The 144,179-nt window shown below is 45.0% G+C and overlaps 1 protein-coding gene across 1 annotated transcript; it reads right to left on the reverse strand.

The window, feature by feature from the left end:
* Positions 1-57,805: 57,805 nt before the first annotated feature.
* Positions 57,806-115,624, reverse strand: LOC126092924 (uncharacterized). The gene is made up of 6 exons (XM_049908655.1): positions 115,613-115,624; positions 106,759-106,831; positions 99,604-99,844; positions 87,186-87,485; positions 75,062-75,493; positions 57,806-58,642 (listed from the first exon to the last, which is right to left on the reverse strand). Exons 1-6 carry the CDS (start codon positions 115,622-115,624, stop codon positions 57,865-57,867), a joined length of 1,836 nt encoding a protein of 611 aa, XP_049764612.1. The 3' UTR covers positions 57,806-57,864.
* Between the last annotated feature and the right edge of the window lie 28,555 nt (positions 115,625-144,179).

The following is a 144,179-nucleotide window of genomic DNA, read 5'->3' on the forward strand; positions in this document are numbered from 1 at the left end:
CTTAAAGAATTTCCTGAACTTTCAGAATGAATGGTAAAAGCTGATAACTTTGTAGCTCATGTTACATTGAGAGAGAACGCACAGCCAAATTTTTTCCGGGCCCGCCCCGTTCTAATTGATTTAAGAGACAAAGTTGCCACAGAATTGAAAGAATTGCAAGATAATGGTGTAATTGCTCCCATTCAAGCTAGTCAACGGGCAAATCCTCCCGCTTTGTTGCCTAAGCCTTATGGCCGCATCCGCATTTGTGTTGACTTCACGTATACAGTCAACCCACAGACAGTAGTTGACGCTTATCCGTTGCCTCACCCTGAGGAACTCACAGACATGTTTGGTGCAGGACATTACTTTTCTAAGATAGATTTGCGTGATACCTACTTGCAAATTCCATTGGATGTAGAATCGCAGAAGGTGTTTGTTGTCAATACATACATAGGACTGTTCAAGTATTCGCATTTGCCCTTCGGCAGTTCTTCCGCACCCGACGTTTTTCAACGTTACTTGGAGCAGCTGACTGCAAAAGTGCCCTTTTGTTCAAACGACATTGACGATACTGTCGCCTCAGGTCGTACACCAGAGGAACACACTGTCAATTTGCGTACTCCTTTTCGAGTGTTGTCAGGAGCAGATCTCCAAGTGTCTGCTCGAAAAGTGTGACTTTTTCCAAACTGAACTACAGTACTTAGGTAACGTGATAATGAGTCAGGGTGCGCACCCCCTCCAATCTCATTTGCTTGCAATTCGTGACTTGCCTGTTCCTCGCAATTTGTTTGCACTCCAGCCAATGCTAGGGAAGGTGACATACTACATTTGGTTCATACCGAATGCCGCTCAGACCGCCGCCCCATCGTATCGCTTGCGTCGCGAAAATGCACCTTTTGTGTGAACTAAAGACTGTCAAACGCATTTCAGAAGCTCAAAAATGCTTTGCTTGGTGACAGAAGTTTAGTGTATTATGACCCTGAGAAGCCAGCGGTTATGCAAGTCGACGCTCCTTCCTAAGGAATCGGCGCCGTGCTTTTCGCACAGAACTGGTGCACAAGACAGACCTACTGCTTTTGCCACAAAGTTGCTCACTCGGACTCAGCGCAATTATTCGCAAATTGAAATAGAGGTTATCGCTGTTGTGTATGTTGTGACCAAATTCCATCACTATTTGTATTGTCGCAAGTTCTATTTAGTGACAGATCGCAAGCCTTTGCAGTCCTTGTTTCATCCGTCAAAACCGGTTTCTACACGAACTGCTAAAAAATTCCAACGTCGGGATTTATTACCTTCGCAGTATCACTATGAAATGGTGTACAGACCTACGGCAAAGCAAAGCAATGCAGACGCCCTATCTCGCCTTCCGATTAGCCCAGACTCTGATTTTGATGCATCTGCCGCATCTTGTCGCCAGATCGATGCGCAGGACTCTGAATTTCTGGAATATTTCCCCTTGCATTACAGAAAAATTGCACAGGCCACGAAAGCAGACCTATACCTCAAGATTTTGTTGCATTATATTCGCACGTCTCGGCCTCGTTGATTGTACAGTGTAAAGAACTCAGCTGTGCGCTGATATTTTGCACGTCGGTAAAACCTTTCAGTTGAACAATGTGTGATTCTAGATCAAAATAACAGTGGACAATCGCGTGTGCTTATTCCCAAATTGCTGCAAAAGGGAGTGTTGCGACTGTTCCATCACGGACGTTGGGGAATTGTTCGCACTAAACAGTTAGGGGGCCGGCACTGTACTTGGAAGGGCAGGGACGCCCACATTGAACAGATGACGGCGCAATGTCGCGCATGCGCGGAGAACCAGTCTGCTCCGCCACAAATATTCTCAGTGTGGCCTAAGACTCAATCGCCATGTCAGCGAGCGCGCATCGACTTTGCAGGACCATTTTGAAATACTCTTTGGCTCATAGTGGTAGAATCTTTTAGCAAGTTTCCGTTTACGGTGCTCATGAACTCTACCACATCACACAGCACGATTCAGTCGTTGCCCTCCATACTTTGCATACAAGGTTTGCCAGAAGTGCTTGTGTCGGACAACGGACCGCAGTTCACTTCACGTGATTTTGAACACTTTTGTGAACGCAATGGCATTCGTCATCTAACAAGTGCTCCATTTCACCCACAGGCCAACAGAGAAGCAGAATGCTTCGTACGCACTTACAAGCAACAGACGCTCAATTTTTGCACCACCCACACACGGGAACAGGCGCTGGAATTCTCTCTCAGCTCTTACCGCTCCCACTCACAAGACGGACCATCACCGGCGGAATTTCTCCACGGCCGCCACCACTGGACCCTGCTACACTTGCTACACGCACTCCAGCATCCGTCGTCCCGAATGGTCCGCAAATATGGCTTTGCGCCACGCGCTCTTGTGCTTTTCAGGTTTTACGTAAACTGTGGGCGCTACGAAAGACGCGTAATCCAGGAACGCATTGGCCCTTCTATGTACACACATAAACAAAAGTTTTGCATCACCTCGGTTTCGAGAGTTCCGGAACCTGTACAGAAAATTGGAGTACAGAAGAACATAAACATCATTTCCGCCCTTTTTATTGCTCATGAAAATCACACACTGCATAATGTACCACCATACAGTGAGACCTTCAGAAGTGTGGCTCCAGATAGCTGTACACACCGCTACCTCTGACACCAAGTAGCACCTCCTTTTGCACTAATGCATGCCTATATTCGTCGTGGCATACTATCCTAACTCATCAAGTCGCTGTTGGTCTAGAATGTCACACTCCTCAACGGCGATTCTGCGTAGATTCCTTAGAGTGGAAGGTGGGTCACGTCGTCCATAAACCGCCATTTTCAATCTATCCCAGCTATGTTTGATAGGGCTCATGTCTCCAGAACATGGTGGACACCCTAGTCGAGCGATGTCGTTATCTTGAAGGGAGTCATTCACAACATGTGCATTATGGGGGGACAGTTTGTCATACATGAAGTCGAATGCATCTCCAATATGCTGCCGATATGGCTTCACTATCGGTCAGAGGATGGCATTCACGTATCGTACAGCATTCCATGATCACAAGCGGCGTACGTCGCCCACACATAATGCCACCCCAAAACAGCAGGAAACCTTCACCCTGCTACACTCGCTGGACAGTGTGTCTTAGGCGTTCAGCCTCACTGAGTTGCTTCCAAACATGTCTCCAACGTTTGTCTGGTTGAAGGCATATGCGACACTCGTCGGTGAAGAGAACATGACGCCAATCCTGAGCGGTCTATTCGCCATGTTGTTGGGCCCATCTGTACTGCGCTGAATCTACATCTACATCTACATCTACATGCATACTCCGCAAGCCACCTGACGGCGTGTGGCAGAGGGTACCTTGAATACCACTATCGGTTCTCCCTTCTATTCCAGTCTCGTATTGTTCGTGGAAAGAAGGATTGTCGGTATGCCTCTGTGTGGGCTCTAATCTCTCTGATTTTATCCTCATGGTATTTTCGCGAGATATACGTAGGAGGGAGCAATATACTGCTTGACTCCTCGGTGAAGGTATATTCTCGAAACTTCAACAAAAGCCCGTACCGAGCAACTGAGTGTCTCTCCTGCAGTCCTCCACTGGAGTTTATCTGTCATCTCCGTAACGCTTTCGCGATTACTAAATGATCCTGTAACGAAGCGCGCTGCTCTCCGTTGGATCTTCTCTATATCTTCTATCAACCCTATCTGGTACGGATCCCACACTGCTGAGCAGTATTCAAGCAGTGGGTGAACAAGCGTACTGTAACCTACTTCCTTTGTTTTCGGATTGCATTTCCTTAGGATTTTTCCAATGAATCTCAGTCTGGCATCTGCTTTACCGACGATCAACTTTATATGATCATTCCATTTTAAATCACTCCTAATGCGTACTCCCAGATAATTTATGGTATTAACTGCTTCCAGTTGCTGACCCTCTATTTTGTAGCTAAATGATAAAGGATCTATCTTTCTGTGTATTCGCAGCACATTACACTTGTCTACATTGAGATTCAATTGCCAATCCCTGCACCATGCGTCAATTCGCTGCAGGTCCTCCAGCATTTCAGTACAATTTTCCATTGTTACAACCTCTCGCTATACCACAGCATCATCCGCAAAAAGTCTCAGTGAACTTCCGATGTAATCCACAAGGTCATTTGTGTATATTTTGAATAGCAACGGCCCTACGACACTCCCCTGCGGCACACCTTAAATCACTCTTACTTCGGAAGACTTCTCTCCATTGAGAATGACATAGTGCGTTCTGTTATCTAGGAACTCTTCAATCAAGTCACACAATTGGTCTGATAGTCCATATGTTCTTACTTTATTCATTAAACGACTGTGGGGAACTGTATCGAACGCCTTGCGGAAGTCAACAAACAAGGCATCTACCTGGGAACCCGTGTCTATGGCCCTCTGAGTCTCGTGGACGAAAAACGCGAGCTGGGTTTCACACGATCGTCTGTTTCGAAACCCATGCTGATTCCTGCAGTTTCAAAATTTTTAAGGACCAAGGATAGTATTTTAACATGTGCACCAAATGTAGATGATGTTGTGATTAAACCATTTTGTGTCATCATATTGCACTGTAGCCTTGTACGATGGGAAGTAAGGAGAGGATGTTGCTTGGTGGTCAGTATCCTCTTTCTGTAACAGAACTGCTTGCATCTACTAACTGGGTTCTTTATTTATCAGAACAGAAAATTACTTAAGTCAAGAGTTTCCAGGTCTTGTAGTACAAGGTCTTCGTAATAGTCCAAAGTAGCGTCATTGCTGGTGGCTATGACTGACTCTGAGCAAGAGGCTGAGCTGCCTGTGACTCCCACTGGGCTGCGACTGATGACTTGTTGGCTCCCTGGATGACTGCCTGAAACTGACTGGACCCTCCGGTCCACGGCGGCTATCTAATACTGGCGGTCGAAAGGGCGTTGTTGGCACGTTTCTTGCGAGTCTGTCTTTGGCCTCTTCTCGCAACCTCACGTGGTGTGCTGGCGCCAGCTTACGCCAGCACATTCGTTCATCCCAAAATGCTGCACCATTGTCACGTAGTGAGGCTGCGAACGACAACGGCGTGGGAGGCGGGACACTGGACGTAGAGATGAGCTGGGAGCCGTAGCTGTGGAGGACGGCATACTCCTGACAGTACCTTGCCATCTGGCTTCGAGGCAACAGGAACATCCTCCAGAAAACTGCTGCCAGGGACTCTTTCAGACCTGAGGGCGTGTCCTGGAGCGATGAGGATGGCGGCGGCGGCGGTGGCGGTGGCAAGGGCGCATCTTCCACCCACCACTCCTGAGGAACCCTGTTGGCACCTGTGGGCGGCTGCGAAGGATGCAGGGTCCATGAGGCAAAAGCAGAAGAATCACAGTGCAAGCGACATGCGCGAAGCTGGTTCTGGTGGCGGCGCTGCAAGCCTTTAGGACTTGCAATTAAATACACACATCAAAAAAGCATCACCCCGGTTCCCAGAACTCCTGAAGACAGACGTTGACTGTGCACATTGTATCACGCACACAGTCGCTTTGACGGTTCAGAGATGTCACTAAACCAACCCAAAGATGTAAACAGCCATGCATGAGCAGCGCCTATTAGATGGAGGGGTTCCGACAGCCGATCAGTTCCAGTCACTCCACCAGGAAGGAGGTACATTTCTCGTGTTGTCTCTAGTTCAACCATGCCTAGACGGTCAATACCGTGGTTCGATCGCGTCCACATTGTTACTTTGTGCCAGGAAGGGCTCTCCACAACGGAAGTGTCCAGGTGTCTCGAAGTGAACAACAGCGATGTTGTTCGGACCTGGAGGAGATATAGAGAGACAGGAACTATCGATGACATGCCTCAATCAGGCCTCCCAAGGGCTGCTACTGCAGTGGATGACTGCTGCCTACGGATTAGGGCTCGAAGGAACCCTGAAAGCAACCCCCCCATGTTGAATAATGCTTTTAGTGCAGCCACAGGAAGTTGTGTTAGACTCAGACTGTGCACAATAGGCTGTATGATGCGAAACTTCACTCCTGACTTCCATGGTGAGGTCCATCTTTGCAACCACACCATCATAAAGCGGTTACTGCATCAATGATTTCAGCCGTAAATAGAAATATTAAAAAAGGTAGGTAGATTTTTCTGTTTAGCAAAAGTAACAAAAAGCAGATGTCAGAGTACCTAATGGCTCAACACAAAAGTTTTGTCTCAAGTACAGATAGTGTTGAGGATCAGAGGACACTGAGCCTTTTTGCGGATGATGCTGTGGTATATCGAGAGGTTGTAACAATGGAAAATTGTACTGAAATGCTGGAGGATCTGCAGCGAATTGACGCATGGTGCAGGGAATGGCAATTGAATCTCAATGTAGACAAGTGTAATGTGCTGCGAATACACAGAAAGAAAGATCCCTTATCATTTAGCTACAATATAGCAGGTCAGCAACTAGAAACAGTTAATTCCATAAATTATCAGGGAGTAGGCATTAGGAGTGATTTAAAATGGAATGATCATATAAATTTGATCGTCGGTAAAGCAGATGCCAGACTGTGTAGTGTTCCCTTCTCCTCGGGGTTCTGCCATGAAAAATATAAAATAGAAAATCTGATTGATGTCTTGAATTTTGGTGGTTTCAGTTACGGATAAGGCGGACTTCGTATTATTGATTGAGATCCTGCTGTAATTTGACCGTGCATGGCAGACCGGGTCGGCAACACTTCAAAAAAGCGACTGTACGGAAATAGCATCAGAAACTAATTGAAATTTATCTTATAATCTTGTTAGAGACGCGTTATTAATTACAATGTAGTCTTCATGACTGTCCTCGTAATTTCTCTTGTAGGACGACCCGTCTTCCACTTTTCTCCGTCTGTTGAGAACTTCTTCAAGTTGCCACTGTCATGATCAGTTTACAAATTTGATGATAACCACCTCGAATCACTATTGAAACAACCTCGCTTTGTAATGTAATTTTAATTTCCACCCAAAAGCACATTCAACACATCGCCGAAAAATACACGTCTTTCGTATGAAGACAAGAGAGAGAGTGTGAGACATCAATTAGTTGTTAAAAACAAAAAACCTACGCAAAAGTAAAAAGACGAACAAAATTATTTATAAAAATCGGTCGCCGGCGCAGCGTTCTTCTGCGTGCGCGATCGTAAATTATATCTTTGTATTGGCGGAGGCGCGGAAGTCAAAGTACCATTACAACTGAGATTCATTGGAAGAATCCTAAGGAAATGCAATCCGAAAACAAAGGAAGTAGGTTACAGTAGGCTTGTTCGCCCACTGCTTGAATACTGCTCATCAGGGTGAGATCCGTACCAGAGAGGGTTGATAGAGAAGATCCAACGGAGAGCAGCGCTCTTCGCTATAGGATCATTTAGTAATCGCGAAAACGTTACGAAGAAGATAGAAAAACTCCAGTGGAAGACTCTGCAGGAGAGACGCTCAGTAGCTCGGCACGGGCTTTTGTTGAAGTTTCGAGAATACACCTTCACCGAGGAGTCAAGCAGTATATTGCTCCCTCCTACGTATATCTCGCGAAGAGACCATGAGGATAAAATCAAAGGGATTAGAACCCCCACAGAGGCATACCGACAATCTTTCTTTCCACGATCAGTACAAGGCTGGAATAGAAGGGAGAACCGATAGTGGTACTCCAAGGCCCCCTTCGCCACACACCGTGAGGTGGCTTGCGGACTATGGATGTAGATGTAGATGTATCACAGTCAACATGGAAAATTTCTTGCATATCTAGTAGATGGAAAGGGATTTCTGTGGATTCAGCCAAGATCAGCGTGATTAAGAACTTTGCAGTCCCATGAACGAAAAACCAACTTAAGGGATTTCTTAGACTCTACTCATTATTTCGTCGTTTATTGAAGATCAGTCGAATGCCAAGTAATTGCTGACTATGCTGCATAAGAATGCGCTGTGGCAACGGACAAACGTCAGTCAGTGCGCTTCAAACGACATAAAACAAGCGTTCACAATTCAAGGATATGTGGAGGAGGAGGAGGAGGAGGAGATTAGTGTTCAACTTCCCGTCGACAACGAGGTCATTAGAGACGGAGCACGAGCTCGGATTACAGAGGGATGGGGAAGGAAATCGGTCGTGCCCTTTCAAAGGAACCGTCCAGGCATTTGCCTGAAACAATTTAGGGAAAGCATGGGAAACCTAAATCAGAATGGCCGGAGACGGTTTGAACCATCGTCCTCCCGTATGCATGTTCAGTGTGCTAACCACTGATCCACCTCGCTCGGTCAAGGATATATCATTTCAACATAGAGCAAGATTTTGGCCTATAGATTGACTCTTCAAATGTGGAATGAGGCACATGTTTATATCAGACAAAAGTTATAGATGGTAAATTCTAATTCTGTCCTATTCTTTTCTAACTGTGAAAAATCTTACACTACTACCGAGTTGTAAGCTCTTGCAGTATTTTGGGCATTTCACAAATTTCATTATTGCGTTTATGGAACGTAGACGATAGCATACTGCGACTATCAGGCCCTCGGTTTCCTTCAGATGTGTAAGCTGTAACAAGCTCGAGCAGCACGATAGACCCTAGCATTGCAGGAGCGCAAGTTTAGAATTGTTTATATTAAAGGAAAAGGCATTCAAATTACAGATGCTTTGTTACATCTGCCAGAAGGATTAGGACAAGAGGTGATTATGGATGAGCAGAAGGATGAATTCCTCGCAATACTAATAAGGGATCAAATGTGCTGAAAGTATTACCTAGAACTCTGATAGAATATATCGAGATTGCAACAACATGATTCAAGGTGGTTTGCTATCCATCAACAGCTAGCCCAAAAGAATCGAGAAAGTGTAAAATGGTACTTAAATATTGTTAAAGATGTTTTATTCTATTGATGGAATGACAATACTACTAACTGGTGTATGTCTATTTCTGAAGTATATGAGACAATTTATTTTGTATGCACATTACACTTGGAGTCACTCAGGAGTAATTAAATGTGCAAATAAATTAAGATTTTTTTGCTACTTTCCCAACCTATGTAGGAACGTGTGAAAACCCAACAAAGGGGTAGCTGAAGGTTTTTGCACTAATTTTTGCTTCATAAATATTTAATCCTCATATCTGATTACATTTGTGACCATTTACCTAAAGCAAAAGATCGATGTAAACATGTAGAAGTTTCTTTTTATATATATATATTCACGAAAGATGTTAATTTATATCCAGTCAAATATGCTAGAAGCAAATCTGTTATCAACAAAATGATAAATGATCACGTTCTACATGAGGGCAAGTCTCAAACTATATTATCTGATAATGCTCCCGACTTTACAAGGTAGTTGGAGGAATACTTTTAAGAAAGTCAATATTAGACAGATACTAACCTCACATTATCACCCAGAAGTGAATCCAATTGCACAATTTTTTTCTTGAGCTGGATCATTCCAGGGGAGGGGGGCGGGGGGGGGGGAGCGCAAACTCTTAATTAACTGTTTAGGCAAATTTGGACAAATAGTTGATAGCTTACTCCACACTTCAACTGACTTCACATCACTGAACTTATGTTAAAGAAAGAAGAAAGGAATGAATGTGTGGGTGGAAAAGCTACCAAAAATCCCCAATCAAGAGACAATGAGAGGATGACGTGTGAACAGCACAGTACAAGTGGAAAGACAAGAAGGAGAAGAGTAGTTGTGACAAGGATCGAAAGAGTGTACATAATTTCCAAACTCGACACAGGATGCTATTGAGTACATGCCCATCATCATTACATATACACAAGAAAAGGTGTCAGTAGTTGTACATCGGTCCCTCTGAAGTGCTACAAATACTGCATCTAGAGTCGTATCTTGTAGGTAGGGTACTCTGGGGCACATAGGGTGACCAAGATGTACCGTCACCGGGATATCAATAAGTATTTTTTTTTGTGGTTTTAGGGCGCACAACTTCAATGGTCATTAGCGCCCTGACGACGTTAAGAATGCACCGCGAGGCACAAGTTTAAAACAACAACTAAAAGGGAAAACACGATAAAAGACAGACTGACAGGCATAGGATTAAAAAACAGCATCATCAAATGTCCTTAGAGAGGGTTGTCAAATTGATAAAACGAAGAACACGAGCAGCTGCTCGTGCGTCATCCGCTAAAACGGCATCTAAAGTGCATGGCAGGTTAAGATCGAGACGCAGTGCGTTAAAATCCGGACAGGACGTTAAAATGTGGCGGACCGTCAGCAATTGCCCACATGGGCAGAACGGCGCCGACGCAGCCGCCAGCAGATGGCGATGGCTGAATCGGCAGTGTCCAATTCTTAACCGGGCCAAAACTACCTCCTCCCGCCGAGAAGGGCGTGAGGAGGACGTCCAAACCACGGGAAGAGGTTCCAAGGCCCGAAGCTTGTTGGCTGTAAGGGCAGCCCAATCGGCATGCCACAGCGATAAAATACGCCGACAAATAACCCTGCTAAAATCTGACGAAGGGACACAACAAGAAGCTGTCCGAGGCTGGAGGACCGCAGCCTTGGCCGCGGCATCTGGAGCTTCGTTCCCAGGGATCCCGACATGGCCAGGGACCCACATAAAGCTAACCGGAGAACCGACGTCCACCAGCTGCCGAAGAGAGCGTTGGATCCGGTGCACGAAAGGGTGAACCGGATACGGATCACTGAGGCTCTGGATGGCGCTCAGGGAATCGGAGCAGATGACATAAGCAGAATGTCGGTGGCGGCAGATGTAAAGAACAGCCTGGTAGAGGGCAAAGAGCTCAGCTGTGAAGACCGAACAATGGCCATGGAGCCGGTATTTGAAACTTTGTGCCCCGACAATAAAAGAACACCCGACCCCGTCATTGGTCTTAGAGCCATCTCTTTAAATGAAAGTCATATTGATGAACTTCGAACGAAGTTCCACAAAACGGGAGTAGTAGACCGAACCGGGGGTAACCTCTTTTGGGAGCGAGCTGAGGTCAAGGTGAACGCGGACCTGAGCCTGGAGCCAAGGTGGCGTGTGGCTCTCGCCCACTCGAAAGGTTGCAGGGAGTGAAAAATTAAGATGTTTAAGGAGGCGACGAAAGCGAACTCCAGGGGGTAGCAGGGCAGAGACATACAACCCGTATTGACGGTCGAGAGAGTCGTCAAAAAAGGAACGATAAGATGGATGGTCGGGCATTGACAGTAGCCGACAGGCATACCGACAAAGCAGTATATCGCGCCGGTAGGTGAGTGGCAAGTCGCCAGCGTCAGCATGAAGACTCTCTACGGAACTAGTATAAAATGCTCCGATTGCAAGTCGTAAACCCCGATGTTGTATGGAGTTGAGGCGGCGTAAGATGGATGGCCGTGCAGAGGAGTATACGAAGCTCCCATAATCCAGCTTGGAGCGGACGATCGACCGATATAGACGAAGTAGGACGGTTCGATCCGCTCCCCACGACATACCACTGAGAACACGGAGGACATTTAAAGAACGGGTACAACGGGCGGCCAAATATGACACATGTGGAGACCAGCTAAGTTTCCTGTCAAATGTAAGGCCTAAAAATTTGGTTGTCTCCACGATTGGGAGAGCAACAGGACCGAGTCGTAAGGACGGTGGGAGAAACTCTTTGTAGCGCCAGAAGTTAATACAGACCGTCTTCTCGGCAGAAAAACGGAAGCCATTGGCGACACTCCAGGAGTAAAGACGGTCAAGAGAACGCTGAAGACAGTGCTCCAGGACACGTGTACACTGCGCGCTGCAATAGATGGTAAAATCGTCCACGAAAAGGGAGCCTGATACATCAGCTGGGAGGCAATCCATTATTGGATTGATCGCGATGGCAAAGAGAGTGACGCTCAAAACTGAGCCCTGTGGCACCCCATTCTCCTGGCGAAAGGTGTCTGACAGGACAGAACCCACACGTACCCTGAACTGTCGATCCATTAAAAAGGAACGAATAAAAAGAGGGAGGCGACCGCGAAGGCCCCATGTATACATGGTGCAGAGAATGCCCGCCCTCCAACAGGTGTCGTAAGCCTTTTCCAAATCAAAGAACACAGCCGCGGTCGGGCGCTTCCGCAAGAAGTTATTCATAATGAAGGTCGACAAGGTAACCAGATGGTCAACAGCAGAGCGGCGCCTACGAAATCCACATTGTACATTGGTAAGTAGGCGTCGAGACTCGAGCAGCCAAACCAATCGAGAGTTAACCATTCCCTCCATCACTTTACAGACACAGCTGGTAAGCGAGATAGGTCGATAACTGGAAGGCAAGTGCTTGTCCTTCCCCGGCTTAGGAATCGGGACAACAATAGACTCGCGCCAGCATGCGGGAACAAGTCCCTCAATCCAGATGCGATTGTATGTACGAAGAAGAAAACCTTTACCCGCAGGAGAAAGGTTCTTCAGCATCTGAATATGAATAGAATCAGGCCCTGGAGCGGAGGACCGTGATCGGCCAAGTGCGTTTTCGAGTTCCCGCATGGTGAATGGGGCATTATAACTTTCACGATTCGAGGAGCGGAAGTTAGGTGGCCTAGCCTCCTCTGCCTGTTTGCGGGGGAGGAAGGCAGGGTGGTAATGAGCGGAGCTCGAAACCTCTGCGGAAAAGCGGCCGAAGGCATTGGAGACATCCTCAGGGGCCACAAGGACGTCATTCGCGACCGTCAAGCCAGAAACTGGTGAGTGGACCTTAGTGCCAGATAGCCGGCGCAGGCTACCCCAGACAACAGAAGAAGGAGTAAAACTGTTGAAGGTGCTTGTGAAAGCAGCCCAGCTGGCTTTCTTGTTTTCTTTAATAATACGACGACACTGAGCACGTAATCGTTTATAATTGATACAATTCGCCACTTTAGGGTGGCGTTTAAATGTGCGTAAAGCACGTCGACGAGCACGTAAAGCGTCTCTACATGCTGCGGTCCACTAGGGGACCGGTACGCGACGTGGAGAAGAAGTAGGGTGAGGGATGGAATATTCAGCAGCAGCGAGAATGACTTCCGTGAGGTGTGCGACCTGACGATCGCAGCTTGTGAAGGTTTGATCCTGAAAGGTCGCCCTGGAAGAGAAGAGCCCCCAGTCTGCCTTGGAGATGGTCCAACTAGAGGAGCACGGAGAGGGGGTATGCTGCAGGAGATGGATAACACACGGGAAGTGGTCGCTCGAATATGTATGAGAAAGGGCATACCACTCAAACCGGCTTGCAAGTTGGGGAGTACATATAGAGAGGTCTAAATGGGAATAGGTGTGAGATGTGTCCGAAAGAAAAGTAGGGGCGCCAGTATTGAGGCAGACAAGATTGAGCTGGTTGAAAAGGTCTGCTAACAGGGAGCCCCTCGGGCAGGATGCTGGAGAGCCCCAAAGGGGATGGTGGGCATTGAAGTCTCCAGTTAACAAAAATGGTGCAGGTAGGTGAGCAATAAGTTGCATCATGTCTGCCCTGGTAACGGCAGATGACGATGGAGTGTAATCGGTACAAATGGAAAATGTAAAAGTGGGGAGAGTAATGCGGAAGGCAACTGCCTGCAGGCCAGTGTGCAACGTGATGGGATCGTAGTAAATATCATCCCGGACCAGCAACATAACCCCTCCATGAGCTGGGATACCTACCACAGGGGGTAGGTCAAAACGCACAGAGGTGTAGTGTGCCAAGGCAATTTGATCGCATGGGCGTAGCTTCGTTTCCTGGAGGGCTACGACGAGCGGACGGTGCAAGCGGAGCAGCAACTTCAAGTCCTCTCGGTTGGAGCGAATGCTGCGAATATTCCAGTGAATAAGTGCCATCGTAAGAAAAGGAAGATGAAAGAAGGGGTCACCTCGAAGGCCGCTGAGGGCCTGGCTTCGAGCGAGCACTGCCCCGCCGCTATCAGTAGGCGGACAGTCATCGTCCATTGGGTCTATAGGTTCATTGGCCATCTTGGGAGGATGGCCGGGAGGGGGAGCTTCCTCCGCCGGTGAACGGCCAGATGTTCGGCTACCAGCGGTGCGGCCAGGCGAAACGGATGACGGCCTGGGGCGGCAACCGCTGGGTGGCGCAGGAGAAGCAATGCGCCGTGGCGGAGAAGGAGAACTGTGCTTCCTATGAGCCTTCTTGGAAGGACGTTTGGTGGAAGTACCGGTCGAAGGCTGGGAGGTCGATGTATGTAGGAAGTCTGCACGGGATGGTTCCTTCTTGAAGGCCCGTGCATCGGACTTCTGGGTCTTCGTCTTAGCAGAAGCTGATGAAGGGGCTGGTGTCTGTGGGGTGATGGGAGGAAGAGGAGACGTCGACCGCGCGATCTTAGCACTGGCCGAACGGACGACCGTGGTGCTGAATGTCAGATCGCATGTCTGGGTTGCCACGTCCCGGGTAGTCCGAGGAGAGGCGAGGACAGTACTGTATTTCCCCGCTGGGAGCAGCGTGGGCTTCCTACTAGCCAATAGCTTGCGAGCAGCCGAGGTGGACACTTTCTCTTTGACCCGAATTTCTTGGATACAGCGTTCTTCCTTATAGACAGGACAGTCGCGGGAGGATGCGGCATGGTCACCCTGACAGTCCACACAACGAGGAGACGGAGGTGGACAGTCACCCTCATGGGCATCCCTGCCACAAGTGACACATTTAGCCGCATTGGAACAAGACTGTCGAGTGTGATTGAAACGCTGATACTGGTAGCAGCGCGTAGGTGTCGGGACATAGGGGCGAACAGAAATAACCTCGAAGCCCGCCTTGATGCGCGATGGCAGCTTAACACTATCGAAGGTCAAGAAAAGTGTCCGGGTCGGTATAAGGTCATTGTTGACCTTTTTCATGACCCTATGGACAGCCGTCACGCCCTGCTCAGCGAGGAAAGATTGAATCTCCTCGTCAGTCAATCAGTCGAGGGAGCTAGTATAGACTACACCACGAGACGAATTCAAAGTTCGGTGGGCCTCCACCCGGACAGGGAACGTGTACAGGAGTGTGGCCCAAAGCAGTTTTTGTGCCTGAAAGGCGCTCTCAGTTTCTAGTAATAAGGTACCGTTACGCAACCTGGTACAAGATTTGACAGATCCGGCTATGGCATCTACGCCCTTCTGGATAACGAAAGGGTTGACAGAGGAAAAATCCTTTCCGTCCTCAGATCGAGAAACTACGAGGAACTGTGGGGCAGGCGGTAGTACTTTTGTCACTGGTGGCTGGTCACGTTTCCGTTTTTGGGCAGAAGTCGAGGGAGATGGAGTGAAATCCATTGCGGAGGAATCCCCCATGATTGCCAGCGTCTCCGACGGCGCGCTGCTTCCTTGTGGGGACCCTCTCAGAGGGCACTCCCGCCTTAGGTGAATGTTTGCACCTCAGGTCACACCTCCCGAGAAACAGACGGAGGGACCAATCGGCATGGTCAGAAGGTATCAGCTCAGGCAATCACCCCTCCCCGGGCCTGGCCTTTACCAGGGGGTACGCGCGTGCCTTACATGTCTACCCAGGGCGGGGAATTACGCGTTACCCCGTCACCGGCTACGCGTGCGAACGCGTGGGTCGGCCTTCAGGCACGCACAGGGAGGAAGGAAGAAGAGGAAAAAGAAGAGAGAGAGGGAGAAAGAGGACAGACTGTCTCAAACGCCGAGGCGGAGACCAGAGAAGGCAAGGAGAAGAAGGCAATGAGAAGGCAAGGAGAAGAAGGCAATGAGAAGGCAAGGAGAAGAAGTCAAGGGAAAGAGTAAGGAAGACAGTGAGGTGGAGAAGAACAAAGAAAGGAACCAACCAAAGGAAGGAAGAAACGAGAAGTGAAAAACCAAAAAGACCACAATTATAGGTCGTGGAACCGTCCGTCTCCGGACGCAGGTGCTAACTACCTCCGTGAGGGGGATGGACTCCTTTTAGTCGCCTCTTACGACAGGCAGGAATACCTCGGGCCTATTCTAATCCCCGGACCCGCAGGGGGGTTATCAGTAAGTATAACTTTTAATGACCAGTTAATCGTATGTTAGCCTGCGCTGAATGCCTATGTTTGGAACAGTTCTGTCCTCCAAGGAGATTAGCAGGAGTAATGGAAGAAGATGACTCCAAGAAATAAAATTTTTTTTATCCTACAAAAAATATGCAAATGTGTGTTTTTATCTCAAATTTCGACTTATGGATCTCAGAGATAAAAGAATAATGTGAATGTTACACATAAGAATACTTTTCTGGTGTTTTCACAGCATTGAGTATCTGCAGACTTAATAAATGTGTTAAAAGAAAAGAAAAAATTCCTTGACGTCTACATTTATATGCTGCTCCATGACTCTGCTGTCAATATCTTTATTCTTGGCTTGTGTGTAACTTCTGTGTTTTTTATTACAGTAAATGTTTTGTTTTTTTCCGTATCCAGAGTGTAATTACAAAGCTAATAAAATGTTTTCTTGCCTTTAAATAATATTTTTCATCAGGTTATGGGCCCAGTACACGTGTAAAGGCAAACAACACAGTTTAACTAAAACAATATTTGAAATGAGCGTATGTCTGTAAAGAAAGATGACTGCTAGCGGCGATTATAAGGTCAGCATTGATAAGCTTGAAGGACCTGACAACTGGGCCAAATGGAAATGGCATATTTCTATGGTGCTACGTTCATATGGACTAGAAGATGTTATTAACGGTACACGTGAACGTGTAGAGTTTCCGCAAGATGCGACAAGTGAACAAAATGAAGCGTATGTGGAATGGCTTATAGCAAGTGCGCTAAGTAAACCTGTTGCAGAACTCGTCTTAACGTGCAAGAATGCTAAAGAAATCTAGGACAAATTACGCGCCCGATTTGAACGTAGCAGTACTCAGCGATTAAATATGTTGATTGAAACATTTTTCCGTGTTAAACGTGATGAATCGGAAGATATTAGTGCACATGTGGCCAAACTGCAAAAGTTATTTGTGGACCTGAACGATGAATTAGCAAAACATGAAAATACGCTATCTGAAAGAATCTTAAATGGTCGAATTTTGTCTACACTGGGAAAAGACTACGACAATTTTAAGGATCTCTGGGATACGATACCGACAGAAAAGCAAAGCTTGAATTTATTGATTTAAAAACTCTGTACTATTGAACTGTGTGAACAAGACGTTAATGGAAGTGCAGCTTTTGTCGTTTCTAAAACAAGAAAACGGCAAACAAGTAATCAGCAAGTAAAGATGACGAAGTCACAATTAAAACAGAAGTTTCCGTGTAATAAATGCAAACAATTAGGTCACTGGGCAGCAGAGTGTCCACAGAACACTCGTGACAGCAATAAAAGAAAAGAGAAGAAGCGAGACAGTGAACACGCTGCATTTACTTCATACGCTATGGGTGTGTGTACCAGTAATCACAGTGACCCAAATAAATGGTATTGCGACAGTGGCGCTACAAATCATATCACTCCCAACAAACAGTATTTTGTTTCGTATAGTGAATTTGATGTTCCTCAAGTAATTTCATTGGGAAAACAAGATGTCAAAATGTGTGCGTACGGTCAAGGAACAGTTTACATCCGAATCCGACGAAACAATAAATGCTACAATGCTAGAATGGACAATGTTTTGTACGTCCCTGATGCAAGTGCTAATCTGTTCTCTGTGAGAGCCATTGCCTGCAGAGGCTACAGTACTAATTTTAGTTATAATAATGTCTGTGTTCGAAAACAAGTCAGTGGCAATATTGTTATGACAGGTTATGTGAAAAATGGACTTTATGTGTTGAACATGCGTGTTGTTAGAAATGCAAAAATGAATCGTATGAGCTTGATGACTTCATCCGATACATTGCAAGTGTACCTTGAAAGGTTTGGTCATCAGAATAAACAACATGTGAAGAATATTTTAAAAGGAATGAACATTAATGTGGAAGATGCCAAGAGTGAATTTTGTGATGGCTGTGCGGTTGGAAAGATGCATAGGCTGCCATTCAAAACACGAACAATACGCGCTACCAGTACTGGTGAATTAATCCACGCGGATGTAAATGAACCAATGAGCACAAAATCTTTTGGAGGCAAGCATTATTATGTATGTTTCAAAGACGATTTTAGTAAATTTCGTCGAATTTTCTTTTTAAGACACAAAAGTGAAGTGTGTACTGTGCTTAAGCAGTTTTTAAATGAAGCACGAACTAATGGACATGTTGTCAAACAATTTAGATGTGATGATGGGAAAGAATTTAACAATAAGAATGTCAGTGAACTGCTTGCAGACAGGGGAACAGAGCTACTGATTCCTCCTCCTTACACTCCTGAACAAAATGGTGTGGCTGAACGGGAAAATAAGACCATTGTTGAAGCTGCCCGGTCAATGCTAAATCCGAGTAAATTACCTAAAGGCTTGTGGGCAGAGGCATGTAACACAGCAGTCTACCTAATAAATCGTACTGGAAAATCAGCAGTTGAAAATAAAACCCCTTATGAACTATGGTTTAATCGACCAGTAGGACGACTTGATCATCTCAGAATTTTTGGCACAGGCTGCTATGTTCACATTAACAAACAATTCCGTTCCAAGTTTGATGATAAGGCAGTTTTTGGACGACTTGTTGGATATGTTAATGACAAAGATGGGTTCAGAGTTTGGATTCCATCTAAAAGAAAAGTGGTGTTGAATCACGATGTAAAATTTAAGCCAGATATTGTTTGTGATTTACATAGTGATCATGTTGGATTTGAAGTCCCTCGGGAAGAATTTAATGATCCGAATTCATCTAAAGATGACCAATGTAAATCTCCTAGGCTGTACACTTCTGGAGGAAGCCAAACTCAAGAAAAAATTGGCACTCTCGATTCTAGAGAAAGTCAAGAGTCGAGTGAATCTGAATAAAATAAAGAATTAACAGAATTTCTAAAAGCAGAAGCTGTTGAATCTTCTAATGAAGAGAAACAGAAGAATAAAAGACAACGAAGAAAACCAACCTGGATGGAAAGTGGTGAATTTTGTATGGAAACAAAAGTTGATGCACTTGGATACAAAGATCCAAACTGTTTTTCAGAAATATTGCAGTCAAACGAGAAGGAAGAATGGATGCAAGCTATTAGTGAAGAACTTCAATCACTTAAGGAAAACAGTACCTGGGTGCTGGTTGACCGTCCGAAGAATGCCAAAGTATTGCAAAACCGCTGGGTTCTACGGCGAAAGGTCGCAGTCAATGGAGGTACTCGCTTTAAAGCCAGATTGGTTGCAAAAGGCTGTATTCAGAAAGCAGGAATTGATTATGACGACGTCTTTAGCCCTGTGGCACGTTATGACACCATACGAACTCCGTTGGCTGTAGCTGCTTCAAAGAAAATGCTGCTAGAACAATTCGATGTAAAGACAGCTTTTTTGAATGGAATACTTGAAGATGAAGTATATATGGAACAACCAGAAGGTTTCGAAGATGGTACAGGCCGAGTATGTTTCTTAAAAAAAGGTCTTTATGGATTGAAGCAAGCGCCACGTTGCTGGAACAAACGTTTTGTTGAGTTCATGAAGAAAGCTGGTTTTTCAAACAGTGATGCAGACTCATGCCTATTTTATCGTAGACAAAATGGAAATAGCCTTTATGTGGCAATCTACGTTGATGATGGCCTGATTGTCGGCAGTAACAAGAAAGAAATTGCTGGTTTTATGGATGTTTTACAACATGAATTCGAAATAACAACTGGCAGTCTTGACAATTTTCTTGGCAAAAAAAATAAAGCAATATGAAGATGGAGCAATAATGATAAGTCAAGAGAAATACACAGAAGAAATTCTGCAAAGATTTTGAATGGCAGAATGCAATGCAATCTCAACTCCTATTGGACGTGAGGACAATAATCGAAACGAAGAAGTTTCGTCATCTGTACCCTACCGTGAAGCAATTGGTTGTCTCATGTACCTTTCAACAGTAACTCGTCCAGACATCACTTTTGCAGTCAATAAAGCTGCTCGAGCTATGGAAAAAGCAACCACTGAAGACTGGAATAGAGTAAAGCGCGTTTTCCGGTATTTGAAAGGGACCTTAAATTTTGGAATTGTATATAATAAAAAAGAAGAGTTAAAGATTTACGCTGATGCAGATTTCGCAGGTGATAACTGGACAAGGCGCTCAACAACTGGAATTCTTGCAAAGTACTCGGGTGGTGCAGTGTCATGGACAAGCCAGTTGCAGAAAGTAGTGGCCACATCCACAACCGAGGCGGAAATAATTGCAGCTAGTGAAGGAGCAAAAGAGTCAGTTTGGTTACGTCGTCTGCTATCAGAATTAGTGGAAATGTCGGGGCAGCCTCCAGTTCTTTACATTGACAATGCTAGTGCATTGAAGTTGGCAAAAATCCAGAATATCATCGACGTTCTAAACATATAGAGGTCCGACATTTCTATGTTCGTGAAAGATATCTGAACGGTGAGATTTTCTTGGAACACATTGATGGACACAACCAGTTGGCAGATATTTTGACGAAACCTCTTGAACGAGTTCGATTTAATTTTCTATGTTCAGTAATTGGCATGCAAGAGACAAAGCAATAATTTCATGATTTTTTTCTTTTGGAGGAAGTGTTAAAAGAAAAGAAAAAATTCCTTGACGTCTATATTTATGTGCTGCTCCCTGACTCTGCTGTCAATATCTTTATTCTTGGCTTGTGTGTAACTTCTGTGTTTTTTCTTACAGTAAATGTTTTGTTTTTTCCGTATCCAGGGTGTAATTACAAAGCTAATAAAATGTTTTCTTGCCTTTAAATAATATTTTTCATCAAAATGTTATGTCCATTCTAAAGGTATTTTTGGAATCTTGTCTTACAGACAATTTGTAACCAGTCTATTTGCGTCTGTGTGCTAATTTGTTGAAATAGTAATGACTTTCCAATACCTAGTAAGTCATATAAAAATGTTTCATACCAATAACGAATATACAATGTTATCATTACTGTCTAATGTAAAATGTTAAGGAGTTTGATAATGGTTTTCTTACATACAACAATCGTCTTTGACTTGAAATGAATTATTGATTCTCAGTTGAGTCCAATCTATGCAAATCATCATACATTATCTGACAATTTAACCATACAATTGATGACAGCATTTACCACATCCCATCTCGAGTGTTATGTTGTTTTTAGGTGAAAGACTTTAATGCATATGTCTATTGGAAGCTGTAATCTGTGGCTACTGGTATAGGACGCTGGTAAAGGGTTTTGGTATCATCATTCTGTGTTCTGCACTCAAAGTGTCTGTTCTTTCTAGGAGTTATATACCATGCTTCTGAGTATTAATCATCGTGTGATTGTTATTGGTGAATTAACTGGTCCCTGAAGTGAGGTAGCTGTGCTGTCCTATGAATTACACTCTGTGATCAAAAGTATCGAGACAGCTTCAAAAACATACGTTTTTCATATTAGGCACATTTTGCTGCCACCTACTGCCAGGAACTCCATATCAGTGGCATCAGTTATTATTAACATCGTGAGAGAGCAGGATGGGGCGCTCCGCTGAACTCGCGGACCTCGAACGTGGTCAGGTGATTAGGTGTCACTTGTGTCATATATCTGTACGCGAAATTTCCACACTCCTAAACATCCCTAGGTCCACTGTTTCCTGTGTGATAGTGAAGTGGAAACGTGAACGGACACGTACAGCACAAAAGCGTACAGGCCGACCTCGTCTGTTGATTGATAGAGACCGCGGACAGTTGAAGAGGGTCGTAATATGCAAACATCTAGACAGACCATCACATAATACTTGCAGTGGATTCTGATGCAGTTTGGAATTCCTAGGGCAGTTAGGTGGGATGTGAGAAAACTTGGATTTCATGGTCGAGCGGCTGCTCATAAGCCACACATCACGCTGGTAAATGCTAAGCGACGCTTCGCTTGGTGTAAGGAGCGTAAGCATTGGACGATTGAACAGTGGAAAAACGTTGTGCGTAGTGACGAATCACGGTACAGAATGTGGCGATCCGATGGCAGGGTGTGGGTGTGGGTGTGGCGAATGCACGGTGAACGTCATCTGCCAGCGTGTGTAGTGCCGACAGTAAAATTCGGAGGCGGTGGTGCTACGGTGTGGTCGCGTTTTTTCATGGAGGAGGCTTGCACCCCTTGTTGTTTTGCGTGGCCCTATCACACCACAGGCCGACATTGATGTTGATGTTTTAAGCACCTACTTGCTTCCCACTGCTGAAGAATTCGGGTATGGCGATTGCATCTTTCAAGACGATCGAGCACCTGTTCATAATGCGCGGCCTGTGGCGGACTGGCCTGCACAGAGTCCTGAGCTGAATCCTGTAGAACACCTTTGGGATGTTTTGGAATGCCAACTTCGTGCCAGGCCTCACCGCTCCTCAGTGCAGTACATCGTGAGGAAAGGGCGGCCACTCCCCAAGAAACCTTCCAGCACCTGACTGAACGTATGCCTGCGAGAGTGGAACCTGTCATCAGGGCTGAGGGTGGGCCAACACCATACTGAATTGCAGGATTACCGTTGGAGGGCGCCAGGAACTTGTCCTTTTCCGCCAGATGTCCGGATACTTTTGATCACAGAGTATGGAACAGTGACAAAATATACCGACAGCAAACTTCAAGTGAAGTGTTTAGTGACTATGATGTCAAGTTATGAAATGTACGAGAGCAGTTCAATAAGTAATGCAACACATTTTTTTTCTGAAACAGGGGTTGTTTTATTCAGCATTGAAATACACCAGGTTATTCCCCAATCTTTTATCTACACAACACTATTTTTCAACGTAATCTCCATTCAATGCTACGCCCTTACGCCACCTTGAAATGAGGGCCTGTATGCCTGCACGGTACCATTCCACTGGTCGATGTCGGAGCCAACGTCGTACAGCATCAATAACTTCTTCATCATCCGCGTAGTGCCTCCCACAGATTGTGTCCTTCATTGGGCCAAACATATGGAAATCCGACGGTGCGAGATCGGGGCTGTAGGGTGCATGATGAAGAACAGTCCACTGAAGTTTTGTGAGCTCCTCTCGGGTGCGAAAACTTGTGTGAGGTCTTGCGTTGTCATGAAGAAGGAGAAGTTCATTCAGATTTTTGTGCCTACGAACATGCTGAAGTCATTTCTTCAATTTCTGAAGAGTAGCACAATACACTTCAGAGTTGATCGTTTGACCATGGGGAAGGACATCGAACAGAATAACCCCTTCCGCGTCCCATTGCAGGAGTCACAGCTGTGCACGGCCGGCCCGCACGCGGGAGATCAGACAGTCTTGCTTGACCTTGCGGCGATGATGACACACGCTTTTCCCAACGACTCACCGTGCTTTTGTCCACTGCCAGATCACCGCAGACATTCTGCAAGCGCCTATGAATATCTGAGATGCCCTGGTTTTCCGCCAAAAGAAACTCGATCACTGCCCGTTGTTTGCAACGCACATCCGTTACAGACGCCATTTTAACAGCTCCGTATAGCGCTGCCACCTGTCGGAAGTCAATGAAACTATACGAGACGAAGCGGGAATGTTTGAAAATATTCCACAAGAAATTTCCGGTTTTTCAACCAAAATTGGCCGAGAAAAAAAATGTGTTGCATTACTTATTGAACTGCCCTCGTATGTTATTCCTCCTTAAATGTAGACTACATACGTATCGGCTTGTTTAACACTTCCGCTGCGGCATCGGTGTGCAGGCGCGCAGCTCTCCAGTGCGGCCCAGCAACGTGGGCGCGCGGGCCGGTAACTCTCTGGAAGGGCGGGCACCGCTCGGAGCCGACGCTCCTAAGCTCACCTGAGATACAGGCTGACGTCGAGACCTTGTAAGAGCTGTAGGGTCCTGTTCTATACTGACTTAACGATGACACTTTAGATGCATTACTTCAAATAACCTTCGACTGCGTTGTGGTCATGTTTTAAAGTCTGCTTGCTGTCTGACACCTATAGGAGCCACAGGCTTCATTCAAATGTTCGTGGTTTGTTGATAATGTAACAAAAAAAATACAGTTCAAACAAGCAACAAATCCACTGCATTCAGGAAAAAATTTGGATTCCAAAACGCAAATTCTTAAGAAGGAAAAAAAGGAAACTGGATTCATTTGAAATTATATTTACTTCAAATGCGCTTTTTTAAGATTGACGCTTATAGAGTTCGTCAATTCAGTAGCATGTTTGTTCCTGGTGTGAGAGAATTAGCCGTCTACATTTATCATAGACGCCCAGGGGAAGCCCGGATGAGTAGAAACTAGTAAGCGAAACACACCGTACGTAGAGGTTTCTCTCGTGTCCCTCATCACTTGCGGTGACTATTAATACAAATTTAGCACAACAAATTCTTTCGCAAAAACTGAAGTGAATGCTCTACAACGCAATAAGAAATAAGTTGACCTAACACAAAAGAAAACCTCATTTTCTGAGTACTCGTGAAAAAAAAGTTCACGTCATAAAAAGAAACCATCCAATATCAAAACAAATAAAAGAAGTTGTCTTTGATAATCGGAATTTCCCCGATATTATCGCGTTTTTGCTGCTTATGGAAAATTGTAAAGCAGTTCAAGCATTATCCAAGTTTGTCTGGGCAGGTTGTACACCCGCATTGTGTATCAGCGCGCTTGCCTTGTTCCGCGCACTTCTTACACCGCTTCCTCAGAACTTGCTTTTTCCCTGCAGTAGCTTCCCGCTTTTGCACAACGTGTGTTTGTTTCTGATGTTTCTTGCCCACATTTCGTGGAACGTCCATTGGTGGAAGGAAGCCCTTTATAATGTTCATTCTGTAATCGTACGTCATTTTATTTCCTGAGTATTTGTTGTACAGGTATAGAGAACTGAAAACTAGCATTCAGTGATATTAAAGAATAGTTTTTCGGCCAGTGGATAGTCTTTCGTTCACATAGATAATACGATAACATCTGTCTTGTTTATCAGTCCCAGACATACGAGCATTGTACCTAATAATAGGCAAAGGCTTCGTGAGTACTTGCTGGCGCGCATTCGTCACTTGCTCCGTAACATTTAGATGTTCTGTGGAAAAGTAGGAAACCCCTCGTCGATCCTTCCATTTTCCAATCATAACTCCATTAGAATACCGCGCAATTCTCTCTTCTCTGCCACGTTTTGCCGATACAGCGTTTGCGGGGGTATATTTCCTAATTAATTTCAGAGTACTTGTGCAAAGTGTTTTTAGGTTCAACAGAGTTGTAGCTAAATGAAAACTGTTATAATAATTGTCCAAGTAAATGTGATGACCAACATGCAGCTTTTCTGCCATCACATGGAAAATACCTTTTCAGCGTGACCTTTCCCCCCATATCTCCACTACTTCCCGCGTACACAGCGCACTTATTTATGAAACCGTCTGTATTGTTGAGCATGTACATCTTAATGCTATATTTATTACCTTTGCATTTTGTGTATTGTCTAAATGACAATCTCCTCCAAAGAATCATTGATTCATCTATTGATAAATCTCTTCCCGCGTAATACACTTGAGACATTCTCGTGTTAAAATAATCCAATATAGGTCGTATGTTATATAAACGATCGTCTGGTTTCAGGCTTCCTGGAAGCAGATTTTTTACAAAATGCAGAGAGCGTAATATGATCAAATACCGGTCTCTGCTTATACTCATCGCTATTCCTCTATTCTCAAACAGCGGTTCTTTTTCCCAGTAGTCTTGTAATCTCGGATATTTAACGTTACCCATATGTAACGAAACGTCCAGGAAAACTAGTAATTCGCCTATTCTAAGAGGTTTCCATTTACGGATCCTAGATCCCTCTTTTGTATTTTCGCTCAGCAATATGTTGACTGCGTTATGGTTCGTTTCGTCAACTACAAGTTGCAACAATTTGTCTGTTACCAATAATTTGAAGAAATCCATAGAATTGCCAGCAGGATGAATTTGCAAAACTTCTTCATTCGTAAATGGGTGATATTGCATATTATGTGATAATTTATTCCAGGCCTCACCTGGATTATCTCCGTGTGACAGGCCGGGCTGTTTTTCGTCGTCGATTTCCACACAGTCGTCGTGTTCCGTATCGTCAGATTCGGAATTGTCACGAAACAGATTCGGAAGCTGTGATTCCACGCTATCGTCACTCTGCAGTTCTTCTGCAGCCTCTAAATGACAATCTCCGTGGTATGCCTCGTCCTCACTACACAGAAAATCACTGTCGTCTAGTACACTAAGGAACTGGTCCTCTGTTAATTTAACACTTTTCCTTCTCCTTTTTCACATTGGAAGGTCCAGAAGTCCGGTTCATTAGCCACCATTACGAACAATATACGTTCGATAACTGCCCACACAAAACAAAAGTTTACATGCTTTGATACTGGCTTAGACGCTGCAACTAGACTGAGTAATCCGATAGTGAGCGCGGACGCTTATAAGCGTCAGCATGTGATATTATTGGATTTCTGACATTTTGCATATGCGAAAAGGATAGCCACCGAGCTGTAGTTTGTAAAGATACTAAACATGACAACGCGAGAGTAAAGAAATGAAATCTGTTTATAACGTGCGCCTATACCAAGACGCGCGGCCAGCGTTTAAAAGGTACTTTTAAACACTATGACTCGCTGGGCTCAGATATTTAAAATCATTGCCGCAGCGCTTGATAGCAAGAAGCTGCGAAACAGAAGAAAGAACAATTTATCATTTGTTAGGAAAATTCTGGAGTCTTTATAGTTAGTTGTACTTCTGGTCGCCAGTATGTTAACATGTACTTCATTACCTTTGATGTTTAGTCGCCGACTTGTTAAGACGTGTTGTGTAGCACCGCTACAAGTTATATTTCATTTAGTGTGAAAAACCACGTTATTACCAAGAAAAAGAAAACGCTTTTGTAAACCTTGAGACGATAAAAAATACTTACGCGCACGCCAGGACATTTAATTTTTACAAAATATCACACATACAAAAGCAGCGATTATTGGACTGCTCCATGTATGAGAAAAACATAAAAATGTAAGTTTTGTATTCATTGTAAATTTGTTGATGTTTATAGTTTAACGCCTTTGTTCTTTGAGAATATATTGATGCTTCACTGTACAGAAAATCTATACTTATTCTTTTCTTTAAATTAACCACAAATAATGTTTATGTTTAAATGTACTTTGTTACAGGTTCGCTCATTATCGCGGTGTCTCGATTGTATTTGGGAGACCATTAATGTGTTCAATTTCCGATCTGACAACTTTTTTTACAACATTTCACTGTTTTGCATTCATTTCCAATTTTTTTATTATTATTCAAATAGATCCCTTAGGTAATTTCATTGAAGAGTCTGATTGCGTGAAAGCAATCCGGGTTAAGAGGTCATTTGAGAAACTATTTACGCGCAATTAATCTGTACGTCTCCTGAACACAATCGAGCACCGACGCATCGTCGATCATTCATTAATGTTTCTCTCTTTCCAAGTCGTACCAGAAAACGGCCAAAGAGAACTGCCGTGAGTACGCAATCTAGTGTTGAAGGTTGCATTCTTTATCTTGTCGGCAAACATTGCCATAAATTATCATCATCAATGTTATATTTGGTTAAATATGAAAAGCAAAAAAAAAAGAACCTTTTAACGCTAGAAGCCGCACTGGCTCGTGGCCTGTTGTGACGCTTACAAGCGTCAGTTCTTGTGTTTTAGTGGTATGTCTGTCAGGTCACCAAGTCGTGACCTCCCATTTTTCTCTTTTTTTATTTGATATCATGTGCCTGAGTGGGAGCTGGCCGAGAAAAGTCATTGCTGTAAATGAAACTGGTATTGAGGGCTTTGACTTTTATTCGTGACATTTCAATTGGCGATGGGACATTGCTTGCTCTTCTGCTCTCTCTGTGTGGGTGAGCTGCGGCTGGACGAGGGCCACCTGCGTTGAGTGTGGCTGAATAATGTGAGTCGAACCACACCTGTTTTTTCTATGAATACCTGAGGGGAGTGGACAATAGCCTGTGGCAGGTCCTCAGGGCTGCCAACCTGCTACCGCTCTTTGCCATTGTACTAGGCATGAAGTGTCAGCGAGAGAAACTTTCTGGAGCCGACATTAAACTCTTAATTGATGTTTGTCGTCTGGGTTTCGCTTGGCCGACATCATAAGGTAGTTTTGTTTCCAGTTGTTGTCGGAATCTGACGTCTGAAGCTCAAAATGGCTCTGAGCACTATGGGACTTAACATCTATGGTCATCAGTGCCCTAGAACTTAGAACTACTTAAACCTAACTAACCTAAGGACAGCACACAACACCCAGCCATCACGAGGGAGAGAAAATCCCTGACCCCGCCGGGAATCGAACCCGGGAACCCGGGCGTGGGAAGTGAGAATGCTACCGTACGACCACGAGATGCGGGCGACGTCTGAAGCCACGGGACACCTAACACAGCAGCGCCTAGCGTCCGTGAGACATTTTGTTCGATTTTGCGGTTTTCGTGGCTCCTTTTGTCTGTCCTGTGCAACGCATGGAGTTGATTGGGCAACTCGAGAAGACGCAATAGGAAGTCAGAGAGCCCGACTGAAAATTGGAGGCGCACAAGAAAATGTTGGTATGCAGCTTGGTGGGATTTTGTGGATTGCACTGAACATAATGACTGGCGCATTTTCCGTCGGCCTGCTGCGACTGGAAACATTCGAGCGTGGTGGGGTCGCGAACCACTAGTGTTTGGGTCAGTGCACTGTGGGAGAGATAGGGACCACCTCTGACCGCCAGGGAGAAACAGTGTATTGATAGCGCCGCCTCCTGAAGATGCTCTTGAGCAGACTGTTTCGGTGATCAACACAGAAGTTTAGATTCTTTCTGGAATTTATCTCATCTAGTTTTGTCCGCAGTCGTCAATCAGAGGGACCAGGAGTACAGAGGAGAACGGCTGCACCATCTGTCAACTGTCTGGCGTCCACGCGCTGCCCGAGATCTTGGTGGTAAAGTATTTGCAGCACCGGCATAATAGGGACCTGTAATTCTTCTCCGATGCCCTCCCTCGGAAGAATATGCTCTCGTTTCGACGCTACAGTACCCACGATTTTGCTTATGGATTTTTTACAGAGTTCTCCTTTCCAATACGCATTCTGTTGCACCGTCAATGGTTATCACTTCCTCTGTTGATTGAACCATTCATAATAGATTACCGTATTCATTATCTCACAGGATATTTCCTCCTCCTCCTCCTCCACCACCACAACCAAAAAATGCCTTTTAACTACTTATTGTCAAAACCATTACCCTGTCCCCTTGTTCTTTTAAAGCATTGTTCAGTGTGTGTGTGTGTGTGTGTGTGTGTTTGTGTGTTTATCAGACAAAATGAATCTCTTTGTGAGACTTAATTTGTTTGTCATTTAGTTGTCAGACGATAAATTTCAGTTCCTGCCTTTTTTTTTTACAAATATTCAACAGAGATTGATTAACAACTCTATTAATTAGGGTGTGTGTTCAGTGTTCAAAGGTTTTTGCTACTCATCTAGGTGATCATTTTACTAATTCTCTTAGAGTTCCTATCCCCATTGTGCACATGTTAAGTTAAAAGTAGGAGGGGGGGGGAGGGAGGATTGATTAAGTATGAGCAGCTTTCGTGCAATTTCAGTTGAATCTAAGTTTTACACACAGTTCTCCACTTCAGCACCTCGTCCAGTTGGTGTTGTTTTCAGTAGTTACCGAAGTTGAATTCAGAATTATCTATATTTATAACCACTCCTTTCGAATCCTATCGTTCAGGCCAAAAACGATTTGGACAGTTTTGCTACCCCATTCTTTTGCAGGTAAATTGCCAGTGAATAGTATTCATAAATCAAGAATGAAATTTTCATTCTACAGCGGAGTGTGCGCCGATATGAAACTTCCTGGCAGATTAAAACTGTGTGCCGGACCGAGACTCGAACTCGGGACCTTTGCCTTTCGCGGGCAAGTGCTCTACCGACTGAGCTACCCAAGCAGGACTCACGCCCCGTCCTCACAAGTTTCATATCGGCGCACACTCCGCTGTAGAATGAAAATTTCATTCTTGAAACATCCCCCAGGCTGTGGCTAAGCCATGTCTCCGCAATATCCTTTCTTTCAGGAGTGTTAGTTCTGCAAGGTTCGCAGGAGAGCTTCTGTAAAGTTTGGAAGGTAGGAGACGAGGTACTGGCAGAAGTAAAGCTGTGAGGACGGGGCGTGAGTCGTGCTTGGGTAGCTCAGTCGGTAGAGCACTTGCCCGCGAAAGGCAAAGGTCCCGAGTTCGAGTCTTGGTCCGGCACACAGTTTTAATCTGCCAGGAAGTTTCAGTATTCATAAATGTTTACTCTCATGTTCACGAATCATTGCTGCGATTCCATATGAGTATAAGTTCCGTTCCTGTTCATCCCATCATCCACACCTGATCCCACTCAAGAACACCCCCCTCACCATCCTACCTAGAACTTCACCTTCCAGATCATGAGATGTCCCATGAACAACGCCTCATTTTTCCTGAAGACGATTCGTTTGCACGATTCAGTGTTACCTCTCCAGTTCCACCAAACATTTGTGTAAACCATTTACAAATTCAGTCCAATATTTGTGTAATCAAGCGACAAAATGATTTCCATATCTACGTCTACATGGGTACTCTGCAAATCACACTTAAGTGCCCGACACGGGATTCATCGAACCACCTTCACAGTACTTAACTATTATTCCAAACTCTAACAGCGTGCAGCAGAAACGAATACCTATATCTTTCCGTGTAAGTTATGATTTCCCTTATTTCATTACGATGATCATTCTTCCCTACGTAGGTCGGTGTCAACAAAATATTTTCCCATTAGGAGAAGGAAGTTGGTGACTGAAATTTTGTGAGAAGATTCCGCAGCAACGAAAAACGCCTTTGTTTTATTGATTTCCACCCCAAATCCTGTATCATGTCACTGACTCTCTCTCTCTCTCTCTCTCTCTCTCTCTCTCTCTCTCTCTCTCTCTCTCTCTCTTATTTCTTGCTACTATAAAACGTGTTGCTGCTCTTTGAACTTTCTCGAAGTACTCCGATAATCCTACCTGGTAAGGATGCTACACCGTGCAGCAGTGCTCCACAGGGGGACAAAGCTTAGCATAGACAGTCTCTCTGTAAGATGTTACGTTATTCAAGAGGTCTGTCAATAAAACGAAGTATTTGGTTCCCTCCCCCCAACCCCCACCCCTCAACATTTTCTGTGTGGTTTTCCAGTTTAAGTTGTTCGTAATAGTAATTCCTATGTACTTAAATGAATTTACCGTCTGCAGATTTGACTGATTTATCGTGTAACCGGATTCCTTTTTAGCACTCACGTGGATGGCCTCACACATGTCTTTACTTAGGGTCACTTGCTAATTTACGCACCACTCCGATATCTAAATCGCTTTGCAACTTCTTTTGTTATACCGATGACTTTACCGGACTATAAACGACAGCGTCATCTGCAAAGAATCTAAAACGGCTCCTCAGGTTGTCTCCTAAATCGTTTCTATAGATAAGGAACAACACAGGGCCTGTAACACTTCCTTGTGGAGTGGCAGAAATCCCTTCTGTTTTACTACGAGCTGTGATCTCTCCTACAGGAAATCAGGAATCCAGTTCGATAAAAGACGATATTCCACAAGCACGCAATTTGATTACAAGCCGCTTGTGAGGTACGGCGTCAAAAGCTTTCTGGAAATTTAGAAATACTGAAGCAATTTCAAATCCCTTTTCAATGGCAGTCAACAGTAGAACGATGCTCTCTAAATCCGTGTTGACTGTTTGTCAATAGACCGTTCTCTTCGAAGTAATTCATATTGTTCGAGCGCAATATATGTCCCAAAATCCTGTTGCATATCGACGTTAATGATATGGGTCTGCAGTTTAGTAGATTACTCCTACTGGCTTTTCTGAATATTGGTTTGACCTGTAAAACCTTCCAATCTTTGGGTACGGATCATTCGTCGAGGGGGCAGTTGTATACGGTTAAGTATGGAGCTATTACTTCAGCATGTTCTGAAAGGAACCTAACTGGTATGTTTTGGACCGGAATACTTGCTTTCATTAAGTGATTTAAGTTGCTTCATCCCTACGAGGATATCCACTAAGCTTATGTTGGCAGCTGTTCTCTATTCGAATTCTGGAATATTTACTTTATTTACGTTATGATACACATATTGTAATGGATTACAGTGCATTGGTACGATTATAGGAACAGTCCTGAGCGCTATACAAATTTAAACGTTCAGAACAATTCCTTTACAAAATCTCTCAATGGAAGACATGGAAGACTTCCTCTGGACTTTCTATGGTTTTCCTTAGAGCACTCGCCTGAAATGGGAAGCCATTATTGTGCCACGACCATACTAATTGCTGAACATGCAAAACAATTTGTAGTTTCCCACGTTATTCAAAAACGTTAGCTGCTATTACTAACTACCCATTATCTTAAGGAGCCCACTAAAATTCCCTTCAGTAATAGAAACAAACACAAAACACATTAGTACAGCAACCTCTCATGGTCGCAAAAAAATTGCTTAACCAAATTTTCACTCACTCGAGGAGCTACATCGTAATAACTTTGTATTTGTCTAAATACTTTACGACAAGTTATTCAAAATTGCCACATGTTTAAATGCGAAGTCTATGACGTTTTACACTATTTCAAGGACTTCCTCAAATTTATGGTCACCGAAAGACCGACCTACACGCTGCGACCGCTGTGCTTCTCCTTGGAGAGCGAATCTAGTAACAGGATGAGGCAAAGACTGTAACTTAGCTTTGGTTTGGACATAACTACTACAGACTCACGTAATTATTAAATGCAAATTTGTTTCATACATGTACTATTTTTGACCGCCATTTGGCTTGCATTAACTTTAAGATATTTATACGACAAAATTGGTGTCTGATAAATATTCAAGTTACCTCGAGTGTACTGCTTTCAAGAGAAAGTCTCAATTTCAAGGTATATAACACTTTTATTTATGCAAAAAATGATCTGAATTTGTGAATGTTGAACACTGTCCGAAGATTTTCGGCGCATTGATTATTGGAAGTTGTCACGGCCAGTTCATCGGGACAATCATTAACCCGTTGTTATCTTTGTGTAATCCATATGTCCGCCAGGAACTTCCACGAGTCAATTGAGTACAGTAATTGCACTCTTACGTCCTCTGAACATTCTGTGTGTCAAAGTAAATCCAAGATCAATTTTTCAGGGAACCTAATACTAGCTGAGACGCAGCTGACCGACAAGAACTTCGGGAGCCAGTGCACTAACTATCAGTCCTCTGGAATTTTGTGAGCTCGCGACATCATCGAATAATTGAAATTACATGAAATTTAAGGTTTATCTACTAGTACAACCATCCAACTAAAGCAGTTTAATAACGCTTCCATCATTTTGAATAAAATCGTATGCCACTTAACCCATTTCCGCCTAGCGTAACATATATGTCACGGAACAGCCTGTCGTTTTCTCTCGTTGGCAACAATGCCTGCGCTTGGAGTGGCTATTATTGTACGGCTTTCAGATTAGGAAGCTTTGTTGTTCATGTTTAGGTAGGTTTCAGTCAGTTGAAAACATTAAGTGGTCAGTGACTGGTACTTCAAGTATGGAAGACTTTTCTGAGTGAGATTATGTCTTGGAATAAGAAGTATCATTTTTTATCGCAAATTATAATACAATTTGTTTAAATTATGGTTGATTATAATGTTAAAAGTACTGAAATTTATGTTAATGGTTATCTACAGAATGAAATTATTATTTTTTGGCTCCAAATACAATTTTAATTTTGTGTTGCATGTATGTTACATTAGGCAAAACAGTGAAAATAACGATTCGTTCTCTTCAAAGGTCTATCTCGCGATGAGATCGTGGCTATTCTCGAAGGGGAGGAAGGAGATGCAACATATGTATGTATTGAACCTCCTGAAGCTAATGTGGAGTCGGATGAAGATTCTGGAAAAGAAGATGGGGATGGAAACGTCGATAATCTTGGACCAAGGTAACTCCAGGCTGGTGCAGAAGTGGTTTTGGCAAGTAAAAACAGGTTAGGTAGTGAACCTGAGATTAATTTCTCTCCTGATGATAAACCAGATGAACAGGAAAAGTCACAGATCTTAAAAACTCTAATCAGAAATTGGAAAAAACGATCTGCTTAGTGTTAGTTCTGTATTTCCTGAGAGTGACTATAGTAAATACAGAAACTTGTATCCAGTTCAGTGCTTCGAATTATTTTGGAACGACGAAGTAATTGAATTTCTTCTCACTGAATCGACGAAGTATGCTTTGTTCAAGAACTGTTCAGATCCAAAAATAACATATGAAAGGATAGAAGGTTTTCTAGGAATTCTAATTCTTTCTGGCTATAATCCTTTACACAGCAGAAGATATTACTGGGATTCTGGTTTGGACATGAGAAATGAAATGGTCCACAGCACAATGAGAAGGGACAGGTTTGAAACAATTATGAGATTAATTCACTCGTGTGACAACACAAGAACAGATGCTAATGATAGAATGTGGGAACTTCGTCATTTAATAAATATGCTAAGAAAAAAGTTTGTTCTCCACTTTCAGCCTGAGCAAGATTTGTCTTACGATGAGAGCATGATAAAGTATTTTGGCTGGCATGGATGTAAACAGTTTCTGAAAGGTAAGCCCATTAGATTTGGGTACAAAGCATGGTGTCTAAACACAACCATGATTTATCTAGTGGACTTTCAAACATACCAAGGAGCTGATCCTCAGATGAATGAAAAATATGAGAAAGCATTTGGAAAATATGCTGCTCTGATTCAATTGATCGATTCTCTTCCTGAAAATAGGAAACATCTTCCCTACAGGCTATATTTTGACAACCTGTTTACATCACAGTCATTGTTGATTTACCTAAAGCAACGAGGTTTCGGTGCAACTGGGACTATTCGTGAAAATCGTCTGCCTAAAGAGTGTCATCTCATACCTTCTAACAGTATGTCCAAAAATAATAAGAGAGGAGATTTTGATTACACGAGCAGCAAGGAAAGTGGAGTAATCTACAGTAACAATTGCTTCCACAAGCCATGGTATCAGTCCAGTCAGCCCTGTTGCCCGACACTCTAGACAAAAGAAGACAAGAATACTTGTACCTCGACCTAATGTAATTGGAGAATACAACAAAAATATGGGAGGAACTGACCGAATGGATGAAAATGTAGCGTTATATAGAGTGAGTGTCAGAGGAAAGAAATGGTGGTGGCCAATTTTTACATGGCTTCTAGACATCTCTATACATACTGGGTGGCTTCTTCATAGATAGACTGGTATAAATATGCCTCAGCTGCACTTCCAGCGCTACATTGTTATATGTTACCTGACTTCCAATGCTGCAGTACCAATAGGTCCTGGACGCCCTGCAGGTATTTCAAACCAAGGTGGAGTGCTGCATGATATTAGATATGATGAAACAAATCATCTCGTAGCCATGGTGCCGCAGAAAAAAAGAAGACACTGTGCGGCGGAAAACTGAAAAGGAACCCCAAGAACAATGTGCTGCAAATGTGACGATGGTTTGTGCATAGAATGTTTTGTGCCATATCACAGAAAGTGAGTACTGTCACCTGAACTTTATGTAAATCACATACAGTGTATTATTTTACTTGCTGTCATATATTCTGCCTAAAATGTATGTTCTGCCTAGCGTGACATATATGTTACGCCCTTTTTTGTTTCAGTTATTTTTTTGTTTTGATTGTTGTATTGCTTTTCTTTGATGACAATATACACACAAATATCTAATTTGTAGAAATCAGAAGAAAAAATAATTAAGGCAGAAATGGGTTAATATACTTTATGCTATTTCTTCATACTATCATGGCACAGGGTTCTTGCACAGGTGACCTGAAAACTGTGGTGTGATTGTTTCTGCAGATTGTATAAAACACCGTTAGTAGTATATCTTGTCCAATGCCTTCGAGGTCTTCCTCTTGACTGGCTTTAGGAGAAGCTTTGGAGGTGAAAGTTTCTGTTGGCTTTCCAAAGCCACCATGTGGTGCATATTCCTTTTGGTGGTGGTTTAAGAATTTGCTATGTCAAAAGTGAGCGCCCTGGACATACCACTGCATCAAGATCGAGATGCTCTGGCTAAAAGCTGGCCGAGTAGCTTTCATGGACGTAGTGTTAAGTAGGCAGACTTCCAGCTCTGAAATTAATTTCAGTGTTACTTGGTCCCTGTCAGATGTGGTTTGAATACCTCACAAGGATTGTGGGCATTTAAATCACCCAGTAGAAGGCAGGAGGAGGGAGCTTTTCCACTATATCCACAAGATCGTGATATGGTACAGACACGTCTGCACATCGATAGGTATTACACACTGTTACCATAACTAGCAAGTGGATACTAGCAGCCACAGCAAAGAGCGTATGAGCGTACAGGCTCCTTCAGACTCCATCTGTGTGGTAATGCGAGGTTTTGAGTGAAGGGTTTGGTCTTTGAAAACTATCTTCCCAAGTAGCCGCTGGCAGAATTTGGCTAAGTGGTTGTGACGGTTATTACAGTTCAATCGTCCTTGCAGGTGGCGCTGCCAGACGAACTGGAGTGGCAGACGACCGCTTCCTTCTACGAACTGTAGTCAGTGGCTGGTTGGTGGTAGACCGCTGGTCCGTTTCGTCCTCAGAGGAAGGGACATTGGCAGGTGTCGTCTTCCCTGGCGATGTCAGAGGACGAAGCAGTGCAGCTACACCAATAGGGCGGTTCAACCAAATCTGGGGGATTTGGGGAGGGGGCGGAAATCGAAAAGCTAGTGTCCATTCCTGGACTGAAAAATGGGGACTGAAATGCGGCTAGGGCGTGGATACCTTGGCCTAGCGTTAGATGTGGGGTTCATTGCAATTTTTGCTGAGTTCGACGTCCTCTTGATAGGACAAAGTCGTTGAAATATTTTAACATCTCGATATGACATGCACTCAAGTTTTCAATAATCCTAGGCTCATTTCCCTTTTACAAACTGAAAAAAAAGTTTGCAAATTAAGAACTTAGAGTTCTGGGCATTTTATAAATGTAGAGTGCTCTTCGCGCAAGGCTTGCACTCGTATGTTATACCTCCTGCACAAGCAGCCTCATTAGTTCAACACAACATGTTCTAACTCGCTGGAAGGTGAGACCTCGAATCCTGTTGAAAGAAAATATGGTAATTGACTAAGTGCTTGTAAGTTAACTTTCACAACAGTTCCACCTCTCTTTACTGCAACAACTTCTGCGAACATGCCCAATACTTTCAAAAACGCTGCCATTGTTGCAAAAGATTCATTCAGTTCTTCAACATGCCAAGAGGTGGGCAAGCTGTGTCCTTGCTCAACTCATCCCATGGCGTGGCCAAAAGCGGGTATGCTATGAGATTTTAGTTCTCTGCATAGAGATGTTTCAAAACTGCTGAGATGGCCGTATTGGCAGGGCCACCAGATTGAGTGAGTTTTGTCCGACTCGTTGTGGATCATGCTCCCTGTCTGTCGACTTTTTCTCCACCAGCTTTACTCCACTATGGTGAAGGCTACCTGGCATAGCACCCAGTGTACGGAGTCCGCGAGAGCCCGGCTGGCCAGGCAGCTAACCCTCAAGCACACATGAAGTTACAGCACAGCCACCACAGGGGAAGTGCGATCTTCGCGTTGTCGGGGTTAGTGGGGGAGAGGGCACTGGCGGGGAGGGGGGGCGTATAATCCTGAGAATACATGAAAATCTAGCCCACTGCTACCGTACTGGGTTTCAAGTGTGACCATAAATTCACTATAATAGCAGGTGCAGGGGGATCATAGCGCATGGTGGATAGACAATGTACGACGTAAGATGTTCTCCCCTAAATAGCCCACACTTCACTGAAATTCAGGAAACTTGACATCAACTCCTACATGGGGACCCTAAGTCAGACAAGAAGGTCTTTTATTATGGTTTTAGAACGCAAAACTGCTACGGTCGTAAGCGCCCACTCTGTGGCTTGGTAAAGGATAATAAACCGAAAGTGAAACCAGCAGCATAGGTAGCGAAACTCAAGAAGCAGGGAAACTAAAAACGGAAGGAAATCTTAGAAAAATGCTATAGAAGAGGGGGTTGTTTTCCCTGAAAAGAGCTTCAAATGACCCATGTCATCTCACTGACACTAATAGACTCAATGACGCGTGTCATCTTCTAAAAGGGAAAATAAATCAGGCGACAGCTGTAAACCGGCGCGTAGCGAATTAAAATAGAGCCACTGAAGTAGAAGGTGTCTCACCGCCCACGGTTGAGAGCAGTGAGGACACAGCATGGGAGGATCGCCACTTAAAAGATGACTATGGCTAAAAAGACAGTGCCCAATCGGGAGTCTAGTTAAAATTACCTCCTCCCGACGACGAGGCCGGGAGGAAGAGGTCCAAGCACAAGGAAGAGGTTTTGTGTCCCGTAATTTACTATTGGGAAGTCCAGACCAATGAATGTGCCATAAAAGGGCAACAAGACGACATGAAACACTCGGTAGATAGGCTAAGGGAACGATGCGAACGGCGGGCCGGGAAAGCGAGACTGCAGCGTTGGCAGTTACATCGGCCTCAGTGGAGCATGTGGAGGCAGTCCTGAATCTGGTGGACCAGAGGGTGGACGGGATAAAGTGCTTGGAGGTTGAGAAGAGAGCTGAGCGAATCCGAGCATATACTGTATCCGCTTATGGCGAATGTATTGGACAGCCTGGAGAACAGCGTAAAGCTCCTCGGTAAAAAATCTAACAGTGGTCAGGAACCCTAAATCTAATAGGGGTGTCAGCACTCCCGACACCAGAGGTGGTCTTGGAGCCACCAGTGTAAATAAATGTGGTATCCTCCATTTGTGTGCATAGAGCAGCAAATGCCCGACGATGAATTCTAGAGGGGGTACTATCCTTGGGAAGCTGGCAATGGTCATGAAAAAGGCAGGTCTTGGGTCGAAGTAAAGGTGGCGTCGTATCCCTATTTGTGAAGAAAGTTTTACGAAATTGGAAGGAAAGGGAATGTAGCAATTGACAGAAGGGAAGAGAGGAAGAGCAGGCTGCATACCATAAATCGAAGGAGGCGTCGAAGAAAAAGGGCATTGACTGGATAAGCAGGGATTTGCGTAACGACTCAGGACAGCTAGCCAATTGGACAGCAGTGGTTCAGCAGTCTCAGCGTAAAGGCTCTCCAAGGGGCTGGTGTAAAAAGCTCCAGACCCTAGAGTCTAGACGCCGAAGAACCGACGGCTATGAAGAGCAGTAAACTATGCTTCCACAGTCCAATCTCGACCGCACTAAGGAGCGACAGAGGCGGAGAAGGACCACTCGGTCCGCTCCCAAGAGGTACCACTCAGAACACGGAGGGTGTTGAGGGATTGCAGACAGAGAGCCGAAAGATATGAAACGGGAAGACCAGCACAGTTTTCTGTGAAACAAGAATTTGGCGACGTCGTCGAACGTAAGGTCCACAGGGCCTAGATGTAGAGGGGGCGGATAAAACTCCGTACAACGAAAAAATTTACACAGACAGTTTTACTGAGAGAAGCCGGTTTCGATTCCCCATGAGTGGAGGTGATCGAGACATCCTTGAAGACGAGGTTCAAGAAGGCTGGTCCGTTGAGAACTATATTAGATCGAAAAATCGTCGACAAAGATGGAGCCCGAGACATTGGGAAGGAGATAATCCATAATTGGATTTATGGGGATGGCAAACAGCAGAACAGTTAGCATGGAGCCCTGGGGCAACCCATATTCTTGGGAGAAAGTACGGGACAGAGTACACCCGCACCTTAAATGTGCGCTCTTTCATAAATTCACGGACGAAAAGGGGTAGCCGTCCTCTAAAGTCCCAAGAGAACAGAGTGCGAAGGATGCCTGTCCTCCAACAGGTATGATATGCCCTCTCCAGATCAAAGAATATAGCTACCGTTTGGCGTTTCCTGAGAAAATTGTTCGTGATTTAAGTGGAGAGAGCAACATGGTCAACTGAAGAACGATGATTTCGGAAACCGCATTGGGCTGGTGTTAAAGGGTTTCTGGACTCCCGCCACCAGCCTAAATGGCAATTTACCATACGCTCCAAAACGTTACATACACCACTCGTGAGAGAAATGGAGCGATAGTTAGAGGGGAGATGTTAGTCCTTTCCAGGTTTCGGAACAGAAATGACGATCACTTACCGCCATCATCTGGGAAAGGTGCTGTCGGTCCAATTTGGATTACAAAGGTGAAGGAGGTAACGCAGACTACGGTACGATAAATGCAGCAACATTTCCACGTGGATGCTAGCCCCCAGAGATCGAGGAGAAACTAGAAGTGCCGGATAACCGACGAATTCGACTGCGAACTACAGATGGAGGCGTGAAGACCTTAAAGGAGCTGGTAAAGAAGCCCCAGCTTGCCTTCTTGATACTGCGGATGACGAGACAGTATTGTGCACGTAACTGTTTGTAGCGGATACAGTTGGCCAAAGTAGGATGGTGGCGGAAAACGAGAAAAGCACGTATCCCCTCACGTATTGCGTCATGGCACGCCTCGTTCCACCAAGGAACTGAGGGGGAGGGGGCGGGGTGGGGGGAGGGGGGATAGGGGGGGAGGGGGGCGCCGGGGCAAAGGGGAGGCACGAGGTTTTGAAGGCACCGCGGCTATGAGAACTTCCGTAACATGAGTGACCTGATCGTCGATGCTATGAAACTGACGGTCTTCAAATGTTACTAGAGAGGAGAAAAGTTCCCAATCGGCTTGGGAAAACTTCTAGCGTCTTGGGCTCATGGATGGCAGTTGTGGCTGTAATCTAAGGACACACGGAAAATGGTTACTCGAATTTGTATCAGCAAGAGCTACCCATTCAAAGCATCGAGCTAGGCGAACCGACTGAAAGGTCCAAATGACAATACAAAAATGTAGGTTCCCAGAGCAGGTAATGGAGTGCGAGCTGACCAAGGAGCTGAAGGTTATCGGCTCTTTCCATTGGTGTGGACAGAGGCATGTGTATTGTGCAGAGAGAGGTATATCCAGAAAGGGAAAGATGTACAGGGACAGTTTGGAAGGAACTCTTCAAGGGGGGGGGGGGGGGGTTGTGTGATAATGGATAGTATCCCCCATGTGCCATGTGCTGGAGCACCATCAACAGAGGGGAGATCAAATCGAAGTGATTGGATATGAGAGAAGACAAAGCGATCATGGAGATGTAACTGTTTCCTGAGGAGAGAAGACGACTGTGGAGGAGGATCGTAAGAGGATCGACTATTCACCCCAATTGGAGCGAATTCTGCGGATATTCCAATGGATAATTGACATAGGGTGGACAGAGAAGGGAGAAATCTCACCAGAGACACTGTCAACTCGACTGCTTAGAGACGGCGGCAAATGGCGTGGAACAGCATGCAGCCAAAGGTAGAAGATCCTGATTCATAGGTCGTTTGGGGGTAGCTCCTGCCGCCGATGGTTGTTCGGCCACCAGCAGTGCATCTCGGCGACACGAAAGAGGGCCGAGGGTGGCTAAGAGCCTTCTTGAAAGCAGGACGTTGATATGAGGGAGGAGTCTATGCCTGTGAGATCTGGGTATGTAAAAAATCTTCTCGCGTAGGCTCTTTTTTTTTTTGGATGTCTGGGCATCAGAATTTTGGGCCCATGATTTAGCAGGAGCCGATAAAGGTTGAGCCTTTGAGTGAGTGGGTGATAGTGGGGAGGTTGAACGGGCAATCTTTGGCCTGGCCGATGTGACGACCGTGGCGCTGAATGTGAGATCGCAAGTGTCCATGGCTACCTCCTTAGTAGGTCAAAGAGACATGAGGAGCAGAGTGGACTTCCTACTGGAGAATAACTAATGAGCAGTAAAGGCAGACACCCTTTCCTTCACTCCGATTTCCTGAATAATTCGTTCATCTTTAAAAATAGGTCAATCTCTAGAGGAAGCAGCATGGTCGCCCATTCAGTTGATGTGAGGAAGGGATGGAGGTGGAAAATCATCCTCATGGGCATCCCTGCCCCAAGTAACGCATTTGGCCATATTGGAACAGGACTGTCTGGTATGATTAAACCGCTGACACTGATAGCAGCACGTAGGGTTGGGGATGTAAGGGCCAACTGAATTTATCTCATATGCTGTTTTAATGTTCGATTGAGGTTTAACTCTGCCAAACATCAAGGAGAGAGTGCAGGTCAGTACCAGTTCCTTGTCAGCCCTTTTCATGACTATGTACGGCCGTTATGCACTGATCAGACAGGTAATTTTGAATGTCTTCATTGGATAATCCGTCGGGTGATCTCATATAAACCACCCTGCACAGTAAGTGTAAAGTACAGTGCGTTTCCACCCAGACAGGGAAGTTGTGTAGCAGTGTAGTTGGAAGTAATTTATGTGCCTGGAGGCATTGTCTGTTTAGAACAACAAGGTGCCATTTCGTAACTGGGAACAAGACTTTACAGGATCTGCAATTGCGTCAATACATTTCTGAATAATGAAAGGGTCGACTGTGGAGAAGTCTCTAACTTCGTCAGGCCGAGAAACAACTACGAACTTTGGCACTGATGGAACACCTGTCTGCAACAGACTGATCTAACTTTCTCTTTTGGGCAGAAGTTGTACGAGTAGAGGAAACCAGTGTTTTTTTTTTTTTTTTTTTTTTTTTGTGGTTTTAGGGCGCACAACTTCAATGGTCATTAGCGCCCTGACTACTCTAAAAATGCACCGCGAGCCACAAGTTGACAACAACAACTAAAAGGAAAAACACAATAAAAGACAGACTGACAGGCATAGGATTAAAAAACTTCATCAAATGTCCTTAGCGAGGTGTGTCAAATTGATAAAACAAAGAACACGAGCAGCTGCTCGTGGGTCATCCGCTAAAATGTCATCGAAAGTATTAGGCAGGTTAAGATCGAGGCGCAGTTGGTTAAGATCGGGACAGGACATTAAAATGTGTCTAACCGTCAGCAAGTGCCCACTTGGGCAGAACGGCGCCGGCGCAGCCGTCAGCAGATGGCGATGGCTGAACCGGCAGTGTCCAATCCTTAACCTTGCTAAAACGACCTCCTCCCGCCGAGAAGGGCGTGAGGAGGACGTCCAAGCCACGGGAAGAGGTTTTAAGGCCCGAAGCTTGTTGTCGGTAAGTGCAGCCCAATCGGCATGCCACAGCGACACAACGCGCCGACAAATGACCCTGCTAAAATCGGACGAAGGGACACAACAAGAAGCTGTCCGAGGCTGGAGGACCGCAGCCTTGGCCGCGGCATCTGCAGCTTCGTTCCCAGGGATACCGACATGGCCAGGAACCCACATAAAGCTAACCGGCGGACCGACGTCCACCAGCCGCTGAAGAGAGCGTTGGATCCGGTGTACGAAAGGGTGAACCGGGTACGGATCACTGAGGCTCTGGATGGCGCTCAGGGAATCTGAGCAGATGACATAAGCAGAATGTCGGTGGCGGCAGATGTAAAGAACAGCCTGGTAGAGGGCAAAGAGCTCAGCTGTGAAGACCGAACAATGGTCATGGAGCCGGTATTGGAAACTTTGTGCCCCGACTATAAAGGAACACCCGACCCCGTCATTGGTCTTAGAGCCATCTGTATAAATGAAAGTCATGGTGATGAACTTTGAACGAAGTTCCAAAAAACGGGAGTGGTAGACCGAACTGGGGGTGACCTCTTTTGGGAGCGAGCTGAGGTCAAGGTGAACGCGGACCTGAGCCTGGAGCCAAGGTGGCGTGTGGCTCTCGCCCACTCGAAAGGTTGCAGGGAGTGAAAAATTAAGGTGTTGAAGGAGGCGACGAAAGCGAACTCCAGGGGGTAGCAGGGCAGAGACATACAACCTATATTGACGGTCAAGAGAGTCGTCAAAAAAGGAACGATAAGACGGATGGTCGGGCATTGACAGTAGCCGACAGGCATACCGACAAAGCAGTATATCGCGCCGGTAAGTGAGTGGCAATTCGCCAGCGTCAGCATGAAGACTCTCTACGGGACTGGTATAAAATGCTCCGATCGCAAGTCGTAAACCCCGATGTTGTATGGAGTTGAGGCGGCGTAAGATGGATGGCCGTGCAGAGGAGTATACGAAGCTCCCATAATCCAGCTTGGAGCGGATATAGACGAAGTAGGATGGTTCGATCCGCTCCCCACGACATACCACTGAGAACACGGAGGACATTTAAAGAACGGGTACAACGGGCGGCCAAATATGACACATGTGGAGACCAGCTAAGTTTCCTGTCAAAGGTAAGGCCTAAAAATTTGGTTGTCTCCACGATTGGGAGAGCAACGGGACCAAGTCGTAAGGACGGTGGGAGAAACTCTTTGTAGCGCCAGAAGTTAATACAGACCGTCTTCTCGGCAGAAAAACAGAAGCCATTGGCGACACTCCAGGAGTAAAGACGGTCAAGAGAACGCTGAAGACAGCGCTCCAGGACACGTGTACGCTGCGCGCTGCAATAGATGGTAAAATCGTCCACAAAAAGAGAGCCTGATACATCAGCTGGGAGGCAATCCATTATTGGATTGATCGCGATGGCGAACAGAGCGACGCTCAAAACTGAGCCCTGTGGCACCCCATTCTCCTGGCGAAAGGTGTCGGACAGGACAGAACCCACACGTACCCTGAACTGTCGATCCATTAAAAAGGAACGAATAAAAAGAGGGAGGCGACCGCGAAGGCCCCATGTATGCATGGTGCGGAGAATGCCCGCCCTCCAACAGGTGTCGTAAGCCTTCTCTAAATCAAAGAACACAGCCGCGGTCGGGCGCTTCCGCAAGAAGTTATTCATAATGAAGGTCGACAAGGTAACCAGATGGTCAACAGCAGAGCGGCGCCTACGAAATCCACATTGGACATTGGTAAGTAGGCGTCGAGACTCAAGCAGCCAAACCAATCGAGAGTTAACCATTCGCTCCATCACTTTACAGACACAGCTGGTAAGTGAGATAGGTCGATAACTGGAAGGCAAGTGCTTGTCCTTCCCCGGCTTAGGAATCGGGACAACAATAGACTCGCGCCAGCATGCGGGAACATGTCCCTCAATCCAGATGCGATTGTATGTACGAAGAAGAAAACCTTTACCCGCAGGAGAAAGGTTCTTCAGCATCTGAACATGAATAGAATCAGGCCCTGGAGCGGAGGACCGTGATCGGCCAAGTGCGGTTTCGAGTTCCCGCATGGTGAATGGGGCATTATAACTTTCACAATTCGAGGAGCAAAAGTCAGGTGGCCTAGCCTCCTCTGCCTGTTTGCGGGGGAGGAAGGCAGGGTGGTAATGAGCGGAGCTCGAAACCTCGGCGAAAAAGCGGCCGAAGGCATTGGAGACAGCCTCAGGGGCCACAAGGACGTCATTCGCGACCTTCAAGCCAGAAACTGGGGAGTGGACCTTAGTGCCTGATAGCCGGCGCAGGCTACCCCAGACAACAGAAGAAGGAGTAAAACTGTTGAAGGTGCTTGTGAAAGCAGCCCAGCTGGCTTTCTTGCTTTCGTTAATAATACGACGACACTGAGCAAGTAATCGTTTATAATTAATACAATTCGCCACTGTTGGGTGGCGTTTAAAGGTGCGTAAAGCACGTCGACGAGCACGTAAAGCGTCTCTACATGCTGCGGTCCACCAGGGGACCGGTACGCGACGTGGAGAAAAAGTAGGGTGAGGGATGGAATATTCAGCAGCAGCGAGAATGACTTCCGTGAGGTGTGCGACCTGACGATCGCAGCTTGTGAAGGTTTGATCCTGAAAGGTCGCCCTGGAAGAAAAGAGCCCCCAGTCTGCCTTGGAGATGGTCCAACTAGAGGAGCACGGAGAGGGAGTATGCTGCAGGAGATGGATAACACACGGGAAGTGGTCGCTCGAATAAGTATCAGCAAGTGCATACCACTCAAACCGGCGTGCAAGTTGGGGAGTACATATCGAGAGGTCTAAATGGGAATAGGTATGAGATGTGTCCGAAAGAAAAGTAGGGGCGCCAGTATTGAGGCAGACAAGATTGAGCTGGTTGAAAAGGTCTGCTAACAAGGAGCCCCTCGGGCAGGAGGCTGGAGAACCCCAAAGGGGATGGTGGGCATTGAAGTCTCCAGTTAACAAAAACGGTGCAGGTAGCTGAGCAATAAGTTGCATCATGTCTGCCCTGGTAACGGCAGATGACGAGGGAGTGTAAACGGTACAAAAGGAAAACGTAAAAGTGGGGAGAGTAATGCGGATGGCGACTGCCTGCAGGCCGGTGTGCAGCGTGATGGGATCGTAGTAAATATCATCCCGGACCAGCAACATAACCCCTCCATGAGCTGGGATTCCTACCATAGGGGGTAGGTCAAAACGCACAGAGGTGTAGTGTGCCAAGGCAATGTGATCGCATGGGCGTAGCTTCGTTTCCTGGAGGGCTACGACGAGCGGACGATGCAAGCGGAGCAGCAACTTCAAGTCCTCTCGGTTGGAGCGAATGCTGCGAATATTCCAGTGAATAAGTGCCATCGTAAGAAAAGGAAGATGAGAGAAGGGGTCACCTCGAAGGCCGCTTAGGGCCTGGCTTCGAGCGAGCACTGCCGCCGCTATCAGTAGGCGGACAGTCATCGTCCATTGGGTCTATAGGGTCATCGGCCATCTCGGGAGGATGGCCGGGAGGGGGAGCTTCCTCCGCCGGTGAACGGCCAGATGTACGGCTACCGGCGATGCGGCCAGGCGAAACGGATGACGGCCTGGGGCGGCAACCGCTGGGTGGCGCAGGAGAAGAGATGCGCCGTGGCGGAGAAGGAGAACTGTGCTTCCTATGCGCCTTTTTGGAAGGACGTTTGGTGGAAGTACCGGTCGAAGGCTGGGAGGTCGAGGGACGGAGGAAGTCTGCACGGGATGGTTCCTTCTTGAAGGACCGTGCATCTGACTTCGGGGTCTTCGACTTAGCAGAAGCTGAGGAAGTGGCTGGTGTCTGTGGGGTGATGGGAGGAAGAGGAGACGTCGACCGCGCGATCTTAGCACTGGCCGAACGGACGACCGTGGTGCTGAAGGTCAGATCGCATGTCTGGGTTGCGACCTCCCGGGTAGTCCGAGGAGAGGCGAGGACAGTACTATATTTCCCCGCTGGGAGCAGCGTGGGCTTCCTACTAGCCAATAGCTTGCGAGCAGCCGAGGTGGACACTTTCTCTTTGACACGAATTTCTTGGATGCAACGTTCGTCCTTATAGACAGGACAGTCGCGGGAGGATGCGGCATGGTCACCCTGACAGTTCACACAATGAGGAGACGGAGGTGGACAGTCACCCTCATGGGCATCCCTGCCACAAGTGACACATTTAGCCGCATTGGAACAAGACTGTCGAGTGTGATTGAAACGCTGACACTGGTAGCAGCGCGTAGGTGTCGGGACATAGGGGCGAACAGAAATAACCTCGTAGCCCGCCTTGATGCGCGATGGCAGCTTAACACTATCGAAGGTCAAGAAGAGTGTCCGGGTCGGTACAAGGTCGTTGTTGACCTTTTTCATGACCCGATGGACAGCCGTCACGCCCTGCTCAGCGAGCAAAGATTGAAGCTCCTCGTCAGTCAATCCGTCGAGGGAGCTAGTATACACTACACCACGAGACGAATTCAAAGTTCGGTGGGCCTCCACCCGGACAGGGAACGTGTACAGGAGGGTGGCCCGAAGCAGTTTTTGTGCCTGAAAGGCACTCTCAGTTTCGAGTAATAAGGTGCCGTTACGCAACCTGGTACAAGATTTGACAGATCCGGCTATGGCATCAACGCCCTTCTGGATAACAAAAGGGTTGACAGAGGAAAAATCCTTTCCGTCCTCAGTGCGAGAAACTACGAGGAACTGTGGGGCAGGCGGTAGTACTTTTGTCACTGTTGGCTGGTCACGTTTCCGTTTTTGGGTCGAAGTCGAAAGCGATGGAGTAGAATCCATTGCGGAGGAATCCCCCATGATTGCCAGCGTCTCCGATGGCGCGCTCCTTCCTTGTGGGGACCCTCTCAGAGGGCACTCCCGCCTTAGGTGAATGTTTACACCTCAGGTCACACCTCCCGAGAAACAGACGGAGGGACCAATCGGCATGGTCAGAAGGTATCAGCTCAGGCAATCACCCCTCCCCGGGCCTGGCCTTTACCAGGGGGTACGCGCGTGCCTTACATGTCTACCCAGGGCGGGGACTTACGCGTTACCCCGTCACCGGCTACGCGTGCGAACGCGTGGGTCGGCCTTCAGACACGCACAGGGAGGAAGGAAGAAGAGGAAAAAGAAGAGAGAGAGGGAGAAAGAGGACAGACTGTCTCAAACGCCGAGGCGGAGACCAGAGAAGGCAAGGAGAAGAAGGCAATGAGAAGGCAAGGAGAAGAAGGCAATGAGAAGGCAAGGAGAAAAAGGCAATGAGAAGGCAAGGAGAAAAAGGCAATGAGAAGGCAAGGAGAAAAAAGCAATGAGAAGGCAAGGAGAAAAAGGCAATGAGAAGGCAAGGAGAAAAAGGCAATGAGAAGGCAAGGAGAAAAAGGCAATGAGAAGGCAAGGAGAAAAAGGCAATGAGAAGGCAAGGAGAGAAAGGCAATGAGAGAAAGGCAATGAGAAGGCAAGGAGAGAAAGGCAATGAGAAGGCAAGGAGAGAAAGGCAATGAGAAGGCAAGGAGAGAAAGGCAATGAGAAGGCAAGGAGAAAAAGGCAATGAGAAGGCAAGGAGAAAAAGGCAATGAGAAGGCAAGGAGAAAAAGGCAATGAGAAGGAAAGGAGAAAAAGGCAATGAGAAGGAAAGGAGAAAAAGGCAATGAGAAGGCAAGGAGAAAAAGGCAATGAGAAGGCAAGGAGAAAAAGGCAATGAGAAGGCAAGGAGAAAAAGGCAATGAGAAGGCAAGGAGAAAAAGGCAATGAGAAGGCAAGGAGAAAAAGGCAATGAGAAGGCAAGGAGAAAAAGGCAATGAGAAGGCAAGGAGAAAAAGGCAATGAGAAGGCAAGGAGAAAAAGGCAATGAGAAGGCAAGGAGAAAAAGGCAATGAGAAGGCAAGGAGAAGTCAAGGGAAAGAGTAAGGAAGACAGTGAGGTGGAGAAGAGCAAAGAAAGGGACCAACAAAAGGAAGGAAGAAACGAGAAGTGAAAAACCAAAAAGACCACGATTATAGGTCGTGAAACCGTCCGTCTCCGGACGCAGGCGCTAACTACCCCCGTGAGGGGGATGGACTCCTTTTAGTCGCCTCTTACGACAGGCAGGAATACCTCGGGCCTATTCTAATCCTCGGACCCGCAGGGGGGGAAACCAGTGTGAAAGTATGATTACCAGCGCCTCCGATGGCGCGCGCTCCATCCGAATGGTGGCCCTCTAGAATGGAGGGTCACCTTCAGTCACTATCCACACCTCTGGTCACACTTCCCGAGAAATGGGCGGAGGGACCAATTGGCGCGTCCGGAAGGTATTAGCTCGAGTAATCACTCCTCCCTGTGCCTGGCCTTTACCAGGGGTAAGTGTGTCCTACTTGTCTACCCAGAGCAGGGAGTTATACATTACCCCATCACCAGGTACGCATGAGAATGCATGGATTGATCTTCAGACACACACAGGGAGGAAAGGAAAGGAAGAGAAAGGGATGAACAAAGAAAAGGAAAGAAGAGACGAATTCTTAAACGCCGCAGCATAGAAACAGGTAAGGAGAACAGTGAAGGAAAAAGGAGGACATATTACGGACAGAGACTTTCCAGTATAGAGGTAAAAGAAGAGAAACCAAGTCTTACAGTCACAAGTGTCCATCTCTGGACATAGGCACGAAACGTACTCCCAAAGAGGGGAAGAGATGGGGGGGGGGGAAGGGAGCAAAGGATCAGGGAAGGGAGCAAAGGATCAGGGAAGGGAGCAAAGGATCAGGGAAGGGAGCAAAGGATCAGGGAAGGGAGCAAAGGATCAGGGAAGGGAGCAAAGGATCAGGGAAGGGAGCAAAGGATCAGGGAAGGGAGCAAAGGATCAGGGAAGGGAGCAAAGGATCAGGGAAGGGAGCAAAGGATCAGGGAAGGGAGCGAAGGATCAGGGAAGGGAGCGAAGGATCAGGGAAGGGAGCGAAGGATCAGGGAAGGGAGCGAAGGATCAGGGAAGGGAGCGAAGGATCAGGGAAGGGAGCGAAGGATCAGGGAAGGGAGCGAAGGATCAGGGAAGGGAGCGAAGGATCAGGGAAGGGAGCGAAGGATCAGGGAAGGGAGCGAAGGATCAGGGAAGGGAGCGAAGGATCAGGGAAGGGAGCGAAGGATCAGGGAAGGGAGCGAAGGATCAGGGAAGGGAGCGAAGGATCAGGGAAGGGAGCGAAGGATCAGGGAAGGGAGCGAAGGATCAGGGAAGGGAGCGAAGGATCAGGGAAGGGAGCGAAGGATCAGGGAAGGGAGCGAAGGATCAGGGAAGGGAGCGAAGGATCAGGGAAGGGAGCGAAGGATCAGGGAAGGGAGCGAAGGATCAGGGAAGGGAGCGAAGGATCAGGGAAGGGAGCGAAGGATCAGGGAAGGGAGCGAAGGATCAGGGAAGGGAGCGAAGGATCAGGGAAGGGAGCGAAGGATCAGGGAAGGGAGCGAAGGATCAGGGAAGGGAGCGAAGGATCAGGGAAGGGAGCGAAGGATCAGGGAAGGGAGCGAAGGATCAGGGAAGGGAGCGAAGGATCAGGGAAGGGAGCGAAGGATCAGGGAAGGGAGCGAAGGATCAGGGTGGGGGAGGGATGTGGAAAGCGAAGCTATGCAGCCCAGAAAGGAAAGAGCTATACTAGCTCGAGTTCCATACTCGCCAAGTACATATCCACAAAAAGAGCAGTGGATCCTGTGGGTGCAGACAAGAAGGTTGAAGGAGAGGATGTGAAAGAAGTTAAGACTAGTGGCGTAAGAGCCGAGACCTTGGATAAGACTGGGTAAGACTGCTTTTAGTAGCCACTTAAGACAACCAAGGCGTTACGGCAGGTGTAGTCTAGCCCCCCAACGCTACAGGGGCAGTACTATGGGACGTGCAAATCAACTATGTGGTTGAGCGGTGCATGACGTGTTCGTCCTATTAATTGTTTGTCATCTATTGCAGTAGTGCCACCTCGTTTTCTTGTTCCATTTCCTGGCGTCACTAACTTCCTGCCTTACCTGTCCGTGACTGGCAGCTGCAGCAGCGCGTATCGATAAGCGCAATGTCGTACCATCTCTGGAGTGACCGATAGTATTCCCTGGTCAGGGAGGGAGGGACGCATCAGCTGTGCAGTCGCGACGGAGCAGCACTCGCGGACGGATCAGAAGTCCAGTCTGTCAGTTGGCGTGGAGCAGCAAGCAAGTCCCCGTCGTGCGGTTTCAGGCTGGAGCTGCTGGCAGCGCGCACGCGCGGTTGCAGTGTGAGGTGCTGCTTGCGAGTGCTACAAAGTCCGTCGCCCACAGATCTTTGACATGAAAGTTGAGTCCTCACTTAACTTACTATTGAGCCTCAACTGTTTGCATTTCTTCGTTTGGTCCCGGTTGTCGCTTTTTGGGCATTCCACGAGCAACAACGTGTGTGTATTTAAGTCGACTAATATTCCAGCCGTCTTCCTGTGAAATTTAACTTAATTTATTCACTGTTGTGGAAGTTCACCAGCGGTATCTTCTGCCTGGTGGCCGTTCACGTTCCTGTTACCTGCCCTGGTCGATGTAATTTTAGGCAGTGTATTTTCCTCGTCGTACTGTTGCTGTCCATCGCGGCATGTAGTTCGACAGCTGAGGTGTTGCTGGTCGTTGTGGGCGCCAATATTCTGCGTGTCTTGTACTGAAATCTTGTGATCGGTTTGTCGGTTGACTGGAGCGGAACTGATTTAATTGATTGGTCAGTCGGCTGTCTGTCTGGTTGCCTCCAGATTAAGATATTTTTGGTCGGGCTGCCTGTCTCACCTAAGCGGGTGTTAGTGTTACAATCCCAGGCCGACCATTGGAAACTTCCGAGCGCCGTTCTGTGTGTGTTATGTAGTAATTTCCCTGTTTGGATGTTGGTTGACGTGTGGCTTTCAGCCGACTATCAATATCTCTTAATGTTCTTGTCTTGCCCTTAAGGCATGAGATTGTTATTTATTTTATATGAAGTGTCTTAAGATACAGCCGTCTATCCTTTAAAATTGAAACTCTTCTTTCTACGGCTTAAGCCGTTAAATTATTTGTTTGTGAGTGGTCTTCAACCGAGATTTAATATCTCGGTCTTCTTCCCTTGCCCTTAAGCCATATGATTGGTATGCTTGGTATGCTTTTGAATGGGGCCTTCAGCCCAATTTGCATAAAATGATTTAAGATAAGGCCTTTTGATTGAAATTCCTTATTGCTTAATATGCGACCTCCAGCCTAGTATCACTAAAATTTAATTGCTAAGGCCTTCAGCCGATTAGAGTGAAGATTTAGGAAATATTCTTGGGTGAAACCTCCAGAACAACCTTGTATTTCAATTTTGCTTAAGCCTTGTGTCTGATTTTGAATGTGACCTTTAGCCGAACTAAAGTTAATCAAAGGAGGTCGATTAAGGTTGAGTGTTTTGCATCGTTGTAATATTGTGTTGATAAAGTTTGTATGTTGAGTGCAACTGACAGGAACTCATTTTGGCCCCTTTTCACAACCTAATCCACTCTGTCCTGCTAGCCCAGGCATTTAACTGGTTGCAGAGCGTGGTTACGTTTGTGCTTGCCATTCCAGTTACTGTCAGTTTCATCCTAGTTTCTGTTCTGTGGCACTGTATTGTTTTGGTGGATCATTGTTAAGGTGTATTCTGATGGCGGTCAGACAGCGTCCAGGGATCGGCCTGCTCAGGACGGACCATCTAGTTTATGCGTTGGCAATAAGGCGCCAACCTATTGAGGGCAGTGTTCCGGAGTCAGTGGCTCGCTGGCGCGCTGCCGTTCTTCATCCGGCTGACGTCACGCCGGCGGTTGTGGGTGAGACGGGAGCGGCCACTGAATTTTTGTTTAAGGCTGTTAGAGGCCTTGAGGACACTATTTCTGTTTTGGAAGGAACCCAACCTAGGGGCAGTCAGCTGTATAGGGTTCGGGAGCAATTAATGCATTTAACTTATCGGATAGGGGATTTGGGCACGTTAGCCTTAGGTCATCATAAAAAAACTAGCAGTTGAAGTGGGAGCTTTGGTTAACGCATTACAGTTTAAGCTTACGTGTTTAGAGTTGGATGGGAAGAGGGTTGAAGGGCGGGACTTACTGGGTCGTGGGGAAGGCGATAGCCAGCCCGGCGGTAGTACTGTTACATCCTCTGTGAAGTTACACGCAATATTTGCCAAGGTACCTAATCCGCTGGCGAATTTCTTCCGAGATATTACTGAATTAGTTGTGGAGCGACTTTAACAGAACGAGAAATTGTGGTTGTTGTTTCGCCTTGAACAACCCGCGGCCGCCATTCGCGCTCCGCACCAAGTAATTTTTTCACTATTGTACTCGCTGGCTAGAGGTGAGTTGCAAGAACCTCCTCTCGCGAGCCATGGCAGGAGGGTTCTCCTTACAGCAATTGAGAGAGCTCGTGATTAGGCAGAGGTTGACCACCGGAGTTCGAAAACAGCTACAGTGTCGTTACAGTTGGGAAGTGCGGCGCGATAAGGAGCAGTTACTTCAGTATGTCGATAGAGTTGAGACGGCCTCCTTGGCCTTGTTGGTTGATTTGCCTGAACAAGAATTGGTGTCTATTGTTCTTAGGGGACTGTGCGTGTCGGATAAGTCGCATTTTGTCTTCCATAAGCAGCTGTCAACCTGGGAAAAGCTCCGTAAGGTGGTTGTAGCAGTATCGGCATTGACACTTGGGAACGGTGTACGGTACGAGGTTAAGGGGCAGACCGTCGGTGCTGGTTCTCAAGTCTCTACATGCGCTGAAGTAATTAGAAGGAAACCCCGGCGTTGTTTCAGGTGCGGCAGTACGGCTCATTTGGTGCGCTCTTGCGTTCAGTCTCGCGCACCCAGAGCCAGTAAATGAAGCCGGGCTGGGCAGCGACCTCGGGAAAGAGCCTTTAGACCCTGGCGTACCAGTGTTCCCTCATCGCCGCCTTTGCCTTACGTTTGTTCTCTAGTAGGTGGCGAACCGATTTGTGCTCTTTTGGGTTATGGTAGCTCCTTTTCATTATTGAGCTTCGAGTGGTTTTTGAAATTTGGACATCTTAGCAAATTTCGGTCGGTTCCTTCTCCGGTGCAGAGATGTCGGATGGCCAATGGCAAAGTGTTGCCTTTGCACAGTTGGGTGTGAGGGAGTGTTTCGGTGGGGGATTTTTCATGGCCTTTGTCATTAGCTTTGGTTAACGAACTGCCGGGTGATTTATTTTTGGGGTGTGATTTCATCAATAAGATTGGGTTAGTCCTGGATTATTCTGGGCACACCTTTTTCTTCAAGTGCGCTCCTGTAGAGAAGTTTGGTTTCTGTGAGTGCGCTAAAAGTATTGTGCATGGGAGTGTGAGCACTGGCTTATTTGATCATACCCAGATCTCGCCGCATCAGGCTTCTCCATTACGGGATTTGTTAGACGGTTTCCCTCAGCTTCTTAGTGAATTTGGGGTAACTAATGTTCTAAATCATCATATCCATCCGACGATATTCCGGTCAGGCAGTCCCCATATCGCTTCTCACCCCCTAAGGTGAAGATACTCAAGGCTAAAATATCGCAAATGCTCCAACAAGGAGTGATTAGGCCATCTACATCTGCTTATGCTTCCCCAATATTCCTTGTTTCTAAGGATCAGGGGCGCGATTTTAGACCTGTGGTTGACTACCGCCGTTTGAACGCTAGGGTAGTCCTCTAATCTGTGTCCCTGCCTCTTCTTCATAATTCTTTCACTTGGTTTGCTAGCGCTAATTGGTTTACTGTTCTCGATTTGAACCAGGGTTACTATCTGATTCCATTCGCTGAAGAGTGTAAACATGTTACCGCATTTTGTACCGATTAGAAATTGAGTTTAACAGAGTTACCTTTGGTCTAGCTACCGGTGCGGCTGTTCTCACTTATATGCTGGGTAATATTCTTGGTGACTAAGTTAGTTTGTGTGTATAAGTATCTGGACGACTTATTTATCTATAGCCACTCATTTCAGGACTATTTGAATTATATCCAGCAAGTTCTTGTGACATCACAGGGAGCCCGGTTGACTGTTAAACCCAGTAACATGACGTTGGACAGGCAGAAGGTCTCCTCCTTAGGTCACAGTGTCGGGCCAGAGTGTTCGCATCGACCAAGAGCGCACTAAGGCCTTATGCGCTTTGCCTCCGCCTACTGACAAGCGCGGAATTGCTACGTTCATAAGCAAGGCGAACTATTTTAGGCGCTTTGTCCCAAATTTTCGGATGTTCGGCGAATCGACTCGTAGTGGGGGAACCCGGGAGATAGAGGGAGACAGTGCGTGGCCACTTAGGTACTTACAAGACTCTACAAAATCAAGCAGCATTTAACTTCGCCCTCCATCGACCGATATGCGAGAGAGATGGTATCCCGATGTCGCTCGTGTAATGTACCTAAACCCAAGAATGCTCCAACAGGGTTTGTTGAGTTCTGGCGCGAGTGCTGCCCTATGCACAAACTTTATATTTATTATATAGGACCTTTGCCTCGTACTAAGAAGGTTCATCGATGTGTGTTAGTTATTATCGATGCGTTCTGCAGATTTACTTGGCTCCTTCAGAGCCATCACTATTTCTCATTTAACTAATGTGTTCACTGTTTTTGGCCCACCTAAGCCGAGTATTAGTGGTAATGATCCAGCATTTCTTTCGGCTGCTTTCAAGGCGTTTTGTTTTCAGAACGGTGTCAAGCATATCACGACTACATCGTATTATCTGCAGCGATCCTCTGCGGAGAGTTAACCGAAATCTTAAATCCGCGATGATTATCATCAAAAAACGCCTAGTAAATGGGTGAGTCAAACTTGCAAAATTCATTTCAACTCATTTATCTGTAACAAAAACCGAAGGGCATAGCAATGAGCTAAGGGAAGAAACAAATGTTTTATCACTCGAGCTGGCCAGCATGTGACTGTCCTATATCGAATCACAATTTTAAGTTATCCTAGCCTATTGAAACGAATGGTAAACACAGATGCTGAGTTGGAAATAAGACACTTCAAACAAGAAGCTGGAAATTTAAGGAATTCACTTAAGGATACGAAGATACACTGATCGAGAGTACCCGGACACCTGGCTGAAAGTGACTTGCAAGTTCGCGGCGCCCTCCGTCGGTAATGCTGGAATTCAGTACGGCGTTCGCCCACCCTTAGCGTTGATGGTAGTTTCCACTCTCGCAGGCATACTTTCGGTCAGTGCTGGAAGTTGTCTTGGGGAATGGCAGTCCATTTTTCACAGAGTGCTGCGCTGAGGAGATGTATCGACGTCGGTCGGTGCGGCCTGGCACGAAGTCAGCGTTTCAAAACATCCCAAAAGTGTTCTACAGGATTCTGGTCAGGACACTGTAGGCCAGCCCGTTACAGGGATGTTATTGTCGTGTAACCACTCCGCCACAGGCCGTGCATTATGAACACGTGCTCAATCGTATCGAAACATGCAATCGCCATCACCGAATTCGTCTTCAACAGTGGGAAGCAAGAAGGTGCTTAAAACATCAATGTAGGCCTGTGCTGTTATAGTGCCACGCAAAACAATGGGGTTTAAGACCCCTCGCTGAAAAGCACAACCACACCATAACGCCTTCTCCTCCGAATTTTACTGTTGGCACTACACACGCTGGCAGATTACGTTCACCGGGCATTCGTCATACCCACACCCTGCCATCGGATCGCCACATTGTCTACCGTGATTAGTCACGCCACACAGTTTTTCCCACAGTTCAGTCGTCTGATGCTTACGCTCCTTACACCAATCGAAGCGTCGTTTGGCATTTACCAGCGTGATATGTGGTTTATGAGCAGCAGCTCGACCATGAAATCCAAGTTCTCTCATGTGCCTCCTAACTGTCATAGTAGTTGCAGTGGATCCTGACGCAGTTTGGAATTCCTGTGTGATGGTCTGGATAGATGTCCGCCTATTACACATTACGACCCTCTTCAACTGTTTGCGGCCTCTGTCAGTTAACTGACGAGGCCAGCCTGTACGCTTTTGTGCTGTACGTGTCCCTTCACGTTTCCACTTACTATCACGTCGGAAACAGCGGACCTTTGGATGTTTAGGAGTGTGGAAATAAATCTCGCGTACAGAGGTATGACGCAAGTGACACCCAGTCACCTGACCGCGTTCGAAGTCCGTGAGTTCCGCGGAGCGCCCGATTCTGCTCCCTCACGATGTTTAATGACTACCAAGGCCGATGATACGGAGTACCTGGCAGCACAATGGACCTAATGTGAAAACTGTGTTTCTGGGGTGTCCGGATTCTTTTGATCACTTAGTGTATGCCAGATTACATCCATCAACTATCTCAGTATCTTGCAGGATGAAGGTAATACAGACAGAGAAGCTGGCCAAATTATTTGCCGAAGGTAATACTATGACTTCTGAAGTGTGATAAGGAAAAATTTCAAATGAGCGGCAGCTGAATTAGACGAATTGAGTTAAAAAGCAAACACTAGGTAATACGTTGTAGAACGCAGCAATTTTAATTTATTCACCGACGGCTTCCAGAGGTTGGGAGAAGATATTGTAGACTCGATAAGAGGTTCAACTGAAGTAAGTTTGAAGAATGCAAAATGGGTATTAACGCTACATAGCTAAATTCAAATGAGTTAGTGTAGCATACATCACAGTAGCACTGGGCTAACTGACGAAGCGTTCTTTAAACGTGTGTGGCACCATTTCACCAGGTCTGCTCTCTGAAGTTTTATATTCATTTAACTGGGAAAACTCTTGAGGAATGCAAATAGGACAGTACCAGTCAGTTTCAAGCGAAGTAGAATCTATACATCTTATATGATTTATTCACCATAGACAAATAATGAATTACGCATAAGAAGTAATAAAAATTATTTTTATTCAGTTCTGCAGAGAATTAAGCCTCAAAAACTTATCCAAATTTTTTTCCGTCAGTAAATGCAATACATTATAAAAATGGTTTAAAATTTGACAAATGGGCTGAACATGAATTTACTTTCATCTGTAGTAGTGATCGTCAATGTTAACATTTGCCAAAAGCCTCATTAACATAATGATAAATTTCAAGTAATGTTAAAAAGTTTCCCAAGATGTTTAAAAATTGTTTATATCTTAAAATGGTGTGCAGCTGTTTGCAGGAACATCGCCTTCACTTGCGCCCCCTCTTCTTTGGGGTCACCTTGTAGGGGCTCTCAGTGCTCTTCCGTTTCCTTGCCTGTTGCTCTTCTGTCCCAGGTGGGACCTCCTCCATTGGTCCCTCTATCTCTAGCTCTGCCACATGCTGCTTCTCATCCTCCATCAGCGCTGTGCTACCCACTTGCTCCACTTGCTGCTCAGCCACCTCTGCTCGGTGCACAGTCACCTCCACTTGCTGGTCAGCCACCTCTGCTCGTTGCACAGTCACCTCCGCTTGCTGCTCAGCCACCTCTGCTCGATGCACAGTCACCTCCGCTTGCTGCTCAGCCACCTCTGCTCGGTGCACAGTCACCTCCGCTTGCTGCTCAGCCACCTCTGCTCGGTGCACAGTCACCTCTGCTTGGTGCACAGTCACCTCTGCTTGGTGCACAGTCACCTCCACTTGCTGCTCAGCCACCTCTGCTCGGTGCACAGTCACCTCCACTTGCTGCTCAGCCACCTCTGCTCGCTGCACAGTCACCTCCACTTGCTGCTCAGCCACCTCTTCTCGGTGCACAGTCACCTCCACTTGCTGCTCAGCCACCTCCACCCTGCACTCTTCCTGCGCTTGGTGTTTTAACTTCTGCTTCAGTTTGCCATAGGCTGTGGAGGTCACAGAGGCTAGAAATGTGGGTACGAAAGTGGCTGCAGCCACTTTGTCTTGGTCTGCCACCTGAGCTGCCTCTCCCCACACTGGACACTCTGACCCTTTTCGCTGACTCTGCTGATCTGTAGGTGTGTCTGCCGGAATCCTGCAGGAAGAGCAATGATATGAGGCAATATTTGCTACAATTCATTCCTTTGGACATGTAGCTGCTAGTGAAGATTTTCACTCCTGTGCAATAAGAATCCGACTTAGCTACTGGGAGTTACGAAACTGTTCAAAAAGGTTTTTTGGACTTGATACCTGGCCCACCACCATAAAAGGCGACAGACTGCATGAAGCAGCGCCCACGTGTAACACTGAGGCTCTTTCAGCCCTTGTTTTGAGGGGTGCCTGCAGGTGGAGGGTGGACAGGGGATGGGGGAGGATTGAGTAGAGTGAAGTTGCTAGTGATAATTCATTTAGTTTATGAATATGATTAAGTGCTTGTAGACCCCACACTTTAATATCCAAAATATCTTAAAAATTATCACTAAAGCGTGTTGAAAACCCCTATAAAATACCGTAAAAATGATTTAAAATGTATTTTTAATGTGTTTTAAAATGAGCTACAGTAAAGATCTTTGTAAGAGGTACAAATTTACGAAAAGGACAAAGAATTTAAAATCCACTACGTTTTCTTTAATACATGTCTTTCTTTGAAGATGTACAAAAATTGTCAAATCATTATGATTTATCACAGACAGCATGCAGACGTTTCTCAAGTGAGTCAGTGTTTATAACACCATGTACTTGTAGTTAGAAAAACTTTTAACAGTTACTGTAGCCACTGGAGAATTCACTTCAACACTTTTCTTTAGTTTCGAAACAGTCTAAAAATGGACTCACGACTATATTTCAGAAATGGATACTTTGCTTGCCACACTGTTTGTACAAACTATCAATATTTTTGTCTCAGTAGTAAAGAGACAAAACAGTCTTGTGTCTGGCTTCGTGTGTTTTGAGACACTGTTTCGAATTAATTATGTATCTTGCAGGCACATATTTCAGAGCTAGCATTTGTAATCTACTCTGTATTGTTAACAGACGTTTAAGCTCTAGCTCTTTTTCGAACTGCTTTGTAACTCTTAATATTTAGGTTTATGTAGAATGTTAAAGGGTTAACACCGATTGTCTACAGTTGTGTACACTAATTTTACTGTGTCCCAGGTCGAAGAAATATTATTTGTCAATCGAAACCTCTTATACAAGTTGGCGAGTGTGTGACCTTTTCATAATGATCAAGTGCTGCCACATTTTTGCATCTCTAAGACAATCAACAAGTGAATGTAGCACTGTTGAGCAGCTTGTGTCAAAATACACAGAAGTGGTTTGTTATGTTTCTCTGTATAATGGAACAGAGGAGACTGAGCACTTGAAATGTGGAGCTATAGACGAATGTTGATTGGTACGTTGGTTGAGGGATGGAGGAGAACTAAATAGCGAGTTCATCAGTCCCATGATCCAAGATAATAGAAAATAAGGGAGGAACAATGCCAAAAACATAGTCAAATCGATGGGAACGAAAAATAGTGAAAGAGGTAGAAGGAACGTCCTGGCAGCAGGAAGTTTAAGGAACAGGAGTGGTGAAGGGGAAGGGGCAGAGCAGAGAGCGCCACAGGAGCGTTAGGTGTGACTGGACACTGGCACTGCCACCGACATATTCCCATCTTCACACCAAGCCATGAACGCAACATAATGAGAACACCACCAGGAGAAAGAAGAGAAGGAAAATGATACAACATGAAAGGCCAGACAAAAAATAAGGATCAGGGTGGGGGGAAGGCCACCCAGAGCAACACCAATGCTAACTGAAGGACTTCAATGCCTGAACGAAATTCTGGGAAGATAAACCACTTTCATAATGAAAATCGAGGATGGATGGAAGTATGTAACTCATGTGCTAACACCTTTGACAAGGAGAGTGGGAGGACATATTTAGTACTAACGACCAGAGTATGAAAGGGGAGTGGGGGAGGCAGTCTAGCAAAATATGGATCACCATGAAGAGGGCTCTGCAATCCCAAGGGTGGGCGGCTCATTACAGAATAAAAAGCCATGGGTCAATCTCGTATGGCCGATAGGAAGCTGGGAGGTGGTAAATTTGAAGTGGAAGAGGTGGAGTGAAGAACACCATGTGGTGGGATCCCTTCATTGTCCGATTTTTATTAGATGGGGGTGGAGGTGAAAAGGAAGCTGAAGATTCCCAGAGGGTTCATGGAGGATGGGTTGGTGGCCGTGTGAGAGGGTTCATGTGGAAGTGCGCTGGACGGCGCCCTGGACCTGTCACTTCGCAGAAGCCAGTGGGTGGGAACTAGTCCAGATACAGTATTCATTCACATACAGAGCAGGAGTGACCAACAGTCTGCAAGAGGCGGCAAGTCCATTAATAGTGACGAGAAAGAGGTCGCTTAATATGGAACCCTGTGGAACGTCATTCTTCTGGATCTGCAGAGAGCTGGGAATGGTGCCAACCTGAACTCCGAATGATTGGTGGGACAAGTGGCGAATAAAAAAAATCGAGAAGGGGTCCTGAAGCCCCCAATCATGGAGTGTAATAACATGTGATGGCGCCAAGCCATGTCACAGGCCTTACTAAAATTGAAGAAAACAGACGAGATGGCGGCGCTGGAGAAAGTCTTGCTGACCTGCTGTTTCCACGCAAATCAGATCCATTGGAGACTTTCCCTCCAAAAAGCTGGACAAGCAAAGAGACTAAAGGTCCCAAGATTTGACAATCCATCAGCACCAGTGAGTGAGTATTTGTTCTAATAGCTTGTAGGAGACGCTGGTTAGACTGACTGGCCAGTAACTACCGAGGGGCGATGGCGTGTTACTGGGCTTAAGGAAAGGAACTACAATGCTTTCCTTCCACTGAGGGAAGGACAGCTTGGAGACAAATATGGTTAAATGTCCAGAGGGGACACTGTCGTTGTGAGGAGATTGAGGTGTTAAATCAATTGGTTATGGATCGAATGAGGGCCAGAAGCAGTTCCCATTCAGCAGTAGAGTCATTGTTCGATTCTGCCTGACAATGAAATTTAAGTAAAAATCTTCAACCCATTACGCAAGGTTGCCAGATAGGAGACTGAAGCCAACGCTGTGACAAAGTGGGCCACAAGGTTTTCCACAAGAACTGATGGATCTATATAAAGGCTATCCAGTAGAGCAAGGCCCAGGATGGAAGACTGCCATCGGCAACGTTTGCGTGTGCAGAATGTGGTCCTCACTTTGACTAAAGCACAGAAGAACCCAGAGAGGAGATAAAGCGTTCCCAATACACCCACTTTCTCTGATTAAACGCCTTCACACTAACGCCCATTACTTGAAGGTGGTAAGACCTGAGGACAGGTGCCTCTTAAGATATTGCAGGGCTTGAAGGCGATCACAGGTGGTGATGGCATGGCGATGATCGTGCTCTGCAATGTGACAGGATAGCAGTAAAAGTACCTCTCAAGTGGACAGCAATGGCAGTAGTGCAAATAATCTTATCACACACATCATGTACGACTTCATCAATACAATCTGACAAAGAGGAGGCTAAACACTATCTGGGAACTGTGCAGAGGCCAGTCAGCAAGATGGATACTCAACAGGGTAAAGTGGCCATCGAGAGGTGGGAAGGGAACGAGGGTATCAACAGGAGTAGTCAGTATCATAGAGGTGGTAATGTGGGGACCAGAGGAATGACAAGGGGAAGAGAAGTAGGTGTAATACCCACGGCAGGGTGCAATAAGTGCACTGAAATGGGTAGGGAAATCAGGTCGTGATCCATAAGAAAATTTTCGATGAGGAGACCGCTGGCTAAATGAACTGCTACACAAAGAGTTTGCTTTTTGTTTTGTTCTTAGGACACAAAACAACTAGATCATAAGAGCAAGCTCGACAAAGAGTGACGGGCATTAAAATCGTCAAGGAGGACGAAGTGCAGAGCTGCTGAGGAAGGACAGTTATGGAGTGGACACAAGTAGCCTCTTAGAACGGATACAGAGATTGCAAACCATGGCTGCAGAGTACAAGTTGATCTAGCCATTAACCAGTTCCAATGTTGTAGAAAGGTGTAACAGTTTACTATACAGATCCATACAGACAACATAACTAATGAGGACGTATTGAATAGTATTGGGGAGAAGAGAAATTTGTGGCACAACTTGACTAGAAAGGATCGCTGGTAGGACACATTCTGAGGCATCAAAGGATCACCAATTTAGTATTGGAGGGCAGTGTGGAGGGTAAAAATCGTAGGTGAGACCAAGAGATGAATACAATAAGCAGATTCAGAAGGATGTAGGTTGCAGTAGGTACTGGGAGATGAAGCTTACACAGGATAGAGTAGCATGGAGAGCTGCATCAAACCAGTTTCTGGACTGAAGACCACAACAGACTAACGTGCAAACACCATCAGAAAGCAAAGTGCTAACCCATTTTTGACAAAGCAGGAAATCTATGAAGTGTAAGTTAACACGAGTAAAAAATGAGATTCCTGGAGAATGAAAATGTGCAGAGCGAATGGCATTAGAGGATTGCCACTCTGGATAGTGACTACACCATTCACAACAATTCCAACGAATTAGCATGGAACAGGGATCCATATGGGAGACAAACGGCCAAAGCCAGTCACACCACCTATCACCATGTCACTAACAAGGACAGTATAACTTCCATAATCAAGCAGCCAGACTCAGGTTGCGAGTAGGGAGTCTGCATCTACAGGAACACTGGATGGGCATTGTCCCAGGACTTATGTTGTTCTCTTCTTGTAGGTAAGTGGAGTGCCTCGAGGTTCTGCAGCTGGCTTGTGGCAGCAAGTATCTGGTGTGGGAAAACTAGGGGTGTTGTCTCAGGAATTTGCCACATCACCAGCAGACAATGGGCACTATTCTGGCTTGGTAGGAGAAGTGATACCAAGAAAGGAGGGCTAAGGAAGCAGAGGGTAGAAGAGTGAAGAGGGGGCAGGACTGGGGCAAGGAGGAGGGAGGGAGGATAATGAATGTAACAGAGGCAAAAATTTTATGTCAGACAGGGTGAAGACTATCACATTTCTGATGAGATTCAGTGTAGGAAAACCTATCAAGGGTCTAATCTTCTGTTCCATTTTATAAATTGGACAATCCAGTGAGCATCGAGACTGAGTCATGACAATTGATGCAAACAGGCGATAGAACACAAGGGCCCCTCCCTCATGGGGTGTCTGCATTCACCACATGGAGGATCGACTTATATTGGAAAGAAATGTCCCTGAACGTGCACACTGGAACACCTTACAGGTAGTGGCACATATGGCTTTATGTCACAAACTATCACCTGGGCCTTCTCCAGTAGGTGTCATGTTCTGACATGGGTGGGAGAGGGGAAAAGGGGTTGCTGGTCAGTCTGCGCTCCCGAGCGGTACAGAGCAGAAGGCAGAAGGACAATTCACAGTGAAGGCATTTGATTGTTTTCTTCTATCTGAGCCAACACTGGTACTGGCAGTTAATAGAAATGCAGGTGGTGAGAGTCGGTAGGGAACTCTTTGTGGAGACACTTTGACAAACAGGGTTTTGAAATAGTTGTTTATTCCAGACTGGACTATAATACACTAGCGACTAGTTCTAGGTTTAGAAAAAGCAGGAATAACACTGTTACAACAAAAGCCAGTGCAGAAGTCTCAGGAGTGGATGCTAACCACAGTAGCAAACACTAGCAGCATCTTAAGGCAACAACTTAGTTGCCAAACAAAACATACACGGAGCTGGACCGAGACTTGAGTCGACAGCCGCGGATTCGGCGCCCAGATCGTGTGACTGAGAACTCCGCCAAAATGCGGAATCAGGGGGTTTTAAAGAGTCGCGTGGGGGCACTGTTTTACCAACTTAAAGCCACCGAGCCAATCCCGTAGGTGTCTTGCGGGCGCCTGTCGATCACCGTTTATTAAGACCCCTCTACTGCTCCTAAGGCGGGGATGTTAATGCAGTTGAATCGGTAATTGTAAAAACAACACATGTCCACTTTTTGGCAAAAATTAGATACATGCAGAGCAGCCTTCAGGATACTTAGATGCAGCATCTATGTAAAAATCACACTTGTCCTACACAATTTAATGCTTTTACAGGCATACAGTTTTTCGTGTTCTTTGCAGTAACAACATCAGTCCAGGACTTACGTTATTATTGCAAGAAATGGCAGATGGCAGCACCAAACGAACATACTCGGATCTTTTTCCATGTAGTGAATATAATGCATGCCAGATGGCAGCATATCTGACGCCTGTGATCTAATTACCTGTGTGCATTGTTGTAGCAGCTGCGTATACATTGCCGTTTAGTTTTGTTTATAGAACACGTTTCTTTGGATTATCTATGCACAATGTCGAAGAAGGGAGGTGCGCAACCGGAACTATATAAAAGAAATGTCATAAAAGCTGCCAGAACGAAGGGAATTGGTTACCTGAATCACAGTGGAAGAGAAATTAATGCTGTAAAAATAGGACCTGACTGTGGGTGAGTTCAAAGGCTATGTGAATTAATCTCCTGTCTGTGTATTTTTTACTTCTTAGAGGTTCCCATCTGTTCTAAGTTTTATGGTACGTAAATATCATATGGATAATTTACTCTATCAATAAAAAGTAACTGATTTTACGTAAATAATTTTTTTGCAACTCTTTACAATTCCTGACATTGGTATTCGTGTATTAATATGTTTCAGATGTAAGAAACTGTGTTTCAAGAGGATCTCTGAACATGAACAGATAGATATATTCACTAAATCTCACGATTTTGAGAGTAAGAACACACAAGATGGTTACCTTGCAGGGCTGATCGAAAAAGAAGACGTGGTACGCAGAAGACCCCGGAAAAGTGATGGCCAGCCTAAGCCAAGAGCACTAAATTATCGATATCACGTGGTAACTGGAGATGCTGGGCGGGTCGAAGTGTGCAAAAAGGCATTTTGCAGCCTTTTTGGCATTACAAATGAACGTGTGCGACGAATTTGTAACAGTGTGAAAAATAATGTTCGCCCATGTGACAGTAGAGGACGTACTGCTTCAACCAATGCAACACCACAGGAAGTCCTATCGATAATTGAGGAGCATATTAAAACATTCCCTACGAAAATCTCACATTATTCAAGCAAAGAAATGTATTACTTAAATCCTGAATTATCTGTAAAAAGTATGTACGAACTGTTCATGAAGTTATATCCTCATACCAGAGTGTCATATGGAATTTATTTAAGGGTTTTCAATGAGCGTTTTAACTTACGCTTTGGGCGGCCGCAAGTCGATACTTGCTGCTCTTGTGAGTCACTTTCAGTGAAGATTAAGAGTCCATCATTGAACAATACTGCAAAGCGTGTGGCTGTAGCGGAACTCATGGTACATAAAAGAAGAAGCAAAAAATTCTATTTAAAGATGGATGCTGTTAAGGAGAAGTGTGCAGAAAATGAGCATGTGGTAGCATTGTGTTTCGATTATATGCAAAATCTGCAGTTGCCTAAGCTCCCAGTACAGGAAGCTTTTTATTTACGGCAAATTAACGTTAATGCATTCTGTATTACAGACCTAAAGAGCAACAAATCCAAGGTATATATGTATCACGAAGGTACTGCCCACAAAGGACCTAACGAAGTATGCTCGTTTTTGGTTGATTACATCAACACAGATATACCTGATAGTGCTACTGAATTACACCTGTTCTCGGATGGGTGCCCTGCACAAAATAAGAACAACACAGTGGTTAGGGTAATGAACTGCCTTGTAAGTTCTGGCAGATTCAAAGATGTATTCCAGTATTTTCCTGTGCGTGGCCATTCATTTTTACCATGTGGTCGTACATTTGCTTCCATAAAGAGGGTGATAAGAAGAAAAGACAGAATATATTCTTTGTATGAGTATGTTCAATGTATGGTGACATCATCCAAAAAACAAAATATTAATGTAAAGCTTGTTACCTCGGAAGAGATTTTGGGTTACAAAAAATGGTGGCCCAAATTTTATAAGCGATCCTGTTTGTCTGACGACAGTTATGGGACGAATGTGGACAAAAGCAGTAAAGTGAAATTCACAGTGTCCTCATTTATGAGCTTCCATCACAGTGAAATGCTTCCAGGTAAATTTGACTGTTACTATCATATTGATGGTCTCGTAAAACACCGCTTTTCATTGCGACATTCATTACAGACAGAACCAAAGTTGCCTGCAGAAATTGCATATAATAACAAAGTTGCAATCGATGTCAAAAAATTGAAAGATGTGGGACAATTAATGCAATATATTCCCGATGAGCACAAAGCCTTTTATCTGGAATTGACTGAGTGGCCTTCTGTGGACACTCCTGAAGATGATTCATAATACATTTTTGGTATAAAATAACCTGTATAGTGTAGTGTTAATCCTTCATTGTCCTGTTAAGTGAAAAAAGAAATTTAATTCCTAATGTCACGATTTACATCGTCATATCTTTAGTCTTTCCATACAGTGTGTGCATACATTAACAATATTTTTCAATTTCTCTGTAAAACAATATTAGACAATGTACAAGTAATATTGTATATTAAATTTATACAATAAAGTAATTTTTGATAACATAAACAAATGTTGATGTTGAAATGTCAGTCCAAAATGTTCATCCTGCAGTAACAACATAAGTCCGTATAATTAAAAAAAATCGTTCATGCAGAGTTATTACATTTAAAGTACTTTGTTTTATTGTTAAAGCTTACCTAACATACACAGTCAATATTAAAATTAATGGATTTATCCTTCTGTCCATTATTTAGCCTGTATAAAGTTTTTTGCTTCTCCTGAAAAATTTACTTTTTTGGACTAATGTTGTTTTTACAATTACTGATTCAGTTGCACTAAGTCCATATTTGGCATCAACATTGTTCAGCTGAAAGCTAAACGTAACTGCTCTGCCAAATAAGACTTGCAACATCGTTATACGTCATTTAGCCCCACCCCTCGGACTCCCCAGAGTAGGGACTGCTGGGTCAACAGTTTTTGGCGTTTTCGCTCTCTTTCTAACCCTTGTGAGCCTACTGACGTTGCTGTTCTCAGGGCTGGTATCAAGCTGGCTTTATACACTACCACGCGCCTGTTACAAAGTTCTACAGCCGCAACCTTCTACAGCGTCTAGACACATGAAGGGGTACGTTAGTTCCCTGAAGAGTAACTAACGCCCTGGGACCGCTTCTGCAGGCGTCTGCATTTTCGCAAGGCTCTCCCCTTACGGTTTACTTCATGTAAAAATATCTCTCAGTTTCGTCTGCCTCAGCATCGTCTCTGCTTCTGCGCCTTGGAACGCCTGTCCTCCTTTCTCACAGCTTCAAGATAACACTACAGTAGCAAGGAATAATCAATATATTACACAGGGTATCCCCTCAAATGCCAAGATAAAGGCGTAAGTATTTAATCGATTGTCCTTACAGCCTTTCTGATCGAGTCAAACAAATTGAGTCTCCACCATTCCACATTGGGCTGGAGACCCTCATCACTTTGAAGAACGAGCGCCCTCTGGAAAATTACTACCTGAACCATAGACTGATGAGGCGTAACCGACAGTATGTTGTAGCCAAGATGTTCACAGGCACACATGGCTGCAGCTCATGTTGCAGTAGTATTTATCGACAGCAAACCCGACTGCATGTTACTGAGAATCCACTGCGCCAAACTTGCGTAACAATTTGGTGTACTAGGGAAGAATTATATGGTTCCCAGCAGAACCAGAGGAGGAAAGATTGTATTAAAAAAATTGAAAAGGAGACTTGTCTTATGGCATCAAGGAATAACGCTCATAGTACGAGAGGGCGTTGTAAATGGCGAAAGCTATAGAGGAAGACATTGCCGCAGGCCATACTGAACTGGTCAGAGGGTTACCGACTTAATGGAGTGTTGTTTCACGTGGTAATTATTGATTGGTAGATAACTGTGAATGAATCAAAATTGTTTTAGTCCGTGAAAAGAAACCATGTGACCGAAGTATATTTTGAAAACAAGCATACATTTGTCTAAATTTTGCTTTTAAAATCTAGGAACAATCACGTAGGAGCGTTAGACAGCGAAAATTTCTTCCTCCAGAAAAGCCAGGTTCTAAACGGTTAACCATAATATCTACCTTTGAACATGGCTTCTGTAGACATTTACGGTGACTCACAACTAACGGCGCTATCCTCAACTATTTGTGCTACAGCTGTGAGCACAGTTTTCTAACTGATGCCTCAGATCACACGCTGTAAGCATCAAAGTCTTATGATGTTTTTACGGTAAGTGACGATGACTATCAAGGCTATAAATTTTATTTGCCTGTAATTTGAAGGAGACAGTGTGCTGTGTCAAAACGCACGGGTTACGTTCGCGTTTACTAGTGTTGAGCCTCCTACACGATAGCTTAAAAATATCTGGTGGTTACTGTAAATATACGTGGACGATGTACTAAGAAAAACAATATGTTTTAGATAAGCCCCGAACGTCGACGAAAGAACAGGTGGTGAGCGCGCGCGACTTCAGCAATGGAACAACTCGCCATTGCTGGGTGCAGAGATGCTGCTTGAGCGGCGCGGAGCAGCCGGCCGCTGTCGTAGGGAACCGACAGCAGCAGCGAATAATTAATTGTCAAAAGCTGGCGTGGCGCTGCGTGTTTGTTCGTTTTCAGTGGTTCCTACCGTGTGACAAAGAGTTAGTTCCCATGTAGGCCTCTCACCGACTAAGTGGATATATCGGTGTGCGTCTAGGTCTGATAGTAGAGCGACCCACTGAGTGGCGTAGTAAGGCACCGCAGTTGGCGGTTAATGCTTGGGAGAGGGAAAGGAGTTTTGATTGGTAGCACCAGTACTTTAATTTGGGTACAGTTCGCGGAGGCAGCGTGGCTATTTAGTCTGTTAGGCCCCTGCTCATATACGTGGCTGTGACGGTTGTTTCCTCCCAAAGCTGAGCAACGAAATACACAGAGACTGGAATTTTCTGAATACTCGCTGGCGAATTTAGGTGCACGCGCTATCAATTGATTGTCGTCTTGTTGACAGTTTCGGTCGCAAAGTTTGCTGTAGTAAATCCAGCGTGAACCTGGTTAGAGAGAGAAGTAGATTTGGAGGTGCTGAGTTTTTGGAAATCGCTGAAACCTATATCCTGTCCGTGTTGTACGATTAGTGGTCACGGCTAGCCCAGAGGTAATTGGGTTTTGTGTGTGTGTGTGTGTGTGTGTGTGTGTGTGTGTGTGTGTGTGTGTGTGAGTGTGTGTGTGTGTGTCGAGAAGGAAAAGCTTCGAATACATGTACGTGGTAGTATGAATACCACTATCTTATAGCGGACCGAGAATTGGCTCGAATAAATACGTACTGTTTCATTATATTGTGATAGAGTGCACCAGTAGTGGAGAGGATAGGCGTCGAGAACCATTTTCCAAGCAGCACGCAGCTAAACAAAAACTTGATTAGCCAAAGTGACGAGTGGCCGAATTCAAGTAGGGAACTTAGCGGGTCGCGTATTGTCAACTACTGAAGAGGTTCAGAATTGTTTTAAATTGTCAAGGTTAAATTTGAAGTGGCGGTGGCACTTAGGGTTTTTGTTTAATTCTTTTACTACTGAATTTGCGTGTTGTGGGGTGTAGTCTTTGATGACACTCTCTCATTTACGAGAATGAGATTGTATTTAAATACGTAGAGAAAATAAATTCAAGTTTTCTTGGGTTAACAAACTTTATGTGTATTTAATTAGTATCTTGTGTGTGTGTGTGTGTGTGTGTGTGTGTGTGTGTGTGTGTGTGTGTGTGCGCGCGCGCGCGCGCATATTTTTTATGAGAAAAGAAAAGGGTCAGTTCCTGAGATCTTAATACCATGTTGCAGGACATAGTATACGCTGATATTTGTAAGTTTGCCTAATCGAAAGTTCATGGATTGAGTGAGACCGCGAGAAACCTACAGAGGATAGATATTCTAAAAAGGTGAAACGGTTTCATTGATGGAAACAGTGTCTACGAAAATGCAAGTAGAATTGAAGTTTTAATTTATTACGCAAAATGTCAACTATTACACCAAGGACAAAGGTTATTAAATCTGAAGTACGTGAAGACTTCTTATTTACATAGCAACGCTGGAATAAGTGGAAAGAGATTTAGTGGTAACATAAATTATTTCAATTCTTATCGATATTGGTGGAAGCGTCTTAATACAAACTGGCCATAACACGACGGTATATGGAATAGGAACTTTTGTAAGTAATTAAAAAGTTACGAGTCTTTTCCAGAGATAATATACTGCGTTGTGAGAATCTCGTTGTGTGGGAGAACAATTGCACGCTAGTTGGGGAATTTATCTCGACAGAATATAAACAGGTACTGTATATGAAGACATTTGATGCTTGGATTCGACCAGTAGCTTAGATAACGAGAGTTGTTGCCTAAATCGACCTATCTCTTAGTTACTGCTTGATGTTGGTGATCATTGTCATTAGAATGTTTGGATGTATGTATTCGTAGTGTAATCTTGTCATTGTTGGATCTAGACGTTGTGTAAAGTAAGGGTGCTGTCCATTATTCGATATTGGAGCCGGCTGCATAGTCAGTGGTTGAGGTTTGTCTTCAATTTGTTCCTTGAGAGTGCGATCACTGTACGAGCTGGACTTCGAGTAGTCGCCAGGCGCTGCACTACGAGTGGAATCTTCCAAAATCAGATAGCGATCCGCAGTCGTAACATCGACTGTGAAATAAAAAACTGTACCTAATTAAAGCTGTAGTGGTCCATTGGTTTGCCGAAGTGTTTTGTGCGGCAGGAAGCCATATATTAACGGCATAGCGACGTTGGTACAGTACGATCCATTGTCGTAAGTTCGATCTTGGGTACCGCCAGTCGGCGCGTTACAACAGGTATGTTGGTTCTTAGACGATTCTCAGGTAATGTCAACTGCTTTTACTGCTAATGTTGCTAACTGATCGTGATCTTAGATATGAACTACTTTAGATGAGTCTGACGAAAATAATCTTGTCTGAATATAACCGTTACTTGCGATCTGGTTTCGACATATTGTCACCCTTAGTCATCAAATATTGGAAAGCCTTTTTGTTTTCCTTGAAAAGCAGATTAGGCAAATTTTAACTGGACTTATGAAACTGGAACTGCGTGAGTCTATTTGTAACAGAGCAGAGAATACAGTTGAAACCAGTCAGTGTCAATTAACCCTCTGGCTTCACATTAAGCTTCTTGCGTCAGCCCTGTAGAGGAAGCACAAATGACAACTACACAAGAACTGTGAATAATCCGTTACAGTACCCTATTTTCAGTTCAGATTAGATGCTATCTTGTTAGATTTTCGTATGGGCATGGAGTAGCTTTGTTTTCAACCCAGTTGAAAACAGTCGCGGAGGGGGAGGGGCGGGGGAGATTTTCTCGCCTGTTCACAATAGGTTAGTTATGACTGCAAGTCTAGAGGGGTTGGCCCTTCACTTCTCACAAGCAGAGAAAGCATCCTGGTGCTAGGTTCCAATTCGAACAGAAGATTCCTCGATAGTGGTGCCATATACCGAGAGGCATGAGCTCGAGCCCCTGAGAGCACAGTCCAAGGGGCGTCGATGCTGCCTCGACTCTACAAGGTCGGGCGCAGTACTTTTACGTGTGGCAGCGCTAGGCCCGAGTAGAGTCTGCGAAGCTTAACAGGACTCTTGAAAGCACGTCATTTAAGTAGCTGCTGCTTTATTTTGATTACTTTATCTATTTAACCTGCTCTGATCAGAGATGTCTGACGTCTGACATCTGACGAGGAGTTTACAAATACAGTAACTTTATTTACATTAGAGTTACATACGAAATGATTTTAGTTTGACAAACAGTATTAAAATGATTTGAGTGTATAGTGATAATTTGAGTAAATCACACTTACTGAACTAAAAGATAATACTGGCAGCTGTTACAACTAATACTGATAATAGTAATATTGTGACTAATAATGACGACGTAACAGACATAAAAGAATTATTGATGTATAGAACAGACGTTTCCTGATACAGCTTTTTCTGGGGAAAGGAAATTTAAGGAGACTGCACCAACTACGATCACTGGGAAGTGTGTAAGATCTGGTTAGAAAGGAGGATGTGCAAGGGTGACTAACGCCTACAGCGATAGTGGTAATCATCGGTGCTGTAGCAGCTACGTCATTACATGTCTTCTGGAGCTGGAGATGTTACTTTACTGATTTCTGTAATCTAATTTAGGACATTATTCCAGAGTAGCGTTCCTGCTACTAAAAAGGGCTTCGAAAGTGGCTGAACGATGGAATGGGACAAGGATTTTGCTCCGACCGGCACGGGTGTCATGTTGTTCAGACGTGCACTAAGGTCAAAGAGAGAGATTGACAGTACACGTTAATAAGGCAGAGGACGGAGGGTATGTATCTGCGTTTGTCTCCATGCAGCCAGGGTTGCTGCGATGGTGAAATATTATCCTAGAGTCGAAGGTGGCAGACACATTCATAACCAGTTCCAGGCGCCGTGGCCTCTGAGAAAGGCCTAGCAGGATTACATCGCTATAATCAATAGTAGGATTTACAGGTTTCATTTTCAGGTCAAGAGGGAATAGCTTATTGTATGTTTGTAGGGCATGGAGAGATACTGATGCGTTCTTGCACACTGCTTTTAAGTGCTCATTCTAATTTGGATTTTGTTCTCTATTATCCCTTTAATCTTTGCTGAAGGGGAGAAGCTCATGCCTGTCCCATTTAGGGTCTTTGCAACTGTTAACGACAAATTTACCATTACTTATTCATTGCAGGGTGGACGTAATTTTATTTCATGCATGTTTAACTGATATTGCTATTGTACAATATTGCAAAGAGCAATTGATTGTGTCCCATCACGTCACTAATTCTTGGCCGAACTCATCTTAAGTGACTTATTTTATTCCCTCTTGCTAGTTTTTCTCGTATCGCTTCCGTTTACGTTCATTAAACATGTTTATCAGTATACAGCTGTCCCTTTGAGATCTAAGTAATTTATACAATCCTTACAGCCATTTTACTGTTTGTAAGGAATTATGAACACACTAATGCATTCTGGACTTCGTACCCTTAGTGTAGTTAGCATTATCTAGACATCCTTTCGACGTAACTTATGCAAGACGACTCGTGTATGAAATGCTTGTCGAGTGTGAAAGCCAGTCCTGAATGGTCAGATGGGATCAGGTCAATTACATACGTAAAAGGAGTGCCATTTGTATAATCGCCTAAAAATATTAAGCATGCAATTGTGAAGAAAGGCGACAAAATGGATTGTAGTAATTATAGAGGGATATCGCTATTACCAGTATGTTCCAAAATTTTCTCGAATATTCTGCTAAGCAGGCTTACACCATATGCAGATGAAATTGTGGGGGACTACCAAGCCGGCTTTCGGAGGAACAGATCAACTATATTCACCCTGCGTCAAATTTTGGAAAAAAAATCTTTTCATAGATTTTACAAAAGCATATGATTCAGTATTGAAATCAAAATTGTACAGAATTGGAATACCAAAGAAGTATGTTAGACTTATAGAAGTGAGTTTGAAAAACAGAAAAGGTAGATTACGCGTGGGGAAATTGGAGTCAGAAGAATTTGTAATAAAGAACGGACTTAAGCAGGGAGCTGCCCTGTCTCCGCTACTTTTTAATTTAGTCCTAGAATATATTGTACGAATGGCAGCAGATAATTCAGAGGGTTTGGAGTTAAATGGAAATATTAAGATATTAGGGTATGCAGATGATCTAATCATTAGCGATAAGAAAGAATCTGTAACAGCAAATGAGTCAGTCAAGGCTAGTGAAAATGTAGGTCTAAGGATAAGTGAAGACAAAACTAAATATCTGGTTACTACTAGAATGCCAACAGCAGCAGATCAGGAAATGTTACGAGTTGGAGACATACAGTTTGAAAAAGTGATCACATTTAAGTATCTAGGAGTGGACATCAGTTCGAGAAATGAGATCGAATCCGAACTGAAGAAGAGATTACGGGCGGGAAATGCGTGCTACTTCTTACTGAATAGATTACTTTCATCACCGATATTGTCTAGGAATTTAAAGATTAGAATATACAAAACTATTATTCTACGAGTTATGCTATATGGGCGTGAGACTTGGTCTCTCACTGTGCAAAATGAAAAGCCGTTTCGAGTATTTGAAAACAAAATTGAGGAAAATTTTCGGAGCAAAAACGGATGAAATTAGCGAAATGTGGCGAAAACTGCGTAACGAAGAGGTTCACGAACTCTATTCAAGCACCGACATAATCGGTATTAAATCACGTAGGCTGCGATGGGCGGGTCACGTAGCTCGAATGGTTGAGGGCAGGGCAGCGCGCAGAGTACTGGTAGGGCACCTAGAGGGAAAACGTCCTGTGGGGAGACCGAGGCGTAGATGGGAGGACAATGTGAAGGCTGATTTGAGGAGCCTAGGTATTGAAGGTGAATGAAAGGAAATAGCCCAAGACAGGGACGGATGGTGAAAATACGTTGCTGCGGTAATGGACTCGAGTCAGGTATGACCAGTAAGTAAGTATGCAATTGTCAAGAAAAATCTGCTCGCTTACCCTTTGCAAGATGCCTCGCCGAAGGTTGTCTGGAAGACAGCTGTCACAGAGCCTGAGGAGACGCCCACATCCTCGGCCCTGCCCTCAGCTTGATCCGGGAACGGGCTGGCCACCGCCCCCTCCTCCTCCTCCTCCTCCTGCTCCATCTCGCTCCTCTCATCGCTGGCCTCTTGGGAAGATTCCGTGTCAGCTGGCATGTCCTGGGAGCTCTGACCGTCCCCTGTGGAGGGCGCCCTGGAGCCCGCCATGCTGTCGTCCTGAGAGGAGGAATCCTCCGCAGCCAGCGCCGGCACCCGTGCTGGAGACGCGGTCACTGGGGAGTCCAGGTCGGAATCCGAGGCCAGCCGCAGGACCCTGCGGGCCGGAGACGGCACGTCCGCGATGGCGCGCGGCCGCTGTCTGTGGTGCTGCATCGAGATGCGGTGGTGGCCGCTGGGAAGAGGAGACCGGGCTGCACTGGCTGACGACCACTTCCGAACCCACCTTTTACTCTACCCTACTATTTCGTACCAAGTCATCCTGAACACTTTCTTACCGTCTTCAGATCTAGTCAACAATGAAAGTGGCAGATTTTCCCAACTTCGCCAAGTTAATGTTCGCGGCATTTAGGACATTTCCGACAGGATCGTTCTAGCTCGTAACTTTAAATTGATGATATACCAAAATTACGGCAGTAACAGCCTTCGGTCGCAAAAATAGGTTTCGGCAACTAATAAGAGGGCTGTCATCAGAGGTAAAACATTCAAACTGGCATGTCACGTATAAAATAAATATCAAGCGATAAACCTTTAGTCACAAAATTTTAAAATAGAGAAGATACAAGGCAAGCCACTATGACGAGTTGGGGTTGAGGGGGCGCTCGACATCACGGTCATCAGTGCCCTGACGAAAGTCAGCAGGAAATCTCATGGGGGGAGGGGGGGGGGGGACGAAGGCTGTCCCCACAGCCAGAGCAGTTTATAACGTACTAAAGTCTGCCGCCCTTCCCCACCAGTTTATGGATGAGGCCTGATGGTTCACAAAATTTCACCACTCTGTTAACACTGGTATCGGTATCTAGGAAGACGGTGGGCATATCTCCAGCGAGACCAAGGGCTGCCTTATTATCAGTATACAGCCACGATATGCTGAACTGAAAGCGGCACCCCAGAAACGTCACAGAAAGGTGGATTCTCCCCCCGGAGGAGGAAGCCACGTGTGAAAGGGCTGTGCCCGATGCGCAGTCTGGTAAGCAAAACCTCCTTCCAGCGGCGAGGCCGACACGAAGCCCGCCAAGCTTTTGTGGTCGGTTTGAGCGACCGCAGTTTGTTGTCCGACACCTGCAACCATTCAGTCTCCCACTGACGCATGATGCATCTGTCAGAAAATGACATAATGGCATGCAGCGGGATGGGACATTGATGGACAGCACCATCCCAACATGTTTCCTTGGGAGCTTTACCAGCCATGTTATTACCCTGTAGCCCAACGTGGCCTGGTACCCAGCAATAGATCACCTTGCCATGGCGTTGGAGCCACTGTAAGCAGTCATGGATGAGCTGAATCAGCGGGTCTACCAGATACATTTGGTGAAGAGCTTGCAGGGCACAGAGAGTCGGAACAGACAAGAAGACTCGTACGGTGATGTCTGTGAACCCTCTCCAGGGCCGTCAGAATGCCGTATAACTCCGCGTCATAATTTGTAAATTGTTCTGGAAGGCGCACTTTGAAAACCCTATCAGGGAAAACCACAGAACAACCGAGAGCATTCCCCTGCTGGGTTCCATCTCTATAAATAACGATAAAACTATGGTACGTACTTAAAATAGATGAAAACAAAGTTGTAAAAACCATATCTGGAGTACAACTTTCGGGTACTGCGTCAAGCTTAAAATCACTTTAGGTCTCCGAAGACAACAAGGCGGCAGTGGGTTCCATCCCTGGGTGTGTATTTTCATGCCCGAGAGATCCAGATGCTTTAGGCAGGCCGTAGCACGTATACCAAATGGCTGGGTCGCGTGGGGGCCGATTCCTGAAGAGTCGTTTGAAGGCGGGTTGGTTCACTGAACTAAAGGCCAACGAGTGAGGTGACGCTGAGATTTTCAGCGCTTGTCGAGCCAAAAGGGTACGTCGCCGAATCCAGAGTACAAGCCAGTATGGGCTGTTCACACATTTCAAGCTACGGTAGAATCAGAGTCTCCTTCAGAGTTGGCGAACGATGTTAGTAGAATTAGTTATTTTTTTCAGGGGATATTTCACAGTAAGTGATCAGTACCGCCGTCGAGTCTGACAATGTCTCTCGTTACGACTGCTGACTAGTCCGAAACACAGATCAGTGCCTAAGGTCGAAAGTGTAACTCTGTACTAACAGTAAGGGCATGTTCTATCTAGGGTTGGACCCCTCCAATCAACGATCTGCTACAATGTTCAATTAAGCAAATATTTTGGGCCTTGACCAAATTAAACATTTTCGTTAGAAACAGGTATCAAAATTTATTAGTAGTTATTTAGTGACTATCAGATGAAGTAGGAATATTGTATGTAGTATTTCGCTAATGCTCAACTGGGCTAAGTGACAGCGAAATACGTTTCAGAACGCGAAGAACAGGGCCGGCAGGCTGCGTTTATATAGGCGAGGACCGTGTTATCCGCCGCGGCAGTAAAAACTCGCCTAACGCACAGCGGTTAGAAGTAGTGTGTGGCTGCCGACTCTAGCCAAATTAAACAAAAAGATTCCATTATTAACTAAATCTCATCGAGGCTAGCAAGAAATATGGGCCATTGTCGACATTAGGAATAAGGAGCCAGTTGTATGAAACGCGTCGTGGAGATAAATATACAGTGACTAGTGACAGTAAACTTGTTTCGTTTTATGTCAGTAACGGTAAAGCCTAACTTAGAACGCTCACAATTTAAAGAAACTTTAAAACCAAATACAATGAGGTGCCGAAAGTCATGGAATACAAGTAGTAACGCGTGCACACTGTATGAAAGAGCAATGCTATGGTGAAGCTGCAATTTGTACTCAGGTGATTCATGTGGAAAGGTTTCCGGCACGAGCGTGATCGCACGACGGGAATTAACAGCCTTTGAACGCGAAATGTTAGTTGAACCTGGACGCATGAATCATTCCATTTAGGAAATCGTTAGGACATTCAATATTCCAGGTTCCACATGTGGTGTTTCAAAAGTCTAATCAGGAAACATCGCGTTTTCTTTACCGCTTGAGCGACGCCAGGTTATATATATATATATATATATATATATATATATATATATATATATATAAAGTGGAGACTTGTTATTTAAAAAGATTTTGTTTCTTTTCTTTCATGTCTAGCGTGGCAGCAGGATGATCCAGTGGGGACTCCAGACGCGGCGGACGACGAGAGCTAACCACTATGGCATCGTAGTCGACGGCCGGCGGCAGGAAGAACCGTTGAAACATCATGCTGACCATTATTAAAAGCTGTTTTATGTTCTTTATAAAAGGAAAAGGAGTTCAATGTTGAAGGTGGAATGATACAAATTTGTAACTGGATGTCAATTGGTTATCAACTGTTAAACTTCGAGTGGGAAGTTAAAACAGTCAGTTGAATCTGTTTTTACGACATACATCGTAAATATTACTTATGTGTGCAATTTGCAAATTTTATTAAAATTCAGACTTCTTGAAGAGATTATGGCAGAAATTATCAGGAGTGTGGACGATCTTCATTAAGTAACTAGTTTAAAGTTTTATTAACGAGAAGTCGACACGTATTGACATTTTGAAAATAATCGATTCTGTCAAGTGTATTAAAATTCTGTTTTAAAACTTTATCGGTGATTGTGGTCAAGAAGATCGGTTTTGAAGTGGAATATTTCGTTAAATAAGAACAAGAGTGATTCTTTAGTGACAATTATTGAAGGAAAAATTAGGAGAATTTCAATTTATTCTGGCAAAGATATCAAGGAGTGTCAGACCGCACAACGAACAAATAGAAACTGACTGTTGAACTGTCTTTTTTTACGATAAAACTTGTCTACAACAGGGACTGGTGAATTTTGCTGCGTCTATCCTTATCTTCTAGGTTGGATCTGCTACAGCTCAATGTTTTGCTTTATGGATTTTTGAAGTAACTGGGAAAAGAACTTATAATTTGATCTGCGGCGGACCGTCGATTTTGGGCACACGGTTAGGCTGTTGTGAAGCCTGTTGGTTTGCAGGTTGCCTTTCTTTCCCCTGCTGCAGACATCGTTGCTGAGTTGCTGCGACAGGACAACATTTCAGGTATTACCTCGCACTACGGACAACGCAGTGGAGAACGGTCTCACAAGCGAAAGGGGCTTTTGCGTAGATTTGCGAGTGCTAACATACTAGCAACACTGCGTAAAGTAACCGCAGAAATCAATTTGGGACATACGATGAACGTATCCGTTAGGGCAGCGCTGTGAAATTTGGCGTTAAATGACTATGGCAACCGACTACCGACACAAATGCCTTTGCTAACAGCGCAACGTTGCCTGCAGTATCTCTCCTGAGCTCGCGTCCGTCTTGCTTGGACCCTAGAAGCCTGTAAAACAGCGACCCGGTCAAATCAGTCCTAATTTTAGACGGTAAGAGCTGATGCTAGAGTTTCACTGCGGTGGCGGCGACGGCGACTGCGACGACGGGTATATGGGGCGTTCGACTGCGGGTTCATCAGTACCTGTACAAAGTCCAAATTTTTACAGTGTCCAATTTTTACACAATCCAATCTATCCTTGTCACGAATGATTATGATATGACGAGGACAACACAAATCCCCATCCCAGCCAGGACCACGTGATCAAGAAGCAGCAACGCTAACCACTAAACCACGAGCTGCGAGCGTGACAGACCCCAGAAAGCCGTGCACCCAGGTTGTCAAGCCACTGTGCAGCTGCTGGCGGCTCCACAGTGGTGTACGCTATGTTGTTGGGAAATGATTACGTTAAGCTGCTTTGAGACCATCTGCAGCCTTTCCTGGCCTTCATCTTCTCGCACAATGTTGCGATTTTTGTGGATGACAATGCGCCGTGTAACTGGGCCACAATTGACCACGATTGTTTTGAAAAACGTATTTGACAGTTCGAGTGAATGACCTGTCCACGCAAACCACCTCACGTGAATCCCAATTAACATTTATGGGCCATAATCGAGAGGTCAGTCAATACAAAAAAACTTGCACCGACCTACATTTTCGCAATTACGGACGGCTGTAGAGGCAGGATGTCCCAGTATTTCTGCAGCGGCTTCCAACAACTTAAGCCCGGTCATGTCGAGTTGCTGCAAAACAGCAGGCAAAAGACAGCCCGACACGACAATAGGAGGTATGGCATGACTTGTCACCTCAGCTTAGTGCCGTTGACACCGGCCCACTGTTTCTGCTGTTGGCTCCCTACAAACATTTATAATCTCTGGAAACTGTCTGTCGCTTTTAACGAACTGCTTGTGTTTGAAGATTATTTTTACAGCCATCAGCTTTCCATCCTCAGCATCAGTAGGAGAATAAATACTGAGAAGAAAAACCTGTTTTGTGCCAAATGGAAATAACGAGATAATTTTGCTGGTCTACATCAAAATTTTAGTACTTACAAAGCAATACATAAAATGAATCGAAAATGGTTACCACACAAACGACTCATTGGCTAACGAAATATATCTCAAAGACACATTTAAAATACAGAATTTAGCTAAGGTCTTAAGTCATACAAGTTACTTATCTAAAGATAGACAGTTAACAGGCGAGTGTCATGAAAAGCATGTGTAACTTAAGATCACCAAAGAGTAAATCAAAGAATAAACCTAAGAGCAAAAAACAAACTAAGTTGTATAATTTAGTCATTAGAAGACATCAAAGTACAATTGATACCAGAATGGTTGAATTCCGGCAAAACGTTTTCATTATCTACAAATGACGATTGTAGTACAGTGGTTCTCTAACTTCCTTCTTTGGGGATCCCCTGGTCTTTTTCATTTACAAAAAGTCATTTATTATATTTTCTTCTCATTGTGTTATACGAAATTGATTTTAGAAGGATTTTATACGGCACAAACCAAATCTACATGATATAACAAAATCACCGAAAGAATATTCTTCCTCCTTCACATTTTTTGTTACTCAAAAATTTTGAAATAATATTTACAATTCAGCAAACAAGGGTTACAAGGGTATTAAAACTAATTTCCAAGTTCACTGTGACGGGAGAGCTTTCTCCGGAGAAGAAAGTTTCTCAAGACATTGTGCAACAGCAAACATAGTCTAAGTTTTTTACTTACATTCAGCTTTGAACAGTAGTTTGACTGCATAGCTGTCAAAGCTGAAAATCCAATCTCATGAAGTATATTGTTGCGAATGGAATGGGGCTCTTCCATTCATTTTGGCTCAGCGTTAGGAGTCCTTGCTATTAAGTATCCAAAACAAGAAAGACATCAAATTTCTCTTCAGTTTTTGTTCTGGGGCGCAAAAATAGGTAAGGTCATACGCATCTATGTCAGAAACGTAGAACACCAAGACGAAAAATGGCTTAACAGCGACTAACGTTAAGGTCAATCGACGGAAGGAAAGGTGGCTAAAATCCATAACTTTCTCTTGGAGAAACGGCCATAAAATACGCTATGAAGACAACGGAGGTCCTGAACCAAAGATTAAATGTCCTTCGCCTTGCTGCTAAGACAGAAAGAGTAGAACACAGCCGACAGCATACGCCCGATAACTCAGACGACAAACAAATTAGAACATAGAGGTTAAAGAAAGGCCGTTCCGTCAGAAAATGGCAAACCGCTAAAAGCTGAGGACAATGAGCGCGAAGTGGTGGGGGATCACCACTTAAATAGCTATGGCTAAAAAGACAGAGCCCAATACGAAGCCTTGATAAAATGATCTCCTTATGACGAGAGGGCCGAGGAGGGAATGGCCAAGTAAATGGGAGAGGCTTAATTCCCTGGAGCTTGTTCCCAAGAATGGAGGAACCAGTGGTGATGCCAAAGTGACGCCACACGCTGACAGACGGCACACAGGGATCAGAGGGAAAGGAAGAATTAGCAGGAAGAGGTACGAGGACTGGAGTCTTGGCAGCAGCGTCAGTTGGCTCGTTTCCCGTCAGACCGACGTGACTAGGAACTCTCAGTCACAGCGGTTCCGTCAACAGTGAGCAAGTGAAAGTTTTCCTAGACCTGTTGCACTGCGGGATGGAAGAAGTACAGCACACACAAGCTGTGAAGGGCACAAAGAGGCGGAGCACATAAATGGAAATCCTGCGTCGCTGGATGTACTGCGTGGCCTGATACAGGGCGAAAGGCTCTGCTGTAAATACCGAGCGGTGCTCCGGAACCCTACACCGAAAGTCGTTCGTGACAACGACGAAGACACACCAGACTCCAGGCAGTTCTAGAGCCATCAGTGTACACAAAGATACTATGGCAGAGGTTCGTGGGAAGGTCGTGAAGCTGATAGAGCGAGGCTGGATCAGTGTCCTTACTAACGGGATGAGTGCCGAGATGAACATGGGACGCCACACGAAGGCAAAGTGGTCAAGGGTTCACACTCATTAGGATAGTGGCAGGTAGCGTCAAGTTAAGCTGCTGGAGCAAGAGCCAAAAGAAAATTCCACGAGGTGACAACCAAGAGGGACTTGCCCTGTACTGGGGATCGAAGGAGGCGGCATAGGATCGGTAGCCACGCCTGGCGATCAAACGGCATGCATATCTGCTGAAGAGAAAATCGGAGCAGTCTGACAGCAGTAGTTGGGCAACTTCTGCATACAGAGTCTCAACTGGCCTAGTGTAAAAGGCGCCAGTGGCCATATGGATGCCACAATGGTGGATGGTATCGAGGCAGCTTAAGATTGACAGGCGTGGAAATCCATAAACGAAGCACCCGTAGTCTAGTTTCGAATGGACACGGGACCGGTACAAACAGAGGAAGGTGGTCTTATCTGCTGTCCCCAGAGGGAGGACGTTGAGGGCTCAGGTACAGCAGAGCGCCAGGTAAGGCATGTGGGAGGACCAAGAAACTTTCCTATCGAACATGAGCCCCAGGAATTTCGTAGTTTCAACGAACGGAGGAGCAACAGAACCAGGATGTAAAGATGGTGAAAGAAACAAATTGCGCCATGAGAAATTCATACAGACGGCTTTGTCAGTGGAAAAGCTAAAGCCATTGTCGATGCTCCAGGAGTAAAGGCGATGGAGAACATCGCTGGAGACGCCGCTCAAGAAGAAAAGTCCGTGGAGAACTGAAATAGACATCAAAATCATCAACGAAAAGGGAGCCAGATACCTCTGGCGGGGGATAGGTCAAAACAGGGTAATGATAGCAAAAAAGAGCGCGCTCGGGACAGAATCCTGAGGCACACTGTTTTCTTGGATGAAGGTGTCTGACAAGACAGAACGCAGACTTATCTTGAGAACTAAGTCTTTTAAAAATTCGTGAAGGAAACTGAGCATGTGGCCTCTGAAGCCCCACATGTAGAGAGAACTAAGGATACCAGTCCTCCAGCAGGTGTCTTAGGCTTTCTCCAAATGGAAAACATCGCCATAGTCTGGTATTTTCGCAGAGTACGAGTCATAACAAAATGATGACATGATCGACTACAGAACAATGCGCTCGAAATCAGCAGTGGTTAGTAAATTGTGTGACTAGCTACCGTAACAGCTGGGCATGAATTATATGTCGCATCACCTTGCGAACATAGCTGGTGAGATAAATAGTTCGCGAGCTAGAAGCAAGGTGTTTGTCCTTACCGGGCTTGGGTATAGGTATGACAGTGGCTTCACGCCAGTATCTGGGAAACTGTGTTCTCTACCTGGACGCTATTGTATTTATGAAGAAGAAAGTGCTTGCATGCAAGAGAGAGGTGCTGCAACATTTGAATATGAACATAGTCTGACCCTGGGGCACAGGACCGGAATGAAGTCAGAGCATGATATAGCTCCATCATAGTAAAGGTGGCATTGTAGCACTCACGATTCTGAGACGCCTCCACTCGTTTCCTATGGAGGAAGGTAGGGTGATAGTGGATGAAGCTCGAAATCTTCACAAAATAGCGGCCTAAGATATTTGAGATATGAATAGGGTCCACTATGACATCTGCTGCACTCAGTTCAGAAACTGGCGAATGGATCATGGCCCCAGAAAGCTGTCTGAGGTTGGCCCACATGACGGAAGAGGGAGTGGAACTGTTAAAAGAACTACTAAAGGAAATTCTGCGACAACACTGTGCCTGCAACTGCTTATAATGAATAGTTTTCTATCGTAAGATGACTGTTAAAAACGCGAAGATCACTTCTCCACAAGCGAATTGCGCCATGGCACGGCTCAGTCCGCCAAGGGATCGGGACCACGGCATGGTAAGGATGAAGCGTGAGGGATGGAACACTGCGGCTGTAAGGCTAACATTAGTAAGTTACTGCACCTGGTCATCAAGATGAGAAATATCGTTCGTCGAAGGTCGTCAGGGAGGAGTAGAGTCTCCAGCCTTATGAAGTATCCATTTGGGTTTGCACATCGGTAGGGTAGGAGGCAGCAAATAGCACATGGGAAATGGTGGCTCGAGTATGTTTCAGAGAGAATGGACCATTCGAGACGACGCGTAAGCTGGACAGTGCAGAGGGAGATGTCGATAGAGGAATAGGTGTGCGTGGAGTCTGAAGGGAACATGGATGCTCCAATGTTAAGGCAGATGAGGTTGAGTTGAGATCACACAAGAAGGCACCTCTTTGGCAGGTTTTGGAAGAGCTCCAAAGGGGATGGTGTGCATTAAAGTCACTGAGCAGCGAAAAAGGGTGAGAGTTGCCCAATAAACTGGTGAAGTCTGCCCTGGTGACACCTAATGACAGACGAATGTTAAACAGTACAAAGAAAAACTGAGGAAGAAAAATATGGACTGCAATACCCTGCAGCTGGTTGTTCAGGGAGATGGTGTGACTGTGAGCGTTATCCCAGATGAATAGGATGCCTGCTACATGAGATGGAATGCAATCCGCCAGGTATGTCATAGACAGGAAGGAATGCCAGAGTTCAAAGCGGTCATGAGGACACAATTTTGTTTCCTGGATGCAGAGAACAAGCAACCATATTCCGTGCTTGTTGGATTTACAGCCACAATTGTTCCATTGGATGAGTCATGATGAGGAAAGAAGAGGGAAGAGGAGGGAAAAAATGAAGATGTGTCATCTCGATGGCTGTCGAGTGCCAGCCTTCGAGGACACTGGTACAGGGTGCAGAAGCTGGAAGATTCCGCTTCATGGTATCTACAGAGGCACTGGCATTCTCCCTCAGTCTGCAGAGTCCAGGGCAGAAAAACGATTGATAGTGCGCACCAGCTACGTGGAGGTACGCCAGATGAGGGTATCATGTTGCGACACCACTGAAGATGACCTGAGTCGGCAAAGGAGTAGACTTTTTTTTTTATTTTTGGGGGGCTTTGTGGTTGGCAGATGATCCAGATGTTCATTGACTGGAGGGACATAGGAACTCTTCACAGGGGTATTCGTTCCGTTCTTTCCAGCCTGCTGAAGGAGGAGACGGCGATGCTACTGTGACAATGGGCGATTTTACAACCATGGTGCTGCATTTGAGGTAGCATGTCTGCGTGGTCATCTCCTTTATGGATCGAAAGGTAGCAAGAACAGTATTGTAATGGCCAGATGGTAAAATGCAGGGATTCCGACTAGCCAGCAAATTTTGAGTAACAGGGTAAGGCACTTATATTTTCACCCAAACCTCCTGGACAGTACACTTATGTCGAGATATGCAGGGCGATCTCGGGAGGTTGCTGCATGATCACTATCGCAATTGATGCAGCAGGGAAGAGGCTGAGTATTGCTGTCTTAAGCATCCCTACACATCTGACCAGGGTGTCGATAGGACATTCTAGTGTGGTTGTAATAATGACACTGGTAGCAGTGCATCAGGTTTAGAAAGTATGGTCGCACCATGCTAAATTCATTGCCTGCTTTGATCTTTGAGGAAGGACTACTCTATCAAACTTAAGAAGAAGAGTGCGTATCGGCACTGAGGATATATCTACCATTTTCATCACTGGATCGTCTGCAATGACACCGTGATCAGAGACTGGGATTTCTGCCTCAGACCATCGAGCAGCCTACCGTTAACAACAGTGTGTGAAGAATTCAGTGTCAGATGGGCCTCGACACGAACCTGTAGAGGAGAGATGCTGCAAGCACTTGCTTGAGAATCAGTAGTCTCCAAAAGCAAAGTTCCACTGTTTGAACGGGAAGAGGATTGCACAGGGCCGGCAATTGCATCAACATCTTTCTGAATAATAAAACGATTTATCATAGAAAAGGACTGACCGTCTTCAGTACATGGAACCGCGAAGAACCAACGTGTAGCTGGGAGGATCTTTGATTCTTTAGCCTTATTCCGTTTACGTTTCGTTGACGTTGAATGCGAGAATATCCCAATGATTGCCAGCATCTCCGATGGCGCTCCTTCCAACTGGGGCCCCCTGCACAATGGGGCGCACCCGCCTTAGGTGTCAGGTCACACCTGACAGGGGGAACAACTGGCAATTTGGGAAGCTAACAAGTCGTGTAATCACCTCTCCTTCGGCCTGGTCTATACTGAAGTGTACACACAAACCTGGGTTTGGGAATTACGTGTTACCCAGCCACATGTTACGCCTCAGACGCGTAGGCTGGCCTCCAAGAGTGCACAGCGAAGAAGAAAAAGAGGAACCTCAAACGCCGAAGCGGAGGAAGGATAGGGAAAGGAGAACGAAGAAAGAAAAAATGAATGAAACATTGGAGGAATTGTTCTGATATCAGGCTACTAAAAACGGAGAAAACATTTCAAAAAGCATCCCAGACATGATGGGTTTATGTGGCGCTCAACTGTGCAGTCATCAGCGCCTGTACATAGTCCCAATTTTTACACAGTTCAATTTTTACACAGATCAACTTAGTCACTGTCAAGGAGGAGGTGCATGAAATGACGAGGACAACACAAACGATCAGTGAGCAGGCAGAGAAAATCCCCAACACAGCCAGGAATCGAAACCGGAGACCCTGCAATCCAGAGGCAGTTAAGGCTGCCACTACACGACCTGCAGAACCCCCGCCCCCTTTCGCCAACACGCTGGCCGATGCACAGCCCGTGTCGACCATTGGACCCACCTGTCTGCCCAGACGTCGCTGCTAGTACTGGGGGACATCATCTCCGGCATCGCTTCATCCACCGACACCGCCACACTCAGCGCGGCTGGTTTGAGCCTCAGCTCCCCCAAGTGCCCCCTCACGTCGCGTGTGTCTCCCGAGGACTCCTCCTGGACTGACATGTCCCGCGAGCTGGTGTCGTCTTCGGTGACCTCTTGTTCCTCGCTGGCCGGGCTGGAGCAACTCTCCGGGGTGGACGCCTGCCTCCGCAGCAGGCGCATCTTCACCGCGTGCATCAAGTGACTCCCCGAAGCGTAGGACCTGTGCAGAATACGACGTCCATTACTTGCAAAAGATCAGTTTGGATTCCGTAGAAATATTGCAACACGTAAGGCAATACTGACCTTACGACTTATCTTAGAAGAAAGATTAACGAAAGGCAAACCTACGTTTCTAGCATTTTTAGACTTAGAGAAAGCTTTTGACAATATTGACTGGAATACTCTTTCAAATTCTAAAGGTGGCAGGCATAAAATACAGGGAGCGAAAGGCTATTTACAATTTGTACAGAAACCAGATGGCAGTTATAAGAGTCGAGGGACATGAAAGGGAAGCAGTGGTTGGGAAGGAAGCGAGACAGGGTTGTAGCCTCTCCCCAGTGTTATTCAATCTGTATATTGAGCATGCAGTAATGGAAACAAAAGAAAAATTTGGAGTTGGAATTAAAATCCATGGAGAAGAAATAAAAACTTTGAGGTTTGCCGATGATATTGTAATTCTGTCAGAGACAGCAAAGGACTTGGAAGAGCGGTTGAACGGAATGGACAGTGTTTTGAAAGGAGGATATAAGATGAACATGAACAAAAGCAAAACGAGGATAATGGAATGTAGTCGAATTAAGTCGGGTGACGCTGAGGGAATTAGATTAGGAAATGAGACACAAAGTAGTAAAGGAGTTTTGCTATTTGGGGAGCAAAATAACTGATGATGGTCGAAGTAGAGAAGATATAAAATGTAGACTGTCAATGGCAAGGAAAGCGTTTCTGAAGAAGAGAAATTTGTTAACATCCAGAATAGATTTAAGTGTCAGGAAGTCGTTTCTGAAAGTATTTGTATGGAGTGTAGCCATGTATGGAAGCGACATATGGGCGATTTATAGTTTAGACAAGAAGAGAATAGAAGCTTTCGAAATGTGGTGCTACAGAAGAATGCTGAAGATTAGATGGGTAGATCACATAACTAATGAGGAGGTATTGAATAGAACTGGGGAGAAGAGGAGTTTGTGGCACAACTTTACCAGAAGAAGGGACCGGTTGGTAGGACATGTTCTAAGGCATCAAGGGATGACAAATTTAGCATTGAGAGAGGGCAGCGTGGAGGGTAAAAAATCGTATAGGGAGACCAAGAGATGAATACACTAAGCAGATTCAGAAGGATGCAGGTTGCAGTAGGTACTGGGAGATGAAGAAACTTGCACTGGATAGGGTAGCATGCAGAGCTGCATGAAACCAGTCTCAGGACTGAAGACCAAAACAACAACATACTGGTAAAGTGTCGAATTGTATCTACGACCAGGAAATATACGGGACATTCGAAGTGCGAGAAGCTTATAAGGGTGTTGCAGGGTAATTTATACCGAGATCTGAAGAAAAGTATTCGATACATCACGCCGGTCCCGTGTTAAATAGCATCTAAGTTATAGAGTCAGGCAATTGAGTGCACTAATTTTAGCGCCCCGCCTATGCAGTTAGTGTCATTTCTCATAGCGTGGGTGACAACGTACGACACTGCTCAGCCTTTCGCTTAGGTTCAATCCTAACTACCGCCCCATGTCCAATTTTTGTATCGCTGTTCTTCAGGTTTTGGAAACTGATCTACGGCCAAGTGTGGCGACAACTGTCCGATTCTTAGCTTCAACAATTACCTCCAAAATGGAGCAACATTTTTTTAAATTATTTCTCAACACAAAGTATCGTGCAACATCCTGACAGTCTTTTCAGACTATTTCCGACCATCCCTTACAGAATGCCTGTAACTTTTTCAGAAGGCGTTTGATTTTATATTTTTCTAGGAAACATCTAATATTGATACGCGTCTTGTAAAACGGCAAATGGGCACAGGGAAAGTAAACTACATTTTACCGAAACTGACACTGACACTGACAACCGAACTCTAAAATAACTGGACTAGGTGTTACAACAATGACGTCCTATGAGACCTTTTAACTGTAAAAATATTTTAATTACCTTTCTCTCATACTTCCCCTTAAACACAACAGGCAGTCTATGAAATGACCAGGTAAAGCTTTATTTATGGTGCATTTCATCCACTGTTGACCCTTGGTATTCTGTTCCTTGCCTAGAAATTCCATAAAATACCAGGTTTCATTATTTGTTGGTAACAGGATAGCACACGAAATAAATGACGAAAAATATTGTGGATAGTGCCATAAACAACTACTATAAAAATTGTTTTCTCTATGTTTATTATGTCAGACTGCGATGCAGCTGCATTTCTTAAAATCAGTCAGCCTTAGAAAGCTGCCAGTTGGGTTTTCACGTAGGTGGGGTCAGTGTCGGCAAACAGCAAAACAGCAAAACAGTCACTAGAGTGTCAGAATGGATCACTCGAGACAAGGGGTATGCTGAACAGTGCAGAAAGAGAAACCCAAATGGGAATAGGTCTGCATCGAGTCTGGGACTATGGGTACTCCATTGTTAAGGCAGATGACTAATTTATTGAGAAGGTCAGCCAAGAGAGCACCTATCTTAGGTTGTGGAAGAGCCCTGAAGGGGATGGTGTGCCTTAATGTCCCCAAGCACTAAAAAGTGGTGAGGAAGTTTTTCAGTGAACTAGAGAAAGTCTCTAGGTACTAAATGACAGAGGGATGTAGATGGTATGAAGAGGAAAGATGAAGAGGGGAAGCAAGATGTGGACGGCAAAAGCTTTTAGACACGTATTCAGTGAGATGGCTTTACTATGAATATCATTCAAGATTACCAGCGTGACTCTCCCATGAGATGCAATACCGTCCCGGGGAAGGGTGAGGGGGGGGGGGGAGGAGGGAGGTGAGGTCAAAGCAGACCAGAAAGATATGCAGGAGGTCAAAGGCAGCAAAGAAGTAGATACTGTGATTCTAAGAGTAGCTGTAATTCCTCATTGTTGGCTTTGATAATGCAAATGTTCCACTGGAGAAGATTCATAGCAGGAAAAGAGGGAAAAATGAAAGGATTTCACCTCAGTGGCTGCCCAGTACCAGCATTCGCAGACACTTCAATAGGGCGCAGAGGCTGGAGGATCCTGTGCCATGTGATCTACAGAGGTGTCCGCACACTCACTGGGTCTGCCTGCAGATTCCAGGGCACAAAAGCGGTAGCTGGTGAGGACCGGCGAAATGGTGGTTGGCTGGGTGATTGTACCATTCGGCGACACCGCTGAAGGAGATCTGCGGTTCAGGGAAGGAAAATATTGTCCGATTTTTAGGGCCTTTGCAATTGGCAGTTGAAGAGACAGATGCTTATTTTCTAGAGGGACGTAAGAAGTCTTCGCAGCAGTGGTTTTTGTTCTGCCAGAAGCAGGGGATTTCACTAGCGAGGGCGAAAATTTGTTGCCTTCGTACCCAGCTGGAAGAGATGATGTTGATGCTACCACGATACTGGCCGATTTGATAACTGCTGTGCTGTATTTGAGGATACAATTCTGCGTGGCCATGTCATTCGTGGAACGAGGCCTAGCAAGAATGGTACTGTAAATTCCAGATGGTGAAGTGCTGGGCTTTCGATTAGCCAACAGCATCAGAGAGACAGTAACGTACTTTTCAGCCAGATCTGGAAAGCCTGCTCATCGAAATACACAGGACATTCTGAGGATGAGGCAACATGGCCTCTCTTAAAATTATTACATCAGGGAGGAGGCAAACATCTATACTGTCAGTAACACTTGGCAAATTTACAGGACATTCGAGTGTGGTTGTAGCGTTGACACCAGTGGCACTGCATCAGGTTTGGAATATACAGTCAGACTGTGATGACTTCATAGTCTGCTTTTGATATTTGATTGAAACATTACTCGATCGAAAGTGAGAGAAAGATGGAGCGTAGGAATTAAGGTGGTGTCAACCGACTTCATTACGTGATGACTGTAGTGACGTCATCAGTTTTGATTTCCCCCTCAGTCAGATCATCGGGCAACCAAGTGTGTATACCATCACGTGAAGAATTAAGCTTTCAATGGGCCTCAACACTAACAGGATAGCTGTGGAGGAAAGAAGCTATAAGCAGTTGTTGCGCTTTAAAATCGCTATTGATTTCAAAAAGCGAAGTCCCATAAGATTTCACAGGGCCACCAATTGCATCTACACCTTTCTGAATAGTAAATGGACTTATCATAGCAAAGGCTTGACCTCTTCAAGTAAATGATACCATGAGGAACTGAGGTGCACCTGGGAGAGAGTTTGAATCTTTAGCCTCATTCCATTTACGTTTAGTGGACAGAGACAGATCATGATTGAGAGAAAATCCCCTTGATTGCCAGTGTCTGACGGCGTGCTCCTTCCAACTGTGGGCCCCTTCCAGAAGGGGACACACCCTCCTTAGGTGATTGTTCAAACATCACGTCATACCTCGCAAACTCCTGACAGGGACCAACTGAGAATTTGCGAAAGTAACAGCTCAGGCAGTCACCCCTCCCTGTCCCTGGTCTATACTATGGGATACGTGTGAGCCCTATCTGGCGACCTGGGGCTGGGAATTACGCATTACCCAGTCATCTGTTATGCGTCAGATGCATGGGCTGGCCTTTGAGAATGCAGAAGACAGAGGAAATTCAAATGCCGAAGTGGAGGACTGGTATGAGGTGGATAATGAAGAAAGAAGAGACTTTAAGGACCATTCTGATGCCAGACTATCGATACATGAGAATACATTCCAAAAATATCCCAGACATGTTCCTCAAGGGAGGAGAAAAAGGAACAGCAGAAAGACATGGAAGGTGCTGATGTTTCAAAGGCTGTGTCCTCATGGCAGGCAAGCACGAAGACACCAGATAGTGATTAGCCCCCCTGGGGAATAGTACACCTTAGGGCAGATAGGTTGGGACAGTCCAGCAAAATGTCTACCACCAGCAAAAGGGAACCACAACGACAGTTGTGCAGACCCACACAACAGATGACATTGGGGCAAGTCAGCCAGGTATGGCCAATGTGGAGCCAACATGGAGGACCTCCACTGATTTGTTATCTCCTTTATCATAGTTTGATTGGTGAAATCAGAGTAAGTTATTCCGCATTACAGATTCCTAAGGCTATGGTGTAATGTTGACCAAAGGTCTGTTTCCTGAATAGTTTTCAAGAGTCGGCTTTTACTGGTAGCCAGTTCCACTGATCATGGAGTTCAATTCCCACGGTCCTTACGTGGCCCAGGTGCCAGAAGATATTCACTGAGCATCCACATTGGTGGAGTGCATACAGGGAAACGTGGATAGCAACGAGTAAGGGCTGGGGAAGGGAACACTGTTCGAGAGCTTGCTAACTGCTTAATGAGTGACTGCAGATGAGAAAGGACTCAAGTGTAGTAACAGATGGCTACTAACTATACAGTGAAAACTCAACAGCCATCTGACAAGCAGACCAGTTTGCTATGTCCTGCATGACTACAAGTAAAGCCTGCACAGCCAGCAACCATCGAGCCATCAGTGTAAACTGCTTCTGAACCCTGGGATGCGCAAAAGGATGGAGAAAAATTGGTGGCAGAGGGCCTCAGGCTGATCCGAGTCTTAATAACCTTGTTATAGGTCAAGAAGCTGTGGCTGAGGGATGCACCACGAAGATGTATGTCAGTAGCCTTGGAGGAGAGGTTGTAGAGGAAACAACTGGAGTTCAGAGAGGAGGAAAGGGACAGACATTGTGATCGTAATCCTAATCGGAGCCGCCATTGTATGAAATTGATTTTATATTTTGGAAGACAGTAGTTTTGATACTTTTGGGAACTGTGACATGTGTAGCTTACTAGTCTAGCTGTTATTGGTGCCTGATCTCTATAGGGTGCTCGCCCAGGTTCAGTGTTGGGACGATGCTTTCTCGCCATTGCGATGAGAACCCTCACCCCCTCTCCAGATGCAGTTCAAGACGGCAAGGCTGTGACGCTACAATCCACTATGAGTGCTTCATTATTTGGTTGTGGATACGGCCTGGCCCTGGGGCTGTATCAGGGAAGTAGGAGAGGAAACTTACTAATTCTCACTCGCTGAAATGAGCATTAAATGGCTCCAAGTAGCGTGCAGTAGAAAATAACTGCTTTCATTTCACCTGCCGTTTCAATGCAAAAGGCAGGTTAGTAATTCTCAGATGCTGAGGTTCCAGCATAATTCAGAGCAAAATGTCCAGCAAAGGCGTCTGAATGCGTGTAGACAGCAGCATTCAATGTAACACCAGGAACATCTGCAGGTGTTGTATCCATGAAAAACGTCTCATCTTTGTCCAAACCTGCAAAGGAGAGGTACAGTGCGTGGTCCGATGGTTCGAACATAACATTCCCACCATTCTCACATCCATCATTTTATTAGGTGGTGGAACCAGGCACAGAGCCACTTAAAGGCAATGAGGTACTCCATCGATGGTAGACGCTCATGGCATTGGGGAGCCCACCTACGATCTGTAATGGCCTCTGATACCTGGTTATCAAGATACTTTCTTCCAGTGGGGTGGGCCCAAAAACAACTAGGGATTACTATACCAGCTGCCAAACAACTGACTGTAGTTGTACTCAGACTCCATCAGTATCTTCATGCAGTAGGGGGCCAAGTGCGACAGGCAATCTGGGTAGGCGTCCACTGGAGCGACAGGAAGATTGGAAAGTGGTCTCTACCACACAGGTCAATGGGGACTCTTCAGTGGATGGACAGGAAAAGACAAGGGCTGCAGATGGAAAGGACAATGTCTAAGTTCAATGAACCACACTGAAGAGTGTGGGAGTACCGCCAAAGTTAAAGTTGTGCCAGTAGATTTTGTGCGGCCACTGATAGTTCCACTCCACGAAGGGTTGTGTGCGTTGAAATCACCCTAGATTGGGATAGGAGTGGAGAGCTGAAAACCAATATGAACAGTATGTTTCGTGACACTTCACCATCGGGAGGAAGGTAAACACTGCGCATGGTAACTTTCTGAAGTATCCTTACCGAAACAGCCATTGTCTCCAAAGGTGTACCAAGATGCACAACTTCGTTATGTAGTTCTAGAACATATGTCTCAACTCTGCCCGACACCCCTTCATAGCCAGCAAGAGTCTTAGAATATCTTTGGTATTCATGTTGCTGGAAACAGTCTTTAGTGGGAATGTAACAGAAAATCCTACAATTTATTTAAAAAACCGTTACCGCCACATTTATTAATGTAGAAACCTAAAATTTTTATGGGTAAAGCAAAAAAGCTGCGTTTTAACCGAAAAATACAAAATATGTTGGGTTAATACGAAGGTTGAATGAAAGGTAATGCCTCCACCTTCGTTAATTGGGTTTGGATGGGAATATTTTAATAAATCAAGCGCAGAAAAACCTTAGAATGTTATCTTTAATTACTGATAAGCACTTTCCACAATCATCAGGTAAGTGGAGACATTTCTGCCAACGATGAACAAGTTTTCTGAAGCTGTCTCAGAAGAAGTCGACACTTTCCACAACCACAGCCTCTCAGTTCCCTCGTCTTCATCAGAAGCATGATGTTCCTGCAGGACATTATCAGGAACAGATCGAAGTCAGACGCTGCTAAATCTGGACTGTGTAGAGGATGCTTGTGAAACTATGTGGTTGCTGTCACATGACGTCCGACACTGTCACAGGTAGATGTTCCATCTCAACGTCTTTGAACTTACTCGTCCAACGACGCACAGTACTCAACACAATCACCATAAACTGCTTTCATTCTGATGAATCTCCTTTGGGGTGACACCTTCTGCTGTCAAATTCAATGACTGTACGTTGCTTAAATGGAACTGACCGACCTTCTGTGCAGGGATCCACACTTTACACTGTAACAACAACCGTTCAATGCTGAGGCTTCCCGCCAACCCAAGCTGTAGAGAAGAGGCTACAGAGCAAGCCAGTACCTGCCGCATACCAATGCTGCCAACTGTTAAGTTACGAAGGTGGAGGCATTACTTTTCAGTCAACCCTCGTATTTATCCAGAAATTTGAATTTAAATTGTCGTTTTATAAAAAGCAGTAACTCAAATTATAATCATGCAATTAATCTGATAGTTTTATTGTGTCCTGAGAAGGTTATAAGACCACTGAACTACAGTTATTAATTTATTGTACAAATTGTGTCATTAACAGAGGTTTAATTTTGTACATCCAAAATTAACTTTTTCTGCATATAATCTAAAAATCAATGTCATTGCAGGAGCTCTTATTTTTTAGTTCCACGGAGACAGCAACACGTTGCGAACAGTTCCTGAAGATTTCGTAGCATTAGCCCGTATACATTGAGGAAAGGCTTCCAATAACTTAAAAATTTAGAAGAGAGAAAATGAGATTAAAAGATTTTCTCCTTGTACTTCTACATGTAATAAGCTTACCTCAATTTTATAATCCTCAATACTGATACCCTTCATCCTCCAGGTTTTTCTTTTCTCCTTTTCCAATCTGCCTGGTCTATATCTGCAGGTAAGACGCTGACCTGTTAGCTTTCATGACCCTGCTCTCGTCGACGGTGTAAAATGCTTTTGTTGTAAACACACGACGATCTATATAAACTCTCAATTAAATTTCCGTTATTTTAATATAAAACTGCATCATAGACACCTATTATGAGTACTTCAAACCCACAGAATGTCTTTTGAGCATCTAATCCAAATTAAATTGAGACTCGTTTGCATTTTGTCTCTTTCCGTGAAGACACTTCCTCAATAAATGAGGATTTGCAAGAAACCTGAAAGTGGATTAATTGCATTCATAACAGGTTCTGGTAATGAGTTTATGTAAAGACTTCTAGTTTCTGTTGTTGAACTTGCACCAATCGTCTTTCGGACACAGACTGCATTGGTATTTGGCCAGTGCATAGTTCGTGGAAAAAAATTGCTCACGCAGCAGGCATCATTGCCTCTAAATTGTGCTCGTTTTTCCTGATAGCTCTTCCATAAAATAAACAAAGAAAATCAGTTTCTTTCAGAGTAAGGCTGCCTTTACCTCCTAGTGGTTTTCCATCCTCAAGCACTTCACCTTTCTTCTCTTTCAGCAAGCGACGAAGCCTACCACGAAGCCTCTTGTGGATGTGGCAAACATTTCAACTTTTCTATTGTTGTATTGTACGAATTTTTATCTGTTACAGCTTTGAACGAAGAGGAGTACCCATTACCGAGGTATTTACTGTATCTAACACCATACAGGTCCTCATATCTGGAGAACTGCAGCAGCCTCTGTGCCCCCACTTGAGCCACTAAGAGCATGCTACTGCATGCTTTTCTTGCCACAGTTTCTTACTATCTTCATCGTTGTAGATTTTCCTTGTTATGGCTGTCTATAACGACGAAATATTAATATTGCCTATTCTATTATATTGTTTAGTTAAAACAGCTCTCTTGCTTTACACATGCAAAATTTTACATTTTTACATTAATACATACGGCTGTAATGATTTTTAAAGAAATGTTAACATTTTCCGTTACATCCCCCTCCCCTTAATATTTTAAAGGCATTTCTAAACCTGCTATCAATATAAAATTCACACAACAGATTAAACTGTGTATATCAAGGAAATATTTTTGAAAATCTATCTTTTGTACCAAAATCTATTACATCCTTTTAAGGGCAATGAAGTCAGGTGATGTGTTTGAAAGATGTCTTAGCTCTGCCAAGTGTTGCAAGAAACCACTACAACTGCACTGGAGGATGATGTACAGCGAGGCCATGGAAGGACCAAGGAGGCAGTTTATACACTAGGGTCACCTGGTGCCACTGGTTGAGGGGTTAAGGCAGAGACACACAGGTTGTGTGTTCCATTGCACAGTACGACGCAGGGCCTCAAGGGCCGCCAGAATCTCCACCTGGCCACAGGAATGGAATAGGTGGCATGTGTTTTCCTGGGGGTCAGCAGGAACTAATCCTTTGAGAACTTTTCCTTATCTTTCCTCTGCTTAGAGGATGTAGATGATTGCGAGGGCTTCTCCGTCAGTTTCAGTTAATGGTGATTATCGCAAAGCCCTGACTGGTATCTAGTTGTAGACTGGCAGAAGCCTTGAGGAAGTGTGTCCGAGGACACCTTCTTGGCGAGAGGCAGGAGGAACGTGATTTGTCTGTCTGGGAAGTGGTAACAAATGTCTCCAGCGAATGGGAGGCCAATGCTCCGAAAGTAGATGTGGACAAAGTAGCAGGAGTAGAGTCCCCAACCACAAGGCGAGCAGGCTTAGCCAAGCCACCCTGAGGGCCAATATAGAAGATTTAAAGTGCAGGAGTACTGTCACCAAAGGGCTCGAAATTGTCAGAGCTACAGCACGTGCTGGGTGCAACTGCTCATACTACTACATAGCTTCTTGTTAAGTTAGTTTGTCCGAAGTCTTAGGTTCTTCCACTTTCGTCTCTTTCTGTAAATTGTGCAATCTGGTAGGCAGGGATAATGGTCCTTTCTACCGTTGGCTCAGATGAAAGGGACGCAAGGAGTGTTCACATGCAGCAGTTTTCATCTACAGATGGGGCTAGGATATACTTCATGGTATACCATCACCTTTATCATTTCATGCCATGAATCGCCCTGCAAGGCGAAGATGAAGGCAAAGGTAGCAACCTGTTTGTCCTTTGGTCTCTCTGGACACAATGGACAAAGTGTACACCCTGTTGATTCAAGTTGGTCCGTAGCTTATTACCAGACTGCAAAAGCAGGTCTCTGAAAAATGATGCCCAGAACGATATTTAGAGTATTACGGGAAGTGACAGTCACCATTATGTCACCCAACTAGTTACAAGCGAGCTACGCCCACGACAGGGCAGGGGAGACTGTTTTGATCAAAGCTGAGCCACTTTAGAGATGGATGCCACCCTTCGAAACTTGTCTAATATTTCCACAAAAAATAGGAGCTGTGTGTCCAAGAAGCAATCCCTGTCAGTCTGTGTTGAAACTAAGAATTTTGGGGGCGGGGCATGGGGGGGCGGGGAGTATTTCTGTGCTTCCCAGTTAGTCCTATGTTCCTGCCACAGCATATCCATCTAATTTAACATTTTAGGTTCGATCTCTGCATTAAACGAGAACTGTCTTTCAGTAGAGACTGCTAGGGCGGTATGGGCACCAGTGGGAGAACTTTATTTATGGCGCACCCACCATGGTGCCACCCACTCTGAATGGGAGATCTCATGGACCCCAGACAACCTCAGTAATGGCTATCTTACCAGTATTACGTTTATCAGAGTTACCATGTGCTAGTCACAACAGGCACACACACTACCAAATATGGAGTTTTCAGTTCAGGCACCAACAATGCGATTGGTGCATGGTTCGAGGGCTGCCACTAGGCAGGTACTTTACGACTGCTCCCCACAACAGGACAGCTCATGTGCTGGGTTTTGGGTGTATTACTCTATTAAAGGGAAGGATGCAAAGATTTGTACCACGTCTTTTTAATGGAACGTTGTCGGAAGTGTAAACTCGTGCCCCAAATCATACACCAAGTCCAAGCAGAGTCTGCACCAAGGAAACCATCTGATGGAGAGTCAGGGGCAAAGGGTAGTTTATACTTGTGACACAGAAAGGAAGTAAGGCTTTACACATCCAGAAGGGAAAAACAAAAGGAATGAGCAAGTTGGGAGGGCATCTATGTATGCAAACTGGTAACATTATCTGAGAAGGTTAACTGCAAAAAGATAAGTAAACTAAATTTACTTTTTTGTCAAGAAACCCACAAAAAAGTACCTAAGATGCTCTGTCCATTGTGTGGGGAGATGGTGTATGAATTACATGCCAGTGTTTCAGTGATTTCTTGGAGACCTGAGTGATAACTGATAATATTTTTGCCACCAATTTGTTCAGCATTGTTCGTGTTTGCAATATTTGAAATAATATTAATGTGTTGAGTGAAAGATCTATTCCGATGACACTGTACCAGTTAATAGCTGCAAAGTACAACTTCTGGGTGGCGTGGCTGATTATAATGGCTCTGAGCACTATGGGACTCAACTGCTGTGGTCATAAGTCCCCTAGAACTTAGAACTACTTAAACCTAACTAACCTAAGGACAGCACACAACACCCAGCCATCACGAGGCAGAGAAAATTCCTGACCCCGCCGGGAATCGAACCCGGGAACCCGGGCGTGGGAAGCGAGAACGCTACCGCACGACCACGAGATGCAGGCGGCTGATTATAAATGTGTCCTTAACTTTCAATATATGGCTTTAAGTGTCTACTGTTGGTGAAATGTGGAACGCACATGCGGCCTTGCAGTACTGGAGAAAGTTACCTCTTGCTGGAGTCTCCTGGCAGAGGTTGCTCCTCCTCCATCGGCTCGGAGCTGCTTGCGACGGCTGCCTGCTGCCCTTGGTGCTGCTGCAGGAACTGCGCCAGTGGCGGAAACCTCTTTGCGAAGCACCGCTCCTGCTCGACATCCATGGGTTCCTCCTCCCCTTCCTGAGAAGTCACGGCTGGCTGGACTCCTGGCTCCATCACACTTGCGACTGAAACGAGGTTCCCACCTGGGTAGGCTATTCCAATGAAGGCAGATGCTAACACGTCAGTAGTAGCCGACCATCCGTTTATTACGTCATACTTACAAAATGCTACCCACTCACGGGGGAATGGAAAACTGGTAGAAGTCTACCTTGGGGGAAGATCTATTTGGGCTTCAGATAAATGTAGGAACACACGGGGTGATATTGAGACTACAGCTGTTTAGAATATAGGGTGAAGAAACATATGCCTGTCTGAAGAGGTATCTCTTGACAGTATCACTGGCGTACACTACAACAGGAACTAAACTGAAGAGGCAGGGAAGGAGTTCTGCACAACCATACCTTAGTTATATGAATCTAAGGACATGACAGTGAATCAGTGGGACACAGTTGTAGCCCACCACCGATCTTGTTCAGGTTGTACATCATGTAATCAATAAACGAAGTCCACAAACCTGGAGAGGAAATTAAATTCAGAAACAAAAATCGTTGAGGTTTACTGATAGCACTGGCATTGTCAGCTGGCAAAGGCCTTTAAAGAGCAGTGTAACGGCATTTTTAAGAACAGGAACTAAACAAACAAGGGTTGATGACTATGTATATACACAGACCAAACTAATTTTTATTTTGGCCAAACCAGTATGTGTCTAGACACCGCGCTGTAAATTGTGTCATGACATTTCCTTCCATTTTCTTGGAAATTTCAGTAATTTTTTTTTTGTTGCCCTTTAGCCCATCCGCTGTGTTACTGATGAGTCATGGCGCTAAATACCAGGCCAGTCAAAATACACGAAACAGACACTGAAGAAGGGAAGAGCTTATTCATGGAGGCCTAAAAACGATGGAAAATTTACTTTTTTAACAAACCCGGAAACGTAAGTGGCGTGGATCAGCGGAGCTAAAGCAACCTGAGGAAAATGCGAAAAGCTGGAAAAAATAGGAGAAAGAAAAGTTCTGAGCAAAAATAAAAAGTTCGAACAGCTTAAAAAGAAAGAGGTAGTGCGATATAGACAGAAGAAAAAATAAAACCTATCGAAATAAAAACTACTGGAAAGAAAGCAGGAAAGACTTTTCATGTGCATCTCTTTAGTCCAAAGAAAATAAAAAACCAGCAGCCTTGTCTAAATATATACAATTTCGTTCAACTTCTTACAGCCTGCACAACACCATGAATGTAAATGGTTGTAAACAGGGGCAATGGGAGGCAGTCTAAATGACAACGTGGTGTGGAGTCAGTGCAGCAGCAAGCAACTTTCAGACCAATGTCACGCTGACATATTTTCTCCATTCAACGGTATTTGCCGTTATATAGGTGACATTGTTACACTTTAAAAGATTTTAACCGCGATGTGACACCGGGTAAAGTAGCGACAGTGGAAACTGTCAATGGTTGCGACAAAAATGACCTTTTTAGTGTTGTTGCAACTAGCATATGAGAAGATGAAAACGCATTCTGAGATTAAATATGCCCACTAGAATGATTAATACCTTCAATTATTAAGAACCGTCTAAGGCCAGCGAACTATTGTTACACACAAAACTTCAGGATTATTGTTGTGGTCTTCAGTCCAAAGACTGGTTTGATACAGCTCTCCATGCTACTCTATCCTGTGCAAGCCTCTTCATCTTTGAAGAACTACGGCAACTTACATCCTCTGAATCTCCTTACTGTTTTCATCTTCTGGTCTCATGATTTTACCTCTACACTGACCTCCAATAATAAATTGGTGATCCTTTGTGTCTCAGAATGTGCTTCTAGCCAAGTTGTGCCACAAATTTTTCTCCCCCAATTCTGTTCATTAAGTCATCTATCCATCTGATCATCTGTAGTCTTCTGTAGCACCACATTGCAAAAGCCTCAATTCTCTTCTCTAAACTGTTTATCGGCCATGTTTCCTCTCTGTAAATGACTACACTCCAAACATTTGCAGAAAGGGCTTCCTGACAAATTTATTCTTTATGCTAAATTTCTCTTCTTCAGAAATCCTATTCTTGCCATTGCCTGTCTACATAGGCCATCAGTTATGCTGCACAACTAACAAAATTTATCTACTATTTTGTCTGATTTCATAATCTGATTCCCTCAGCATCACGTCATTTAATTCGAGTACATTCCATTATCCTTATTTTGCTTTGTTGATGATCTTAGGTCCTTACAAGACAATGTCCATTCTGTTAAACTACTCGTCCACATGCTTTGCTGTATCTGACAAAATATCACTGGAAAACAGTTTTTCTTCTTCTCCCTTGACTTTAATACCTACTTAATTTTTTTGTTTCCTTTACTGCTTAATATAGAGAGTAACACTGGGGATAAGCTACAACCCTGTCTCACTGCCTTCTCAATCACTGCTTCCCTTTGTGCCCCTCGACTCATTAATTCCGTCTGGTCCGTGTACAAATTTGAGTAGCCTTCACGTCCTGTACTTTACCCCTGCCACCTTTAGAATTTGAGCGAGTATTCCAGTGCACATTGTCAAAAGGTTTTTATAACTCTTCAAGTACTATAAACGTAGGTTTACACTTTCTTTAAAGTATATGCTAAGAGAAGGTGTAGGGTCACTACCGCTTTGCGTGTTCCACATTTCTCTGGAATCCAAATATTCCCCAAGGTCGGCTTCTACAAGATATATTGTTCTCCTGCAAAAACAATTGTGTTAGTACTTTGCACCCGTAACTTATTAAGCTGATAGTTCAATAATATTCACACTAATCTGGATCTGCTGTCTTTAGAGTTTTAATTATTACATTCTTCCTAAAGTCTGACAGTATTCCGCCTGTACCTTATCTACCCTTATGTCTGTAGCATCTCTCAGCTTTGTCGTTAATAATTAAAACTAATTTACAAAACAAAGGAAGCAAGTGACTGTACTGTTGAAGAAAAATGCAGTTATTAGCTGGTTATCTAAATGAACGACTGGAATGATATGTAAGTCATTTTGGCATACGGACGGAAGTACAGTAAGCCTGGAATTTGCTTCACAACAGACGATGTAGACAGCCTAGTGTGGCCAGCGACAACTGCAGCTGCAAGGAACTAACACCTCGGCCCATTCCACAGCAACAGCCACAGGTGGGAACTTCATCCCAGTGTGGTGCTTCGCCTCCAGTTCACATCCCTTACTCCCGTTCCCGACGCGACAGGAAACAACTTCACCGGAGAGAATCGCCTGGTGAGTGGTTGACCATAGCCCGTGTCACCCTATCCAAGTGCCGCCCTAAGGTTGCTTGGCGGTGCGCAATTCTTGGCCAACACTTCGCGTTGCCGAAGCAGTCACACGGCCTAAGGTCTGGAGCAAATTATCTGGTGGCTAAATGCCTGTTTCAAGCGGAAATGTTCGGTGCAGTAGCAGTTTCTCGGCGTACAGGAACAGCTTATCTTAGCCGCTTTCTCTTGGGATACATCTGCAGTATTCAGAAGGCGGTTTGAAGTTAAGCTGCAGTCTGAGGCCTCCACCGCGTGGCTGGCTCCGAGATCTGGCCTTGTCTGGAGCCTCGTTTGGCTAGCGGAGTTGGCGTTCAGGGAATACAGCGCTGTTAGCAAGTACCCGTGTGTTTTCCGAAGGCTGCAGAACCAGATCATTCAAAAAGGAGACGTAATTCGGTGCATACAGAACCTACGTTATACGCTGAGGTCACTAAAATCGTGGGATGGCGATATGCACATATACAGATGGCGGTACCATCGTGTACACAAGTTGTGAAAGGGTAGTGCAAAGGCGGAGCTGTATTTCGTATTCAGGGGAGTCATTTGAGTTTTCGACGTGATTACGGCCTCACGACGGGAATTAACAGACTTTCGACGCGGAGTGGTAGTTGGAGCTAGGCACACGGGACTTTTCATTTCGGAAATCTTTAGGTAATTCAGTATAACGAGATCCATTGTCAAGAGTGTGACGAGAATAAATTTCTGTTTCCAGCTTTCGCCACATACAACACAGTGGCCGACGGCCTCTACTTAATGATCAAGACCAGCGGCGTTTGCTTACATTTGTCAGTGCTAACGGATGATCAACATTCCGTGGAATAACCGCAAGAATCAATGTGGGATGTACGACGAACGTATCCCTTATGACAGCGCAGCGAAGTTGTGTGTTAGTGGGCTACAGTAGTGGTGACGGACACGAGTGCCTTTGCTGACAGCATATCCCCTACAGCGCCTCTCGTGGGCTTGTGACAATCGGTTGGCGTCTAGATGACTGGGAAACCATTGCCTGGTAAGCTACAACCAATTTCAGTTGGTAACAGCTGATTGTAGTGTTCGAGTGTGACGCTGACCCCCACGAAGCCATGGGCACTGTGCAAGCCGGAGATCATAATTATATGCGCTGTGTTTTATGGAATGTACTGTGTTCTCTGGTCCAAATGAACATATCGACAGGAAATTGTTATATTAGACTACTATGATACCATTTTCCATCATCCAAGGACATCATATTCCCAAGTAATGTCACGTCACTGTGGCACAGTGTTCATGACTGGTTTGAAGAACATTCTGGACAATTCGATCGTATGATTTTGCTACGCAGATCGCCCGACACGAATCCCATCTAACATTTACGGGGCATAACCGAGAGGTCAGTTTGTGCACAAAATTCTGTATTGTCAACACTTTCTTAATTCTTGACGGCTATAGAGGCTCAATATTTTTGCAGGGGACTGCTAACAATTTGTTGACTCCACACCACGTCGAGTTGCCGCAGTACGCCGGGCAAAAGCGTGCCGAACGCTCTGTCAGGAGGCACACCATGGTTTGTCACCTCAGCGGAAACTCCCATTGCTGGTGCTCTGTATAGCCTGTTTCTGACGCAGTGAAACTCATTTAGCGGCACGCAACTCATTGAAGTTGCCGCTGCTGCCGACGTAATAGCACACATCTGTTCACTGGGTTGCCTATGTGAAGGCACGAACTATTCTGATCCCTCCGAAATGGAAACTGCAGAAAATAAAAAATGTTTCATCTGCGACATTTAGCTGCATCTTCCAGCTACTGCTCTACATAGTCGCCGCTCAGACTTCTACATTAATAGCGCGGTACGAAATTTGCAGTACTCTGCTCATTCTTTCCACCAGTTCCCTATTCTGGTCTGCAGCTCAATGTGTGGCAAAATGCTGTCTTCCTAATCAGCGGTTCACGAGCGCAGGGGGATGGTGGGTGGTATAACGCTTCGCATCGAAAATATTGCATGAACAACTTAGTTGCACCTGCAGTATGATGAGAATTGGCACGAAAGCGCACGAAAGCGCACGAAAGCGCACGAAAGCGCACGAAAGCGCACGAAAGCGCACGAAAGCGCACGAAGTCACTTTGTGGGAGACTACTTGCAGATACCGTGAAGTGCTCAGAACAAGGTTGAGAGATACGGCGCAATAAATGGAGATACTGGAGAGACTGCGCTACATCTAAGCTGAACTCCATCAGACTTCCACTGTGGTCTTAATTTCGCGACCGATCGGAGGTTAACGAAGCCCTTTTACATCGATGCAACAATTTGGACATCGTTTGCCTCCACGTTCTGACACGCCTGTGCCATACAGGTGCACTCCCAACTACGCTACGGCACGTATCATGAATCTGAACCTGGTGTGTGTTTTTCTGAATATGTTTCAGTTTTCGCAGTCTTCTGAAACTGAGGTGGGCTGACTGAACCGTTATTACAGGGGAAACAGCTGCGGAGCTGTCTGATGCAGAACGCCATGCAACCAAGCAGTCTGAGACAGGGCGCAATGGAGGCAACGGGCAGTCTTTAGCCCCTTTTGCACGAGCGGCTTTCTGGTCGAAATTTACTACTCCAAGTGCTACGGCTTCCGTGCGTGTGTGTAAATCAGTAACCAATCAAGACGCGGGTCTGTACATGACGTGAATGATCTATAAACTGTGGTACTTGCGTAGAAACAAGAGACTATGACAGCGTCTCTTTAAATCTGAAGTTTAACTATTCTGACCGAGCTCACTCCTATTATAGAAAGAATTCGTGCTTTTCTACCTTCATATGTGATATTTGCTTTCCTTTCAGGACATTGGTAAGTTACAGCAGGTCGTGGTATATTTTCCTACTACTGTAGTGATCTCTTACAGAAATACCTGAAACCAAGTATTTTCGTTCTTACAGAGAAGACGCCTACATTTTGCGCAAGTAAAAACATAGATGAACTTGTTTTAAAGAATCGTTTAAACAGTGAAAAAGAATTATTTGAGGTGAAAAATTACTTTCTAGGTAAGAGCTTCTGTGAAGTTTGGAAGGTAGGAGACGAGGTACCGGCAGAAGTAAAGCTGTGAGAACGGGACGTGAGTTGTGCTTGGGTTCCTAGTTGGTAGAGCACTTGCCCGCGAAAGGCAAAGGTCCCGAGTTCGAGTCTCGGTCCGGCACACTTAATGTCAGGAATTTCATGTCAGTGCACACTCCGCTGCAGAGTGAAAATCTCATTCTGGATACTTTCTAGGTTATTAGGCACTTATTAACAAGCAAACAATGTACAGAATTTAAACTCAAGAACAACTACCTACTGCGTTAAAGAAAATATGTACTTGCAAACACAAATTTCTACATCCAATAGATGTGTGTGTTCTGAACTCTTTCGATGATTTTTTCCTAATCTTCCAGTTCTCAGGAGGGTAATGAATCTACCACGTCGCCTTTGTCAATAACTTCCACCATGAATGAAGTGTTATCGCTTGTTCATACATTTTGTTACCATATTTCTTTTTTTGTAAAAAATTGTTCGCCATAACCTCATTTCACCGTTCAGGTACGATACTGCACAGCCTACAATTCACAAGCCACCAAATATTGGCGCTGACGTGTGCCCGACAACGACCCATATAAACAGACGCGTCTTAGCACAGGATTAGAATGCCAGGGGTAGTTTATGACTAGACACTTGAGACGATTCAGGCGATCGCCCACAAGGCGGCTCACGTCTGCGCTCTGTGCAGAAACACTCACCGGCCGCCTGCGGCACGACAGCCCCTGGATATGCAGCTGCAGCGGGCAGCTCCTCCACTTCCATGCCGCCTTCCTGTGGAAAAAAAAAAATATATCCGTTAATGACTCGCCGGGCACAGACGATGGGGAGTCGGTGGCGAGGGAACCATTCGGGGAACACTGTCCTGTAGCCTTTTTATATATAGAGTTAATCCGTAAAGTTACACTTCCAGCTTCAGTGACGTTTATTTCGCATCGCTCACTCATGAGTGGGCAGCACGGTGCTGTCAGGTGCCGAACTTACACAAAAAATGGCAGCTTGGTGTCTAAGCATGTTCTGCAAATAAAGCTTTTGGAAAGTAAACGTGGCTGAGTGCAAATGTTTTATAAATTTAACATTTTTGGAACTCGATCACACCCAACATCGGCAAAGCTAAGTAACGATAATGATTCTGCATTACATTTTGTTACGAGTTGGAACGTTTTACGACTGTATATATTGAAATATAAATCAGGTAACGTACTGAAGCTAGTTCAGTCAAAGCAGAGATTTTGAAGACATGAACTTTTCCTTTTATTTGTTCTTACTACACTACAACTGCTTAGACATTGAGTCGTTGGAGGTGCATGCAGTCTCAACATCGCGACACACCTGACGTGCGATACCAACCCAGATCCATCCAACGCTACAAGGGGCAGCACCCCAGACTCGGGTAATTGTTAATATTTAAGAGCGGAATATTTACGTTCAGTTTAAAGAGGTTGTTTAAAGTTAAGCCAGGTAAGAACATGTCATGACCATACATAATGTCTTAACTAAAAACTATTTTACCCAATTCAGTAATAATTTTAATTTGCAGCAGCTTCTTACGATTTAATTCCAACAAAAGATTTAAAAAAGAGATTTCTAATCTAAACAAAAAAATGATTAAACAAAAAACAAAAAATGATTAAACAAAAAACAAAAAATGATTAAACAAAAAACAAAAAATGATTAAACAAAAAACAAAAAATTTATTTCTAATCGAAACAAAAAATTTATTTCTAATCGAAACAAAAAATTTATTTCTAATCGAAACAAAAAATTTATTTCTAATCGAAACAAAAAATTTATTTCTAATCGAAACAAAAAATTTATTTCTAATCGAAACAAAAAATTTATTTCTAATCGAAACAAAAAATTTATTTCTAATCGAAACAAAAAATTTATTTCTAATCGAAACAAAAAATTTATTTCTAATCGAAACAAAAAATTTATTTCTAATCGAAACAAAAAAATTATTTCTAATCGAAACAAAAAAATTATTTCTAATCGAAACAAAAAAATTATTTCTAATCGAAACAAAAAAATTATTTCTAATCGAAACAAAAAAATTATTTCTAATCGAAACAAAAAAATTATTTCTAATCGAAACAAAAAAATTATTTCTAATCGAAACAGAAGAATTATTTCTAATCGAAACAGAAGAATTATTTCTAATCGAAACAGAAGAATTATTTCTAATCGAAACAGAAGAATTATTTCTAATCGAAACAGAAGAATTGTAATTTTACAAAAGGGCGAAGATACAATAGATCTGGACAAAAGATTATTAGACAATTAAGTAAAGCAGTCATCAATGCGAAGAAATTTTTTACACCACCTTGTGTTGGAGATGGAATGTCGTTCTTTGCCTCCAGCCTCTCACCTGACTTACCCAGCCACTTCCATGAGGAGCCTGAAGTTTAACGTGGTAGTCTGCATTTCTCATGTCAACAAAAATTTCCAAATTTGAATGAAGTGACAAAAATCTCAGGATTCTCTGGAGACTGAACATACCTTTGCAATCTTAGTTTACCTGTTACCACTGGGCCACACTATTACACATAATGTGTAACGACTCCAAAGATTTAAGAATAACGTAAAAAATCTTTGGCCTTCTTACGAAACACTGAGCAAAGCTACAGAAATTCATAATAAAATGTTTATTCATTATATTAATGATTTAGACAAGGTAAATATGCATGCCGACGTACTATGCATTTAATCACTTAATCCCGGATAAAATTGGTCGGAAAAGCCGGGGCCAAAATATTTGTGGTCAGGAACTCCATGACGTCACAGGTCGCGGAGACCACGGTCAGGCAGCAAACGGCATCCACTGAGTCCCACTGTGATGCTGTCAGTTCCGTAGGCTGCAGCCGCATCCTAAGCCCAAAGGCCACGGCTCTGGGCTCCAAGCTTTCAGTGTGCGTTTAACGTTTCTGCGAGGACCATCGGCTGGCTTTGAGACCTGACAGCTTAATCTGTTCCTAAGTTGGTACGCTTTCGTATATGAACTCTCCACAAGCTGACGTCTGTACGACGTATCAATCTGTTTTTCCGTACTATAAGTAGTCCTTACTGTGTAACAGATTTTCTTCTTTTCGGGAAGAGTGAATAGTTCTTTTATTTGTTCCAAGTATTTGTAATGGGGCGTTTATGTTTAGTTCCAAGATGTACCGTAAACTGTACGACGAGTAAATTATTTCAATAGTTTCATTTCCAAAAGATGGAAAACCGGTAAATAGTTACACCAGATATGTGTGTGCTTTGCTACATACAACAGCCACCATCACCTACGTTTTCAGAATTATTGCAGCCCGAATATATTTACTAAGGGGTAAATTTCAGACATCCGCACAGTGCATTTGGGCGCTGTAGAAAACTAAGCGCAGTCTGTTACCACATATCAATCTCGCAGGTGTTATATGAAGGAAATTAGTGCATTTGAGTGAGATCTGCGTTTAACAACTTGTGTTAAATACATGATACCTCAGTGTACCTACCTTCTATCAGTCTTTTAGAACACATTTAAGTAAAATACAAACCACCTTTGTACTTAGGATGTTAAACATTGCTGTGATAAATCTAAAGCAATTACGGTTAGTCTAGACCGCTGCAAACGGCATGAACCAAGACATTAACAGACCTAAACTTTATTTAGCATCTTGTATGAACTATCTGATTAATTCACTGTTAGAAAAAAATCTCTACACCAAACAATGTAGAGTTGTGCAATTTCGGGAACAAATTTGTCTTGGTAACGTAAGTGATTACCATTGGAAGGTAACAGATTAATTGAAGCGCAATTAAGCCATTGCTAATGTGAAATGCTGGTACATTAATAACCGCTATAACCGCCACAATGTTTAACGCAAGCATGGAAATGGGTATGCACTGTTGTACAGGTGTCAGCTTATAGGATGGAGTTCGATGCCTGTTGCACTTAATACCGGGACGATTAATGCGATTTCTGGATGACGCTGGAACTATGCAATGTTCCTTATGTGTTCGACTGGAGACAAATCTGGTCATCGAGAAAGGCAAGGCAACATGTCGACCGACTAGAGCATGATGGATTACAACAGCGGTGTATGGGCGAGTGTTATCTTATTGGAAAGTACCCCCTGCAATGCTGCTCATGAATGTAATCAACAGACTGGTGTACAAATTTGCAGTCAGGGTGCGTGGAATAACCATGAGCGCACTTCTGCTGCCACACGAAATAGCACACCAGACCATAACTGCAGGTGTGGATCCAATGTGTGTAGCACACAGGGTGGTTGCAGGTCCTCAGTTCGTCGCCCCCCTCATCTGAGAATACAGCAGACCACCTCTCTGCCCTCCAATGAGGTCACCGATGAAGTCGCAAATGGCGGTGGTTTAGGGACAGTGCACTGCGTACTACAGGGCGTATGAGCTCCCCTTTAAGTAACCGATCTGTAACAGTCGTGTCACTGTGGCGTCCGCTGCTGCTCAACCCGCCACTTCAGCTGCAGTACAACGAGTGAAAACCACACTCCAAGCACACCGTCTTCCCTCTCTTAAGTGCCACGTGGCCATCCACAGCCAAAGCTTCTTGCAACTACATTCTTGTGACCACCGCCGTCAATCATTTACAGTGGCTACATCCTTGCCAGCTCTTCCTGTATTGTCGCAGAGGGAACACTCAGCTTCTCGGAGTCCAATTACACGACCGCGTTCAAATACAGGTTTTAATCGCGTTTTTGTCAACAAAGGCATTCTTGACTAATAACTCACCACATCCAGTCTCTAATATAATGCCCACAATCATTACCGCGCGAATTTTAAGCAGATTCATTTCCATCCTCATAGCGACGCCACTACCATTTCATGTAAATACACATATTTCAGGTGTGCAATACCATTTCATGTAAATACACATATTTCAGGTGTGCAATACCATTTCATGTAAATACACATATTTCAGGTGTGCAAACAGACCTACCAACTTCCCCAAAATTGGTTTTTTGTGTTGCTATTTTTCGGTCAGTATCTTCCTAATTGTCTCATGTAGCTGATAAACTTGGTTGCTCAGCAGCGGAAATTATATAGAATTTCCAGAATGAGATTTTCACTCTGCAGCGGAGTGTGCGCTGATATGAAACTTCCTGGCAGATTAAAACTGTGTGCCCGACCGAGACTCGAACTTGGGACCTTTGCCTTTCGCGGGCAAGTGCTCTACCAACTGAGCTACCGAAGCACGACTCACGCCCGGTACTCACAGCTTTACTTCTGCCAGTACCTCGTCTCCTACCTTCCAAACTTTACAGAAGCTCTCCTGCGAACCTTGCAGAACTAGCACTCCTGAAACAAAGGATATTGCGGAGACATGGCTTAGCAGGAGAGCTTCTGTAAAGTTTGGAAGGTAGGAGACGACGTACTGGCAGAGGTAAAGCTGTGAGTACCGGGCGTGAGTCGTGCTTCGGTAGCTCAGTTGGTAGAGCACTTGCCCACGAAAGGCGAAGGTCCCGAGTTCGAGTCTCGGTCGGGCACACAGTTTTTATATAGAATTGTTTGAATATCAGATAATGACCAGACTGCACACACTGTAGACATCATAGTGATAAATATGTGAAAGAAATCGCTTCAAAAAAGTTATTTTGGGAACAAGAACACCACGAGAAGTATATGCTCTAGCATAAATGCATATGGCAGCAAAGGCTACAGGTTCCGCTGTTTTATTTGACCACCACTGGCACCTGCGCAAAGTCATCCATACGTTCCAAGAGTCAGTCATGATCAGAACGATGTGTAGCTTTGAGTGCGTTATGTCTGACGCAAGTTAATCCGAACGAGGGGCTACCGGTGTCGCTGGTATGGTAGGTGTTTCCGTAACCAAGATCGCCATGAGGCGCCACATGAAATTCATACTGCAGACAAGGCAAGCGGAGAGACATCCGCTAAGTCACAACGTGGACGAAAATGTGTTCAATGAACTGGACAGACACTGAAGAGGTTTATGACACAAAGTAAGAGCACTGCGACTGCAAAAGTCACTGCAGAACTGAACGTCGCACTCGCGAACCGTGTCGTCACCAAAACGCGAAGGGCGTTCCGCAAGCAGGCAATTTCAGGGAGAACTGCAATTCCAAATTCATTTATCACTCCATGCAAATGCCTGTAACATGAAAATGTTTTGCCGAAGTCATAAAACGATCTACAGAGCAATGGAAGAAAATCATTTGATCGAAGGAGTCTTGTTGCACACTTTTCAAATTCTGTACACATTTACATCCCAAAATTGAAACATGGCGACGTTTCGGTGATTTTGGAAGTCATAACGAAGTTAGCTGATTGGTTGCTTGGATGGATGGACGAATGGATCCTAACTCCAGAGTCTACCAATGCCAGCGAAGCTGCTGATAATTTGTTTGTGGGGGCACTCAACTGCACAGTCATCAGCACCCGTACAAATTCCCAATTTTTACACACTCCAATTTTTTTACACAATCCAATCTAGCCACTGTCATGAATGATGATGAAATTATGAGTACAACAGCCCCTGGGCAGAGAAAATCTGCAACCCGACCGGGAATCGAACCCAGGACCCCCGTGATCAAGAGGCAGCAACACTCGCCGCTAGAGCGCGAACTGCGGACTCCAGTAAAGCTAAGGTAAGGGTCAAAAGAAGAAAGGGAGATAGGAAGAAAGGCAAGTAATATGCCCCATCTAGGGAGCAGCCAGATGCCTCAAAGAGCACAATGAGCCTACATACATCTCCAACTTCCACCACTTACCAGAGGTACTCTACTCCCAGATTTCCTTGGAAAGACCATCAGCACAGACAGGGAAAGATAAACACAGAGACCAAAGACCAAATCCAATGGACCACATGGGAGGGGGAAAGAGTAAAAGTATGGGTAGGGTAAAGACTGGGATGGACCACCAAGCCCAGGCAGCTGCAACCATATCTGGGAGAAGACGGCAACAGTGTTCTGCCAACCCCTCAATGGGCTGATAAAGTTAAGTGGCCCTCCCTTAAAGGGTGCTAAAAGCCAACTTTACAAATGAAACGTAAAACTGTCAGCCACTGGGGCATCGTCCCCTAACACCAGTTGGAGGAATCTCCAAAACCTAAAGCATGTTTCTGGCGCCCCCCTCCCCAATATGGAGGAATCATCGCTGTAGTAAAGTAGGAGACATCAGAGCTCGCATGGAAAGATCTGTCTGTTCGTTTTCCCCTCGTGCTATTCGAGAAGGGATTGTAGAGTGCGAGCTTGAAAGTGGTTGGATGAACCCTCTGCCACGCACTTAATTGTGAACTGGAGATTAGAGATGTAAACGTATTCCAAAGGCCCCACAGGTACTCTGCAAAGTCACTAATGGCGATCATTATGTGAATTCTCACATTGGGGTCTTGTTCCCAACGATGATGCTGTCTTCCATGGCGACAAAGCCCCTGTTTACACAGCTGTCATCATCCACGATTTGTTTTGCGTGCACAAGAATGAATTGCTCCATCTCCTTCGGCTACCAGTCACCAGATGGATATTTTTTAGCCCTTGGAGTCCATCTTCACAATAGTCACCTTACATCTCCACTATTTTACAAGAACAGTCGTGTAAGATTCCCTTGGATACCGTATACAACTTATTTATCCATTCCAAGTCGACTGATGATGGTCCAAAGGGACTACACTACTGGGTCATCAGATCACCATGAGAGGATACGGAAGAAGCGAAAAATGGAGATTTGGTTGCTTGAACTATAAATATAACTCAAAGAGATTAAAGGCGTGACAGGTAACACGACAGGTAAAAAACATAACTCAGGCAGCATCTTGCGCAAGAGGGTCTAAAGGCATAAAGTGGAGGGGGGGGGGCAGAAAGTAGCCTGAGGTCGCATTGGGTGTACTAATCACAGAGAGATCTCCCACACAACCTCCGCTAACCCTGGACGTAAAGGATTATAGTTTATTGCTAAGTCAGCTCTCCCTCAGGATATTCACCACTTTGATAGTCTCTGTCTCATCATCAAGTAGCATCTGAGGAAAGGCAAGCTGAGAATGTGCTGCAGATAGACCAGCAGAACGCACTCAGCAGGAACAAGAGCTATGGTCAGACTACTGCAGCTGCAGTGAGGATGATCCTTCACAGAAGTAACTCATGGCTGAGTCATGTGATTTAAGTTTAGTCTGCTCATCACAATGGCATCTTTCCGAGATGCCTGGAAAAATGTCACCCTAGTGGACCCTTTAATCGTTCTCAACTTGTATCTTAGTAGCCTGCAATTTAAATTCCCAGAGCCTCAAAATCTTGCATCAAAGTTTTAATCTAATGTGTGTGTCCAGTATCCCAGCTTAGCACACAGCTCTTCATCAGTCCTAGCGTTAGGTCTCTATGAAAGGTAACAGCTTTAATTCTGTTGTTACGAGGAGAAATGGTGACTGGTGTATGTGCTAACTTTACACAGTCCTGAAGTGCTCATGGTGGGTTGGCGTACAACGTTTTGATCAGCAAAGACCCATTTCTCATCTCTGTTGTCGCAACATCCCCAAATCTATCAATATTTTCAACGAGGAACATTGGCTTATTTGTAGCCAAAGACCCACAATCAGTGCTGGAACAAACCAAGAAATCAACTGTCCACGTTCATTTCTTCTTGCCTGGCTCTCATATTGACGCATGATTAATGTTACAAGCTTCTGCATTAAAAAAATCACTGCTCCTGACTAATGAGATCACCATGCTGGTACTGCCACCATTAAGTTTGATACGTTTCATTGCGGATCATTAATCCGGATGCCACTCTGGAGGATCTTCCTGCTGGCACATCACAGCCAAGGCAAAGGACAGTTGGTAGAGTAGCCATTGCCCTGAGTCCCAGTCCCCCAAGGGGACAGGCACCTACTCCTTGGCTGACTCTTACAGCTCAGGCATGAGCAGTGCTATTGCTGCGTCGTCAGGGGCTATCACCAAGAGGGTACATGGCATCCCCTCCAAAATGGACTGGCTGCAGCTGTGGGTTTTGAGTGCAGGGGTAGATCAACTTGATTGGTAGGCGTGAAAGACAACAATGGACAGTGGAGAGTTAATGCACCACACTAAGGCGTCTTTCCCCAAACGGCCCACATTTTGGTGAAAATTTGGGTAGTGAAGGTAAAATCCAAAATGGGGACCAGAATTGAGAGCCAAAAAATTTGGGGAAAGCATTAAAAAGAGCAAAAGAGAAAACTCTCAAACGTGTAAAGAACAGTCGTCAAGACAGGTGAAAAACTTGACCCGAAGAAGAGAGTTGCATAGGCATTCTAGCCCCCAACACCACAGGGGATCCAAGACGACCAAGACAACTGAAAGCTGTTTTGAATGATGTCTGTTTCCCTACCTTGTATATGTTAATGAATTGTGTTCTTTGTGTTTTGATGTTTTTCTCTGCCCCTGGTACTCAATGTTTTTCTACCATGTGACAGGAAAGCTTCATTTCTGAAATATCAAGGGAAAAACAGCACATTCCACCTCAGTCCCTCTAGAGCTAATTTAAACAGTATATGCCAAACAAACAACTGCACTGAATTCTCATGATGGAAAAGGCACTGTTAATTGATAGTACCTTCTCGCCCATGTCTGCACATAACACACTGTGACATCACTACATACAGGATGTCAGGCCTCCCAGTCAGGCCTCCCAGTCAGGCCTCCCAGTCAGGCCTCCCAGTCAGGCCTCCCAGTCAGGCCTCCCAGTCAGGCCTCCCAGTCAGGCCTCCCAGTCAGGCCTCCCAGTCAGGCCTCCCAGTCAGGCCTCCCAGTCAGGCCTCCCAGTCAGGCCTCCCAGTCAGGCCTCCCAGTCAGGCCTCCCAGTCAGGCCTCCCAGTCAGGCCTCCCAGTCAGGCCTCCCAGTCAGGCCTCCCAGTCAGGCCTCCCAGTCAGGCCTCCCAGTCAGGCCTCCCAGTCAGGCCTCCCAGTCAGGCCTCCCAGTCAGGCCTCCCAGTCAGGCCTCCCAGTCAGGCCTCCCAGTCAGGCCTCCCAGTCAGGCCTCCCAGTCAGGCCTCCCAGTCAGGCCTCCCAGTCAGGCCTCCCAGTCAGGCCTCCCAGTCAGGCCTCCCAGTCAGGCCTCCCAGTCAGGCCTCCCAGTCAGGCCTCCCAGTCAGGCCTCCCAGTCAGGCCTCCCAGTCAGGCCTCGATCCTGCGCAGGAGCAGCTTAGACTACACGGCATTGTGCGCAGGTGCCATAACAGCCTTGATTGGGAGGTCTAAAAAACTGCCTCTCTGAAAATAGAGCTCACAGCGGAATTGTTCCGCTGGCGTGCACTGCCCACTTATATAGGCGACGAGTGACCTGGATTACGTAACGCACTTAGACTCTGCAGGTACCAGCGGGCGGGAGTTATCCCGTACGTGCGCTGTAGTAGCACTAGCAGCGCGCGTCTGCTGGTGCGCCGGCCTGGCGCCGAGCCAAGTCGAACGGGTTGCACTATGCCCCGTCGACTTGTGTATTGTCGACGTCACCACTGCATGCCAATCTACAAACATATTATAAGCCTCGAAAATAAACTTAGTGGCAATGGAACAGCTCAAGCAGTAATCTTGAATGGACCTATATTCTTCCGAGGTTGCAGGGTTGATCTCACTGGATGTCACTACTGGAAATTCTGGTAGTGGGCGTACGCTGGAAACGCTGGTTTGCGTCGACAGCCCGTCACCGTATGGCTGGCAGTCCTGATAGACGGGCAGAGTGGTCTTTTGCAAACAGAACGCTTGTCTTAACTTTAACCGCCACGTACCGCAGTGAACTCCAGCTCCGGCATATCGCGGCCGGCGGAGGACGTCCCCCCCTCTTCTGGCGGGATCAACGATGACGGCGGCGGCGTCGTCGTGTCGTCGCTGTCAGTTGCACTGCCAGCTGGGCCCGCCTCAGTGACCATCTGCGCCGCCTCCTGCAAGTACAAGCACATGTAAGCTCAATTTTTCCTCACAGCGTATGGGGGGTCACTACAGAGCAACCAGCGGGCAGCTGCCGATACCAGGCTGCAGTGGTGAACCCAATGAGTCAGGGCTGCAGCGCGTTCACCTCGTTATTCAACCAGTAGATTGAGCGAGCTGTGAATGAAACCAAGGAGGAATTCAAACGGTTCACGGACAGGAAGTAACAAGTTTCGTGATCACATGCAACTGTCAGATTAAAGATCAGTTTAGCCCTATGGGCCATGTCATGAATAGAAGTCAGTTTAATATAAACAAAGAAGTCCATGAAATTTGTAAGTAGCTGACAATGGTTTAACCAGGGAATGATTTAAGATGCATTAGCAAGATAATTTCTGAAAAATTTGTCCAAATGTAATTCAATTTTAATTTTTAGTAATATTTGAGGAAAATTTCTAGAAGCCTATCTGGACAATAAGCGGTAACACGAGACTGGAACCTTTAGAAATGTATCAGAAGAATACTGATAAGGCGCGAGATCGGGAGCTGATATGGCAATGAAATTCAATGGTTTCTTCCTCTCAGTTCGACTAGGTTAATGGCGTTTAAAGGTCCAAACTACAGCAACTTGGGAAGAGCCTTCTCGGATGGACATAAGACGTCCTAAAGAACTACACCCCTGGAAATTGAAATAAGAACACCGTGAATTCATTGTCCCAGGAAGGGGAAACTTTGACACATTCCTGGGGTCAGATACATCACATGATCACACTGACAGAACCACAGGCACATAGACACAGGCAACAGAGCATGCACAATGTCGGCACTAGTACAGTGTATATGCACCTTTCGCAGCAATGCAGGCTGCTATTCTCCCATGGAGACGATCGTAGAGATGCTGGATGTAGTCCTGTGGAACGGCTTGCCATGCCAATTCCACCTGGCGCCTCAGTTGAACCAGCGTTCGTGCTGGACGTGCAGACCGCGTGAGACGACGCTTCATCCAGTCCCAAACATGCTCAATGGGGGACAGATCCGGAGATCTTGCTGGACAGGGTAGTTGACTTACACCTTCTAGAGCACGTTGGGTGGCACGGGATACATGCGGACGTGCATTGTCCTGTTGGAACAGGAAGTTCCTTTGCCGGTCTAGGAATGGTAGAACGATGGGTTCGATGACGGTTTGGATGTACCGTGCACTATTCAGTGTCCCCTCGACGATCACCAGTGGTGTACGGCGAGTTTAGGAGATCGCTCCCCACACCATGATGCCGGGTGTTGGCCCTGTGTGCCTCGGTCGTATGCAGTCCTGATTGTGGCGCTCACCTGCACGGCGCCAAACACGCATACGACCATCATTGGCACCAAGGCAGAAGCGACTCTCATCGCTGAAGACGTCCCTCCATTCACGCCTGTCGCGACACCACTGGAGGCGGGCTGCACGATGTTGGGGCGTGAGCGGAAGACGGTGTGCGGGACCGTAGCCCAGCTTCATGGAGACGGTTGCGAATGGTCCTCGCCGATACCCCAGGAGCAACAGTGTCCCTAATTTGCTGGGAAGTGGCGGTGCGGTCCCCTACGGCACTGCGTAGGATCCTACGGTCTTGGCATGCATCCATGCGTCGCTGCGGTCCGGTCCCAGGTCGACGGGCACGTGCACCTTCCGCAGACCACTGGCGACAACATCGATGTACTGTGGAGACCTCACACCCCACGTGTTGAGCAATTCGGCGGTACGTCCACCCGGCCTCCCGCATGCCCACTATACGCCCTCGCTCAAAGTCCGTCAACTGCACATACGGTTCACGTCCACGCTGTCGCGGCATGCTGCCAGTGTTAAAGACTGCGATGGAGCTCCGTATGCCACGGCAAACTGTCTGACACTGACGGCGGCGGTGCACAAATGCTGCGCAGCTAGCGCCATTCGACGGCCAACACCGCGGTTCCTGGTGTGTCCGATGTGCCGTGCGTGTGATCATTGCTTGTACAGCCCTCTCGCAGTGTCCGGAGGAAGTATGGTGGGTCTGACACACCGGTGTCAATGTGTTCTTTTTTCCATTTCCAGGAGTGTATTTTAGCAGAATGAGAACCAAGAGAGAACCAACAGGAGTGACAGGGGAGGATAAGAGGGTGCAGGTGGCGAGGAATGAGGTGATCCCACCTAGAAGGCAGCCGGAGGACTCTAGGATATTATGGAATGTGAGATACACCCTTTGCATCGTATCACCGTTTCCTCACCTTCCATTACAACAAAACAAAGCGGATACGTTAATAAAATCTAAAGTATGAACCCTCACCAAAGAAGACGAAGCAAATATTCCGGAACTCTAACCAAGAACAGCTGACAACATGAGTAACTCAGAAGCAGATATCCTCGGGATAGTGAATTAACTCAAAATCGGTTAACAGAAGCCAGTCTTCTGGTCCAGACAGTATACCAGTTACGTTCCTTTCAGAATATGCTGATGCGATAGCTCCCTACTCAATCATATAAACCGCTCGTTCGACAAAAGATGCGTACCGAAAGAATAGTAAGCCCCGCAGACCACAAAAATATTCGGGAAAGGTAGGAGTAATCCACTAAATTACAGGCCTATATCATTAACGTCGATATGCAGCGCGATTTTGAATTACCTTTAAGAGAACGGTCTATTTACACAGTCAACATGGATTTAGGTCGTTTTTGTTAAACAAAACTAGGTCTTTACTCACAAGAAGGTTGAGCGTATTGACGAAGGATTTCAAATCAACTCCATATTTCTAGATTCCCGAAAGGCTTTTGACACTGTACCACTCAAGGGTCTTGTAATGAAATTGCGTGCTTATGGAATATCGTCTCTTATGTGACCGGATTCGTGATTTCCTGTCCGAGTTCACAGTGCGTTGTAACTGACGGAAAGCCATCGAGTTAAACATATGTGATCTCTGGTACTCCACAAGTTAGTCTTACCGCCCCTCCTTTGTTCTTTATCTATATATGATTTAGGAGACAACCTGAGCAGCCGTCTTAGGTTGTTTACAGATGACGCTGCCACTTTTCTAATAAAATCAGGTGAAAAATTGCAGAATGATTTGGGGAAAAGTACCTGTCAGGTGCGAAAATTGGCAAATGCCCCTAAATAAGTGTGACGTCTACCTGAGTGCTAAAAGCAATCCGTTAAACTTCGGTTACACTACAAGTCAGCCAAATCTGAAGGCTGTAAACGCAACTAAATACCTATAAATTACAATTGCGAACAATTTAAATTGGAAACAAAATTTTGTGGGGAAGGCAAACCAAACACTGCGTTTCATTGGCAGAACACAGAAATTTAACAGATCTACTAAAGCCTACAAAACTCTTGTCCGTCCTCTTCTGGAGTACTGCTGCGCGGTGTGGGATCTTCACCAGATAGGATTGACAGAGTACATCGAGAGAGTTCAAAGGAGGGCAGCACGTTTCGTATTATCGCTAAATAGGGGAGAGAGTGTCACTGACCTAGTACAGGATTTGAGGTGGACACCACTAAAAGGCGTTTTCGTTGCGGCGGAAACTTCTCACGAAATTTCAGTCACCAACTTTCTGCCCCGCATGTAAAAACATTTCGTTCACGCCAACCTACATAGGGAGAAACGATCAAACTAAGGGAAATCAGAGCTCACACGGGAAGACAAGTGTTGGGGTTTTTTTTCCGCGCCCTGTTCGAGAGTGGAATAATGGTGAAGTGTTGTGAAGGTGATTCGATGAACCCTCTGCCAGGCATTTAAGTGTGGTTTGCTGAGGATCCATGTAGACGAGACAGTAAACCAACGGCAGATGTAAAAAGAAGAACTGAAAAGGGGAGGTTGGGAGACAGGCCGGGCCACCGAGCAAGGGCAGCTGTGAGTCCTCTGGTTCGGAGCTGGTGGCTGGCACTCCTGCAGACCTTCGAGCGGCCGACTGCGGCCAGTGCACATTGCCTTACAGAGTAGATGCCGCCTTCACAGGTGAAACGTGAAACCCGATCAGCCGCTTCGATGTCGTCCGCTAGAACAGAGGATTGTGTCAGCAAGTTTGGTTCGCAGTAAGAGGGCCTAATTGAGGGCAGTCCAGTAGCATATGGACCACCGTCAATGCGTACCATCCTGACGGATGGATCCACAGATCACAGGATGTGGCCATGTGGCGAACTGTAAACCGACAGAACAGTAGATCCCCTTCGAGAAAAAAGGGGAGACTGCCATACGGTCTTGGTCCCCCACCTGGTCATCTTGTGCACTGAAGTTATTTTCTCTGCAATTGCTTATTGCTTAGAAAATAGCCTTAGGGGACGAGTAGCAGGTTGACACGCAGTAAAATCTAGGAACAGTCAGTTTGGCAATGCAGGGAAGTACGAGATCGGAACCATCTTAGATGGAGACAAGGACTATCATACTAAGTGCCTTCGAATGCCTATAGACTGCATTAGATACACAGAGACCAGTCTGCGCGGTGTAGAGAAGCATGCATGACTGCATTACACGAGTACTGTTTGAAGACTGTAGCACTGCCTAAGATTTGGGAAATTTAAGCACCACTCTCAGTTTCGACTGGTCATTGCCGAAATTACAGGAACTCCGATTATATATAGCCTCAATTTTTTTCTAGTTAGATAACCGTCCAATCTATTGCACTGGAGGAAAACCAGATTTAACGAAGACTTTAGTAAGAAATTGCAGTAGCGAAGTTAGTAGTCCGTATATTTTTGACAAACTGTTTCGACAGACTAACTTTCGTTTTCCTATGTTCAGAAAATATTTTACGAAGTGTATACTTTGAGTTAGAACCTCATGCTTTTTACGATTAACAAAATTTAGCACTACAGAAAGGTTGGTCGGAAATAATTTACACTAATTACTGACAAACCTTTGTAAGATATGCTATATTGTATCTTCCGTAACAACATGGGATAACATTGTAACAAACATGATCTGTAAATTTTCTGGAAACCAGACGACAGTTTTAACTAAGGAAACTTGTCATAAATGAACCCAAATTTACGTGATCTTTGCTATTTGAAGTTTTTGCCAAGTAACACATAGCGCTCCTAGTTTCTCAGGATGAGAAAACAAGTGATTAACGCCTGATCATACTTCAGCCGAAAGCAAGCCTCGTCCAAGAGTTCAATTTTCGACCCATCCCATAAGTTAGTCTGTAAATTACGACGAAAAGTAGCTACTAATGAAGGAACTTTCTTGGCGTGCTGTTGAAGTCCTATCTTACCCAAAAATTGATTAGCCAGGAAGCAATACAGGAATGTTAAAAATTACAGCATTTCCTCGTTTAGCTTTGTCAGTATGTACTTCCTTTGCAGCCGCAGTGTAAACATGAGTAAATATCAGCGCCACAATTTAAGTTACAGCTTCACTAAGCTAGCGAACGTTTTCTCTCCACCGTTCTTTGTTGCTAACTCACAACGTTGTAAGTAAGTCGAATGAAATGAGCTCTGGGTGGCTGATGCCTATCAAACTGGAGGCTACCTGTAGCCTGCCAAGTGTTGCACCAACATAATTGAGGATGCGCTTTCTGGAGGACGTCGAAATTTAATCACAGTGAACAGTTGTTGCACCATTCCAGCATGGCTGGTGACAGGCGACAGCTACGAGAAGGAACAGATTTGGAAACAAGCAGAGTGGACAAGGTGTTTCGCAGGTGTTTTTAATTTTTTAAGTCTGCAAATTTCAGTGGGATTGGTACATAAAACATTCCAAACATTACGATGTGCTGAACACACTCAGTTTCCTTCAATAGTTTATGCTTACGGCTGAGTAACCTGACTTTCTGAAAAATGAATGCCTTACAAAAGAGTTCTGCATCTGTCGTGTTTACCAGAAACTTCTGTTTAACTGCTCTATTATCACGAAGAGTTAGAAGTCTAAAAATAACGTTATTTGTAACCTATTTCTGTTACACGACAGCAAACCTTGTGCTTGGAAATACAAGGTGCATTCAAGTTCTAAGGCCTCCGATTTTTTTTCTCCGGACTGGAACGAGATAGAAACATGCGCATTGTTTTAAAATGAGGCCGCGTTCATTGTCAATACGTCCCAGAGATGGCAGCACCCTACGGCAGATGGAATTTTACCGCCAGCGGCGAGAATGAGAACTTTTAAATACTTAAAATGGCGACGTTTTCCTTACTTGAACGGCGTGCAATCATTCGTTTTCTGAATTTGCGTGGTGTGAAACCAATTGAAATTCATCGACAGTTGAAGGAGACATGTGGTGATGGAGCTATGGATGTGTCGAAAGTGCGTTCGTGGGTGTAACAGTTTAATGAAGGCAGAACATCGTGTGACAACAAACCGAAACAACCTCAGGCTCGCACAAGCCGGTCTGACGACATGATCGAGAAAGTGGAGAGAATTGTTTTGGGGGATCGCCGAATGACTGTTGAACAGATCGCCTCCAGAGTTGGCATTTCTGTTGGTTTTGTGCACACAATCCTGCATGACCTGAAAATGCGAAAAGTGTCAACCAGGTGGGTGCCACGAATGCTGACGGACGACCACATGGCTGCCCGTGTGGCATGTTGCCGAGCAATGTTGACACGCAACGACAGCGTGAATGGGACTTTTTTCGTCTGTTGTGACAATGAATGAGACGTGGATGCCATTTTTCAATCCAGAAACAAAGCGCCAGTCAGCTCAATGCAAGCACACAGATTCGCCGCCACCAAAAAAATTTCGGGTAATCGCCAGTGCTGAAAAAATGATAGTGTCCATGTTCTGGGACAGCGAGGGCTTAATCCTTACCCATTGCGTTCCAAAGGGCACTACGGTAACAGGTGCATCCTACGAAAATGTTTTGAAGAACAAATTCCTTCCTGCAATGCAACAAAAACGTCCGGGAAGGGCTGCGCGTGTGCTGTTTCACCAAGACAACGCACCCGCGCATCGAGCTAACGTTACGCAACAGTTTTTTCGTGATAACTTTGAAGTGATTCCTCATGCTCCCTACTCACCTGACCTGGCTCCTAGTGACTTGGCTTTTTACAACAATGAAAGACACTCTCCGTGGCCGCACATTCACCAGCCGTGCTGCTATTGCCTCAGCGATTTTCCAGTGGTCAAAACAGACTCTTAAAGAAGCCTTCGCCGCTGCCATGGAATCATGGCGTCAGCGTTGTGAAAAATGTGTACGTCTGTAGGGCGATTACGTCGAGAAGTAACGCCAGTTTCATCGATTTCGGGTGAGTAGTTAATTAGAAAAAATCGGAGGCCTTAGAACTTTAATGCACCTCGTAGCACAAAAGAAACCAGGAAAACTCATTATAATGGCTAAAAGCAAATATGTTTTAAAAATTGTTTGCTAATGGATGTGAGTGCTTTTTTTTGTGGTTTTAGGGCGCAAAACTGCTATGGTCATTAGCGCCCAGCCCGTGACTTAAGACAGTAAAAAACCGAAATTGAAAACCAGCAGCAATGGAAACAAACTCAGAAAATTGGAGAAACAAAGTAGAAAGAATGCTTAAAAATCCAGTACAGACAGGGGGTGGTTGTCCCCAAAAAAAAAAAAACTTCAAATGACTGACGTCATTTCACTGTCACTAATAAACTGGAGAACGCGGTCGGCTGAGCGCGTGTCATCTGCTAAAATCGACGATAGATCAGGCGATAGCTGTAGACGGGAGCGTAACGGATTAAAATAGGGGCATTCAATTAAAAGGTGTCTGACCGTCCACGGCTGAGAGCAGTGGGGACAGAGTGGAGGAGGATCACCGCTTAAAAGATGTCTATGGCTAAAAAGACAGTGCCCTATCCGGAGTCGAGCTAAAATTACCTCCTCCCGACGACGCGTTCGGGAGGAAGAAGTCCAAGCGCAAGGAAGGGCTTTCACTTCCCGCAATTTATTACGGGGAAGTGTTGACCAATGCGCATGCCATAAATGAGCAACTTGGCGACATAAACCGCTCCGTAGATCGGTGAAGGGAAGCGACTGAATAGCTGGCCGAGGAAGAGAGACTGCAGCCTTGGCCGCCATATCGGCCGCCTCATTCCCACAGATACCAGCGTGTCCCGGGAGCCAGAGGAACGCCACCGAGACGCCCCCAGGTGGAGCAAGCGCAGACAGTCCTGAATCCGGTGGACCAGAGGGTGCACAGGGTAAAGAGCTTGGAGACTGAGGAGAGAGCTGAGAGAATCTGAGCAGATAACGTACTGTATCCGCTGATGGCGGCGGATGTAGTGGACAGCCTGGAGAACAGCGTAAAGCTCCGCAGTATAAACCGAACACTGGTCGGGAAGTCGAAAGCGATTTGGGGTGTCGCCAACAATATAGGCACTCCCTACACCTAATGATGTTTTCGAGCCGTCGGTGTAAATAAACGTGGCGTCCGTCATTTGTGCACATAGAGCAGCAAATGCCCGACGATAAACAAGTGTAGGGGTACCATCCTTGGGAAATTGACAAAGGTCACGGAGCAGGCATATCCGGGGACGGAGCCAAGGCGGTGCTGTACCCCAAGTTGTCAAAAAGGTTTTCGGAAAGCGGCAGGAAAGAGAATCGAGCAATTGACGGAAGCGGACTCCCGGGGGTAGTAGGGAGGAGGAGCGGCCTGCATACCCTACATCAAAGGAGGCGTCGAAAAAAAGGTCATGGGCTGGATTGGCAGGCATGGAAGACAGATGGCTAGCATAACGACTCAGGAGGACTGCTCGCCGATTGGACAGCGGAGGTTCAGCAGTCTCAGCATAAAGGCTTTCCACAGGGCTAGTGTAAAAAGCTCCAGACACTAAACGTAATCCACGGTGGTGGATAGAGTCGAGACGCCGAAGAATAGACGGCCGAGCAGAGGAGTAGACTATGCTTCCGTAATCCAATTTTGAGCGCACTAAGGCGCGATAGAGGCGGAGAAGGACCACTCGGTCCGCTCCCCAGGAGGTACCATTCAGGACACGGAGGGTGTTAAGCGATCGCAGACAGCGAGCCGAAAGATAGGAGACGTGGGAGGACCAGCACAGTTTTCTGTCAAACATAAGACCCAAGAATTTAGCGACGTCTGAAAACGGAAGGTTGACAGGACCTAGATGTAAGGAGGGCGGAAGAAACTCCTTAAGTCGCCAAAAATCGACACAATCGGTCTTACTGGGTGAGAAACGGAAGCCGGATTCGATGCTCCACGAGTGGAGGCGATCGAGACATCCTTGAAGACGTCGTTCAAGAAGGCTGGTCCGTTGAGAGCTGTAGTAGATCGCAAAATCGTCCACAAAGAGGGAGCCCGAGACATCAGGAAGGAGACAATCCATAATTGGATTTATGGCGATGGCAAACAGTACAACACTCAGCACGGATCCCTGGGGTACCCCGTTTTCTTGGGAGAAAGTACGGGAGAGAGTAGTGTTCACCCGCACCCTAAAAGTGCGCTCTGCCATAAATTCGCGAAGAAAAAGGGGCAGCCGGCCTCTAAAGCCCCAAGAGAGGTGTGAGTGCTTTGGAAAGTGTGGGCTGTGCGGGGAGCGTCACTTTGTGTGGACCTCAGCATTTAATGGACAGACGGTGGCCTTCTGAGCTTTATGCAGAAAACTGTTCTAGAGCCGTATCTGCCCACGACAACATTTACTCTTTTTAAACACCAGAAACACTGTACTAGCGACTTATAAAAAGTTGAATCATATGGACGACTTCAGGAAAATGCAGAAAGTACATTAACAAGCTGCACCACTAATTTTATGGAATTAGTGGAGGGCAATGAAGCACATCAAAAATGACACATCCACACCTTCTGATACTACTGTTACTTTTTCCCATTACTGGGTTATGTAAGAGACATGAGAGGGTATACGCTACCTGCTGCCCGGCGGCCGGGTCCCTGCCTTCGCGAGACGGCCCTGGCAGATCTCGGCCCTCGCGAGACTGCTGCTCCTCAGCAGCTGCCGCCGCCTCCATCACACGACCTGGCTGTCTTTCCATTGCTGCTGGCCTCACGCAGTTGTCTGCTGCAAAACAGCAAGTAGGCGGGTCAGCATGTGGGGTCGTATTACGTGATTTGATTTTGATACACAAGGCTCGAGGTCAGAGATGGTGGAAACGGAGAAGCAGATGGATTGGGAGCTGGGGACATGGGGGTGGGAGACATAGTGGCGTTAGACAGATAGTGGCGTTAGACAGATAGTGGCGTTAGATAGCGTACAAGAAGAGATGGTCAGAGGGAAGAGTGGAACACACTGTAATTCCTATACCTTTTTAACAGTTGTGAAGCATTGCTGGATTCGCTAGTCAATAAGTAAGATAGCAAAATGACGTACAGCTGCAAGGAAATTACCTATAATTGGAATAGCTATTTTTGTTTGAATAATGCAACTCACCAAGACCACTCATTGCAACACGATTTCCCAAAACACTATGCATATTATCAGCATCGCACTCCGGATGGCACACGCTACGAAACGAAATTGCTTGCAATGACTGCTAGGAACTGAAATAGCTCATGTTTGTATTTCAGAGAATATATGACCACATACTTCTGATAGCTGGTAATTCGATGACACTGCACACAACGCCATTTAGACTCCACATTTACTTCTGTACCCAGCAAACTGATAAAGTGCACAGCAAAGGGCAGTTCCACTACAGTTACGAGTGCCGTAGCTGCTCCCTGACCTCGTCACGCTTGGTGTGCAGGGAGGACGTTTAAACGCCTTTGCGTGCGCACTGACGTCAGTCTGACCTTGTCCACGTGATCCCTACTGGAGTCTTCTCAAGGTGGCTGGACTATTGGCATAGATTCATCATGAACACGGTATAGTTTCCACCTATCTGCAAGCATTTGCCTGAACTGTTCTTTCATCTTATCCGTGACTCTCCTACGAGAGAAACAAACCTGCAACCATTCGTGAAGACCTTTGTGTTTGTTATGTGGCCACCGTTAGTCCTGCCTCATGGCTTCCACACGCTTTAGCAATATTCTAGGATGGGTCACACGACTTTGAGCAGCCTCCTGTGGAATGATTGTACTTCCCTAGTGCTCTATCAAACTGAAGTCTGCCAGCTGCTTTAGACAGTACTATTTTGAAATCTTTTCAGCATTCCACTGAGTATTTGTGCAGTTTTTTTTTCAGGCACTACTTCACTGGATATAAGTCATCTGCTAAAATCTGACAAGGAGGCCACGACGTCCCATTCACGGATTTGCTTCAAACACGGCACAACATTGGAAACCGAATATAAGTTCATTCAAGTACACGTGTCTTACCTTACAGATGTAAAATATGACCAATGCTGTAATATAAATTGGAAAACGGTAGGCGGGACTCGATCCAGCGCTCCAGCGATTACCGAGTTTCAACGCTAACCATGTGACCGCCATCAGCTCGTGGTCAGGGTCACAACACACCCATACACCACTGACGCGTAGAACTTTTCTCCCGATATTCTCGAAATCGAGAAAGTAATACGCCTTATTATTTACACGTCATGTTGTCCCAGTGAACTACTAGAAGTTCATGAAGTAAATTCGTGTTCCGTGCGACGTGACGTTACTATTAATACTGTGTAGTACACAAACAGGAACGTCCAAGGTCCCAACACTTCCATGGTGCACACCAGAAGTTCCTTGATGTGCTAATGACTCCAACCAAAGTAACATGCTGCGTCCTCCCCATCATGAAATCTTTTATCCAGTAAGAAATTTCGTTTCATAGCCCATATGCTCAAGTTTTCGCTAGCAAACGCAGATGCTGTACTAAGGCAAATGCACTTCGGAAGTCAAGAAAATGTATCTACATGACTACCTCGATCCTTTGACAAAAGCACGAGTTTTTCATATTTTAACGGTAACGCCGACCACCTTAGACGGCGAACGATGCTAACGTCAAACCTCTGCGAGGAATTTTGGATAAAGTTGTGACCGTGAGATACCCTAATGAGAAAGGATCAGACGGATTCGTTGCCGGAACACTCCAACAGAATGTAACCAATAGTGAACAGGTGGGTCACGAACACACTTCTAGCACAAAGGAAGTTGTAATGTTACGTATTAATATCAGTCGCCAGCCTTATTAGACACAGTAACCTAACCTTGCAGATAAATGAACTACTAACTTCGAAGTCAAACAAATGGCCAGTCAAATAGCGAACAGTAACATATGCCTCTCAACAACACGTAATCACCAACACACATGAGACTATAGCAATACTAAACAGGAAAGAGCAGGAAATGATTCGGACTTAAATCAGGGTGTCAATGATCGTACTCTACATCATTTCTTAGTACAGTTTCTGTGCCTGTGCATTAATAAAGCTGCAATAGAATAGCTAACAGTAAATATTTCTTCCTTAAGCTCAGTTTTAAGCAATTAAACAGAATGCTAATCTAACTACACTGGCCCTGAAGGTGCCTTTGCTTTGCTTTATTAACCCACTAGCATAGCACATGAGGGCCCTTAAACTCTCATGGTTTGAAGAACCATGCTAATTAACAAAACTACACAAGAGAAACGGTAAGTATTGTCATCAATAATTATTAAGTAAAGCACAACTATAACTCTTTAAATAACAAATGTGCTTTGATAAGCAATCTTAACCTACTCAAAATATAGTTGGCTGTGCAAATGCCAACAACATTAAATGCCAACAACATTAAATGCCAACAACATTAAATGCCAACAACATTAAATGCCAACAACATTAAATGCCAACAACATTAAATGCCAACAACATTAAATGCCAACAACATTAAATGCCAACAACATTAAATGCCAACAACATTAAATGCCAACAACATTAAATGCCAACAACATTAAATGCCAACAACATTAAATGCCAACAACATTAAATGCCAACAACATTAAATGCCAACAACATTAAATGCCAACAACATTAAATGCCAACAACATTAAATGCCAACAACATTAAATGCCAACAACATTAAATGCCAACAACATTAAATGCCAACAACATTAAATGCCAACAACATTAAATGCCAACAACATTAAATGCCAACAACATTAAATGCCAACAACATTAAATGCCAACAACATTAAATGCCAACAACATTAAATGCCAACAACATTAAATGCCAACAACATTAAATGCCAACAACATTAAATGCCAACAACATTAAATGCCAACAACATTAAATGCCAACAACATTAAATGCCAACAACATTAAATTCCAACAACATTAAATGCCAACAACATTAAATTCCAATTCAAACTCATGAAATGAACACCGATAAAACTTTGTAATTGTGATCAAAGTGCGTAAATGCAACAATTTATAATCTTTCACTTCAGATCAATATTTTTCTTTTAACTAACAAAAATGGTTCAAATGGCACTGAGCACTATGGGATTTAACATCTGAGGACATCAGTCCCCTAGAACTTTGAACTACTTAACTAACCTAGGGACACCACACATATCCATGCCCGAGACAGGATTCGAACCTGCGACCGTAGCGGTCGAGCAGTTCCACATTGAAGCGCGTAGAACTGCTCGGCCACAAATGGCCGGCAGCTTTTCAAGTAAGGCAAATTTTAGAAAATGACTGCAGACTGATTTAAAAATGCCCTAGAACTGGAGTATTTCTCAGACTATTAAACTGAACTTTAAACACTAGAAAGCAACTATATTTACAGCTGCCGAATAAGTGTTTCTATAATAAAGACACTGAATTAAATTCACTAGGATAGTATTCCTCTTCAGGTTCGTGATTTGGGATAATCATGGGTGACGGAATTTTTATTAACACCATGATTACTAGAATGAGATTTTCACTCTACAGCGGAGTGTGTGCTGATATGAAACTTCCTGGCAGATTAAAACTGTGTGCCGGGCCGAGACTCGAACTCGGGATCTTTGCCTTTCGCGGGCAAGTGCTCTGCCAATTGAGCTACCCAAACACGACTCACGCCCCGTCCTCACAGCTTTACTTCTGCCAGTACCTCGTCTCCTACCTTCCAAACTTCACAGAAGCTCTCCTGCGAACCTTTACAGAATTAGCACTCCTGAAAGAAAGGATATCCTTTCTTCCACGAGTGTTAGTTCTGCTAGGGTCGCAGGAGAGCTTCTGTGAAGTTTGGAAGGTAGGAGACGAGGTACTGGCAGAAGTAAAGCTGTGAGGACGGGGCGTGAGTCGTGCTTGGGTAGCTTAGTTGGCAGAGCACTTGCCCGCGAAAGGCAAAGGTCCCGAGTTCGAGTCTCGGCCCGGCTCACAGTTTTAATCTGCCAGGAAGTTTCACCATGATTACTATTAAAATCAACCGCATTTCAAATATCTGGTAAGTTTACAGAGTGCCAAATATACACCATTTAGTTGAAGGCTGGTGGCACTGGTGCAGTAATGTGCAGTGGTTGTCAACATGACGGCGACGCAGTCATGGCAGTACTGTCCACCTGTTACAGATTGTCTTTGCGTCGGAATTATATTCTTACTGGTCCAAAAGCCATGCCATGATATTAGTGTCACCAAACGCCGATTTCGAGGCCGATAAATACTGCTCTTAAGCTCTTCTGGCCTCTAAACTCCAAGAATATGAGCCACACGGATCCGCTACTGCTGACGAGGGGTTAAGTACAGCACTGCTCAGCCAAGACTCCTCGCCCGTCACAAAGTACGAGTTGCCACATGCGCGTAAACCACACCTTTTCCACTCCACCCGACTACTTCCGTAGCTGAGGGGCTTCCCCCACATCTTTTTCATTCAACCATACGTTCCCTAACTATGGACCATTATGTAACAATCATTCCAGTAGTTATTTAAATCCACGAGCACAGTTTAAATAACATCGTTCAAGAAGTTCATCTAACTGCAATATGTGTACATAGTCAAAGAATTTCCATGACAGATACAACACACTACATAAGCAACACTACAAACTGACATATCGACACAGATACAAAATAGGCCGAAAATAAGTTACAATATGATCGATGTTTCTGGAATCCTTGCAGCTCTGTCGATCTGATATGTTCAAATTTCTCCCGTCAAGATACGATCAGTATATTGGTTGTCCCATGAGGAATCTGTATCTACATGCGTGCATACTCTGTAAGCCACCGCATAGAGGTAGAGGACGCTTCCCTGTCCCACTGGCCAACAGAAGGGCACGAAAATTTATGTTGCCTCCACGTGACCCCTAATTTTTTTCTTAGTCATCCTTCCGCGAAAGGTAGGCTGGCGGCAGTAGTCAGTTTTCAGTCAGTTTCCAATACCGCTCCTCTAAATTTCTGAACAGTGCCTTGCTAGAGGCATGTCGTCTTCCCTCCGGGGACTCACGTTTGAGTCAACGAAGCGTCTTCCTAATACTTGCGTCTGAGCGAATCCACCGGTAACAAATCTAGCGGCCCACCAATGAATTTCTTCGATGTATTGCTTTACTGCGACCTAGCCAGAATCCGAAACACCAGCAGTACTCAATGGGTCGCACGTGTTCTACACGCCGTTTCTCTTACAGATGACACTTCTCCCAATACAACAAAGTGTACCATTCGCCATCTCAACCTCACTATTCACATGCTCGCTCCTTCCGGTACGCCTGACCTTACTACCCTTACCTGACATTCGCCTCTACTGGAGCCTCCTACCCCATCATATCCGGGAACCTACTCTGCACGCTCGTACCTCTGTTAATATGCAACAGGGCACCGTGTCAAACGCATTTCGTCAAGGAAATTTATTACATTCTAACTAAACGTGTTCAAGAATTCTGCAGCAAACCGATGTGAAGGATATTTGATTTTGCGGGTCCATTCCTTTATCCTTATACACTGGGGCATTTTTCCAGCCTCTTGAGACTTTGCACTGGGCAACATTCGCGGTAAATGTAAGCTATGTAACGAGCCAATGCCATGAAGACCGAATGGTGATTATTTAGAGCTATGACAGGAACAATCATTCGAAACAGTTATACCTACAAGGAAACCTCCCCATCGCACCCCCTCAGATTTAGTTATAAGTTGACACAGTGGATAGGCCTTGAAAAAACTGAACACAGATCAATCGAGAAAACAGGAAGAAGTTGCGTGGAACTATGAAAAACATAAGCAAAATATACAAACTGAGTAGTCTATGTGCAAGATATGCAACAACACGGAAAATGTGAGCCCAGGAGCGTCGTGGTCCCGTGGTTAGCGTGAGGAGCTGCAGAACGAGAGGTCCTTGGTTCGAGTCTCCCCTCGAGTAAAAAGATTAATCTTTTATTTCCAGACTTATCTGTCCGCCCGATGCGAGGTAACTGCGCCGTAGTATGGGGACGTTGTATGAAAACGTTAAAAACATATGTTTTGACAGAGCACAGGGAAAACTGTGCGACTGTGAAACTGTTGCATTCATTTGTTGCAGTTTATGTGACAAACTTATGTTTTCATCACTTTTTTGGGAGTGATTATCACATCCACAAGAAAACAAACCGGGCAAGGTAGAAGAATTTCTTTACCCATTCGCCAAGTGTACAAGTTAGGTGGGTCGACGACATATTCCTGTCATGTGACGCACATGCCGTCACCAGTGTCGTATAGAATATATTAGACGTGTTTTCTTGTGGAGGAATCGGTTGACCTATGACCTTGCGATCAAATGTTTTCGGTTCCCATTGGAGAAGCACGTCCTTTCGTCTAGTAATCGCACGGTTTTGCGGTGCGGTCGCAAAACACAGACACTGAAATTATTGCAGTGAACAGAGACGTCAATGAACGAACGGATCATAACTTTGCGAAAAAACATTTTTCACTCGAGGGAAGCCTTGAACCGAGGACCTCGTTTCGTAGCTCCTCACGCTAACCACGGGACCACGGCGCTCCTGAGCTCACTATCCTTGATGTTGCCTATCTTGCGCATGGACTACTCAGTTTGTATATTTTGATTATTTTCATAGCTCCACACAACTTCTTCCTGTTTTCTCGATTGATCTGTGTTCAGTTTTTCAAGGCCTATCCACTGGGCCAACTTATAACAATCTGAGGTGGGTGCGATGGGGAGGTTCCCTTGCTAGTAGTCATGGACTGAAATACGTACCTTACGAGCTATGAGCACTTTTTCAGCGGAAGACACGTGTTTCACGTCACCAATGACGGTCAAGTACTCCTAGCCCTAAAGGTATGCATTTTAGAGGCAACGTTGACTAAGCTTTTTCTTCGAACGTTTGTTTCTGCGATGTCCCTGAATATTTACCATTCGTCCTGAGCCACCCCATATACACGAAAACAGGTTGTCAACCTGTTTGGGAATTTCTCTTTCGTGTTCTAAGACGGTTGCCGTTCTGAGCAACTCCATTTACGATCAGTCACTGTAGAGCAGCGATGCACGGTAATCCGTTACGCTTCAACATGGGGCTCCACTAAGTATTCGAACTTACGTTAGTTTCCTTCGGTTCTCTCCTGTGTGTTATAGGCAATAAGCGAGCCGAAGAGGGATTGTTATCAGTGTTCAACGTCTTGACAACGAGGTTCTGGAAACATTAGACTGAAAGGGGAGGGGAGGGTGGTTTGACGGTGCCCACTCCAGCATTCCCTCTAGTTTAAGAAAACAAATCTGGAGGACTGCGAAAGTCTGAAGCCAACCATCTAGTGCCAGAGCTACTATAGCCAGCTGAACGACTTTTTTTGCAAATCATTGAATTTTACGACTCGCCATGTAAAATATCAAAGTGTCGCCACTCTCCGTTTAGCGTTTGGAAAGAACTTGTCTTACCGCCCTTTCACATCTACAGTATCACTGCTGCAGGTAGATACTTTGCATGTCAATAGTTTTTGTTCACCTACTCTCCTGAATGGTTTAAAAATTGCGTTTTTTTGTTACAAGTTTATGGAAATATTTAGTCTTAATAGCATATATCACTATTCCACCCGCATTTGAAATCGTGTGCACTGGGAACTTTCCAATTGCAAGAAGGTCTTCATATAGTCTATACGTGGAGGTAAGTACTCGTGCTAACTTCGCCATTTCTGCCCCTACAGTGTAAGAACAACCACGTACCTTAGACAAATACAGTCATGGAGAAACTAACTGTATTTCAGGAATAACTGTCGCTACACCCTGCCAATTTACCGACCGACCAATTTCGTGGCAGCCTACACACGTCCCAGCCGATTGTTCTCTGCGATTACAGAGCACTGACTGGTTTCTGTGATTTGTTGGTCTTTAGTTCTTCCGTTTATATTCTGGAGATTGTTTTACACAAACAGAAACAAGGGTTTGCCTCAGCTGCTTTTAAGGTAACAAGGCAAAAAAAGCCTAGAGAAAGCTGTGGACAAAGAAGTGGCCAATGCAAGGATAGAAAATTACTCACGTTCCGTTGCTCAAGCAGCTTGGAACAGACGATTTTCTTAATTAAGAATGTGTGAATCATACATTTCAGAGCCGCTGAATATCAAACCATTCCTAACAGAAAAGAGTATTCGCGAGATGGTGTAAGCTGCGAGGAGAGGCTGTTAGTTACGTTACGGTTTGTAGCCACTGGCACATTTTAGGAAGACCTTAGATTCAACGCTGCTGTATCCCCAAAGTTGTTAACGAGAATGATTTGTGAAACGTGCAACGTCATTTATAGTTAAATAAGGAAATACATCACGGTAAAACAAAATAAATGAAAAAAGAGGTGATAGTGTGAACGTTATGTATACAGCATAAAAGATGAGCTGCGAGCAAGAAACATTGCGAATTCAAAGAAAAAGATTACACGTGATCGTGGCGAACACACAAACGACGTGTACGTAAGAAATGAAGCATTTATCAGTTGTTAGAAGCAAAGAATCCTACACAACTCTTCATAAGAGAGGGCATGTATATAGGCTGGCCTTTTTAAAAGACTTACAGCAATGAAGCAAGTAAGTTTTATGTATTAACGTCCAACGAATGGCGATGTTTCGGTTCTTAGATTTCACTCCCGGTAAGTGTCGGAAATATAATTTAGAAACGTAAATATCGGAGGTCGACGTTTGTATGTCACGAAACCATTATCTGTTCATTGAAGAATGAAAAGGTGCTTCATACCTTGCATTTACATTGCTATAATCTTCGGAAGAGGTATTAGAAAACATCTTCAGTCTCCAATTTTTTTTATTTATTGGCCTTTGGCGTTAACCATTTAGTCAGACGAGCTAGTAAATTACAGATTTGTTATACACTATCGCACATACAGTAGAGAAGTTAGAAATTACATTAATTCCAGGTAAATTCACGGTACAGTGTGTACCATCACACACAAATCTGCAGATTTCACCTCTTGGTACGACAGCCCTGCACACAATTTGTTGCGTGGAACCTACCGCCCGACGAGAAAAGCTCATCCGTCGGTCAAAACGCCTACACGTCCAGTTTGTCGGTCCGTTACTGCAAGCGAAGGAGCATTAAACTTTAGACTAAGAATCGGCTTTACTTTTCGAAGGAACTGAAAAATGTAAAGATAAATGCTGATGCAGTTAGAGCGAAAGGCAAAAAGAAAAAAAAAGACTATGAGAAAGGCGCAGCATTCCGTCTGCCATAGCTGTACTCAGTAGAAAAATCAGAACTGAGGGGATAGACCATGAACTACTCTTGCTCTAAGTGAGGTAAATCAGTACCAACCAATAAGTGAAAATTATACAACTGAGGGAGCATTCCAACACGTCATGGTTCAAGGAAAATACGGAAGCGTCCGATCCAACCCGTCGGCTTTGACCCATGACGTCACAAATATGGCGGAAACGACCATAAACGACAATTCCAATATGGCGGATATAAAAACGTTGCATACGTATCACAAAGACGAAAACACATAGAAAAACACACACAAAGGTTTCACAAGAACAATCTGCTAACATTGATAGCAAACAAAGATAATAATAAACAAGTGGTACTCAAGGACAGGCAGAGGGGGGGGCTGCGCCCCCCCGCCGCCAAAAAAAAAAAAACTCCCAACCTAACCTCGTATTCAGGGCTACGCTACAGATCAATGTGTAGGTCAATCAAAAGATAAAAAGAAACAAAAAAAAAAGAAAAACAATATTGATTCATTAGACATAACGAGTAGCGACAAAACATATAGACCATAAAGATTGAATAATCTAATGGCAAACTGATAAAAGCCTCAGACGACGTTAAAACAAAAAGTACAGTAAAAAGGTAAACTATATATTACAGGCCCTAAAACTCCTACTAAGGTAACGTCAACGAGGCAACATCTACAAACACGCCACACTCATAAACCAAACTCCGCGCCGTAATGTCACAAACCACAACACCCTTACGTCACGGGTCAAAGCCGACGCGTGAGATCGGATGTTTCTGTTGACCCGGTTCAAGAATGGCTGGTAAGTTGACTATCTCTACCCAAGAAAATTCAAGGGCGTAATGTTGCGTATACCTGTCAACTGGCTAGCTTTATGAAGTCCCAGGTCGAGTCTTGACATTTTATCGTAGTGACTGATACCGTGAGGATCTCACCACTGGCAACCCTAACCTTTTGGCAAAGACCGATGTTCCGAAACATTTCAATCGACAAGAACAAATGTGGCACAACTACAAATGGTGATAAATCAGCATGTCCTGTTTTTCTCTGTTTTGCCGAATATTTAACAATAGATTCCGCAACTGGGGATATTTTCAGACTTTCTAGTACATAGTGGTGTTGGTAGGGTACATACTGACAGTACCACGACACTCTGCGTAGTGTAAATGCTGCGCTAAACCAGCCAAAAGCTGACCAGTAGTGCGTCTACAACTCAAGTGAAAGGTTGTTTTTATCCTAGGCTGAGGGTACAACCTTGTTCCTTTCTTTCTCCTTCTGCTATCACAGTGATCCGTCCAGATACAGCCTGTAATCACGACACTAGCAGTTTAAGCACATGTGAGTCCTACCGTGTCACTAGCTGTACAGGGCCCTTATTTTTCCATGTATTGACCCTTCACTCGAATCGTGAGGCGCCCCACGGTTCAACGTGAAATGTGCAACCGTCGTGCCGATCAAAACGGCATCGCTTGACCTGTCTGGTTGCTGTCAATCGTATGCGTAAGGTTAGGGCTTACGGAACTGCTCAGTTCTACTTATGGGATGCTCGTATGAAATCCAGTCCCTCCACACACAAACTTGCATTGGCTCTGATATAGATATCAATAGATAAGATCTGGGCTAAATTTATGCTTTAACGGTATGTGATCTGTGCTGCATAGAAGATCGAGGTTTAGTGAAAAAATGCAAGGACGATGCAGCAGCCTTGAGCAGGAATACTCTTGAAATTCAGTCTTACCAAATCATCTTCAGTATCAGTTTTACAACAAGCATAAAATGTGTCTGATAATCAATTGTGTCAGAAGAACATCTCAATGGGCATACGCTACATACAGTAGCGACAGCTATTCCCTTGCGACAACCTTGCCTCCGTTTTTGTGACAACGTGTTACAAAAATTGTCATATTGGGGCACACTTTTTAATCTTAGGAGACAAAAGTTTCTCCGCCAAAGAGCTTCAAGACGCTACGGTGTGTGGATATCGCGATAAAATGGACTTCTCCCCAGAAGCACAGCTTGGTTGGTTTACATGCATCACGAAAATCTGCTAGAAACACCAAGCTGGAAAAGTGCGTTCAACGAAACGTTTGAGTCACGAAATATGTAGCGGCATTAGAATTTGTCTCGTGCCTTAAGTTAAGCGTACGGTAGATAACTTCTTGATAATCACTGGTCACACATGAGGGTCAGACAGCATTACTCGTATATTACCTTCATGGAGACCATAACGTAAGATTTTAATAAATAGTATGTCAGTGCCGAAAGAACATTTGAGGAACACGTGTCCAACCTCTTAACCCAAACAAAAATTGAAAAATCACAGTGGAGGGGAACGGACTTTTCAAAAGTGAGGCAACTGTAGCCGTGCCTTCTGGAAGGTATTGGAAGTCTTGTCAACCACTCGCCAACTCACAACGAAACTATCTCCTTCGAAACTAATCTAAAGTCACTACGATTATTCACGGAATATTTTAAATAGCTACCATGTCATTTCTCACTAAACAAGTACTACACATGTTAACCCAACTCCACATCACAGGAGGAACTACGAGTATGGTATATGGAATACATACACAGCTTAAAACAGTCACTGCAAATTTTCCGTCCCCCTCTCTCCCTCCAACCCCCCTCCCCCTCCCCCTCCCCCCCTCCAACACCCCCTCCCCCCCTCCAACACCCCCTCCCCCCCTCCAACACCCCCCGCCCGCCCGCCCAGACCAAGAAAAAAATTGTAGATTAATTTATTGGAGGACGTTGCGTTGCCTCTAACCCACTGGATAGTAGGTAAACTCAGTCATGAACGAGTGACGAATGAATGGAAAGGTACAGGTAAATCAGTTTTAGCGAATAGGTCTTTCAAATATGACCATTGCAAGTACGTTAATCGATTCTGTCGCTGCTACGTAGAAGATTACGTTATAAATTTTATGAGATAATGAATGTTCTTGAAACACTTTCCCCTGAAAAGCGAAGTCAAACATTCGATGTTAATGTGCACTACCGCTTTTTACCGCTACAAATTCATTTTTTAGGTTACTGGAACTACTTTGTCCAAAACGACACGTTCACCTGTTTTGCTCACGTCCGTTCATTGAAGTTCGGTGTAGCGTAAAAAACCCACGAACGGGTTGAGGAATTAATTTAACAAGTAAATTTTCAGTTTCGTAGTTCTATTGATAGACAAAAACATTACCACCAAACCTAGCAAGAGTCTGACGTTGCCGTTTAGGTGAAAATTATATAGGGGACCGGCCTGTGATAATTTTCCTAGTTGATGTTGCGTATTATGAGCAATATGGCGCAACGTAATATCCATCGAAATACTCAGATTCGTCAATTATCTAAATATTGGCTATCTGAATATACTTCGCAGTATTAGAATTTATAACTAAAAGAGTTTAAATATGGCGCAGTCCTAGACAATCACGATCCTGTACTGGTCACCTTGTCACTACGGTGTTTATTTCGTTATCACACTTGGCCTCACGACCCCACAGTATTCAACAATCGTGCAATGTACACAAGCGCTTTAAAAGATTAGACATTTCGTGTTCAAGATTGGCCTAGATCGCATTTCATTCGGAAAAAGTTTTCGAGTGGTATTGTGATTATTGCACTCCTAGAACGAACCCAGATGGCGATGCGCTGTATTAGCGACGCCGCAACTGTTCACGGTGTGTTCTAAACGTACCGTAAGGCGGTTGCGGTAATAACACAGCTCTTTCGTAGCCCCCGAAATACACTAGACGATGCAGCAAAGTTGCGACAGCGATGAGCCGTAGCTTGCACGTACTAACCCGTTCACGCGGAGCCTCGAAGTCTGCGACACTGGGAGCAGAACGGTGGTGGTCACGGGAGGACGGACTCCCGCAGCTCTGGACACTGGGGCAGGACTATTGCGGCGCGCAACCAGAGGTCCTCGCTGCGCCGGGTACCTGTCCACAGGGCTCTGCTGCCCTCTGCCGTGGAACCGTGCATCGCTGGTGCCTCGTCACTAACAGGGCGCTTCACACTTGTGTAACTCAAAAAATAACGGATAAAATGAATATTTATTTAGGTAGATAAAGATAAGAAATGTTACCTCTTCTATTGGGTTATGAACATGGTTTTATAAGTTTTTTATTGACAGTTGTAACATCGATTTACAATTTTTTGAAAAGAAACTTATTTTTTCGACGATGTAGCTGATATACATAAACTGTGTACTGTTGTTGTTGTTGTTGTTGTGGTCTTCAGTCCTGATACTGGTTTGATGCCTCAGAACATGTCCTACCAATCGGTACCTTCTTCTTGTCCAGTTGTGCCACAAACTCCTCTTCTCCCCAATTCTGTTCAATACCTCCTCATTAGTTATGTGATCTACCCATCTAATCTTCAGCATTCTTCTGTAGCACCACATTTCGAAAGCTTCTATTCTCTTCTTGTCCAAACTGTTTATCGTCCATGTTTCACTTCCATACATGGCTACACTCCATACAAATACTTTCAGAAACGACTTCCTGACACTTAAGTCTATACTCGATGTTAACAAATTTGTCTTCTTCAGAAACGCTTTCCTTGCCATTGCCAGTCTACATTTTATATCCTCTCTACTTCGACCATCATCAGTTATTCTGCTCCCCAAATAGCAAAACTCCTTTACTACTTTAAGTGTCTCATTTCCTAACCTAATTCCCTCAGCATCAGCCGACTTAATTCGACTACATTCCGTTATCCTCGTTTTGCTTTTGTTGATGTTCATCATATATACTCCTTTCAAGACACTGTCCATTCCGTTCAACTGCTCTTCCAAGTCCTTTGCTGTCTCTGACAGAATTACAATGTCATCGGCGAACCTCAAAGTTTTTATTTCTTCTCCGTGGATTTTAATACCTACTCCGAATTTTTCTTTTGTTTCCTTTACTGCTTGCTCAATATACAGATTGAATAACATCGGGGACAGGCTACAACCCTGTCTGACTCCCTTCCCAACCAATGCTTCCCTCTCGTGCCCCCCGACTCTTATAACTGCCATCTGGCTTCTGTACAAATTGTAAATTGCCTTTCGCTCCCTGTATTTTACCCCTGCCACCTTCAGAATTTGAAAGAGAGTATTCCAGTCAACATTGTCAAAAACTTTCTCTAAGTCTACAAATGCTAGGAACGTAAGTTTGCCTTTCCTTAATCTTTCTTGTAAGATAAGTCGTAGAGTCAGTATTGCCTCACGTGTTCCGATATTTCTACGGAATCCAAACTGTAAAGAATCCGCGTTAGTATTTTGCAGCCGTGACTTATTAAACTGATAGTTCGGTAATTTTCACATTTGCCAACACCTGCTTTCTTTGGGATTGGAATTATTATATTCTTCTTGAAGTCTGAGGGTATTTCGTCTGTTTCATACATCTTGCTCACCAGATGGTAGAGTTTTGTCACGACTGGCTCTCCCAAGGCCGAATGTTGTCTACTCCCGGGGCCTTGTTTCGACTCAGGACTTTCAGTGCTCTGTCAAACTCTTCACGCAGTATCGTATCTCCCATTTCGTCGTCATCTACATCCTCTTCCATTTGTATAATATTGTCCTCACGTACATCGCCCTTGTATAAACTCTCTATATACTGCTCCCACCTTTCTGCTTTCCCTTCTTTGCTTAGAACTGGGTTTCCATCTGAGCTCTTGATATTCATACAAGTGGTTCTCTTTTCTCCAAAGGTCTCTTTAATTTTGCTGTAGGCAGTATCTATCTTACCCCTAGAGAGATAAGCCTCTACAGCCTTACATTTGTCCTCTAGCCATCCCTGCTTAGCCATTTTGCACTTCCTATCGATCTCATTTCTGAGACGTTTGTATTCATTTTTGCCTGCTTCATTTACTGCGTTTTTATATTTTCTCCTTTCATCAAGTAAATTCAATATTTCTTCTGTTACCCAAGGATTTCTACTAGCCCTCGTCTTTTTACCTACTTGATCCTCTGCTGCCTTCACTACTTAATCCCTCAGAGCTACCCATTCTTCTTCTACTGTATTTCTTTCCCCCATTCGTGACAATTGTGCCCTTATGCTCTCCCTGAAACTCTGTACAACCTCTGGTTTAGCCAGTTTATCCAGGTCCCATCTCCTTAAATGCCCACCTTTTTGCAGTTTCTTCAGTTTTAATCTACAACTCATAACCAATAGATTGAGGTCAGAGTCCACATCTGCCCCTGGAAATGTCTTACAATTTAAAACCTGGTTCCTAAAACAGCAAGAGAGCTGTTCCTAAAGACTGTGTACTAAACAAACAAATTTCATTTAATTTTAGCTGGTAAGTTAGAAACATTCAAAGTTTGAGGGGCCGATTCAACATGTTGTATGTAATTGGCAGTTTTCATATTGACGTTCTGGCTCTGCTGTGGTCATTTAAGTGAGATTTTTAAACGAGTGGCCATTTTCGTGAATGCACAACTCGATCCATCATGTACGTACTTTACTTTTTCCGACCAGGTTTGGGCCACTTGAGGGCATCTTTCTTGGCCAACCACAAATCCTCGAGGTTGTATCTACAGGGACAGTTTGGACAAGCCAGCAGGCGTTCCCTGTCTTGCACAGCACCACAACGCACCTCTCGTCATCCACATTACCATGACCACCCCCCCCCCCCCGTTTTCTCTCGGTCCATCCCTGTTCTTATGCAGTTCAGCGTTCTCCAAGTCTTCGCGTTTTGAATCCGCCACCTGTGCTGGTGCATAATCAGATGGTGGATCTTCAGCGACCAGGCTCCCATTTAGTGCCAAAGAGAGGATGTCGATCATCGACAGTTTCTCTGAGCCTCTCTGTGAATTCATGAGGCGTTCTTCGGGATCTGGGACTCACAAAACCAGCAGCTTCGTAAAGCTTTGCTAAGGGTATGCCTTCCGCACACCTGTGTGATTGGACATGTTTGCCGGCCTGTGTGGCCGAGCGGTTCTAGGCGCATCAGTCTGGAACCGCGCGACCGCTGCGGTCGCAGGCTCGAATCCTGCCTCGGGCATGGATGTGTGTGATGTCCTTAGGTTAGTTCGGTTTAAGTAGTTCTAAGTTCTAGGGGACTGTTGACCTCAGAAGTTAAGTCTCATAGTGCTCAGAGCCATTTGAACCATTTTGAACACATCCAACAACTACTTTGACATGTTGCTGATGCTCAGTGCATGCTCAATTTAACACAAGTCGCTTTCTTTTAGTGGGGCTTGAAGAATCGTGTTTGCCTCGCCGAAACTACAACCTCAGATCATTTCAAACAGCGCATCGAGTAAGCTTTTCGCTCCGTGACAACAGTGATTTTACATCACGTCCACGTGCCCTTTAGAAGACGTACTGAGCTGCGCAATCACCAAAATTGGGAGTTCTTTGCGCACCTAATTTAAACGAACATTGTGCCACTGAAACATCCATCTGAATGTCCTGAACATCCGTAATGCCAGACTAAAATCGAGAGAAATTTGATACAAACTAATTTGTACACAGTTGATTTAAATACATCAGCTACATCATCAAAACTATCACAATCTACATAAAAAAGTATAATTCGTTGCTGTAAATCTCTGGAAAAGAAAGAAACAAACTATGATCATGACTCCACAGAAGAAGTAACGGTTCTTACATTTGCTTGTCTAAGTAAATATTGGTTTCAATTAATATTTGGTAAACTAGAGGGAAAAGGATATGATCAGGGACAACCTGCAGTGCTTACCATTCTGCCACACGCGGAGGTAGACGGACGTATATTTCACAAGCTGCCACAAATTAACCGTACGGTACAAGCGTGATTGCTGCAGATGTGACCCATGCAATCCAAAAAATTGGTGTAATATTTCCACCTAAAACTGAATAAAAAT

Source organism: Schistocerca cancellata, chromosome 7 (assembly GCF_023864275.1).
Source record: "Schistocerca cancellata isolate TAMUIC-IGC-003103 chromosome 7, iqSchCanc2.1, whole genome shotgun sequence".
In the NCBI taxonomy this organism is placed as follows: domain Eukaryota; kingdom Metazoa; phylum Arthropoda; class Insecta; order Orthoptera; family Acrididae; genus Schistocerca; species Schistocerca cancellata.

Bases quoted from the DNA above. Each gene is read 5' to 3' on its own strand.
- LOC126092924 (XM_049908655.1), bottom strand. The intron at 99,845-106,758 runs GTGAGTGTTTCT...TCATTGGAATAG, and splicing joins TGTCGTGCCGCAGGCGGCCG to CCTACCCAGGTGGGAACCTC. The intron at 58,643-75,061 runs GTAAGCGAGCAG...CTCTTCCTGCAG, and splicing joins GGCGAGGCATCTTGCAAAGG to GATTCCGGCAGACACACCTA.